At 46.8% G+C, this 144,179-nt stretch overlaps 1 protein-coding gene across 1 annotated transcript; it reads right to left on the bottom strand.

Annotated features, from left to right (window-relative positions):
* Positions 1-33,658: 33,658 nt before the first annotated feature.
* Positions 33,659-99,274, bottom strand: AQP3 (aquaporin 3 (Gill blood group)). Its single transcript, XM_040336051.1, has 6 exons — positions 99,021-99,274; positions 57,566-57,692; positions 56,539-56,676; positions 47,870-47,988; positions 39,589-39,806; positions 33,659-34,122 (listed from the first exon to the last, which is right to left on the bottom strand). The coding sequence occupies exons 1-6, from the start codon at positions 99,126-99,128 to the stop codon at positions 33,954-33,956; spliced, it is 879 nt and encodes a 292-aa protein (XP_040191985.1). The 5' UTR covers positions 99,129-99,274; the 3' UTR covers positions 33,659-33,953.
* Positions 99,275-144,179: the final 44,905 nt, after the last annotated feature.

Raw genomic sequence — 144,179 nt, 5'->3', positions numbered from 1 at the left:
ACTTACGGGGCTCTTGCTATAGGCTTGCTATAGACTTACGGGGCTCTTGCTATAGACTTGCTGAGCACTTGCTATAGACTTGTGGGGCTCTTGCTGTAGACTTCCAGGACTCATGCTGTAGACTTGCAGGGCTCTTGTTATCGACTTACGGGGCTCTTGCTATAGGCTTGCTATAGACTTACGGGGCTCTTGCTATAGACTTGCTGAGCACTTGCTATAGACTTGTGGGGCTCTTGCTGTAGACTTCCAGGACTCATGCTGTAGACTTGCAGGGCTCTTGCTATAGACTTGCTGAGCTCTTGCTATAGACTTGGGGGCTCATGCTGTAGACTTGCAGAGTTCTTTCTATAGACTCACCACTTCAACTTTGCTCTTGCTAGAGACTTGCCCATTGCAAATTTGCTTCAACTTCAGAGCTGCCATTCCCCTTCTCTGTTACATAAAAGAAGTAGGGAGGTTAGGGGAGAGGAGAGGAGCTGGCTGTAAGGTGCAAGGAGGTAGATGGCTGCGCTAGGGAGCCGTCCCTTCCTGAGGCACGTCGAAAAGGCACATTTCAAGCTAATAAAAAAATACTTATAGGAAGGAAAAATGCAAGAAATAAGAATTTCAATATCTTGATTTTTCTAGTTGGTGACAGGGTCTGTTTAAGCTTGTAGAAGCTGCAATACTGATAAGTGGAAGTCTTTCGGAGGTGGAACACTGTGACTGACGTGCAGGTGGAGGCATAGCACAGTATCCAGTGCAGACACGTCCGATGAGTAAATGATAGTTTGCAGACCGAAAGTAAATTCTGTCATTGGTAATCACTGGAATACATGTGAAGATGAAAGATCTTTGGAGAACCTGAAAATGAAAGGACATTCTTACCGTGCACCTGACTCCCACTCCATACCTGTGTTGGGAAACATCTTGTTGCTCGGGGAAGTTTGTTAACAAAGCTAGCTGTGACTTCTGAAGTTATAAAGTAATTTTTTTTAAACATTCATAAAACATAGGACTAGAATTCTAAATAATTCATAGAATTTGATCATAGTTCCCCATCATGATGCCATAATACAAATCTAGTGGAACCAATTGCCTTCAGAAGTCACCTATTAGTAAAAAGAGTCCACATGTGTGTAATTTAATCTCAGTATAAATACAGCTGTTTTATGAAGTCCTCAGGGGTTTGTTAGAGAACCTTAGTGAACAAAAAGCATCATGAAGGCCAAGGAACACACCAGACAGGTCAGGGATAATGTTGTGGAGAAGTATAATGCAGGGTTAGGTTATAAAAAAATTATCCCAAGCTTTGAAGATCTCACGGAGCTCTGTTCAATCCATCATCCGAAAATGGAAAGAGTATGGCACAACTGCAAACCTACCAAGACATGACCGTTCACCTAAACTGACCGGGCCGGGCAAGGAGAGCATTCATCAGAGGAGCAGCCAAGAGGCCCATGGTAACTCTGGAGGAGCTGCAGAGATCCACAGCTCAGGTGGGAGAATCTGTCCACAGGACAACTATTAGTCGTGCTCTCCACAAATCTGCCCTTTATGGAAGAGTGACAAGAAGAAAGACATTGTTGAAAGAAAGACATAAGAAGTCCTGTTTGCAGTTTGCGAGAAGCCATGTGGGGGACACAGCAAACATGTGGAAGAAGGTGTTCTGGTCAGATGAGACCAAAATTTAACTTTTTGGCCTAAAAGCAAAATGTGGCGGAAAACTAACACTGCACATCACACTGAACACACCATCCCCACTGTGAAACATGGTGGTGGCAGCATCATGTTGTGGGGATGCTTTTCAGGGAAACTGGTCGGAGATGATGGGAAGATGGATGGAGCCAAATACAGGGCAATCTTAGAAGTAAACCTGAAAGCACCGGAAGTGACGAGGGTCCAGATCCTGCATAGGTCCAGACTTTTTTTACAGCACCGGCTTAAAAACCGCCGGGTATCCAGGCGGGAAAAAAGAGAACATGAATTTTTCCTGCCTGGATTTCCGGCAGTTTTCCTGTTGGGAAAACTGTGATAAAGCATACACACACCCAGTATTACCAGCCAAAAGCTGTCATGGCAGTTTTCCCTATGGGAAAACCGGTCGTGTGTACGAGGCATCAGAGTCTGCAAAAGACCTGAGACTGGGGAGGAGGTTCACCTTCCAGCAGGAAAACGACCCTAAACATACAGCCAGAGCTACAATGGAATGGTTTAAATCAAAGCATATTCATGTGTTAGAATGGCCCAGTCAAAGTCCAGACCTAAATCCAACTGAGAATCTGTGGCAAGACTTGAAAATTGCTGATCACAGACGCTCTCCATCCAATCTGACAGAGCCTGAGATATTTTACAAAGAAGAATGGGGAGAAATGTCCCTCTCTAGATGTGCAAAGCTGGTAGAGACATCCCCAAAAAGACTTGCAGCTGTAATTGCAGTGAAAGGCGGTTCTACAAAGTATTGACTCCGGGGGGCGCCATACAAATGCACACCACACTTTTCACATATTTATTTGTAAAAAAAAATCCTTCGACTTCGAAATTATGTGCCACTTTGTCTTGGCCTATCACATAAAATCCCAATAAAATACATTTATGTTTTTGGTTGTAACATGACAAAATGTGGAAAGTTTTAAGGGGTATCGATACTTTTTCAAGGCACTGTAGAGAAAAAGTTTGTCCTCAAGTTCTACTAAATTCAAGTCAGGAATCTCATAATCCCTCACCCCTATTCAAATAGATTTTCCTCAATAAAACAACAAAAACAAGCCTACGGACTGGTTACTGACTGCATTAAAGTTGTAAAATGCGTGTGTGTGTATATATATATATCTCGTGATACGCCGCGTAAGTGTAACTATGCGCCGTCGTATCTGTGCGCCGTGCCCACAATCTGAGATACGTCTAAAAATAGGCTTCCTACGACCGACGTAACTTGCCTACGCCGTCGTATCGTGGGTGCATATTTACGCTGGGCGCATTTGCCGCTCCCATTGATTTTCTATGCACATATGCAAATGAGGGAGATACGCCGATTCACGAACGTACTTGCACCCGGCGCAAAATGTACGCGGTTTGCGTAAGTCGTACGTCTGGCGTAAAGTTATTCCCCATATATGAGGCGCAAGTCATGCAAAGATATGGATCAGGGAACACAGCCGTCGTATTTTACGTAGTTTACGTAGTACGTGAATAGGGCTGAGCGCAGGTTACATTCATGTCGTAGGCAGTGATCCGTCGTATCTTAGGGAGTAGTTCCGACGTGATTCCGAGCATGCGCACAGGGATACGTCGCATGCGCCGTTCGTTATTTGTATCTTTATGGCGCTTGACCCATCATTTGCACGGCTCACGCCCACTTCCACTTACGACGACTTACGCCGAGGGAACCCAGCGCAGTTTGGGAGGCAAGTGCATTGTGAATTCGGTGCTTGTCTCTCTGCACTACGTCGGCGTAGCATATATTAGATACGCTACGCCGGCATAAATATGCGCCGATTTATGTGAATCCGGGCCATTTTTTTTAGCGGATATCCTAGGGAATAAAATGGCGGTCATTGCAATGTTTTAGCTTGCATGGTATTTGCGCAATCATTTTTCAAACACCTTTTTTTTGGAAAAATAAAACAGTTTCATTAATTAAAAAATAACAAAGTAAAGTTAGCCCAATTTTTTTGTATAATGTGAAATATGAAGTTACGTCGAGTAAATAGATACCTAACATGTCACACTTTAAAATTGCGCACACTGATGGAATGGCAAACTTTGATACTAAAAAATCTCCATAGGCAAAGCTTTAATTTTACCAGTTTAGAGTTACAGAGGAGGTCTAGTGCCAGAATTGTTGCTCTCTAACGCACGCAGCGATACCTCACATGTGTGGTTTGACCGGCGTTTACATATGTCGGCGGGACTTACGTGTGTGTTCGCTTCTGAGTACAAGCTAGCGGGGACAGGGGCGTTTTTATTTGATTTTACTTAATTTGTTTTATTTTCACACTTTTAAAAAAAAAAAATGTTCACTTTTATTCCTATTACAAGGAATGTAAACATCCCTTGTAATAGGAATCTATCGTGACAGGTCCTCTTTATGGAGAGATGCGGCGTCAATAAGACCCCACATCTCTCCTCCAGGCTGGAAAGCATGAGATTGAGAAAAAAAACTTCACCGATCTCATGCTTACTAGCCGCGATTGCGGCTTTATTTACATCCGGGACCCGGGCGTGACGTCATATGACGTCACGCCCGGCCTCCGACAGTCATAGAGATGGCTGGACCGGAAATCTCTATGGTCGTCATCCGGCGCTGGCCGATTCTTCCTCCATGTCCCCGATGCCGCGGGAGAGCCCAGAGAAGCACCGGATGGCGGCGGGGGGGGGGGGGGGGACGTCCCCTCCCATTGCCTGTAAGAACGATCAAGCAGCAGAACTGCCACTATGATCGTTCTTGCTGTGCACAGAATCGCCGGGCAGAAAATAATGATATCTGAATGATGCCTGTAGCTGTACCCATCATTCATATATCCCCCCCCCCCTGAAAATCAAGGACGTCACGTGACGTACTGCGGTAAGGAAGTGGTTTTAATGATGTATATTTTTGTATAATACATTTCTATTTTTGTAACCCTACTGTGTAAGTCTATACTGTACCATGAAAGTCCATTTTGCCTCCACAATTTCCAAACTCTCTAAAAACCCGTCCATGTAATTTCCTTGTAAATATCTATAGCACAACACAGTTATAAATAGTGAGAACTTTCCATTCTACAATTCTTTGAAGATGCAGATTCCTGAGCCGTGTTCTGCGGATATCGAAATACATCTTTACATCCAGCAGCCCACCCGTGTCTCAGGCATTCTCAGGCATTCGTTGGGCTGGTAGATATCGGTCACTGGTGACACCTCCCCGGGGTGTTAGGTTCAGGCAGCTGACTCGCTGTTGGAGTAGGGTGCCTTGGAGAGGACAACGTTACATTACACCACAGACCTTAAACATGTCAGGATATCCATCAACACCCCGAAGGAAATGATATGTGGTAAAACAGAACTCCAGAAATAAGTAGCCCTGAGATATTAAAAATAAATAATAAATAAATAAATAAGCATCTTTTGGTGCAATACTCAACTTTAATCCAGTGCTGTCCCCAGCAGGTGATCCTCTTCCCCACCAGATGGCACACCTTATCTCGGTTGAATGACAACCAGTATCAATTAAGCCACTTCCTGTGAGCCCAGGCTGTCATGAACATACCTCCTAGAGGGAGGACACCACACAGCCTAGGATCATAGGGCCAGATTCTGGTACAATTGCGGCGGTACAACATAACCCATTTACGTTACACCGCCGCAAGTTTTCAGTGTAAGTGCCTGATCCACAAAGCACTTACCTGTAAACTTGCGGTGGTGTATCGTAAACACGTCCGGCGCAAGCCCGCCCAATTCAAATGGGGCGTGTACCATTTAAATTAGGAGCGCTCCCGCACCGGACGTTCTGCGCATGCTCCGTTCGCAATTTTCCCGACGTGCTTTGCGCAAAATTACGGCGGCACAACGTGTTTGTGAATCGCGACGTGCGTAACGTACTTACGCCGGAAAAAAAAATCTAAATCGACGCGGGAACGACGGCCATACTTTAACATGGTGGAGTAATTTTACACCATGTTAATAGCACACTTAACTTTGCGACGGGAAAAAAAGACTTGCGCCGACGTAACGAACGCAAAAACCTTCGTGGATCGCCGTAACTGCTAATTTGCATACCCGACGCTGGTTTACGACGAAAACTCCCCCCAGCGGCGGCCTCGGTACTGCATCCTAAGATCCGACAGTGTAAAACAATTACACCTGTCGGATCTTATGGATATCTATGCGTAACTGATTCTATGAATCAGCCGCATAGATAGGACAAGAGATATGACGGAGTATCAGGAGATACGCCGTCGTATCTATTCTGTGAATCTGGCCCATAGTACTGGTGCTCATACGTCATCTAGGGATGAGCTTTGAGTTCGAGTCAAACTCATGTTCGACTCGAACATTGCCTGTTCGCATGTTCGGCGAACAGTGAATAATTTGGGGTGTTCGCAGCAAATTCGAAAAGCCGCAGAACACCCTGTTAAAGTCTATGGGAGAAATCTAAAGTGATAATTTTAAAGGCTAATATGCAAGTTTTTGTCATAAAAAGTGTTTGGGGACCTGGGTCCTGTCCCAGGGGACATGTATCAATGCAAAAAAAGCAGTGAATTTAATAATGCTTAAAGTGAAACAATAAAAGTGAAATATTCCTTTAAATTTCGTACCTAGGGGGTGTCTATAGTATGCCTGTGAAGTAGCGCATGTTACCCGTGCTTAGAACTGTCCCTGCACAAAGTGTCATTTCTGAAGGGAAAAAAGTAATTTAAAAATGACTCGCGGCTATAATGAATTGTTGGCTCCCGGCAATTCAGAGAAAAGTCATTCATAAAGAAAAAAAAAAGCGTGGGGGTCCCCCCAAATTCAATTACCAGGCCCTTCAGGTCTGGTATGGATATTAAGGGGAAGCCCGCCGTCAATTTAAAAAAAAATGATGTGGGGTTCCCCCCAAATATCCATTCCAGACCCTTCAGGTCTGGTGTGGATTTTAAGGGGAACTCCACCCCAAATTAAAAAAAAAAATGGCGTGGAGTTCCCCCAAAAATCCACACCAGGCCCCTTATCCGAGCACGCAACCTGGCCAGCGGCAGGAAAAGAGGGGGGGACGAGAGAGCGCCCCCCTCCTGAACCGTACCAGGCCACATGCCCTTAAAGAGTCACTAAAGGAAAATTTTTTATTGGTTTAAAATATAGTCTTCACACATATGTGAACGAAAAACGTCATAATTATTGTTTAAAATCTTGCTGTACCTGTTTAAAAGGACATTCATTGTATCTTCCGTCCGTCCTGAGTTTTCTTTCTCCTGACATGCTGGTTTTGCGGTGCGCGTTCTTGTTCTAAACATCACCGCCTAATGGGAACTACAGTTCCCATTAGGCTTAGCGGTTCGCGCATGTGCAGAAGCGATTTTTTAGTTTCCAAGTGTGGATGAGAACGAGCAAAGTTCTCATGCACACTTTAGCAGCACTCCGCCCAAACCACCCCCAGTATACACCCCTTCCCGCCCCTCTGCCTATACACATCATGTTCTCCTCTCTCCTCCCACACATATTCCCGCCCCTCTGCCTATACACATTCGATTCTCCTCTCTCCTCCCACACATATTCCCGCCTCCTCCAGCCCACTAACCTTCCTCCAAGTTTACAGAATGGTGTCTGTGTTACATGCAGGTGATCCAGCTCTTTTATGTGCTGCATAACAATACCAGTCTGCCTGTCATTACCCACAAACAATACCAGTCTGCCTGGCTGTCATTACCCACAAACAATACCAGTCTGCCTGGCTGTCATTACCCACAAACAATACCAGTCTGCCTGGCTGTCATTACCCACAAACAATACCAGTCTGCCTGGCTGTCATTACCCACAAACAATACCAGTCTGCCTGGCTGTCATTACCCACAAACAATACCAGTCTGCCTGTCATTACCCACAAACAATACCAGTCTGCCTGGCTGTCACTGCGAACAATACCAATCTGCCTGGCTGTCATTACCAACAATACCAGTCTGCCTGGCTGTCACTGCTAACAATACCAGTCTGCCTGGCTGTCATTACCAACAATACCAGTCTGCCTGGCTGTCACTGCAAACAATACCAATCTGCCTGGCTGTCATTACCAACAATACCAATCTGCCTGGCTGTCACTGCAAACAATACCAATCTGCCTGGCTGTCATTACCAACAATACCAGTCTGCCTGGCTCTCATTACCAAAAATACCAGTCTGCCTGGCTGTCATTACCAAAAATACCAGTCTGCCTGGCTGTCACTACTAACAATACCAATCTGCCTGGCTGTCATTACCAACAATACCAGTCTGCCTGGCTGTCACTACTAACAATACCAGTCTGCCTGGCTGTCATTACCAAAAATACCAGTCTGCCTGGCTGTCACTGCGAACAATACCAATCTGCCTGGCTGTCATTACCAACAATACCAGTCTGCCTGGCTGTCACTGCGAACAATACCAATCTGCCTGGCTGTCATTACCAACAATACCAGTCTGCCTGGCTGTCACTACTAACAATACCAGTCTGCCTGGCTGTCATTACCAAAAATACCAGTCTGCCTGGCTGTCACTGCGAACAATACCAATCTGCCTGGCTGTCATTACCAAAAATACCAGTCTGCCTGGCTGTCACTACGAACAATACCAATCTGCCTGGCTGTCACTGCGAACAATACCAATCTGCCTGGCTGTCATTACCAAAAATACCAGTCTGCCTGGCTGTCACTGCTAACAATACCAGTCTGCCTGGCTGTCATTACCAACAATACCAGTCTGCCTGGCTGTCACTACCAAGTCTGCTGTCCCTGTCCTCCACCTCCTGTACCATGTCTGCTGTCCCTGTCCTCCACCTCCTGTATCATGTCCGCAGTCTCTGTCCTCCACCTCCTGTACCTTGTCCGCAGTCTCTGTCCTCCACCTCCTGTACCTTGTCCGCTGTCTCTGTCCTCCACCTCCTTATCATGTCCGCTGTCTCTGTCCTCCACCTCCTTATCATGTCCGCAGTCTCTGTCCTCCACCTCCTGTACCATGTCCGCTGTCCCTGTCCTCCACCTCCTGTACCATGTCCGCTGTCCCTGTCCTCCACCTCCTGTATCATGTCCGCAGTCTCTGTCCTCCACCTCCTGTACCTTGTCCGCTGTCTCTGTCCTCCACCTCCTTATCATGTCCGCAGTCTCTGTCCTCCACCTCCTGTACCATGTCCGCTGTCCCTGTCCTCCACCTCCTGTACCATGTCCGCTGTCCCTGTCCTCCACCTCCTGTATCATGTCCGCAGTCTCTGTCCTCCACCTCCTGTACCTTGTCCGCTGTCTCTGTCCTCCACCTCCTTATCATGTCCGCTGTCTCTGTCCTCCACCTCCAGTACCATGTCCGCAGTCTCTGTCCTCCACCTCCTGTACCTTGTCCGCTGTCTCTGTCCTCCACCTCCTTATCATGTCCGCAGTCTCTGTCCTCCACCTCCTGTACCTTGTCCGCTGTCTCTGTCCTCCACCTCCTTATCATGTCCGCTGTCCCTGTCCTCCACCTCCTGTACCATGTCCGCAGTCTCTGTCCTCCACCTCCTGTACCTTGTCCGCAGTCTCTGTCCTCCACCTCCTGTACCTTGTCCGCTGTCTCTGTCCTCCACCTCCTTATCATGTCCGCTGTCTCTGTCCTCCACCTCCTTATCATGTCCGCAGTCTCTGTCCTCCACCTCCTGTACCATGTCCGCTGTCCCTGTCCTCCACCTCCTGTACCATGTCCGCAGTCTCTGTCCTCCACCTCCAGTACCATGTCCGCTGTCTCTGTCCTCCACCTCCTGTACCTTGTCCGCAGTCTCTGTCCTCCACCTCCTGTACCTTGTCCGCTGTCTCTGTCCTCCACCTCCTTATCATGTCCGCAGTCTCTGTCCTCCACCTCCTGTACCATGTCCGCTGTCCCTGTCCTCCACCTCCTGTACCATGTCCGCAGTCTCTGTCCTCCACCTCCTGTACCTTGTCCGCAGTCTCTGTCCTCCACCTCCTGTACCTTGTCCGCTGTCTCTGTCCTCCACCTCCTTATCATGTCCGCTGTCTCTGTCCTCCACCTTCAGTACCATGTCCGCTGTCTCTGTCCTCCACCTCCTGTATCATGTCCGCTGCCCCTGTCCTCCACCTCCTGTACCATGTCCGCAGTCCCTGTCCTCCACCTCCTGTACCTTGTCCGCTGTCCCTGTCCTCCACCTCCTGTACCTTGTCCGCTGTCTCTGTCCTCCACCTCCTTATCATGTCCGCTGTCTCTGTCCTCCACCTCCAGTACCATGTCCGCTGTCCCTGTCCTCCACCTCCTGTACCTTGTCCGCTGTCTCTGTCCTCCCCCTCCTTATCATGTCCGCTGTCTCTGTCCTCCACCTTCAGTACCATGTCCGCTGTCTCTGTCCTCCACCTCCTGTATCATGTCCGCTGCCCCTGTCCTCCACCTCCTGTACCATGTCCGCAGTCCCTGTCCTCCACCTCCTGTACCATGTCCGCTGTCCCTGTCCTCCACCTCCTGTACCTTGTCCGCTGTCCCTGTCCTCCACCTCCTGTACCTTGTCCGCTGTCTCTGTCCTCCACCTCCTTATCATGTCCGCTGTCTCTGTCCTCCCCCTCCTTATCATGTCTGCTGTCCCTGTCCTCCACCTCCTGTACCATGTCCGCAGTCTCTGTCCTCCACCTCCTGTACCTTGTCCGCTGTCTCTGGATGTAGGTCAGACTGATAAGAGCGAAAGGGATTTGATGGATGGATGTATATAGGACAGTCTGATCCGTTCATCAAATCCCTTTCACACGTATTAAACTGTCCTCTATTTATTTATCCATCCATTCATCAAATCCCTTTTGCTCTTATTAGTCTGAACTACATCCATCCATTCATCAAATCCCTTTCGTACGTATCAGTCTCCTCTATCCATCCATCCATTCATCAAATTCCTCTCACAGCTCAGTCTGACCTACATCCACACGTGCGATAGAGATTTGATGAACGGATGGATGGACGTAGGTCAGACTGAATTGAGAGAGTGATTTGATGAATGGATAGATGTAGGTCAGACTGATAAAAGCGAAAGGGATTTGATGAATGGATGGATATAGGACAGTCTTATGCGTGCGAAAGAGATTTGATGAATGGATGGATGGATATAGGACAGTTTATTACATGTGAAAGGGATTTGATGAATGGATGGATGAATGTAGAACAAACTCATAACAGCCAAAGTTATTTGATGAATGGATGGATAAATAGAGGAGAGTTTAATACGCGCTAAAGGGATTTGATGAATGGATGGATGTAGGTCAGAATGATTAGAGCTAAAGGGATTTGATGAATGGATGGATGGAGAGGACAGTCTGATACGTGCAAAAGTGATTTGATGCACGGATCAGACTGTCCTATATCCATCCATCCATTCATCAAATCACTTTCGCACATGTGGATGTAGGTCATATTGAGGTGAGAGAGGGATGGGATGAACGGATGGATGGATGGATGTAGGTCTTATTGAGGTGAGAGAGGGATGGGATGAACGGATGGATGGATGGAGGTCATATTGAGGTGAGAGAGGGATGGGATGAATGGATGGATGGATGGATGTCATATTGAGGTGAGAGAGGGATGGGATGAACGGATGGATGGATGGATCTAGGTCATATTGAGGTGAGAGAGGGATGGGATGAACGGATGGATGGATGGAGGTCATATTGAGGTGAGAGAGGGATGGGATGAACGGATGGATGGATGTAGGTCATATTGAGGTGAGAGAGGGATGGGATGAACGGATGGATGGATGGAGGTCATATTGAGGTGAGAGAGGGATGGGATGAACGGATGGATGGATGGAGGTCATATTGAGGTGAGAGAGGGATGGGATGAACGGATGGATGGATGGAGGTCATATTGAGGTGAGAGAGGGATGGGATGAACGGACGGATGGATGGATGTCATATTGAGGTGAGAGAGGGATGGGATGAACGGATGGATGGATCTAGGTCATATTGAGGTGAGAGAGGGATGGGATGAACGGATGGATGGATGGATGTAGGTCATATTGAGGTGAGAGAGGGATGGGATGAACGGACGGATGGATGGATCTAGGTCATATTGAGGTGAGAGATGGATGGGATGAACGGATGGATGGATGGAGGTCATATTGAGGTGAGAGAGGGATGGGATGAACGGACGGATGGATGGATCTAGGTCATATTGAGGTGAGAGATGGATGGGATGAACGGATGGATGGATGGAGGTCATATTGAGGTGAGAGAGGGATGGGATGGGATTAGGAGGCACATGCATTATTGCATAGGGAGAAAAACCAGCAACATAAATTTGATAATAAGTTTTATATTGCAATGATATTGTATCTGATGATGAAACAGAGTGAAAGATTTCCCATTTTTTTTTGGGCTTTTCTGCAACGTTTGTCCTCCCTTATCAGCTGCTTGGAAAGTCAGTGTCTTTAGTGAAGTTTTCCTCTTAGCAAAGGGGGCGGGATCCAGGCAGGGCAGAGCCTGAAACGAATCTTTCAGATAGAGAGGAGGTGCTGGAGTGTTAGACACACCCACGATATCACAGCTCCTTCTAGTCTACACAGACGTGCACAACGTTCTCACGCAGACCTGTAGTCTAAGCAGAGGGAACGAGCACGTTACTGACCACACTGAGAACTCCTCGCTCAGTGATCATTTTCTTATCTACACAACCAGGAAGTGGAGAGAAATGACAAGACAGAACTCAGAATTCAGAGGAAAAACGAACAAGCAGGAAATGAAAACTGCACTGCAATGAGGTAAAGGAAGCTATATAGCTGATAAAAATTTTTCCTTTAGTGACCCTTTAACATTGGGAGGATGCTTTGGGGGTCTGTGACCCCTCAAAGCACCAAGTCCCCATGTTGATGGGGACAAGGGCCCCATCCCCACAACCCTTTGCCCGGTGGTTGTGGGGGTCTGTGGGCAGGGGGGTTATCGGAATCTGGAAGACCCCTTTAACAAAGGGGAACCCCAGATCCTGCCCCCCCATGTGAATTGGTAATGGGGTACATTGTACCTCTACCATTTCACTAAGAACGTGTAAAGAATTGTAAAAATAAAACACACACATCGTGGAAAAATGTATTTAAAAAAAAAATCCAGCAGTGGTAATCCACTTTCGGTCCCCGCTCCAACTTTGTCGGTATCCAGCGACGGGTGATCTCCTCTCCGCCATGGTCCAGCGATGAGAAGATCTCTTCATCCAGGTCCAGGATCCAGAGCGCACGCATCGCCGGCCGCCTGTCTCCACCGGAGACAGCCCGGCGAATGACGCGACTTGAGCCAGTGACAGCTCTTATATAGGTGAGGAGGGCCACCCGTCACGTGACCCTGTCCTCTTCTGACGCACACTCCATCACTGGGGAAGCCCAGGCTCTCCCCTGCGTCAGAGGGGGGTGGGGTCCAGTGTCCGGAGACAGCCCGGCGAATGACCCAGCTTGAGCCAGTGACAGCTCTTATATAGGTGAGGCGGGGCCACCATGTGACGGGTGGCCCCGCCTCACCTATATAAGAGCTGTCACTGGCTCAAGCTGGGTCATTCGCCGCGCTGTCTCCGGACACTGGACCCCGGCGGAGAGGAGATCACCCGTTGCAGGATTCTGACAACGTGGGAGCAGGGACCGAGAGTGGATTACCACCGCTGGATTATTATTTTTTTAATAAAGGACTTTTTCCACGGTGTGTGTGTTTTATTTTTACAATTCTTTACACTTCCTTAGTGAAATGGTAGAGGTACAATGTACCCCATTACCGATTCACATAGGGGGGGGCCGGGATCTGGGGGTCCCCCTTTGTTAAAGGGGTCTTCCAGATTCCGATAAGTCCCCCGTCCGCAGACCCCCACAACCACCGGGTAAGGGTTGTGGGGCTGAGGCCCTTGTCTCCATTAACATGGGGACATGGTGCTTTAAAGGGTCACAGACCCCCAAAGCATCCTCCCAATGTTGAGGGCATGTGGCATGGTACGGTTCAGGAGGGGGGGAGCTCTCTCGTCCCCCCCTCTTTATCTGCGGCCGGCCAGGTTGCGTGCTCGGAAAAAAGATGCATTAATATGTAAATAGCCTCAGACCAGCGGCGTTGATATGTAAATAGAGGCGGCATTCGTATGTATATCATTCCCCCCTGAGGTTATATCCACCATCGCTTCTGCTACATGCAGAGTGTAATTTCAGACCTCCGACCCTTTTTTTCTGACAGCTCAGACAAGCATAACAAATTCTGGACTTTGAATGGATGTAGAGAAGAGAAGACTGTAGATAAACAGGTACAACTTACTGTATGTAGGAGGAGTTGTTTCATCTTTGTGTATCACCCTAGGTCAGTCACTTCACTGGGTATATGTAAGGGTTTACAACCACTTGAAAAGAAAGCCTCTCCTGAGAGACACATGGAGGATTTAGTTGCTGACCTCTCATTTTACAAACGCCCATCTGTCAGGGTAATCCTCTGGCTACAACAGTATGAAATGCTAGCCATGGCCAAGACCCCAACTGGTGGCCTACAGTGAAAACCATGTGTAGCGCCTGGTTACTTCAAAGTACCTGTGCTATTTAAATTTAGAGGGAGATCAGAGTGTTAATTGAACTCTGATCCAGTTAATGGCCCAGATTCACATACATTGGCGCATATTTATGCCGGCGTAGCGTATCTTTTTTACGCTACGCCGAACCAGCGCAGAGAGGCAAGCACAGTATTCACAAAGCACTCGCTCCCAAATCTACGCTGGGTTCCCTCTGCGTAAGCTGGCGTAGGTGGAAGTGGGTGCGAGCCATGCTAATGAGGCGTGACCCCATGCTAATGATGGGCCGAGTGACAGACAAGTACTTAAAATGAACGGCGCATGCGCCGTCCCGTGGACGCAACCCAGTGCGCATGCTCAGAATCACGTCGAAACTACTCCCTAAGATACGTTGAATCACTACCTACGACGTGAACGTTATCTACCCACAGCCCTATTCACGTACTACTACGTAAACAACGTAAAATACGACGGCTGTTCCCTGGTCCATACCTTTGCATGAGTTGCGCCTCATAGATGGGGAATAACTATATGCCGGACGTAAGCCTTACGCAGACCACGTATATTATGCGCCGGGCGCAACCACGTTCGTGAATCGACGTATCTCCCTCATTTGCATATTTGCAATGAGGCGGCCAGCGTAAATATGCGCCCACGATACGCCGGCGTAGGAAAGTTACGTCGGTCGGATGAAGCCTATTTTCAGGCGTATCTAGTTCTGTGGGCACGGCGCACAGATACAACGGCGCATAGTTACACTTACGCGGCGTATATCGAGATACGTCGGCGTAAGTGCTTTGTGAATCCGGGCCTATGTGTTTAAACTTGGGTCTCTGTCTCAGCTTGGCTGTGCTGTGGGCTCATTCTGTTGTTGCTGGGGTGCTCTTCCCACCCCAGGACAGTAGGTGGCAGCAGTGGAGTCAAGATTTGGGTGCTTTTCCCCAGCAGCCAAGCAGGAGGGTTGGGCCTCGCTGTGCATGCTGGGGAAGGGTATTTATGGGGCAGACGCCATTGGTTCTGGGTCTTCTTCTTCGAGTGCGGCACCCACCTTTAGGGTGACTGCACTCACCTTTAGGGGGACGGGCGTGCCACGCGGTGTTCCTGGTTCTGGGACCATGCTGGTCCGGAACATTTGAGCTGTGGCAGGGAGCCCAGTGGTCGACTGGGTTCATAATTCTGAAGATCCCAAGCGGTATAGCTGTTCGGTGGGGAGTCCATCTGAGGAGACCCAATGAGAGGCTGGCGATCCAATAGGGTCTCGACAAACCACCGGGGATCCAGGTATCCGGACACTGAGAGGCTGGTCATCTGTCAGTCGGTACCTGAAAGCAACTTGAAGGAGATCCCGTCCACGTCATTGGGTAACCACCGGCTTTCAAAGCTCTTATGCGTCATGGGGGTTTCGTTCCTCGCTGGAGAGGAGTGGAGACTGCAGCGTCGCTGGAGAATGGATCATCGTTGGACATGGAGAGACGGGATTACATTGCTGGAATTAATTTTTTATTTTTTTATTTTTAATAAAGGACTTGTCCCAAGCTGTGTCTGTGTGTTTTTTTTTTAATTTTTACCCTTTCTTTGTGAAATAGTAGAGGTACAATGTACCCCGTTACCAATTCACATAGGGGGGCCGGGATCTGGAGGTCCCCTTTGTTCCAGATTCCGATAAGCCCCCCGCTCCACAGGCCCCCACAACCACTGAGCAAGGGTTGTGGGGATGAGGCCCTTGTCCCCATCAACATGGGGGAAAAAAGAGCGATATTATTGGTAAGGGGGCACCGGATGACCAGTGGAGGTCCAGTTGACTAATTGGAAGGAATCCTGAAGGGCAAGGAATAAAGTATTTGTTGTATTACCCTGTTTCCCCGAAAATAAGACAGTGGCCAGATTCTCGTAGTTTTCCCGCGGCCGTAGCGTAAGCCATTTACACTGCGCGGCCGCAACTTACTGGAGCAAGTGCCATATTCCTCAAGCACTTGCTCTGTAGTTTGCGGCGGCGTAGTGTAAAAGGCCCGGCGTATCCCCGCGTAATTCAAAGGGGGCGGCTTATATTTAAATTAAGTTAAGTATGGACGTCGGAACCGCGTCGAATTTAAAAAAATGTACGTTGTTTGCGTAAGTCGTCCGTGAATGGGGCTGGGCGTAATTTACGCTCACGTCGAAACCAGTAAGTCTTTGCGGCGTAATTTGGAGCATGCGCACTGGGATATGTCAACGGACGGCGCATGCGCCGTTCCTTAAAAACGTCAATCACGTCGGGTCAAGATTCATTAGCATAAAACACACCCACCTTTTCACAATTTGAATTAGGCGCGCTTAGGCCGCCACATTTACGCTACGCTGCCGTAACTTAGGACGCAAGTGCTTTGTGAATACAGCACTTGCCTCTCTAACTTACGGCGGCGTAGCGTATATGAGATACGCTATGCCTGCCTAACGTTAGGCACCTCTACGTGAATCCAGCTAAATGTGCCCAACTCCTGCTCCGCGCTACTAACTGTCTAATTGTGAGTCGGCCAGACTCCGTCAGGGCAGAGCGAGCAGCAGGCGGCAGCTTGTCCTGGCAGCGGCGCCGGGCTCTCTGATGAAAAGAGACCATGCACTTCCTGTCTGCTACGTCTGCGCTGCGGCCAATAGTGAGCTGCGCAGCGGCACCCACCGCTACGATCCAGGGTACAGAGTTACGGTAGCTTCAGGGGGCCTTATTATCGGGATGCCTTATGTTCGGGGGAGGCCCTATTATCGGGGAGGTCTTATTTTCGGGGGGGGGGGGGCCTTATATTTCAGCGAGAGGCAAAACTGTAAGTAAGTCTCATTTTCGGGGAATGTCTTACTTTCGGGGAAACATGTACCCGGTATTGAACGAGCATTAGACCCTTAGGCTCCATGCACACTGAAGCTGATAAACTGCAGTTTATTGACGTTTTGGGCTTCTTCTTTTTTAAAGCCCATAAACTGAACTCTATGTTAGCCTATGTGCCCATGCACACATGGGCGTTTTTTAGTGTTAATGAGCTTTTGGAGTTTATTGGCTTTTTCTGAACGCCCGAAATTTGCGTTCAAAGTGCTGTTTTTCGGCAGAAAAAAACGCCAAAAAACGCAAAACGCTCAAAAACGCCAGCACCAGCGTTTTTTATAAAACGTTTTTTTTAAAGACTTTGAATGGCTCTCTGAAAAGCTACTGGCGTTTTTTTATAGCTTTTTTTTTAGCTTCTGTGTGCATGGAGCCTTATTATAGAGAAATTGTAGACCGTGTGAAAATGTTACGTCGCTGACTGTAGTGTTGATCCTCAGCCTTCCAATTTTTCTAAAGTCAATTATAACATTCATGTTACTTTACTTGTTTACCCGTTTCAAATTAAACATTTTTTTTTTTACTCCCAACAATAAATTTGAGCGACATTCTTTCATTTTCGCAATAATTATCTGACCTCATGCAAACCCATTAGTGACTCACGATGTATTGACGTTAGCACATAAATTTAGGCTGGGCTCTAATTACATATGATAAACTAGCAGATACTCCAGCCGTGCAGTTACACATTTACTAGTGAAGTTTCTCTCAGGAATTACTAAACATAATATTGGGAATAAATCATATAAAAAGGTGTAGCTTTATGAAATTACATTATGACAAACCCAACTGAGACAGAAGCTTTTGGAGGGTACTAGAGGATAGCCTTCTACCCACTGATTATGGCCCATAGAGGAGACTAGTAGACATGTGCACTGCCGAAAATTTGGTTCATTTTCGTTTTATTCGTTTTTTAGCTTTTTTTGGAAATTTGAAATTCGGAATTTCGAGAATTCAGCAATTCGAACATTCGAGAATTCAGCAATTCAGAAATTCCAAAATCTGGAATTCGGAAATTCTAAATTTCTGAAATTCTAAATTTTGAAAATCTGAAAATTCGGAAATGAAAAAATTTGGAAATTTGGACATTTCGGAATAAACGAATTTGTCAAAATTTGTTAAAAAGCTAATTCGGAACTAAACGAATTGCACATGTCTAAAAACTAGGGATTTTGTCTTCTTCTCCCGGTCAGAGCATAGAAAAGAGCGCAGTCCAGCCTCTGATCCCCTGGAGAGAGCAGATCATTCTCTAATGATGGACAACAATGTGATGAATGCTGAGAGTAATGCCGCCTACACACGGTCGTTTTTCGGCATGAAAAAAAAACGTCATTTTTCAGCATGTCCAAAAAACGACGTTTTTCCAACTTCATCATTAAAAACGATGTTGCCCACACACCATCGTTTTTAAAAAAATGATGAACAAAGCACGGTGACGTACAACACGTACGACGGCACTCTGAAGGGGAAGTTCTATTCGCCTTTGGGCTGCTTTTAGCTGATTCCGTGTTAGTAAAAGACGATTCACGCTTTTTTGTCTGTTACAGCGTGATGAATGTGCTGACTCCATTATGAATGGTAGTTTTACCTGAACGAGCGCTCCCGTCTCATATTCTAGTGAACATAAAAATCATATAATGTATCTCTACTAAATTGTGTACAATAATTGATCATACAAAAACTATAATAAATGCAACAAAAACAAATATCTGATAAAGGTACGACCAGTGAAAGTGCAAATAACACACTAGGCAAATAACTCTCATAACTCGCTTCTGGGCATGTGCGGGTTTAAAACATCGTTTTAGCCCACACACGATCATTTTTTACAACCCGAAAAACGTAATTTTAAAAAACGAACATTAAAAAATGCAGCATGTTCGAATTTTTTTTTTGTCGTTTTTCAGAAGCCGATGATTTTAAATGACGTTTTTAAAAACGTCGTTTTTTTTCATGCCGAAAAACGACCGTGTGTACGCGGCATTAGGCCTCGTACACACAACCGTTTTCACACGACCCCAAAATCCATCAAGAAAAATGCTGGCAGAGCATTTTTGCAGAGAAAAACTGTTGTGTGTATGTTTTTCGTCGAGAAAACTGTCGTGGATCTCGACGAGAAAAAAAGAGAACATGCTCTCTTTTTTCTCGTCGGGAGTCTCAATTTCCTCGTCGTGTTTCTCGTCGGGCTGGTTTACGATGAGAAACACGTTTGTGTGTATGCTAAGAAACCCGCGCATGCTGAGAATAAATTATGAGACGGGAGCGCACCTTCGGTAAAAGTAGCGTTTGTAATGGAGATAGCACATTCGTCACGCTATAACAGACTGAAAAGCGCGAATCGTCTATCACCAAACTTTTACTAACACGCGGTAACATGAGATTAGCAAAAGCATCCCCAAGGGTGGCGCCAGTGGAATCGAAACTTCCCCTTTATAGTGCCGTCATACGTGTTGTACGTCACCGCGTTTGAGAACGACGAGATTTTGTCTTGACAGTGTGTACGCAAAGAAAGCTTGACAAGAACCTCGTTGAGGAAAACAACGTTTCTTTTACAACGAGATTCTCAGTCGTGTGTACGAGGCCTGAGGCTTGGATTACTTCTCTGGATAAGAACAATAAAGCTTCCCTTCTGGGGAATATTAATCTTGTACAGGGTTTTGGTCAGAGGAAATATGGTGGCCTTTCTCCAGATGGGTTGGAGATGCCCCTCCACTTACGGCAAAATATATTTATCAACAATATCCCTCAAGAAATCTATGAAGATAAATTAATTCCACTTTTTCAGACTGCTAGAACATTGTATGAGCTTTGTCTCATAGACTGTTGTAGGCTGGTGCCGTGGGATCCCTGATTATTTAAAGCATTGTCTAGGTGACTAGTTGTTAATTAGATCACTGTTAACTGTTGGCTGTTCCTTAGATGTGCTAATGAGACTACTGTCTACACAGTTTACATTGTTTAGGACCTTACCTGATCTTGTGTGCCCTATATTCTGTGTGAGTTTTTCCAATAAAGAGAGTTCCAGTTTGCTCCTAAGCTAGTGTCGTCTAGTTCCTGGTTCCAGACTGGAGAGAAAGCTGTATCTTGACGGAGGCACCCAAGCTGGGTGCTGGATGGTCCATCACAAACACAAACAGTGGGGCACTATTCCTCCCTCTGACACCAACAATGGGTCCCCATTCCTCCCACTGACACCCATGACGGGGTATTATTGCTCACACTGATACCAACGGTGGGGCACTATTCCTCCCACTGACACCAGCAGTGGGGCACTAAACCTTCCACCAACACCATTGATGGGACACTATTCCTCCCACTGACACCCATGACGGGGTATTATTGATCACACTGATACCAACGGTGGGGCACTATTCCTCCCACTGACACCAGCAGTGGGGCACTAAACCTTCCACCAACACCATTGATGGGACACTATTTCTTCCACTGACACCAACAATGTGGCACTATTTCTATAGCGTTTTCTACTCCCACTGGTCAGTCTGGCCCCTCTGAAGTCTAAAGACCAGCAAACTGGCCCTTTGTTTAGAAAGTTTGGAGACCCCTTGAATCCGGGGTCTCCAAACTGCGGCCCGGGGGCCAGATGCAGCCCTCTGTTTTCTTTTATCTGCCCCTTGGGGTACTATTTCATTTACTGACACCAATGATGGAGCACACTTCCTCACAATGACATCAAAGATGGGGCACAATTCCTCCCATTGACACCAACAATGGGGCACAATTGCTCTCAATGACACCAATGATAGGGCCCAATGACATAAACAGTGGGGCACTAACCTCCTAATCTAATCTGGGATGCATGCCTCATATAAAGTCCATTTTTGTCCATTTCCAACATTTGCTGTTTCAATATATTTAGGACGTGGCACTGCACTATCGCAGACACCCACAGTCCATCCTGTGCGTGGTGTGCTTCTTTTTATCAATTTAAAAATGCCTCATATAAAGTCCCACCCTTTTGCTTTCTATTTAAATATCGGGGATGGAGGTGCCTGGCTCTACATGCAGAAGCGTATCTAGTAAAAATATCACCTAGGGCAAGCACTGAAACTGCGCCCCTGTCGAAACATTTGAAACCCATCTTTCAGATAACCTTAACAAAAAAACAGCTAACAAAATTAGTGATATTTATCATCCCTTGTGATACCTTGGGTAGTGACATATCCTTCTTTATGGAGAAATTTGGGGTTTATTAGACCCCTGATGCCTCCGCTGCCCTCCAAGGCTATGTAAATGCAGAACCAATACTGGAAGTGATAAAATCTTCATCATTTAAGGCCTCAGTTTTCACAGAGGAGAGGGAGAAACTGATGTTCCTCCTTCTTCTTTGTGCGCTGCCAATCCGACCAGATGGAATGGGAGAGCCTGGGAGAACAGGGGAGGGCTGGCGCTGCCATTGTCCATCAGCAAAGGTGCTGAAAGGAGATCCTGCCTATGCTCGGGAGGAAGGAAGAAGAGACCCTCAGACCCCGGTAAGTGCCTTGCTGCCCAGCCACTCAACAGCGCCCCCTTCATATGGCGCCCATGGCACTTGCCATGGCTGCCATACCCTAGATACGCCACTGTCTACATGCCTTATGCCTCATATAAAGTCCCAACCGTTTGGTTTCATTCAATGGGGCACTAACGTTGGGGCACAATTCCTCCCAATGACACCAAGAATGGGTCACAATTCCTCCCAATGACACTAACAATGGGGCGCCATTCCTACCAATGACACCAACTAGGGGGCCCAATGACACCAATGATGGGACACAATTACTTCCAATAGCAACATTGGGCCAGATTCAAGAAGCAATTGCGCCCGTGTAACCTATGGCGCAATTGCTTACTTGCTCCGGCGTAGCGAATGCTCCTGATTCAGGAACATCGCTACGCCGACTGCAGCCTAAAATCTGCGCGGCATAAGGCTCTTATGCCACGCAGATTTTAGGCTGCATTCTAGCGAAAACCGCTAGGGGGCGAATTGCAAATTGCATACTAACACCGATTCACAAACTTGCGCTGGCCCTGCGTACGCAAATTACGTAATTTGCGTACGTCGGGTTTCGCGCAACGTTACACATCCTAATAGCAGGCGCAGCCAATGCTATAGGATGGCCACGTTCCCGCGTTGCGATGTTCAAATTTTACGTCGTTTGCGTAAGTGGATCGTGAATGGCGCTGGACGCCATTCACGTTCACTTTGAAGCAAATGACGTCCTTGCGATGTCATTTGCCGCAATGCACGTCGGGAAAGTTTCCCGACGGAGCATGCGCTCTACGCTCGGCGCGGGAGCGTGCCTAATTTAAATGATTCCCGCCCCCGGCGGGATCATTTACATTAGGCGCCCGTACGCCGGGCAAGTTAACACAGCGCCCCCGCAATTTACGGAGCTTCTGCTCCGTGAATCGCGGGCAGCGCAGAAAATTTGTGCGGGCGCAGGGCAAAAACGCTGCACTGTGTCTGCGTAAGAAAGGCACAGATCCTTACTGAATCTGGGCCATTGTTGGCATTGTTTACTCCAACTGATGCTGAGACATTTTCTACTCGTGATTTTCACAATCCCAGTCCAGCTCCATAAACTGGTCCTTTATTTAGAAAGTTTGGGTACCCTTATCTAGATCACAAGAATCTTCTTTATTTTTGCACACATCCCTGAATGAAACCAGACATATCCTGTACTGTCCCTTAATGAGACAGTGGTGAATGGACAAGGCGATGTCATGTTTCTAGAAACATCTAATAACTTTACTGAATGTGTTTACAGAGATAGGCGATGGCTGGATAGGGAGTTGCGATGACATATAATTGGTCCCCAGTAAATGTATTGAGCGGTATCTTCTGTAGTACATAATTACTCTATCACCTCCTCCACCTTTCTGGTCTGTCACCACTAAGTCCCATACTTGTCTTTCATGTTTCTATGAGGACATTTCTTGTAAAGTAAATATAACATCTATTCAAAAGGAGATTAAAAAGACAATTATAGTGGCGGAGCTGCTTTTTTATTCTCAGGGATGTGACATCATAGGATGCAAAGAAATGTTCCTGGAACTTTTTCACACCTAGAAGTGTCCCTGCTTTTCAGAACTGCACAGCCAGGGCTGGACTGGGACAAAAATTTGGCCCTGGACTTCATGCAGACTGGCCCACTTTGACAGGTCTCTCCCATGGCGGCCGGACAACTCCCACACCCCCCCCCCCTCGCCAACCACCCAAGCCCCCTCTCCCCCTTCACTAGCCACTAGCCCTTCTACTTTATTAGAGTAGAACGGCTGGTACTGGTACTCTTATAGGCAGTACCAGTGGGGAAGCTAGATCTTATTTCACCCGGGGCAAAGAATCAGTTTGGTGCCCCCCCTTTTAGGACAAGATTAGGCAGAAGTGAGAAACTCCTAGGCCATAGCTGTTGAGTCAGCTGTCTGTCCCCTCCCCCCATGCTCCTCTGTCATCCCCCCTGCTCCTCTGGTCCTCCCCCTGCTTCTTTGTTCCCCCCAGGTAAGTGCTGCGGGGAGGGAGAGGAGGTGAGGGCTGCGGGAAGGGAGAGACAGAGGAGCGGAGGGGGGCGGCGGTCCACTGTCACTGAAGCTGGCCCACTGAGCCATCGGCCCACCGGGAAACTCCCTGTAGTTCCAATGGCCAGTCCATCCCTGTGCACAGCTGTACTATAAAGATTGCAAGTTAACCGGTTGCCGACCGCCGCATGTACATATACGTCCACAGAATGGCACGTACAGGCATATGGGCGTACATGTACGTCCCCGCCTTTTCGTTTCTAGCCGCCCCCTCGCGATCGCTCTCCGGAGCTGAAGAACGGGGAGAGCCGTATGTAAACACGGCTTCCCCGTGCTTCACTGTGGCGGCTGCATCGATCGAGTCATCCCTTTTGTAGGGAGACTCGATCGATGATGTCAGACCTACAGCCACACCCCTCTACAGTTGTAAACACACACTAGGTGAAGCCTCAGGCTCCATTCACACCTAGGCAGACAAATTTGCGGCGTTTTGTCGCCGCAAATCGCGGTACAAATAGCGGCGTTTTGTACCGCGATTTGCGGCGACAAAACACCGGTATTGTCCGCCTAGATGTGCCCCAGATTGACCCCCTCTATGGAGATGCTTCCCATCTCCTAGCCGAACGCCGAAAGCCGCCTGAAAAAAAGGTCCGGAACCTTTTTTCAGGCGGCAGGCGTCAGGCGTCCGGCGTTCGGCGTGGAGATGGGAACCATCTCCATAGAGGGACATGTGTTCTCATCTCTCTGGTGGCAGCGGCGTAGCACTACAGGCGTTAAAACGCCTAGATGTGATAGGGGGCTAACTCCTACAGCGCCCCCTGTGGTTAACTCCCAAACTGCAACTGTCATTTCCACAATAAAGAATGCAATTTAAATGCATTTTTTGCTGTGAAAATTACAATGGTCCCAAAAATGTGTCAAAATTGTCCGAAGTGTCAGCCATAATGTCGCAGTCACGAAAAAAATCGCTGATCGCCGCCATTAGTAGTAAAACATTTTTTTTTATAAAAATGCAATAAAAATATCCCCTATTTTGTAAACGCTATAAATTTTGCGCAAACCAATCGATAAACGCTTATTGCGTTTTTTTTTACCAAAAATAGGTAGAAGAATACGTATCGGCCTAAACTGAGGAAAAAAAATGTTTATATATGTTTTTGGGGGATATTTATTACAGAAAAAAGTAAAAAATATTGCATTTTTTTCAAAATTGTCGCTCTATTTTTGTTTATAGCGCAAAAAATAAAAACTGCAGAGGTGATCAAATACCACCAAAAGAAAGCTCTATTTGTGGGGAAAAAAGGACGCCAATTTTGTTTGGGAGCCACGTCGCACGACCGCGCAATTGTCTGTTAAAGCGACGCAGTGCCGAATTGTAAAAACCCCTTGGGTCATTTAGCAGCATATTGGTCCGGTCCTTAAGTGGTTAAAGGAAACAGGGGAGGTAGGTATGATATCCGGGTTGGGTTATTTTGACAGGTTGTTATCCTCCATGAAATTAGGAGTAATTAAGAACTCATCTCTGCTGATCTGACTCCAGCATCCTTGTCTTTTTTTTTTCCTTATCTGTCTTCCCATATCCATTCAATTATTGTTGGGGTTTATGTCTTCTTCCATCTACGGGTTATTAGTGTTCTGGCCGCTGTTATCATGTGGTGAAAGGTGTCTGATTTTATACAATGATGGTATAGTTTTGAGCCTTTTTTTAATATTTAAATGCTAGTAAACCGCTAATTTCGAGTTGAGATCACCCGTTTTACATTGCCCACATTAGTTGTCTTTGTTGATGCACCTTTTCTATTGTATATGTCTTTTCTTCTATTTCGAAAATGTCTGTTGGACTACTTTTCAGTGTGTTATGAATACAAAGGCCCGGATTCACAGACAGCGGTGCACATTTATGCCGCCGTAGCGTATCTCTTGTACGCTACGCTGACGCAGCGCAGAGAGGCAAGCATTGAATTCACAAAGCCAGTGCTCCCACAACGGCGCTGGGTTTCCTAGGCGTAAGCCGGCGTAGGTGGAAGTGGGCGTGAGCCATGCAAATGAGGCGTGACCCCATGCAAATGATGGGCCGAGCACCAGACAGATACGTATAACGAACGGCGCATGCGCCGTCCCGTGGACGCATCCCAGTGCGCATGCTCAGAATCACGTCGGAACTACTGCCTAAGATACGTCGGATCACTGCCTACGGCGTGAACGTAACCTACGCCCAGCCCTATTCACGTCCAACGTAAACTACGTAAAATACGTATACCTTGGTGCAGCCCTTTACACGTCTGTTGCTGAGTTACACCTCCTTTATGGGGCTTAACTTTACGCCGGACGTACAACTTACGTGCACCACTCGTAGCCTGAGTCGGCCGCACGTACGTTCGTGAATCGGCGTATCTCCCTCATTTGCATATTTGAATAGAAAATCAATGGGAGCGCCACATGCGTCCAGCGTAAATATGCGCCCACTCTACGCCGGCGTAGGCAAGTTACGTCGGTGGAATGAAGCCTGTTTTTAGGCGTATCTTAGTTTGTGGGTACGGCGCACAGATACGACGGCGCATATTTGCACTTACGCGGCAATCTGGAGATTCGTCTGTGCAAGTGCTTTGTGAATCCGGTCCGTAATGTCTGCTATGTGCACAGTGCATGCATCTTTCTACTTTTCTAAAAAAAATATATATATTTTATAAGAAGCTCTTCAAATAGACCTGAAGCAAAACTAGGACATATGCCAAGAGCAAACGATCATATTGACCAATTCATTTTTCCGGTGCAGTTTTTCTACTGATTGCAACACTCTACCTTTGCTGTTGCTTCTTTGCTCTGCTTTTTATAACTCATGCATGTTTTGAGTAAAACTTATGTACATTTAGATATTGGATATGAAAAAAACGATCAAATGGACAAATGAGTAACGAGACGTTGAGTTTCATATTCACCAAACAACTTCTCCTACTTTTACCATACAGAGTCCTCAGGGCCATCTTTATGCAAGGGCACTGCCCAGGGGCCCCAGGTACATGGGGGGGCCCACAATAATCATGCATTACATCATACTTGCCAATTGTCGCGGATTTGCTGGGACAGTCATGTTTTTTTACTAAAACTGTTCCAATATGGTTGTGTCCCGGAAAGCGTCCCAGAACCTATACTGTGCCCTCCTGATCCTAGTGTTGTGCACTCCTGACTCCCCCTGTACTGTGCCCTTCTGCATTTCCTCCAGTACTGTGCCCTTCTGCATTTCCCCCAGTACTGTGCCCTTCTGCATTTTCCCCTGTACTGTGCCCTTCTGCATTTCTCCCTGTACGGTGCCCTTCTGCATTTCCCCCAGTACTGTGCCCTTTATTTCCCCCTGTACTGTGCCCTTCTGCATTTCCCCCAGTACTGTGCCCTTTATTTCCCCCTGTTCTGTGCCCTTCTGCATTTCCCCCAGTACTGTGCCCTTCTGCATTTCCCCCTGTTCTGTGCCCTTCTGCATTTCCCCCTGTACTGTGCCCTTCTGCATTTCCCCCAGTACTGTGCCCTTCTGCATTTCCCCCTGTTCTGTGCCCTTCTGCATTTCCCCCTGTACTGTGCCCTTCTGCATTTCCCCCCTGTACTGTGCCCTTCTGCATTTCCCCCAGTACTGTGCCCTTCTGCATTTCCCCCCAGTACTGTGCCCTTCTGCATTTCCCCCTGTTCTGTGCCCTTCTGCATTTCCCCCAGTACTGTGCCCTTCTGCATTTCCCCCATGTACTGTGCCCTTCTGCATTTCCCCCCTGTACTATGCCCTTCTGCATTTCCCCCTGTTCTGTGCCCTTCTGCATTCCCCCCTGTACTGTGCCCTTCTGCATTTTCCCCTGTTCTGTGCCCTTCTGCATTTTCCCCTGTTCTGTGCCCTTCTGCATTTCCCCCAGTACTGTGCCCTTCTGCATTTCCCCCAGTACTGTGCCTTTCTGCATTTCCCCCAATACTGTGCCCTTCTGCATTTCTCCCAGTACTGTGCCCTTCTGCATTTCCCCCAGTACTGCGCCCCTCTGTATTTCCCCCTGTTCTGTGCCCTTCTGTATTTCCCCCAGTACTGTGCCCTTCTGTATTTCCCCCAGTACTGTGCCCTTCTGCATTTCCCCCTGTACTGCGCCCTTCTGCATTTCCCCCTGTACTGCGCCCTTCTGCATTTCCCCCAGTACTGTGCCATTCTGCATTTCCCCCTGTTCTGTGCCCTTCTGCATTTCCCCCAGTACTGTGCCCTTCTGCATTTCTACCTGTACTGTGCCCTTCTGCATTTCCCCCAGTACTGTGCCCTTCTGCATTTCCCCCAGTACTGTGCCCTTCTGCATTTCCCCCAGTACTGTGCCCTTCTGCATTTCCCCCAGTGCTGTGCCCTTCTGCATTTCCTCCTGTGCTGTGCCCTTCTGTATTTCCCCCTGTGCTGTGCCCTTCTGCATTTCCCCCTGTGCTGTGCCCTTCTGCATTTCCCCCTGTACTGTGCCCTTCTGCATTCCCCCCTGTACTGTGCCCTTCTGCATTTCCCCCCCACAGTACTGTGCCCTTCTGCATTTCCCCTGTACTGTGCCCTTCTGCATTTCCCCCGTACTGTGCCCTTCTGCATTTCCCCCTGTACTGTGCCCTTCTGCATTTCCCCCCCCAGTACTGTGCCCTTCTGCATTTCCCCCTGTTCTGTGCCTTTCTGCATTTCCCCCTGTACTGTGCCCTTCTGCATTTCCCCCAGTACTGTGCCCTTTTGCATTTCCCCCAGTACTGTGCCCTTCTGCATTTCCCCCTGTTCTGTGCCCTTCTGCATTTCCCCCTGTACTGTGCCCTTCTGCATTTCCCCCTGTTCTGTGCCCTTCTGCATTTCCCCCTGTACTGTGCCCTTCTGCATTTCCCCCAGTGCTGTGCCCTTCTGCATTTCCCCCTGTGATGTGCCCTTCTGCATTTCCCCCTGTACTGTGCCCTTCTGCATGTCCCCCTGTACTGTGCCCTTCTGCATTTCCCCCTGTACTGTGCCCTTCTGCATTTCCCCCAGTACTGTGCCCTTTGTGTTGACTAGTCTTTGATTTATGGAATGTTTTCCTTTTGTAAAATCGATTTTATTGAAAGTACTAATGAATATATGTTTAAAGGGGTTGTAAAGGAAACATTTTTCCCCCCTAAATAGCTTCCTTTACCTTAGTGCAGTCCTCCTTCACTTACCTCATCCTTTCCATTTTGCTTTCAAATGTCCTTATTTCTTCTGAGAAATCCTCACTTCCTGTTCTTCTGTCTGTAACTCCACGCCGTAATGCAAGGCTTTCTACCTGGTGTGGAGAAAGCCTCTTGAGGGGGCAAGCAGGAGTGTCAGGACGCCCACTAACACACAGCTCCTTTCTCTATCTGCAAAGTAGAGAGCATCCTGACTCTCCTGCTCGCCCCCTGGAGAGGCTTTCTCCACACCAGGGAGAAAGCCTCGCATTACGGTGTGGAGTTACAGACAGAAGAACAGGAAGTGAGGATTTCTCAGAAGAAATAAGGACATTTGAAAGCAAAATGAAAGGATGAGGTAAGTGAAGGAGGACTGCACTAAGGTAAAGGAAGCTATTTGGGGGGAAAAAAAATTCCTTTACAACCCCTTTAATTCTATAAACTATTTATACTTTATTTCTTGAAAGTAGGTGTGTAAATCGGGGCAAGCTGGTGGGGCCCCAGTGCATTACTTTGCCCAGGGGCCCATGATGCTATTAAGACGGCCCTGGGAGTCCTGCTATAAGGCTTTATTTACATTACATGACGTAAAAATTTACCATATGGGTATTTGGGTTGTACTAACAGAACAAAATACACTTCTTTTTTTTTTAATAACAAATTTGTATTTAATGGCACATAAAATACATCCAAGGCAGATGCAATCAAGAATATATACAAAATGTGTGACCTTTGTGTGGAAAACAGAACGGCAGGTGGCATATCCATATAGAAAAAGAATCCCCTATATAACCTCCCACCCCAACCCCCCCCCTGGGATTAGTGTTAGGATAATTCATCCAAATATTTTTTTTTAGCAATTTTTAGGAGGTGTGAAATAATTGTAAGCAATGAAAATGCCCTTGAAGTGGTTGGTGTCTGCCAGTAATATTTCAGTCCGTATCCATTGTGGAGGACCATTACCCAGTGGCGTAGCGTGGGTTGTCAGCGCCTGGGGGCGAGGCAAGTAATTTGTGCCCCCCTGACCCATGGACTTACCTATTTTCAGCTATCTCTAGTCTGGTCACATGATCCACTATGTGAGACAGCGGTGGCTGTAGGGAAGAGGAGAGCGTGCTTGATAATGACTGGTAAAGCCTGGAGTGGTGACATCATGCATATGTTCCTATGTCCCATCTGCTGTTGCCGCTCCCTCCTCTTCACACTCGTGGCAGCGCCCCTCTAAATTTTGCGCTCGGGGCGGTGGCCCCCCCTCGCACCCCCCACGCTACGCCACTGCCATTACCATCCACGTAAAATCCTCTTCACCACCACATCATTCTCCCAAGGCTTTATAAACATAAAAAGAGATACAAAATAATTACCCTTGAGAGATGCAGAACACATGGGAGTCAGTCAAACAGCAGCCGGACTATGACCTGTAGAGACCACATGACCCTTGCCTTGGTAATGACAATTGGGTAGATTCACGTACCCAGGCCTAAAATTAGGACGGCCTAGCCTAGTCTTTTTAGGCTACACCGCCGTAAATTATTTAGGCTATGAGTGATTCTAAAACCACTTACCTGTTAATTTTCGGTGGCGTAGCCTAAAACGAGCGGGCGTAAGCGCGCCTAATTAAAATGACTAGGAGGGGGGCGTGTTGTATGGAAATGAGGCTTGAGCTCGCGTTTTTTGACGTTTTTGTGTACTGCGCATGCGCCGGGCGACTACATTTCCCAGTGCGCATTGCGGCTAAGTACGCCGTACGGGCCTATTGATTTCGACGCGGACGTAAACGACGTAAATCCCGATTCGCGGACGACTTACGCAAACGACGCAAAAAATTCGAAACCTCGCGGCGGGAACGGCGGCCATACTTAACATTGTTATTCCACCTCATAGGTGGAATAACTTTAGGCGGCGTAACCCTTATGGAAACGACGTAACTCGACAGTGTAGGCCCGGCGTACGCTCGTAAATCGTCGGAAATCGGCGTATCCCCTCATTTACATAATCTACGCCGGCCGCAATGGACGCGCCATCTAGCGGCCATCAGGAACATTGCAAGCTAAGATAGAACGGCGCAAGCCGGCCTATCTTAGCTTTGTTTAAGCGTATCTCTGTTTGAGCATACGCTTAAACAAACGCCGGCGTAGATTCAGAGTTAGGCCGGCTTATCTGCAGATAAGCCGGCCTTACTCTTTGTTAATCTACCTACATGTGTCCTACAGCTGTAAGAGATAAATTGTCGGATTCAAGGGTAACGGTTTTTGAGGTCTCTGTTGACTATTCTATACAATGTTTTACCCAATGACATCAGCAAGCTAATAATTCATTCACTTGTCTCTCATCTCAACTATTGCAACGCCCTGCTCATTGGTCTACCACCACTGCCAGACCAGTGTTGCCAGCGGTCAGTATTTTTACTGGCAGCCAGTAAAAAATAGGCGCTTTTCTCCTGCCGGTAAATGCCAGTAAGAGGAAAAAGTTGCCAGTAATAAATATGGCTGTGGCGCTCGGCTCGGAACTGCTCATGTGCAGCTCGGGCCCGGAGTCGGTCGAGACCATCCTAGTGCCTGCTACAGTGTGTTCCGGCATTGCCGGCAGGGGGGGCGGGTCTGGTGGGGGGCGGTGTCTGAGCTTGTCGTGTGAAGTCATGGTGCAATGGAGCAGAGTGGCCGGAGCCGAGTGTGGGTCTGCAGGGCAGGATTTAGCCAAGCCAGGAGATGTGCGTATTGCTCTATCCCTGAGCGATTTACTTACTATATCGAAAATAAAATAAGATATATGATTTTTACCTTAATACAGTACCTATCTTAAATCACATTGCTAAGTGCATATTGTACTTATCTTTTAGCTTAAATACTGGAATTTACACTTAAAACTGGAATTTTGGAACTGCCTGTAAAATTAGGTAAGCATTTTTCTTCTAGTCTTTTATTTTATTTAACTAGGGGTTTGTGGGACTTTTGAGGCGCAAGGAAAACAACAATGTAGAAAAATATAAATTTAATGAATTTAAATTTATATAGAATGAATACACAGAATAGACATTCCAAAATAAATCACTGGTATACAGATATAAGTGCAAGGCTGATTGGTCTCTACATGTTTCGCCATATATATGGCTTCCTCAGGAGAACTTTGATATCAGGCACTATGCATAGTGCCTGATATCAAAGTTCTCCTGAGGAAGCCGGCGAAACATGTAGAGACCAATCAGCCTTGCACTTATATCTGTATACCAGTGATTTATTTTAGAATGTCTATTCTGTGTATTCATTCTATATCAAATTTTAATTCATTAAATGTATATTTTTTCTACATTGTTGTTTTACATTGTTGTGCCTCAAAAGTCCCACAAACCCCTTCTTCTCCTGTTTATTCTAAAAGGGATGTGGCGCTATTAATTGTTTCAGTAGTCCAGCCAAAGATAAACTTCCCTCCTTTGTTATTTTATTTTACTACTTTACTACTTTTACTGAGTGTTGTATTTTTGGAGGTGGCGGGACCTCGCATTTTTATGCAATAGTCCTCTTTAATTAGTTTAGTTTAAGCATCCTGAGACGGATACAATGAATGCATGGACTTGAAGCGTTACTGCTGCATTATATATATGTACATTATAGACAACCCAACTTAAACTTCTTGTAATATCTTCACAGACCTTTGAAAAGTCAAAAAAGATTGTAAAAAGCCCAGGACAATACTGACTTATGTAATAATAATTACTCTTCTTAAAGCGGAGTTCCACCCTAAAAATTAACTTTTTATTAACAGCTTTCCTTTAATGTAAAAAAAATATATATATAGAGTTTTTTTTTTACTCACATCTATCTGGCTGTTACTAGGCAGATTTCGTAATCTGCCTACCGTGTTTCCCCCGAAAATAAGACCTACCCCGAAAATAAGACCTACCCCAATTTTCAGGAAGGGCTGCAATATAAGCCCTACCCTGAAAATAAGCCCTAGTTTGAAGTGATTGTGGACTGCTGGAATCCTCTGTATTGTAGTGTTTTGTGTGGAGGGTGTGTTTCTGTGGTATAGTTAAGTGAGATGCCTTCTTAGAACGCCGCTCAGCTGACCTCCCGCAGCTCGCCTCTTCTCCCAGCTGTCAGCGGGGGAATTCGGCCCCCCCTCTGCAAGGCTTGGAGCAGGTAAGAGATTTAATGCGGGCCATCGGAAAGCGCCGAGCCACGCTGAGCTGATCCCCACAGCTCTTCTCTTCTGCCAACTGTCAGCGGGGGATCCCTCTGTACAGCTTGGAGTGGGTAAGAGAGCACAGAAGGACCATCGGAAAGCGCATAGCCGCGCTCATTTGATCCTCACAGCTCTCCTCTTCTCAGCGGGGATCTTGGCCCCCTACCTCTGCAATGCTTGTGCCAGGGAAGACGATCAGGGGGGGGTCACGGAAGCTCCGAACTGCACTATAGGAAGGTACGTGGCACAGCACAGATTGCAGACACACAGACTTTTACATTACATTGTACTGTGGTGGTGAGGATTCTAGCAATATGTAAGCATTTTTACTCTGTTCACACTGAGGATTAAATGGCAAGCCCTACCCTGAAAATAAGCCCTAGTGTGTTTTTGGGTGCCAAAATTAATATAAGACCCAGGCTTATTTTTGGGGGAAACACTGTAGTTCCTGGTCTTAGGTGTTTCAACTTCCTGTCCTAAGACCCCATTGCCTCCTGGGAAATGATGGCACTAATTTCCCAGGAGTCTCTGGGCATTACTGTGCCTAAAAATCGCCCAGCATGCACCTCTCCCTGAAAACCAGGAAGAAAAAGGAACTGGGCCTCACATGCCCACAACATATGATGGATACGGCCACAACATGAGCTGGAGGATATAAGGCAAGTGTTTGCAGTGATTTCCGGAACGATTGGGGAGCTATTAATATGTTTTAGGGACTATTTAATGTGATTGATTTTAGCTTGCAAAAAAAAAAAAAAAGGATGCCAAGAACCCCGCTTTAAAGCCTAATACCTGAACTGGATTTTTTAATAAAAATGGAACAGATTAAAAAAAAAAAGGAAAAACTGAACTGGAATTGGAAATACGGATCAATACGAAGGTTGACTGGTCTGCTATTTACATGGAAGAAAGGGGGGGGGGGGGGACAATTCTACACATCCAACAAGCAACTACGATTACACAACACATTTTTTAAGGTCTAGAACACGTGAGAATCATGATCCTCCATCTTGGTCTCGGTCGGTTACAGCCCAAGTGAATATTTTTTTAGTCCCATGCTGGCTGCGCTTATTTAGATTCTCTCTTTCTGTTTAACGTTGGCCAACTTGACGTTTTCTTGTTCGGTGGACACGGGCGTGGGTTCGAGGTGACAACCAATCATCAGCTGATAGACCAAGACTCCGGCAAAGGCTCCCAGTAAAGGTGACACAATGGGGACCCACCACCACTGATCGCCGGCCCTGGAAAAAAAAGAGGTACGTTTTGAGGTACGATCTTTGGAGGAAATGTGACAAAACCTGACAAGAAGCAACATGGACTTCATGTAGACCTTGTATTCTGACCACATGAACTCCAGGCAAACAGTTCAAATATTTATGTGTCCGTTTTTCTACCAGTCAAGAATTTAGTGACTGTGACATCACCAGAGGGTCACACATTACTCAGCGAACGTGATTTTTTAAGCAGTTATAGACGCTATACTAGTCATGGCAGTGATCAGCGACTTATAGCGTGGTTGTGATAGTGTGGTGGGCAATCTGATGCTAACTGACACTGGCTGGGAGGTATACTAACTGACTAAGGGCTCTTTCACACGGAGCGGACCGTTTCTGGGTCCGCTCCGTGTGTCCGCCAAAGCTCAGCGGGAATCCCCGCTGAGCTGTCAGCGGATAGGGCGGTCCCCGCACACAGTGCAGGGACCGCCCTGTCTCTGCTCCGCTCTCCCCTATGGGGGACCGGATGCAGACGGTCCGTCTGTCCGTCTGCATCCGGTCCGTTCCGCCGAACGGAAGAAAAATAGGGTTTCTTCCGTTCGGAAAAGCGGATCCCGACTGACGCGGACGCTAGCGGATGCTCCATCCGCTAACGGACGCGTTCCCGTTAACGGACTTGTAATGAACGGACGGACAGAGCGGACATGTGAAAGGGGCCTAACTATAACAGATATCGCTGGTGCCAACACAGTATTGGTGCAACGGATCGTCACCGATCCGTGATCCGAACGGGTCACCCCGTTCGGGTCGGCACACCACGCGCTCCGCGGAGCGCTCCGTAGCCTCGGCCAGAGGAAAGTCCCAGGCTTCGGCCTAGCTCCGGAACGGCGGCCATCTTGGTACACCTGTCGGCGACTGTCTCGTCAGGAAGTGACGTTTCGTCGCTGCCATCTTTTTCCACCCCAGTGGAGACAGTGTGCTTGCCAGAGCCAGACACTCCTCACCGCCTCAGCTCGCTGACTACAGACCGGGACCACCAACCACAGACATGTCATAATTGCCAACATTTGAAAAAAAATTCCAGGGACACTTTGCAGCACAGCTATTAATTACCACACTCACTTCCCCGAAGCTCCACCCACTCCGCATAATCTTCGCCTACTTATCAGATTATAGGGTCTACTCAATAAAGAGAGAATTACAGGAAATTGAAACGGGAATGGGTGTTAGGAAGGTGACAGGGAGGATGGAGATGACAGGGGTGGGTGTTAGGAAGGTGACAGGGAGGATGGAGATGACAGGGGTGGGTGTTAGGAAGGTGACAGGGAGGATGGAGATGACAGGGGTGGGTGGCAGGGAGGTGACAGGGAGGATGGAGATGACAGGGGTGGGTGGTAGGAAGGTGACAGGGAGGATGGAGATGACAGGGGTGGGTGGCAGGGAGGTGACAGGGAGGATGGAGATGACAGGGGTGGGTGGCAGGGAGGTGACAGGGAGGATGGAGATGACAGGGGTGGGTGGCAGGGAGGTGACAGGGAGGATGGAGATGACAGGGGTGGGTGGCAGGGAGGTGACAGGGAGGATGGAGATGACAGGGGTGGGTGGCAGGGAGGTGACAGGGAGGATGGAGATGACAGGGGTGGGTGGTAGGGAGGAAACAAGGAGGATGGAGATGACAGGGGTGGGTGGTAGGAAGGTGACAGGGAGGATGGAGATGACAGGGGTGGGTGGTAGGGAGGTGACGGGGAGGATGGAGATGACAGGGGTGGGTGGTAGGAAGGTGACAGGGAGGATGGAGATGACAGGGGAGGGTGGTAGGGAGGAGACAAGGAGGATGGAGATGACAGGGGTGGGTGGTAGGAAGGTGACAGGGAGGATGGAGATGACAGGGGTGGGTGGTAGGGAGGTGACGGGGAGGATGGAGATGACAGGGGTGGGTGGTAGGAAGGTGACGGGGAGGATGGAGATGACAGGGGTGGGTGGTAGGGAGGTGACGGGGAGGATGGAGATGACAGGGGTGGGTGGTAGGGAGGTGACGGGGAGGATGGAGATGACAGGGGTGGGTGGTAGGGAGGTGACGGGGAGGATGGAGATGACAGGGGTGGGTGGTAGGGAGGTGACGGGGAGGATGGAGATGACAGGGGTGGGTGGTAGGGAGGTGACGGGGAGGATGGAGATGACAGGGGTGGGTGGCAGGGAGGTGACAGGGAGGATGGAGATGACAGGGGTGGGTGGAAGGGAGGTGACAGGGAGGATGGAGATGACAGGGGTGGGTGGCAGGGAGGAGACAGGGAGGATGGAGATGATAGGGGTGGGTGGCAGGGAGGTGACAGAGAGGATGGAGATGACAGGGGTGGGTGGCAGGGAGGTGACAGGGAGGATGGAGATGACAGGGGTGGGTGGCAGGGAGGTGACAGGGAGGATGGAGATGACAGGGGTGGGTGGCAGGGAGGTGACAGGGAGGATGGAGATGACAGGGGTGGGTGGCAGGGAGGTGACAGGGAGGATGGAGATGACAGGGGTGGGTGGAAGGGAGGTGACAGGGAGGATGGATATGACAGGGGTGGGTGGCAGGGAGGAGACAGGGAGGATGGAGATGATAGGGGTGGGTGGCAGGGAGGTGACAGAGAGGATGGAGATGACAGGGGTGGGTGGCAGGGAGGTGACAGGGAGGATGAAGATGACAGCGGTGGGTGGCAGGGAGGTGACAGGGAGGATGGAGATGACAGGGGTGGGTGGAAGGGAGGTGACAGGGAGGATGGAGATGACAGGGGTGGGTGGCAGGGAGGAGACAGGGAGGATGGAGATGATAGGGGTGGGTGGCAGGGAGGTGACAGAGAGGATGGAGATGACAGGGGTGGGTGGCAGGGAGGTGACAGGGAGGATGGAGATGACAGGGGTGGGTGGCAGGGAGGTGACAGGGAGGATGGAGATGACAGGGGTGGGTGGCAGGGAGGTGACAGGGAGGATGGAGATGACAGGGGTGGGTGGCAGGGAGGTGACAGGGAGGATGGAGATGACAGGGGTGGGTGGCAGGGAGGTGACAGGGAGGATGGAGATGACAGGGGTGGGTGGTAGGGAGGAAACAAGGAGGATGGAGATGACAGGGGTGGGTGGTAGGAAGGTGACAGGGAGGATGGAGATGACAGGGGAGGGTAGTAGGGAGGAAACAAGGAGGATGGAGATGACAGGGGTGGGTGGTAGGAAGGTGACAGGGAGGATGGAGATGACAGGGGTGGGTGGTAGGGAGGTGACGGGGAGGATGGAGATGACAGGGGTGGGTGGTAGGAAGGTGACAGGGAGGATGGAGATGACAGGGGAGGGTGGTAGGGAGGAGACAAGGAGGATGGAGATGACAGGGGTGGGTGGTAGGAAGGTGACAGGGAGGATGGAGATGACAGGGGTGGGTGGTAGGGAGGTGACGGGGAGGATGGAGATGACAGGGGTGGGTGGTAGGAAGGTGACAGGGAGGATGGAGATGACAGGGGTGGGTGGTAGGGAGGTGACGGGGAGGATGGAGATGACAGGGGTGGGTGGTAGGGAGGTGACGGGGAGGATGGAGATGACAGGGGTGGGTGGTAGGGAGGTGACGGGGAGGATGGAGATGACAGGGGTGGGTGGTAGGGAGGTGACGGGGAGGATGGAGATGACAGGGGTGGGTGGTAGGGAGGTGACAGGGAGGATGGAGATGACAGGGGTGGGTGGCAGGGAGGTGACAGGAAGGATGGAGATGACAGGGGTGGGTGGTAGGAGGGTGACAGGAAGGATGGAGATGACAGGGAGGTGACAGGAAGGATGGAGATGATAGGAAGGATGGAGATGACAGGGGTGGGCGGTAGGAAGTTACAGGAAGGTGATAAAATGTATGACAGGCCTTGGAGGTGGGATGGTGGAATGCCAGGAACAGGGGGATGACGAGGAGCATGATGATGACAGGAGTGTGGTGTGAGGTCAGCAGGGATGTTCAGGGCACCCTCGATCAGGCAGTGACGTCACAGGATGTCGGGCAGCGCCGCGGACTGTCATCACAGTGAGTACCTCTCTGATGATCGATGTTCTGGCAGGTGACAGGTCTGTGACGGCAGTCCGGTCCATCCAGGAGGAGAGAAGGTCAAGGAGCTGCTCAGCGGCGGCAGTCATCCACGCTCTGCACAGCACATGGTAGGAGATCCGCAGAGCTGGAGAAGGGGAGCCTGGGAGGAGCCGGGGGAGGGGGAGCACATGGATCCACCCACTGACTGGATGCTCGAGGTTGTGACAAGCTCACAGCGCCTCCTCTCCGTCCACAGGACTGTGCAGCGGTAACGACTACCGCACCTGCCTTCCCCACTAGCCGGGACAAGTCCCGGCGGGCTAAATTAGCCGGGACTAGGTCCCAAATAACGGGACTGTCCCGTTAAAAACGGGACAGTTGGCAAGTATGACATGTGGAGACAGTGTATCTGTGAGATCTGCACCTGCCGGTAGGAGAGACACCATCACCCGGGGAGCATGGCTGCCTGTACTGAGCGGAGGAGGGGGGCACCTGTGACACCAGAGAGGAGTGGGACACCTGTGACACCAGAGAGGAGGGGGACACCTGTTACACCAGAGAGGAGTGGGACACCGGCCAGGTTTGTGGGGAAGAGGCTCTTGTCCTTGAATTATTTTTCCCATCATGGGTGTGAGTGGGGCTCCATGTCAAGTTTTGCCTAAGGCCTCACAAAGCCTAGAGCCACCTCTGACTGCCTGATCTGATACAGTAAACTGATTTTGAGTCTAGATGCCAACAGGGATGGACTGGCCATTGGGACTACAGGGAGTTTCCCGGTGGGCCGATGGCTCAGTGGGCCGGCTTCAGTGACAGCGGACTGCCCTCTGCTCCTCTGTCTCTCCCTTCCCACAGCGCTCACCTGGGGGGAACAGAGAAGCAGGGGGAGGACCAGAGGGGACGACAGAGGAGCATGGGGGGGGGGGACAGACAGCTGACTCAACAGCTATGGCCTGGGACTTTCTCACTTCTGCCTAATCTTGTCCCATAAGGGGGGGCACAGAACTGATTCTTTGCCCCGGGTTTAATAATGTCTAGCTTCCCCACTGGTACTGCCTATAAGAGGACCAGTACCAGACGTTCTACTCTAATAAAAGTAGAACAGCTAGTAGCTAGTGAAGGGGGAGAGGGGGCTTGGGTGGGGTGCGGGAGTTGCCCGGCTGCCATGGGAGAGACCTGTCAAAGTGGGCCAGTCTGGATGAAGTCCAGGGCCAAATTTCTGTCCCAGTCCAGCCCTGGATGCTAATTATTGTATGTCTCAGAGCAGGTGGAGAGCAAAATTTGGGGTGCCCCAAGAAATGTTTTGCCCAGGGCCCAATCAATATTATAGACAGCCCTGTTTATTTACGTACTGGCAAAAATCACATGTTTCTCAGCCATTACACCATGTTAGCTTACACAAGATACATTTTATGCCACAACCCAGTAAGGGCTTCTTAGCACAGAAAGTACTATAGACTTACCAGAAGACTTCTGATCCCCATCCAGCTATAGCTGTAAACAGACGTGGTCCGAAGTCCCTGGCAGGGTTGACAGCATATCCAGAGTTGAAGCCCATGGACAATCCAATGACGAGGACAACAAAGCCAACAGTGAAGGCCTCCAAGCCACGGGGGATGGGGTTATTGTAAGGGTCAACGATGGCCAAGACACAGACCACCAAAGCAGCTGTACCAATAAACTGAAAAATAAATAATAATAATAATAATAAATAAAAAAGATAATTTTCAGTGGTCATTGTAAACAAAGGTTAGAACTGAAATTAAAAGTTCAACATGATGAACCTAACATCTCTCTAAAGGCCCATACACACGATCAGATTTTTTGACAACAACGGTCCGACGGACGTGTTTTAGTGGACAATCCGACCGTCTGTATGCTCTATCGGACAATTGTTTTCGGTTTTTGCCGTGAATGCTCTCAAACTTTCCGACAAAGTTCAAACGAGCATGCTCAGAACCAACATCAGACAACAATAGCAGAAGTAGCCCAAAGGGTGGTGGTAAAGAGCTGAAAAACCATGGGCCAGATCCACAAACGAGATACGACGGCGTATCTACTGATACACCGTCGTATCTCTGTTTCTAACTATGCGACTGATTCATAGAACCAGTTACGCATAGCTAGCCCTAAGATCCGACAGGTGTAATTGAATTACACTGTCGGATCTTAAGGATGCAATTCTAGGCCGGCCGCTAGGTGGCGAGGCCATTGCGGCCGGCGTACAATATGCAAATGAAGACTTACGGCGATCCCCGAACATCCCGAACGGCCCGTCGATATAAATCTACGTAGTTTCCGTCGGGTTACGCCGCGTAAAACTAGGGCTGAGCCCTAGTTCTCTTAAGCCATGTTAAGTATGGCCGTCGTTCCCGCGTCGAAATTTAAACATCAACGTCGTTTGCGTAAGACGTCCGTGAATGGCGCTGGACACCATTTACGTTAACGTCTAAGCAAATGACGTCGGTGCGACGTCAGTTAGCGCAATGCACGTCAGATAATTTACCCGACGGGCATGCGCAGTACGTCCGGCGCGGGAGCGCGCCTAATTTAAATGGGACTCGCCCCATTCGATTGGGCCCGCCTTGCGCCGGACGGATTTAAGTTACACCGCTGCAAATTTCCAGGTAAGTGCTTTGTGGATCGGGCACTAACTTGGAAAAATTGCGGCGGTGTAACTTAAATCCGGAAAGTTAAGTTGCGCCCGGGCTACGTGGATCTGGCCCCATGTGATTTGGTGAATGTTGGATGAAAAAGTTCTACCGTGTGTATGCAGAACAAGTTCATGGCCAACGCCCCCTTCGCACAAAAATCCACGGAAAAGTCAGATGGAAGTCCGATCGTATGTATAAGGCTTTAAAAAAAATTCCGTCTGAGGCCCCGTACATACGACCGGTTTTGTCGGCAGAATCCATCAAGAAACTCGATGGGAGACGTATTCTGCCGAAGAAAACCGGTCGTGTGTACACTTTTCGCCGAGAAACCCGTCGGGAAACTCGTCGAGCCAAATAGAGAGCATGTTCTCTATTTCCTCGTTGGGCAACGGGGAAATTTGGCTCGACGAGTTTTTTGACAGCCGAACGAGAAACTCAACGAGAAAAACGATGTGTCGAGTTTCTCGGACGTGTGTACGGGGCCTGAGACTTTTTTCATCGGAAATTCCGACCGTGTGTAGGGGGCATTAGCAATCACTGGAAAAACCCTAGTGGAACCCTGATTGAAAAAGGCCGATCTTAATGATCGCCAAGTGGTCTTCTCCTTGAAACGTTGTGACCTGTTGAGTCTTATGAGTTACTCATGACATAGATAGAGTTCGACATGCTTTCCCCACAATAGCACCATTGGGTTACTAGGGACTGGAGAATTTATTGGAAGTTTGTTCTCATGAACAAAGAACGTATTGAAGAGGGAAAAGGAAGAGGAGCATCTGGTCTGGCTCCAAGGCCAGCTATTCAAGACATGTGAGGGTGGATATTAAGTAGCAGAGACATGCGTCAAGGTCAATGAAGGCCATTCCGATAACGTAGTAAAGGATGACAGCGGCTTACTGACGACACCTCACACCGGTTAATGGAACGTCCTGTCAGCCAAGAAGACTTTGTATTTAGAATGAAAGAACTAGGTTAAAATTCCTAATTATATCCTAACATTATGCACATTTTATTTTTCCTTAGGAGCTCCTGAATACTTCCGCGTACACGCGATCGGAAATTCCGACAGAAAAAGTCAGATGCGGACTACACACGGTCGGAATTTCCGACCAAAAGCTCACATCGGAACTTTTCTTGTCGGAATTTCTGACAAGAACTTTTCCCGTCGGAAAAATTGAGAGCCAGCTCTCAAATTTTTGCTGTCAGGAAATTTCCGACAGAAAAAGTCAGATGGAGCCTAGACACGGTCGGAATTTCCAATCGTGTGTATGTGGCATTAGCTTGTTGCCGACCAGCCGCCGTAAAACGTTTTACGGCGGCAGGTCGGCTGCCCTGCGCGAGAGCACGTAATATAACGTTGGCTCTCGCGCAGGCCACTAGGGGCGCATGCCCCCCCCCGCTCGCCCCCGACTCCCGTGCGCGTGCCCGGCGGGCGCGATCGTCACCGGGCACACTCGATCGTTCGTTACAGAGTGAGGACCGGGAGCTGTGTGTGTAAACACACGGCTCCCGGTCCTGTCAGGGGAGAAATGCCTGATCTTCTGTTCATACAATGTATGAACAGAAGATCAATCATTTCCCCTAGTGAGGCCACCCCCCCTATAGTTAGAACACACCCACAACATACTTAACCCCTTCCCCGCCCCCTAGTGTTAACCCCTTCCCTGCCAGTGGCATTTTTATAGTAATCCAATGCATTTTTATAGCACTGATCGCTATAAAAATGCCAATGGTCCCAAAAATGTGTCAAAAGTGTCCAAAGTGTCTGCCATAATGTCGCATGACCGAAAAAAAATCGCTGATCGCCGCCATTACTAGTAAAAAAAAAAATATTTTAAAAAATGCCATAAAATTACCCCTTATTTTGTAAACGCTATAACTTTTGCGCAAACCAATCAATAAACGTTTATTGCATTTTTTTTTAACGAAAAATATGTAGAAGAATACGTATCGGCCTAAACTGAGGAAAAAAAATGTTTTTTTTATATATTTTTAGGGGATATTTATTATAGCAAAAAGTAAAAAATATAATTTTTTTTTCAAAACTGTCGCTCTATTTTTGTTTATAGCGCAAAAACTAAAAACCGCAGAGGTGATCAAATACCACCAAAATAAAGCTCTATTTGTGGGAAAAAAAAGGACGCCAATTTTGTTTGGGAGCCACGTCGCAGGACCGCGCAATTGTCAGTTAAAGCGACGCAGTGCCGAATGGCAAAAAGTGCTCTGGTCTTTGACCAGCAATATGGTCCGGGGGTTAAGTGGTTAAAAAAAAAAATGTCCTTTTGTATGTATTTTTCCATATCCTCATTGATTACTGTGCCAATAAAGTTCGACCTGGGGCTACCCCTAGGGTTTCCCCCTCTTTTTGTATTTCCATTATCTACGGATGTGAGTGCTGTCTCTTCATAATTTCTTAATGAAGGACTTTGCTGGGATTAACTTAAATGTGACCTCCAGTTGTATGCAGACTTCTTGAAGAAGTAAAGAGCCAGTTACAGGAGCAGGGGGATAATGATTTAGGAAAATCCAATTTATAGATTGCATAAGGTTGCCAAGGTTGCAAGGAAGAGGATTCATAGCAAATCTGCACCAAAAAAGAAAAAAGAAGGCTGCCCCTGCTGGCTTCCCTCTGAAATTGCTATTAGCATGGTTATCTTTTGCTCCAGTACTGTTTGAGCTTGAACAAGCATGTGGTTCATAAATTCAATTTAAAGGCTAAGTTCACCTTTTTTTTTGTACCAGTATAGCATTAATGTCCCCTTTTCGCAAAAATATCGACACTTTCCAATAAATCTACAGCAGGCATGTCCAAAGTTCGGCCCGTGGGCCACGATTGGTTCTGGTTTCAAATGGCCCACCTGGTAATTTGGACATTTGTGGCCCCCAACTAATCCCCAGGCACCGGGAGCCACAAAAGATACACATGCTGGCTGCCTGGGAGGGAGCGGGACGAGTGCATACAGGAGAATTTCCTGTTTGCACGGCAGCCTCTGTAATAGGAAGTCCCATCTCCTGCGCTGCCATTGGACAACTGTTCTGTCTATCATAGGAGGCAGGACTTTGTATTAAAGAGGCCACCAAGAAAACAGATTCTCATGTATGTAATCTGTCGGCGCTCATCCCGCCCCCTCCCTGTCCCATCCTAAGACTGCAGAAGGGCCTGGATCAGGCTGCACTGATGGCAATGGTAAGGCTGCATTCCTGGCAATGTGGGTACTGCATTCATGGCAATGGTAAGGCATGGCAATGATAAGGCATGGCAATGGTAAGCAGGGGTAGGCTAGGCCAGGGGGCAGGGTGGCAATTGCCCCCCAGGCCGCACTGACTATTGTTCAAAATGGCCGGCAGCCGCTGCCCGCTACCATTTTATTTTATTCTGGTCTAGGAAGTAGGGCCGGGGCCATGGCCACAGCGGCCGACCGCTTGCTGTTGCATTCCGGGAGTTGTAGTCCACGCTCAAGCTCCCGGTGGGTGGAAAACAGAGTAGCGCAGAGGAAACTACAACTCCCCGAGACCGGATTTTTGGAAGCAGGCAGAGGCAGGGTGTCCCAGGGAGTTGGGACGCAGGGCTGGGTGCTGGCTGCAACTTGGCCCCCCAGGGCCAGGAGCATTACCCTCCCAGGAGGCTGTGGCATGCAAGGACCTGCTTAGATCACTGAGGTGAGACCCTGAAACCCATAGCTGACCCCCCATCCCCCCCCATACACCCCATGTAACCTGCCCCAGTGATCAGGCTGCATTGATAGGAACTGGAGTTGGCTGCACTGGTGAGGCTGCATTGAAAAACCAGATGGGCCATAGATGGTGAGCTGATTTGGCGGTTCAATGGCCACTTGACTGAACTTGCCCCCCAGGCCTAAGGCTGACAGCCCTCTCTTGATGGTAAGGCTACGTTTATTGCAATGGTGGGACTGAATTCATGGGAACGATGGGTCTGCATTTGTGGCACAAGTGGGACTGCATTCATGGCAATGGTGGAGCTGCAGATGGGCACTGATCAGGCTGCATTGATGGGCACTAACCCTTATTTTACTTCACAGTTCTTTAACTAAAATTTTAATTTTTTCCTGAAACTTCCCTCTTAAACTGAAGGTGCATGTTATACACCGATAAATACGGTATAGCCAAATCACACGCCCAAGCTCATCTCTTCACCACACACAGTCACAAAGGCAAGGGAATTCTTGTTGGGCGGTGTATTAGTGCTCGGGCAAACACACCGAATTTTAATGGTTCAAAGATTGTCAGGCAAAATGGTCGGCCCTCACACACGTTTACTTCATAAAATCTGTCCCTCTTTCAAAAAAGTTTAGACACCCCTGATCTACAGTCACTTACTTGACTTGTCCTCATCCATGTTTCCAAATGTATCCATTGCTTCTGCCTTACTTCCTGGTCAGGCTTTAGGTCATGACACAGGAAGGAGTTGACCAGCTGACCTCATTAGCACACACCCTGCATCATCCACCCTCCCATTCCCAGGTGCACGTTTTGTAAATGAAATGCAATCAATCTGTTATCACCCTTCTCACTAAATACACAATCAGAGTGTACACCTAAAATTACTAGTTGCGATTTCCGAGTATGGTGACCACGTTTCCCAGATTGCCCGGGACAGTCCCGCAATTTGCAGGTCTGTCCCGGGTCTCGGGCACCTTTATTCCAGGACAATACAGTTTCCCGGAATGAAACTGACACGGCCCCCCCCCCCCCCCCGGACGATCTGATGCCCCACCCCAAAGAAGGCTGCCACATTATCGCTTTACTCACTGACAGTACTTGTCCTGGCTGGGAATGTCTGCAGTCACATTTTGGGCGGCATGATCAGTGCTTCTGTGTAGAGCATGCACCCGCTACCCCGGGTGTGTTGTGATTCATTACAGCACACACTGATTTTTGGGAAGGGGGGGGGTGTCCCTGAATGGCAGTTTGGAAATGTGGTCACCCTATTTCCGAGTGATTCCGAGTATTTCCGAATGGTTTCAAACTGTTCCAAACCGTTCCGAGTGTCACCGGCGCCTCCGCACCTCTGGCCAAATGCGGTACTGCACACTCCATTAGTTTGAATTCTGCTCATATTGCGAGACAACACTCGCAAAATGAGTCCGAATTTTCAAAAAAAAGTTCCTCGTCTTTCAAAATGCTCATTAACCGCGTTACTCGTAAACCGAGGTTCCACTGTATTGTGTATTTAGTGAGAAGGGTGATCTCTGATTGGTTGCATTTCATTTAAAAAATGTGCAGCTGGGAATGGGTGGGTAGGAAGGAGGGTGGATGATGCAGGGTGTGTGCTAATGAGGGCAGCTGTTTAACTCCTTCCTGTGTCATGACCTAAAGCCTGACCAGGAAGTAAGGCAGAAGCAATGGATATGTTTGGAAACATGGATAAGGACAAGTAAAGTGTCTGTAGATTTAATGGAAAACTTTGATATTTTTGCAAAAAAAAGTACATTAATGCTATATTGGTTCATAGGGGAGGTGGAATTTAGAAAAAGAAAAAAAAAAAGGTGAACAAAAGTGAACCTCTCCATTAAAGCGGGGGTTCACCCTTAGAGGGCACTTTTCCCCCTTAGCTTCCTGCTCGTTTTTACTAGGGGAATCGGCTGTTTATTTTAAAATATGAGCAGTACTTACCCGTTTACGAGATGCATCCTCTCCGTCGCTTCCGGGTATGGGCTTCGGGAATGGGCGTTCCTTCTTGATTGACAGTCTTCCGAGAGGCTTCCGACGGTCGCATCCATCGCGTCACGATTTTCCGAAAGAAGCCGAACGTCGGTGCGCAGGCGCAGTATAGAGCCGCACCGACGTTCGGCTTCTTTCGGCTACGAGTGACGCGATGGATGCGACCGTCGGAAGCCTTTCGGAAGACTGTCAATCAAGAAGGAACGCCGGCTCCCGAAGACCCATACCCGGAAGCGACGGAAGAAGATGCAGCTCGAAAACGGGTAAGTACAGCTCATATTTTAATACAAATAGCCGATTCCCCTAGACCGAACGAGCAGGAAGCTAAGGGGAGATTTTTTTTTTTTTTACAAATGGGTGAACTCCCGCTTTAAGTCAAAACACATCCTCTGCAAGGTTCAGTAATAAGAGCCACCATATTTCCCTCAGAACAGCCATTTAATAGAAATACAGGGCCAGATCCACATACATGTAGAACGGCGCAGCGTATCAGAGATACACTACGCCGCCGTACCTTACCTGGCGCATTTTCGAATCCTCAGCGAGTTTGCGCCGTAAGTTACGGCGGCGTAGTGTATTTCTGTCGGCGGATTTGAAATTGGGCGGGTTGGGGGCGGGTTTCATTTAAATGAAGCGCGTCCCCGCGCCGAATGAAATGCGCATGCGTCGTTCCTAAATTTCCCGCCGTGCATTGCGCTAAATGATGTCGCAACGACGTCATTTTTTAAACTTAGACGTGACTTACGTCCATCCCTATTCACGGACGACTTACGCAAAAAAAAAAAAATTCAAATTTCGACGCGGGAACGACGGCCATACTTTAACATGGCAAGTCTATCTATACGCCGCAAAATAGCAGCTTTAACTATACGCCAGAAAAAGCCGACTAGAGACGACGTAATAGAATGCGACGGCCGCGCGTACGTTCGTGGATCGTCGGAAAAAGCTCATTTGCATACCCGACACGGAAAACGACGCAAACTCCACCCAGCGGACGCCAAAGTATTGCATCTGCGATCCGAAGGCGTACGAAGACGTACGCCTGTCGGATCGAACCCAGATGCCGTTGTATCTTGGTTTGAGAAATTTGAAAGTACGCCGGCGTATCAGTAGATACGCCGGCGTACTTGCTCTGTGGATCTGCCCCATACATTTTAGAAAAGTTACCATTTCTTTTTTTTAAATAAAAATTGTATTACATCTTTAACAGGGCAGAGACCCCCCCATACGCGCTCTGCCATGGACCGCTGCCCTCACTTAAAACCCTGCTGCTTCTTACTAATGGTCATAAAGCTTTCCTGCAGCTGTGTAGATTTGGATATAGCAGTGTGTAGGAGCGATATAAACAGCCAGCAATGCCCCATAGAGTTCCAAGCTTTCTGTTTTATCACAGAAGTGCAGATTCACTCACCTGATCAAAGAACCCATTCATGAGGGTCAGATGCTCTGTTGGGAAGGTGGCGAAAATTCCAGCAGTGCCGTTAGGTCCCATTACGTAGAGTTGGTCATTGGCGAAAAACCAGATGGCATCTGAAATCGCATTTAGAAAGATGATGGTTACTTAATTCCTGATAAAACTGTTAATCTGATGTTGACGTCAAGGACTGATTTATAAATTTGCGCATAAAATGAAGAGCCGGCCGGCTACAAACAAACTCCCGTCCTCCTAGTGAGACGCGTTTCGTCATACGTGACGTTGTCAACATCACGTATGACGAAGCGCGTCTAGAGGAGGGTACACGCTGACGTCACCACGCTGTCTCACTAGGAGAAAGGGAGTTTGTTTGTAGCTGGCGGGCTCTTAATTTTATACGTGAATTTTAATCCTTAAATGTAAGTGCAATATATTTTTTTACTTAAATAAACTATCAGCTAGACAATATTACACTATGGTCAGTTTCTCTTTTTGGGTCCATTGCTGAATGTTACGATTACGGATTCTATGGTGGTATCGGTGTGAGAATCAGTGCAACCATCTACCCAGGGTTTTCCTTACGATCGTCCGTACAAGCAAAGGCCTTGGCATCTGGACTAATTTAGCGCAGCTTCTCCTATCTATCTATGTAATAAGCAGACCTTGCTTTTTCTTCACAAGGTTCCCCTGGTACGTAGGTAGACCAGGATCAGAATGTCAGGCTTCAAAATGTTGTCAGCAAAGGCCTGTCCCAACTAATAAAAAAATAAACACTGGGGTAGATTCAGAGAGCAATTACGCCGGCGTATCCATAGATACGCCGCGTAATTGCTAAGTAGCGCCGGCGTATCTACTTTCTGTATTCAGAAAGCTAGATACGCCGACTTTAGCCTAAGATACGACTGGCATAAGTCTCTTACGCCGTCGTATCTTAGGGTGAATTCTGACGCTGGCCGCTAGGTGGCGCTCCCATAGATGTCAGCGTAGAGTATGCAAATGACATACTTACGCCGATTCATGAACGTACGTGCGCCCGGCGGTAGTTTTTTACGTCGTTTGCGTACGTCGTTTTCGTCGTAAGGCTGCTCCTGCTATTAGGAGGCACAGCCAATGTTAAGTATGGACGTCGTTCCCGCATCGCGATTTGAAAATTTTACGTCGTTTGCGTAAGTCGTCCGTGAATGGCGCTGGACGCCATTTACGTTCACGTCGATACCAATGACGTCCTTGCGACGTCAATTACCGCAATGCACGTCGGGAAATTTTAGGGACGGCACATGCGCAGTACGTTCAGCGCGGGAATGCGCCTAATTTAAATGATCCACGCCCCCTACGGGATCATTTGAATTCTGCGCGCTTACGCCGGCACCTTTTACGCTACGCCGCCGCAACTTTATAGGCAAGTGCTTTGTGAATCAAGCATTTGCCCATAAAACTTGCGGCAGCGTAACGTAAATGTCATACGTTACGCCGCCGCAGTTTTGCGTGCCCCTACCTGAATCTACCCCACTGTCAATACATAAAAAATGTACTATACACTTATAATACTATTAGCCCTCCAATCCTTGCATCCAATCCTTGCATCCAATCTTTGCTTTCTTGCAGTGCTAGGGGAGCCAATAGAATTCTTAGCATCCAACACTTCCGGGGGTGTCAGATGCCTATATATCCCCGCTCCTCACTTTGGCTCCCCACCTCCTTCTCCAGCCAGTACATCACTCTTGTGTCCCTACAGCTCTGAAGTGACTATTTATGTGGAGGCAAGGGGGCACCCCAGTGAGGTGGGTGAGGGTGTGTAGGCATCCACCATACCTGGAAATGTCAGATTCCAAAAGTTCCTTCAGAATCTGTTGAACCTCAGAGCATAGATTGGACCCAACCAGTGGCGGTGCGTATATATTGGGCGCAGGAGCGCCGCCCCCTCTCTCCTGCACCCGTCAATCTCCAATAGATAGATTCATGCATTACATGAATCTATCTATTGTCACCGCTGCCGCCCCTATTCAGGTGTCCGGCCCCCTTGTTGAGCGCCGGCCTTCTGAATTACAGCGGTGGGGGTGTTTTGGAAGTGCCTGTTAGAGCCGTGGTCCCTAATAGGCGTCCTGATTAGAGCCGTGGGCTCTAATAGGCTTCCAAATTGTTAAACAGAGGGCGCACTGTTGTGCATTCCCTGTTTAAACAGTGCTGTGTTAAGGAAATCGCTTCCCTAACACTGACCTGCCTCTCAGCCAATCAGGTGCACCAGGTCTGGTTACCTGTCACCTGATTGGCTGAAGCGACAGGTCCTAGGCGTCCAATCATAGCATCTCTGACATGAAGAGGACGGGAGAAGGCATCAAGGACTCGGAGGGAGCGTGGAGGACGGTGCTGACCCGAGAAAGGTAAGTGCCGGGCAGGGGGGCAAACTGGCTGCATTTGATGGGGCAAACTAGCATCATTTGATGGGGCAAACTGGCGGCATTTGATTGGGCAAACTGGCGGCATTTGATGGGGCAAACTGGCGGAATTTGATGGGGCAAACTGGCGGCATTTGATGGGGCAAACTGGCGGAATTTGATGGGGCAAACTGGCGGAATTTGATGGGGCAAACTGGCGGCATTTGATGGGGCAAACTGGGATCAGTTGATGGGGCAAACTGGGATCAGTTGATGGGGAAAACTGGGATCAGTTGATGGGGCAAACTGGATCATTTGATGGGGCAAACTGGTGGCATTTGATGGGGCAAACTGGTGGCATTTGATGGGGCAAACTGACATCATTTGATGGGGCAAACTGGCGGCATTTGATGGGCAAACTGGTGGCATTTGATGGGGCAAACTGACATCATTTGATGGGGCAAACTGGCGGCATTTGATGGGCAAACTGGTGGTATTTGATGGGGCAAACTGGTGGCATTTGATGGGACAAACTGGATTCATTTGATGGGGCAAACTGGCGGCAACTGATGGGACATACTGGTGGCAATTGAGGGGTGCAGTGGCTGCGTTTGATGGCACAGTGGCAGCAATTGGTGGGCACAGTGGCTTGCGCTTGATGGCACAGTGGCTGCGTTTGACAGGCACAGTGGCTGCAATTGATGTTTTTTTTTTTTTTTCAGTTTGTTTGCGCCCCCCCAAAAATTTTGAGCACTAGTCGCCACTGGACCCAACAGAGGTGCTAATATTGGTTATTAGGTTGTATACATTTATATTCCAATTCTGTATTTTATTAAAATGTTTTACGGTAAAATGTCTCTTTAAGTCTTGCCACAGTATAAAAGTTGGCAGTTTGTTCTCTTTAACTGAAAGTCGAAACAGACGGATTTCTTCCCTTTTAGTTTCCTGTGTGGGATCAGCGCTGATCTCTTTAGTAAAGATGTTTGTTAATGAAGTGTGAATTTCCTGTTCCTGACAAACACAAAATTCTGAACTGTGCATTAGGCAGAACGGGACGTCAATTTTGTTTGGGTGCCACGTCGCACGACCGCGCAATTGTCAGTTAAAGCGAAGCAGTGCCGAATCGCAAAAAGTGTTCTGGTCAGGAAGGGGGTAAATTCTTCCGGGGGTGAAGTGGTTAAAGAGCGCCAAGCCATTTAATAAAAATATAGACAGCCGCAATTACCGGCTAATCTGGGATTGTTCGAGGGCCTAAATAATGGAACTGTAGTGTCAGATAATAGAAGGAATTATGGATACAAATCAGTGGCGGTGCGTCCATAGTGGGCACAGGAGCGCCGCCCCCTCTCTCCTGCCGCGTCACTCAACAATACATAGATTCATGCATTGCACGAATCTATGTATTTTCAACGCTGCCGCCCACTATTCAGGTGGCCAACCCCTGTTGAGCGCCGACCATCTGAATAACAGCGGTGGGTGTGTTTTGGAAGTGTCTTATCAGAGCCAGCCTGTTGGCTCTAATCGGCTTCCAAATGGTTAACCAGAGGGGGCACAGGGTGTGCGTTCCCTGGTTAACACTGACACGTGTCTCTGCAAATCAGGTTCACCGAGGGCGGGAGAAGACATCGAAAGGGTCGTGGAGGAGGATGGCTGACCTGAGAAAGGTAAGTGCCGGGCGGGGGGGGAGGCGGCAATCTGGCAGTATTTTGGGGCAATCTGGCGGGATTTTAAGGGGCAATCTGGCGGCATTTTATGGAGCAAACTGGCGGCATTTTACGGGGAAATCTGGCGGCAATTGATGGGCACAGTGACGACAATTTATGGGCACAGTGGCGACAATTGATGGGCACAGTGGCGACAATTGAAGGCACAGTGGCGACAATTGATGGGCACAGTGGCGACAATTGATGGCACAGTGGCTGCGTTTGATGGCACAGCTGCGACAATTAATGGCACAGTGGCAACAATTAATGGCACAGTGGTTGCGTTTCATAGCACAGTGGCGACAATTGATAGCACAGTAGCGACAATTGATGGCACAGTGGCTGCGTTTGATGCCACAGTGGCTGCGTTTGATGGCACAGTGGCGACAATTGATGGCACAGTGGCTGCTTTTGATGGCACAGTGGCTGCGTTTGATGGCACAGTGGCGACAATTGATGGCACATTGGCTGCGTTTGATGGCACAGTGGCTGCGTTTGATGGCACAGTGGCTGCTTTTGATGGCACAGTGGCTGCGTTTGATAGCACAGTGGCGACAATTGATGGCACAGTGGCGACAATTGATGGCACAGTGGCTGCGTTTGATGGCACAGTGGTGACAATTAGTGGCTGCGTTTGATAGCACAGTGGCGACAATTGATAGCACAGTGGCTGTGTTTGATGGACAGTGGCTGCTTTTGATGGCACAGTGGCAGTGTTTGATGGCACAGTGGCTGCGTTTGATGGCACAGTGGCTGCGTTTGATGGCACAGTGGCTGCATTTGATGGCACAGTGGCAACAATTAATGGGCATTAATTGCGCCCCCCCCCCCAAAAAAAAATTTGAGCACCAGCCGCCACTGATACAAATATTTTTGTTGTCTTCCAGACAGTGTGGAGTTAATACTAATTTATAGGACATGAAACAATGCTACAATAATTTTTATCGTTCTTCTGCTGTTTGTACTTTATGTCTATTACATCCTGTTAGAGCCTTGGTTGGCTTCCAAGCAATGAAGGGACTGAAGTGAGTCTATTTGTTGGAAGTTTTGGCTTAAACCTGTTTTACAGGATTGACATCCAATTGGGACCCGTGACAAAAAAACAAGAGGCTTTCGAAATGCCATCAGAAAGTTATTGTCATACCTTCCTGTTATGTTCCATGTAATATTTCATTCAGCGGTTCCCCACCTTTTTGGGTGGAATCCTCTCCACTTGGCAACCCAAATTACAGGTTTAAATCTCAGTAAGCTTCTTATTAGTCTTCTGCACTTATGTACTTGTTGGGGAGTTTGTAAAATCGTCCTCCTGGATTTTCCATGATGGGAAAATTGCTCATAAAAGCCGCCCCTCCTGACATATTACACATTCAGAAAAGTTGTTGTGAAAAAATATAAAAGTATTCCAGAGTTAGAGGAAGTCATCCGTCTAGCTTTAAATCCCCTATAAAATGTTACAAAGCCAACTGAGATCGACACGTAGCAAGTTTAGAACAGCAAACATAATTTGTCACTTCAACTTTGTAACATTTATTGGTCAATAAATGTTATAAGACGTAATCAGAAGTGTGGTTGGTCCTCATACTGAACAAATGCAAAGTAGCTACAGTGGAACCTCGGATTACGAACATAGGGGCAGATCCACACAGAAATACGCTACGCCGCTGTAACTTACTTTTGGCCGGTTCGAATCCTGGAAGAATTTGCGCCGTAAGTTACGGCAGCGTAGTGTATCTCTGGCGGCGGAATTCAAATCGGCGATTAGGGGGCGTGTTTCATTTAAATGAAGCGCGTCCCCGCGCCGAATGAACTGCGCATGCTCCGTTTCTAAATTTCCCGCCGTGCATTGCGCTAAATGACGTAATTTTTTTTAACTTAGACGTGAATTACGTCCATCCCGAATCACGGACGACTTGCGCAAAAAAAAAAAATTCAAATTTCGACGCGGGAACGACGGCCATACTTAACATGGCAAGTCTAACTATACGCCGCAAAACAGCAGCTTTAACTATACGCCGGAAAAAGCCGACTAGAGACGACGTAAGAGAATGCGACGGCCGTCGGAAATAGCTATCGTCGGAAATAGCTAATTTGCATACCCGACGCGGAAAACGACGTGAACGCCACCCAGCGGATGCCGAAGTATTGCATTTTTAGATCCGAAGGCGTACGAGGACGTACACCTGTCGGATCTAACCCAGATGCCATCGTATCTTGGTTTGAGGATTCAAACCAAAGATACGACGCTGGGTAATTTGAAAGTACGCCAGCATATGAGTAGATACGCCGGCGTACTCTGTCTGTGGATCTGCCCCATAATCCGTTCCAGGAGAATGCTCGTAATCCAAAGTACTCGCATATCAAAGTGACTTTCCCTATTAAAGTCAATGGAAACTAAAATAATATGTTCTGCATTGACTTCTATGGCATGCAATACCGCGTGCAGCCAGAGTTGGGGGGGGCGCCAGAGAGCCCTGAAAACAGCCGGAAAGGCCAGAGGACAGCTCGGCTGACCTTGGCAAACCTCAGAAAGGCTTGGTAACATATTATTTCCAAGTCTTACCGAGCATTTCCGAACGGCGCTGATCAACTATGATCGGCGCCGTTTGGCTCTGGTGCCCCCGCACCTCAGGCCAAACTCGGTACTGCACACCGCTTTGGCCATAATCCCGCTCGTTTTGCGAGACAACACTGGCAAACAGAGTTAGGATTTTTCAAAATACAGTGCCCGTATTGCGAAACGCTTGTTAACCTCATTATTTAAAATCCGAGGTTCCACTGTATAAGCAATCTTACAGTGAGCTTGAACTGAGGAACTTGTGCCCAAAAAGTCATTAAAGGGCTCTTCACCAGTATTTCAAGTGGTTTAACAGCTGCTGATGTTGTCCCCATTACTGACATACTGTGCCGTGTTCTGCTTTATGTCTCTGTGTGGAGGTGGACATGTTGGCAGAGGCACAAAGCTTTGCTTACTCTTTTTATAGCTGCCCCCCCCCCCGATGACTGCTGGGGTAATTATCAAGAGGCAACAGGGGAAGTAAAGGATGGATGAAGCAGAAGCAGGGAGATCCTTGCACTGCAGGTCTCAGGTGTGGCTTCCTCTCCAGCAAGGAGAACAGCAGGCAACGCTGTAATGGCATTACCAATCCCACTGCAAAATTGATTGGGCTAGCACCCAGAAGCAGCAGTACCTTGGATCAGTGGTCACCAACCAGTGGTGTGTGGACCACTGATGGTCCACGAGAAAATTTTGGTGGTCCCCAAATCAATATTGTGGCAAGTGTATACCACCCAATGTTGTCCCCATTACTGACATAGTGTGCCATGTTCTGCTTTATGTCTCTGTGTGGAGGTGGACATGTTGGCAGAGGCACAAAGCTTTGCTTACTCATTTTATAGCTGCCCCCCCTGATGACTGCTGGGGTAATTATCAAGAGGCAACAGGGGAAGTGATGGATGGATGAAGCAGAAGCAGGGAGATCCTTGCACTGCAGGTCTCAGGTGTGGCTTTCTATCCAGCAGGGAGAACAGCAGGCAACACTGTAATGGCATTACCAATCCCACTCCAAATTTGATTGGACTAGCACCCAGAAGCAGCAGTACCTTGGATCAGTGGTCACCAACCAGTGGTGTGTGGACCACTGATGGTCCACGGGAAAATGTTGGTGGTCCCCAAATCAATATTGTGGCAAGTGTATACCACCCAATGTTGTCCCCATTACTGTGCCATATTCTGCTTTATGTCTCTGTGTGGAGGTGGACATGTTGGCAGAGGCACAAAGCTTTGCTTACTCATTTTAGAGCTCCCCCCTGATGACTGCTGGGGTAATTATCAAGAGGCAACAGGGGAAGTGATGGATGGATGAAGCAGAAGCAGGGAGATCCTTGCACTGCAGATCTCAGGTGTGGCTTCCTCTCCAGCAAGGAGAACAGCAGGCAACACTGTAATGGCATTACCAATCCCACTCCAAATTTGATTGGGCTAGCACCCAGAAGCAGCAGTACCTTGGATCAGTGGTCACCAACCAGTGGTCTGTGGACCACGAGAAAATTTTGGTGGTCCCCATGGGTTCTGCTCCAAATCAATATTGTTACAGATGTATACAACCCAATGTTCTTTCTAGTGTTGTTCTCAATGTGTGCTGACAGTCAATACTGTCAGCGCACATTGATACCCGATGCCTCCTCTGTAGTTCCGATGTACTGTCAAGAAATGCCCCATAACGAATAATGCCCGTATGGTACTGCGCATCGCTTGCGCAGTACGGAGCCGCCAAAAGTCGCCGAACATTGTAATTTACGCCTGCACACAGAGCTCGAGCACATGGTCCGTGGGATTCAAATTTGTGAGTCCTTGAGGTCTAAAGGTTGGTGACCACTGACCACTGCCTTAGATGATCTCTCCTGCAGATATACAGCCATGAGGCTAAAGCACAGGACTGCCTAGGTCACTGTCCTATTATATATGAAGATACTTTCTGAAGATCAATGATGATTAAATTCAAAAGAAACAGTCCCATACGGCGCTTCAGTCAAAAAGTACAATCTTTTAGTAAAAAAAAAAAAAAAAACATGCTTAAAAGGTACCTACCATAATACAAGCCATAAACGATGCCTGCCCCAAGGAAGGCACCTAGGGTTTGTGCCAAGGTGTATACCGGAAACTTTATCCATGGTTCCCGTGCCATGATACACAGGGCAAAGGTCACAGCTGGGTTCAAATGTCCACCTATAAATTAAAAGTGACATAAAAAAACATTTAATTATTAATATTGATTTTAAATGTAGCATGTTTTTTGTTTACAGTATATTCATGCTAAGTTCATTTGGTTTTATTGGAAATGTTTTATGGCACTGTAACGGAATGACCCGTGACACCCAGAGACTTTTGAAGGATGGGGGGTACTCCTGTGCCAGCGTCACTAATGACTCTTGGGTCTAGGGTCACCATGTGCCCCCTTTTGGGCATAGGGTGACTGATAAATGATAATTCATGTTTTGCAGGAGATATTGCAAGTGGTTATTCTGACCCCACCAGGTCAGTGGAGTGTTTTCATTCAATGTGAGGACACATGCTTTTGAGATGTTAAATGGGGTTGCTCCTAGACATTCCATTGTGAGATGCTAACTAAGTTGAAAAGGTCAGATGTCTCCTTTCAGGGGTAGGGAATTAGCATGTCAATTATGTTTAGTAAAGGAATGTGTTTTGTGTAACAGGTGAGGGGAACTTGTCAAGCTGTAGTAATTAACCCCTCTAATGCGGAGACGGGACGTCTGGGGGATGATTAGTAATTAGCCCATCTGAATGTGTACTGAAGCCCCATTGTGTGATATTGGGGGTGGAGAGTTTCTTTGTCCCTGTGATTAACTTTAACATGCTTTTACTGTATATAAGAAAGCTAAGATACCATTAAAAGTGTTCATACATTTTGAAACCAGAGAACAGAGCTGTGCGTGTCTCGTTCATTCTGGGAAATGTGATGGATCGTGTCTGCTGGATTGTGGAGTGTCAGAGAAGCTGTCGTGGTTGATGGAATGGGAATATCGTAAACGGTGGTGACCGTTACAGGCACGTACTCTGTTCTTGCCTATCACATTTTAAAAGGGTTCAACCTCACCTGAAATTTGTCCACAAATCAGAATACCCAGCATGACAGCGAATCCAAAAGCCAGATTAACAGTCAAGAATTGGCCATGGGAGCCTTTACTAAGGACCACCTGAGCCACAGAGCCACAGCCAAACATCTGCAGAAGAAGAAGAAGAAGAGGAGGAGTTGTTATTAGAGATGTTCAAGAAGAGACACGACCTGCATGCAAATCCATATGCACATAATTATTATACACAAGAAATTATCTCAAGAGAACATAAGGACAAAAAGTCATTAAAAAACTAAAAAAAAATTCATTACAAAAGGATTTTTTCTGGCAAAGTTTATTTTTAGAGGAAAGATCACTCAAATGAAAGTCGTTCAATCCTTCATAATGTTATTTTATATCTAAAAAAACAACATATATTTAATTTTATTTACATTTTTTTTTATATTGTTGACCATTGCTGGTATGTGATGTGATGACCAATGTAAGGAACATTCTTCTCACTGATCACCAATGTAAGGAACATTCTTCTCACTGATCACCAATGTAAGGAACATTCTTCCCACTGATCACCAATGTAAGGAACATTCTTCCCACTGATCACCAATGTAAGGGAAATTCTTCCCACTGATCACCAATGTAAGGAACATTCTTCTCACTGATCACCAATGTAAGGGACATTCTTCCCACTGATCACCAATGTAAGGGACATTCTTCTCACTGATCACCAATGTAAGGGACATTCTTCCCACTGATCACCAATGTAAGGGACATTCTTCCCACTGATCACCAATGTAAGGAACATTCTTCTCACTGATCACCAATGTAAGGAGCATTCTTCTCACTGATCACTAATGTAAGGGACATTCTTCTCACTGATCACCAATGTAAGGAATATTCTTCTCACTGATCACCAATGTAAGGCACATTCTTCCCACTGATCACCAATGTAAGGAGCATTCTTCTCACTGATCACCAATGTAAGGAACATTCTTCCCACTGATCACCAATGTAAGGAACATTCTTCCCACTGATCACCAATGTAAGGAACATTCTTCCCACCGATCACCAATGTAAGGCACATTCTTCCCACTGATCACCAATGTAAGGAGCATTCTTCTCACTGATCACCAATGTAAGGAACATTCTTCCCACTGATCACCAATGTAAGGAACATTCTTCCCACTGATCACCAATGTAAGGAACATTCTTCTCACTGATCACCAATGTAAGGAACATTCTTCCCACTGATCACCAATGTAAGGGACATTCTTCCCACTGATCACCAATGTAAGGGACATTCTTCCCACTGATCACCAATGTAAGGGACATTCTTCTCACTGATCACCAATGTAAGGATCATTCTTCCCACTGATCACCAATGTAAGGGACATTCTTCCCACTGATCACCAATGTAAGGAACATTCTTCTCACTGATCACCAATGTAAGGGACATTCTTCTCACTGATCACCAATGTAAGGAACATTCTTCTCACTGATCACCAATGTAAGGAACATTCTTCCCACTGATCACCAATGTAAGGGACATTCTTCCCACTGATCACCAATGTAAGGAGCATTCTTCTCACTGATCACCAATGTAAGGAACATTCTTCTCACCGATCACCAATGTAAGGAACATTCTTCCCACTGATCACCAATGTAAGGAACATTCTTCTCACTGATCACCAATGTAAGGAACATTCTTCTCACTGATCACCAATGTAAGGAACATTCTTCCCACTGATCACCAATGTAATGGGGGGCATTCTCCTACTAATCAATGATTTATTGGGGGCCTTTTCCAACTTACCAACAATGAAAAGGAGTATTTCTCTGATCACCAATATACAGGGGACTCTTCCCGACCACCAGTGTAGGAGGGGAATTTCCCACTGAGCATCAATGTAAGCAAGCACTCGAAACACTTAAAAGTAAGGTCATTTTTGTGAATTTATTATTATTATTATTTTTTAGCACAGTTACCTTATTTTACCTCGTAAGTTTGATTAGCAGACAGCGGCCAGCCCTGTATACACAGAGGATCTGGGTGCTTCTGATATTAGGTGAACCTTTATCTGCTGCGAACATCCGTCATATTTAATAGCTCACAGCTGAACAGTTTTGGCTCACTTGTTTGTTGTTTTGTTTGCTCACGAATAAAAATGAAAAAAAAAATTCTGGTTTTAACATGGCCTTTTTTTAAAGTATGTAGTGAGTGTAAGCTCTGTGACCCAGATTCCCAAGGTTCTATCTAGAAACACGGGTCTCTATTGATATTGGAGGGGAAATGTGTTTTATGAAGTGTGGAGCCGCTTCCCTGAGCAGATCGTATTTACTCACGGCGCGCTAATTGTCGCACACTCACGGCGGTCTGTACACTTGTATAAAACGACATGCAATGGGGCTCATAAAATATATCGAGCATTGAAAATCTTTATTACACTTTCCCAGCTGCCTTTTATTTAATGACATCAATTGCTGACGTCCAAGGAGCAGCATCTTGCGGAAGTCAAAAGTTTAACCACTTTAGATCTCAAGCTTGTACACCCGTACTGACCCACAACATTTTTTTCTTTACATTTTTACTATGAGCCTCCAGTCCATTCAGAATTTTCCTCACTTAATAATCAATTTTATTTTATTTTTATTATTTTTTGGGGGGGAGGGGGGTCTTGCAAAAATTATTTTATTTTCTATGAAATCTATAGACCAAACACATTACATAGATGTGTCTTTTTTTCTATTTTTCAAAAATTAGCAACATTTTTTTTATTTTCTATAAAATCTATAAACCAAAATACATTATATAGATGTGTCTTTTTTTCTATTTTGCAAAAATTTTTGTCAAAAATTATTTTATTTTCTATGAAATCTATAGACAAAAACAAATTACATAGATGTGTCTTTTTTTTCTATTTTGCAAAAATTTTCAAAAAATCTTTTTATTTTCTATAAAATCTATGGGACAGATTCACGTAGAATTGCGGCGGCGTAACGTATCGTAGATACGTTACACCGCCGCAAGTTTTCATCGCAAGTGCCTGATTCACCAAGCACTTGCGTGAAAACGTACGCTGGCAGCCTCCGGCGTAAGCCCGCGTAATTCAAAGGTTTAAATTAGGCGCACTCCCGCGCTGGACCTACTGCACATGCTCCGTTTTGAAATTCCCGCCGTGCTTTGCGCGAAGTGACGTCATTTTTTCAAACAGCGACGACTTGCGACGTGCGTAGCGTACTTTCGTATTCCCGGACGTTTTACGCAAGACAATTTTTTTTTTACATTTCGACGCGGGAACGACAGCCATACTTTAAACAGCACATACGTGTGCTGTCTAAAATTAGGGCAGGTCAAACGACGCCTAAAATTGCGACGGGAAACTATACTAGCGACGACGTACCGAACGCGAAAATCCGTCGTGGATCGCCGTAACTGCTAATTTGCATACCCGACGCTGGAATACGACGCAAACTCCACCCAGCGGCGGCCGCGGTATTGCATCCTAAGATCCGACAGTGTAAAACATTTACACCTGTCGGATCTTAGGGATATCTATGCGTAACTGATTCTATGAATCTGTCGCATAGATACTCTGAGAGATACTCCGTCATATCTCCGCTGTGAATCTGGCCCTATAGACCCAAACACATTACATAGATGTGCCTTTTTTCTATTTTGCTAATTTTTTGGACAAAAATAATTTTATTTTCTATGAAATCTATAGACCAAAACACATAGGCCCGGATTCACAAAGCACTTACGCCGACGTATCTCGAGAAACGCAGCGTAAGTGTAAATACGCGCCGTTGTATCTATGACGCCGGACTCTGAAACCAAGATACGCCTGAAAATAGGCTTCATCCGACCAACGTAACTTTCCTACGCCGGCGTATCTTGGGCGCATATTTACGCTGGGCGTAGGTTACGTTCACGTCATAGGCAGTGATCCGTCGTATCTTAGGGAGTCGTTTCAACGTGATTCTGAGTATGCGCACTGGGATACGTCCACGGGATGGCGCTGTTCGTTTTAAGTACTTGGCCCATCATTTGCATGGGGTCACGCCTCATTAGCATGGCTCACGCCCACTTCCACTTACGACGGCTTACGCCGAGGGAACCCAGCGCAGATTTGGCAGCACTGGCTTTGTGAATCCAGTGCTTTGCCTCTCTGCGCTATGTTGGCGTAGCGTATATTCTATACGCTACGCCGGCATAAATATGCACCGATGTATGTGAATCTGGGCCATTATATAGATGTGTCTTTTTTTCTATTTTGCAAAAAAAAAAAATATATATTTTCTATAAAATCTATAGACCAAAACACATTACATGGATGTGTGTTTTTTCTATTTTGCTAATTTTTTGTCAAAAATTATTTTATTTTCTATAAAATCTATAGACCAAAACACATTACACAGATGTGTCCTTTTTCTATTTTGCAAAAATTAGCAAAAAATTGTTTTATTTTCTATAAAATCTATAGACCAAAACTCATTACATAGATATGTCTTTTTTTTCTATTTTGCAAAAATTACCAAAAAATATTTTATTTTCTATAAAATCTATAGATCAAAACACATTACATAGATGTGTCTTCTTCTATTTTGCAAAAAAAAATAAAAAAATATTAAATTTTCTATGAAATCTATAGACCAAAACACATTACATAGATGTGTCCTTTTTCTATTTTTCAAAAATTTGCAAAAATTATTTTATTTTCTATGAAATCTATAGACCAAAACACATTACATAGATGTGTCTTTTTTATTTATTTTGCAAAAATTTGCAATTTTTATTTTTATTTTCTATGAAATATATAGATCAAAACACATTACATAGATGTGTCTTTTTTCTATTTTGCATGATATTGCCATTCAAGTCAATGCGGAACAAATTATTTTCGTTTCCATTGACTTCAATGGGCAAACTCGCTTTGATATGCGAATGCTTTGGATTCCGAGGTTCCACTGTATAGTGAATCTATCTATCTCATTTTTATAATATATGTTTTTGTTAAAAAAATATTTAACTAATTTATTTAATAATTTAATACATTTAGGCCCAGATTCACAAAGCACTTACGCCGACGTATGTCGAGATACGCCGCATAAGTGTAAATATGTGCCGTCGTATCTGTGCGCCGTGCCCACAAAACTAGATACGCCTGAAAATAGGCTTCCTACGACCGATGTAACTTGCCTACGCCGGCGTAGAGTGGGCGCATATTTACGCTGGGCGCATTTGCCGCTCCTATTGATTTTCTATGCACATATGCAAATGAGGGAGATACGCCGATTCACGAACGTACGTCCGTCCGACGCAGTGCGCGTAAAGTCATACGTCTGGCGCAAAGTTATGCCCCATAAAGGAGGTGAAACTCAGCAGCATCAATGCAAAGGGAACACAAGCCAACGTATTTTACGTAGTTTACGTAGTACGTGAATAGGGCTGGGCGTAGGTTACGTTCACGTCGTAGGCAGTGATCCGTCGAATCTTAGGAAGTTGTTCCGACGTGATTCTGAGCATGCGCACTGGGATGCGTCCACGGGACGGCACATGCGCCATTCGTTATTCGTATCTTTATGGTGCTTGGGCCATCATTTGCATGGGGTCACGCCTCATTAGCATGGATCACGCCCACTTCCACCTACGGCGGCTTACGCCGAGGGAACCCAGCGCAGTTTGGGAGGCAAGTGCTTTGTGAATTCGGTGCTTGCCTCTCTGCGCTACGTCGGCGTAGCGTATATTGGATACGCTACAGCGGCATAAATATGCGCCAATGTATGTGAATCCGGGCCTTAATGTTTGATTAAAAAATAAAATAAAAATGTTTATAATATTATTATTTTTTCACTTTAACTGATGTCAAATGCAGGTCTAAGGTCACACCTACATATGAAAGAAATAGAAAATACAATAAAACACCATATTGATACTTTGTATTTACTGAAGAACACTTGGAGCTGTGTGTGTCAGACGATTGTGAACACGCTCTGACATCTCAGTCCATGCATGCATAAAATAGAAACAAAATATTGGGATTCCCACCAGTGGGAGGGGATCACATGTGGACCGGTGTCCACTTTCTGGCTGAAGATTGAATTGTTATGGAGGCAATGTTTGCACAAACCGGGTGAGAAGTGCAGGAGTTTAAGTTGGTAAATACAGTCGGAGAATGGAAAGTGGAAAATTCCGTAGGTAGCAGGAGAGTGCAAACATGAGAAGATGTGTGAGGTCCTGTTCCTGGAGCAATATACAACACAGGAGTATGACCGGTACCTATACTACCATGGCTAGAGAGTTCTGTGAACAACACTGATTCTACTGCACACTGTGAGCTTCTTACAATGTGCATTACAAGTTGCAGCAACGGGTTGCATAAACCTCTGACAGCGCCAGGCCACCTGGTCCTCCTCCAAAACCAAGGCCTGCATCTCTGCCCACTGCAGCCGAGAGGATGCTGAGGCCAATCTGCCCGCTGCCCACCTGGTCCTCCAAAACCAAGGCCACCATCTCCGCCCACTGCAACCAAGAGAATTATGAGGCCAATCTGGCTTCTGCCCACCTGGTCCTCCTCCAAAACCAAGGCCACCATCTCCGCCCACTGCAACCAAGAGAATTATGAGGCCAATCTGGCTTCTGCCCACCTGGTCCTCCTCCTAAACCAAGGCCACCATCTCCACCCACTTCAACTGAGAGAATGCCGAGGCCAGTCTGGCTGCTGCCCACCTGGTCCTCCTCCAAAACCAAGGCCACCATCTCTGCCCACTGTAGCCAAGAGAATCCTGAGGCCAATCTGGCCGCTGCCCACCTGGTCCTCCTCCAAAACCAAGGCCACCAGCTCCGTCCACTGCAGCCGAGAGAATCCTGAGGCCAATCTGTCCACTGGCCACCTGGTCCTTCTCCAAAACCAAGGCCATCATCTCCGCCCACTGCAGCTGAGAGAATCCTGAGGCCAATCTGGCCGCTGCCCACCTGGTCCTCCTCCAAAACCAAGGCCACCATCTTCGCCCACTGCAGCCGAGAGTATCCTAAGGGCCAATCTGGCTGCTGCCCACCTGGTCCTCCTCCAAAACCAAGGCCACCATCTCCGCCCACTGCACCCGAGAGAATGCTGAGGCCAATCTGGCTGCTTCCCACCTGGTCCTCCTCCAAAACCAAGGCCAACATCTCCACCCACTGCAGCCGAGAGAATCCTGAGGCCAATCTGGCCGCTGCCACCACCCACAGCAGGGCCATGGAACCAGCTCTGCCCCAGCATGTGTAGAGGCCAGATACCTATGGGGTAAAGCGGACACCCCTCCACCCTGGAGGTAGATCAACAGTGCCCCAAAGCTCATGGTGTCTTCCAGGCACTTAAAACAGCATAAAAGTATAAGATGAAGACCCTGCAACTCGTCCTCCCGATAAAAGTACTTTACTGATAATGGGTACAGTATTCAAGTTACAGTAGCTTATGCGTTTCTAAAAAAAAATGGCTATGAATAAGGTTTTTAACAAAATGCGTAAGTGTTGTAACTTGAACACTGTGCCCTTTATCAGTAAAGTACTTTTATCGGGAGGACGAGTTGCCGGGTCTTCATCTTATACTCTTATGCTGTGCCTAGAAGAGACCATTAGCTTTGGAGCACCGTTGGTCTACCTCCAGGGTGGAGGGGTGGCCGCTTTACCCCATAGGTATCCGGGCTCTACACACGCCGGCGGTCCACTCCCGGGGGAGAGCTGGCTTTGCGGCCCTGCTGTAGGTGGCGGCAGTAGCCAGATTCGCGGCAGGATTCTCTCGGCACCAACCTCCCTGAACTGTGACTGGCCACGTGGCTAGACACAGGGGGCGGGACCTGTCATAAAACAATGCGCTGCTACTGAGGGTCCAGATCCCCCTTACCTCACTGTCCTCTTTATATCAGGGTCCTCCCTTACATCAGAGTCCCCATCAAAGTTTCCCTTACATCAGGAACCCCATCAGAGCCCCCCTTACATCACGATCCCCATCAGAGTCCCCCCTTACATCAGGGTCCCTATTAGAGTCCCTCCTTGCATCAAGATCCATATAAAAGTTCCTCTTACATCAGAGACCTCATCAGACTCCCCCCTGACATCAGAGTCCCCCCTCACATCAGGGTCCCTATCAGAGTCCCCCCCTACATCAGGGTCCCTATCAGAGTCCCCCCTTACATCAGGGTACCTATCAGAGTCCTCCTTTACATCAGGGTCCCTATCAGAGTCCCCCCTTACATCAGGGTCCTTATCAAAGTCTCCCCTTAAAGCGGGAGTTCACCCATTTGTAAAAAAAAAAAATGTTCTCCCCTTAGCTTCCTGCTCGTTCGGTCTAGGGGAATCGGCTATTTGTATTAAAATATGATCCGTACTTACCCGTTTTCGAGCTGCATCTTCTTCCGTCGCTTCCGGGTATGGGTCTTCGGGAGCGGGCGTTCCTTCTTGATTGACAGCCTTCCGAGAGGCTTCCGACGGTCGCATCCATCGCGTCACTCGTAGCCGAAAGAAGCCGAACGTCGGTGCGGCTCTATACTGCGCCTGCGCACCGACGTTCGGCTTCTTTCGGAAAATCGTGACGTGATGGATGCGACCGTCGGAAGCCTCTCGGAAGCCTGTCAATCAAGAAGGAACGCCCATTCCCGAAGCCCATACCCGGAAGCGACGGAGAGGATGCATCTCGTAAATGGGTAAGTACTGCACATATTTTAAAATAAATAGCCGATTCCCCTAGTAAAAACGAGCAGGAATCTAAGGGGGAAAAGTGCCCTCTAAGGGTGAACCCCCGCTTTAAATCAGGGTCTTCATCAAAGTCCCCCTCTTCAAAGTCCTCTTATATCAGTATTCCCATAAATGTCCCCTTACTTCAAAGTCCCCCCTTAAATCAGAGTCCCCATCAAAGTTCCCCTTACATCAGGGTCCCCTTTAGAGTCCCCCTTATATCATGGTCCCTATCAGAGTCCCTCCTTACATCAAGATCCCTATAAAAGTTCCTCTTACATCAGAGACCTCATCAGACTCCCCCCTAACATCCAAGTCCCCCCTTACATTGGGATCACTATCAGAGTCCCCCCTTACATCAGGGTCCCCACTTACATGAGAACCCCATCAAAGTTCCCCTTACATCAGGATCCTTTTCCCCATGGCCAGTCTGGCCAGGCATGAGCTTGTAAAAAACTTCTGTGTGCAGCGGCTCCCCTCAGCCCTCCCAATACTCACCTGAGCTCCCTCTCAATCCAGCAATGTACATGAGAGCCGAGCTTCTCTTGGGTCTCTCATGCCTCATGGGCTGAGACAGCAGCGGGAGCCATTCAATCACAGCCTTTGAGTCAATGAGGAGAGGGCGGAGGGGGCGGGGTCTGTGTCTTATGGAGGCATAGAGCGGGGCTCGCGAGTGAGCATGCACCAGTGCCTCCAGAGCAAGCGGCTTGCATTTGGGGGCACTGGCTGAAGAGGAGGAGCCAGAAGCGCAGACGGGGGACCCAAAAAGAGGAGGATCGGGGCTGCTCTGAGCAGGTAAGTATGACATGTTGTTTTTTGTTTTTTTTTATGAACCTTTAATGTGTCTTTAAGGTTTTATGGTAGGGATCTACAGAATATGCCGCACTTAATACAAATGCAGGAATGGTCACCCTGATGTACCCTGCACTAGGCATCATGGAGGGTTTCCTGTGTAGAATCGGGCCATCGGTTTATTACGAGAAGGTGTGAACTCTGACCCCGGAGCTCTCCCCTTCCTATACAAGTCTGTAGAGAGGTTTCTTTGTTTGAAGTGAATTTTTACTGGAACATTTCTTGGCTGTCAGGCCAACTGGCAGCGCCAAGCGGAGGATCCGGTCTGGGTGTACCCTGCCAGGTCCTGTTGGGACAGAGTTCACGTGAACGCAGGAGTGTTCACATCTGGCAGACGCCGTACACAGGAACCCTTCAAGGATCTCTACAGTCTTAGTGTAAAAGGGCACAGGAATCACGGGCCAGATTCACAAAAGGGATACGACGGCGTTTCTCCTGATACGCCGTCTTATCTCTGTTTCTATCAATGCGACTGATTCATAGAATCAGTTACGCATAGATATCCAGAAGATCCGACAGGTGTAATTGAATTACACTGTCGGATCTTAGGATGCAGTACCGCGGCCACCGCTGGGGGGAGTTTGCGTCGTAAACCAGCGTCGGGTATGCAAATTCGGAGTTACGGCGGATCCACGACGGATTTTCGCGTTCACTACGTCGCCGCTAGTCTAGTTTCCCGTCGCAAAGTTAGTCGTCGTTTTAGGTGCCCTAACTTTAGTCAGCAAACGTATTGCTGTCTAAAGTATGGCCGTCGTTCCCACGTCGAAATTTAAAAATCAACGTAGTTTGCGTAAGCCGTCCGGGAATACGGAAGTACGCTACGCGCGTCGCCGTTCAAAAAAATGACGTCACGGCGCGCAAAGCATGGCGGGAGTTATGGAAACGGAGCATGCGCAGTAGGTCCGGCGTGGGAGCGCGCCTAATTTAAATGGCACACCGGAGGGCGTAGGTTTTCATCGCAAGTGCTTGGTGAATCAGGCACTTGCGATGAAAAATTGCGGCGGTGTAACTTATCTAGGATAAGTTACGCGGCCGCGATTCTACGTGAATCTGGCCCCACCTTCTTACATTCCCCAAACTTGCTGCAATAAAAACTCCCCAAAAATACGTTTTTTTTACTAGTTTTTAGTAGAAGTCATGTGACCGATATATCCCTTCTTCTTCCCCAAGCCTCTGAGGGGGTCTGAGAGTGATGCCGGGTGTCACTGTCAATCTATGGGTGGGTCAGGAGGCGTGTCTCTCTGTCGCTGACTATAGTGCATCAGTACCGGTCCACCAGACCACCAGGGGTCTCCAAACGTCTCAGCATGAGGGCCACACTGTATATTTTTCAAATGTTCAGGGGATGAAAAAAAATCACATTTATAAATGAATGAGTCCCCCTCTACATCAGGATCCCTATCTGTGTTAGCCTTACTTTAGAGCCTTCTCATAAATCAGAGTCCCCCCTTAAATCAGGGTCCTCATCAAAGTCCCCTTACATCACGATCCCTATCAAAGTCCCCCCTTAAATCAGAGCCCTCATCAAAGCCCCCCCTTAAACCAGGGTCCTCATCAAAGTCCCCCCTTAAACCAGGGTCCTCATCAAAGTCCCCCCTTACATCAGAGGCCTCATCAAAGTCCCCCCTTACATCAGAGGCCTCATCAAAGTCCCCATCACAGTCCCCTTAAATCAGGGCCCTTATCAAAGTCCCCCCTTAAATCAGGGTCTTCATCAAAGTCCTCCCTTAAATCAGAGCCCTCATCAAAGTCCCCCCTTAAATCAGGGTCTTCATCAAAGTCCTCCCTTAAATCAGAGCCCTCATCAAAGTCCCCCCTTAAATCAGGGTCTTCATCAAAGTCCCCCTTTAAATCAAAGTCCTCATCACAGTCCCCTTACATCAAGATCCCTATCAAAGTCCCCCCTTAAATCAGAGCCCTCATCAAAGTCCCCCCTTAAATCAGGGTCTTCATCAAAGTCCCCCTTTAAATCAAAGTCCTCATCACAGTCCCCTTACATCAGGATCCCTATCAAAGTCCCGCCTTAAATCAGGGTCTTCATCAAAGTCCCCCCTTAAATCAGGGTCTTCATCAAAGTCCCCCCTTAAATCCGAGTCCTCATCACAGTCCCCTTACATCAGGATCCCTATCAAAGTCCCGCCTTAAATCAGGGTCTTCATCAAAGTCCCCCCTTAATTTAGAGCCCTCATCAAAGTCCCCCCTTAAATAAGGGTCCTCATCAAAGTCCCCCTTTAAATCAGAGTCCTCATCAAAGTCCCCCCTTACAAAGTCCCCCCTTAAATCAGGGTCCTCATCAAAGTCCCCCTTTAAATCAAAGTCCTCATCACAGTCCACTTACATCAGGATCCCTATCAAAGTCCCCCCTTAAATCAGGGTCTTCATCAAAGTCCCCCCTTAAATCAGAGTCCTCATCAATGTCCCCCCTTAAATCAGAGTCCTTATCACAGTCCCCTTACATCAGGATCCCTATCAAAGTCCCCCCTTAAATCAGAGTCCTCATCAAAGTCCCCCTTAAATCAGAGTCCTCATCAAAGTCCCCCTTAAATCAGGGTCTTCATCAAAGTCCCCCTTAAATCAGAGTCCTCATCAAAGTCCCCCTTAAATCAGGGTCTTCATCAAAGTCCCCCCTTAAATCAGAGTCCTCATCAAAGTCCCCCTTAAATCAAAGTCCTCATCACAGTCCCCTTACATCAGGATCCCCATCAAGTCCCCCTTACTTCAAAGTCCCCCCTTAAATCAGGGTCCCCATCAAAGTCCTCCCTTACATCAGAATCCCTATCCCCCTTACATCGGAGTCCTCATCACAGCCCCCTTTTACATCAGGGTCCCCATCTCAGATCCATGTGATTGGTTCTATGTGCTCAATGCAGTATAAATATGAAATAAAAGAGGATATAAAAAGATATATTTTAGATGTACCATTTACCAGCAGAGCCAACAGGTTGAAATGAGAGTTTTTTCGGAACGCGTTAGTATCCTCTATCAGTTCTGATGGATATTTATGGTTATTCCACCATCGATCAGGGGCCTGTCATCTGCAGCGGGGGGGTGTGACCGCCGTGCCCCCTTCATCCCATGGAAGACAACCTGAGCTCCGTAATGTGACCCTGACATCCCACGTGTGACAGACACAAGGATATATTTACACTCAGGATAAAGGCCAATAATTGCCGAGCCTGGGCGACGGCGGGCCCCGACGTGTACCAGGAAGCCCTGCGGGGTCTTCTAATGTTCTCAGAGACAAACTACATGAAATTAAAAATCCATTCATGGGAAGAAAAATAATAATTATATAGATAATATATCTTTTCCTGTGACAACAATGGAGAAATGACAATGTTGTGTAGTGAGTGTACAGCTTGTATATCAGTGTACATTTTCTGTCCCCTCAAAATAACACAGCCATTAATGTCTAAACCACTGGCAACAAAAGTGAGTACACCCCTAAGTGAAAATGTCCAAATTGGGCCCATTAGCCATTTTCCCTCCCTGGTGTCATGTGACTTGTTAGTGTTACAAAGTCTCAGGTGTGAACAGGGAGCAGGTGTGTTAAATTTGGCGTTATCGCTCTCACTCTCTCATACTGGTCACTGGAAGTTCATCATGGCACCTCATGGCAAAGAACACTCTGAGGATCTGAAAAACAGAATTGTTGCTCTACACAAAGATGGCCGATGCTATTGATGGGGAACCTTGGCACCATAGATGTTTTGGAACTACATTTCCCATGATAGAATTGCCATGTTAAGTATGGACGTTGTTGTGACGTCATTTAGCGCAAAGCACGGCAGGAAATTTAGGAACGACGCATGCGCATTTCATTCGGCGCGGGGACGCGCTTCATTTAAATGAAACCCGCCCCCAACCCACCCAATTTGAAATACACCGCCAGAAATACACTACGCCGCCGTAACTTACGGCGCGAACTCGCTGAGGATTCGAAAATGCGCCAGGTGAGGTACGGCTGCGTAGTGTATCTCTGATACGCTGCGCCAATGTATTTCTTTCTGGATCTGGCCCAAAGTGTCATTTCTTCAGTGTTGTCACATGAAAATATAGAAAAAAATATTTACAAAAAATGGGAGGGGTGTACTCACTTTTGTGAGATACTGTGTATATAATATATATATATATAAAAAAATATATATATATATATATATATATATATATATATATATACTGCATATATGTTTTTTAAATAATATATATATATATATATATATATATATATATATATATATATATATATATATATATATAGAAAGTAAGCCTGAAACAAAATTATAAATATTCATTTCAGGAATAAAAAAATATAATATATATATATAATTGTTTTTATTTAAAAATGATATATCCCGTATATATATATATATATATATATTTTATATATATATATATATATATATATATATATATATATATATATATATATATACTTATTTATTTATTTTTTTATTCCTGAAATTAATATTTATAAAAAAAAAATTCAGGCTTACTTTCTATATATATAAAAAATGATATGCAGTATATATATATATCTATATCTATATATATATCTATATCTATATATATATATATATATATATATATCTATATCTATACATATATATATATATATATATATATATATATATATATATATATATATAAAGTAAGCCTGAAACAAAATTATAAATATTCATTTCAGGAATAAAAAAATATAATAAATATATATATATATATATATATATATATATATATGTATATATAAATAAATACTGCATATCATTTTTTTTTTATATTATATTATATATATAGAAAGTAAGCCTGAATTTTTTTTTTATAAATATTAATTTCAGGAATCAAAAAATAAATAAATAAGTATATATATATATATAATATAATATATATATATATATATATATATATATATATATATATATATATATATATATATATATATATATATATATATACACACATATATACGGGATATATCATTTTTAGATAAAAACAATTATAAATATTAATTTCAGGAATAAAAATAAATAAATAATAATATATATATATATATAAAATATTTGTGCTTATGTAACACCCATGACTGTACTATACTGTTCCTCTCTGTCTTTGCATTTATGAAAGCTGTAGGATGCATTTTTTGCTGAGTCTGAGGCGGGGCGCTGTGATGTTTCCAGAAAGTTATGTACAGCGCCCTGTTGGCTCCTCCCACCAGCCATGATTTACCTGCATTGCGCAGAGAAGAGCAGAGACCCAGTGATTACATATTTGGCGCTAAAATAAGGTATTGTCATGGAAATGGAAATATGTTATTGAAAAAATGTAATTAACACGTGGATGAGGGGCAAAGAAGGTGAAGTATCATCGTTATGCCATCCCTTGCAGTGTTTGGTAGAATGGCGCGCGGCCGCGCCCACGTCTGCTTAGTCATGTGCTGTGCTGAGAATACGAAGAGTTAATTTCTATAATTGTTTTTGCTCTGGGCACAAGGCCATCATTATCTTTTAATCCATTTCCATCTCTGTGCACACAGGATAGACAAATAGTTGGGTGTTCATTACTTACGGTCCATCCAAATCTGGGGGGGAGACCTAAAGGGGAACTCCAGATAAAGGCTGTGCCAGTCTGCGGCATGAACAGCCTTTGCTAGGGCCAAGGACGGTCTGTTTTATTTCATACAGTACTACAAAAGAGATGGTCAGAGACTGCAGACATGAAACAGGAGATGGTCAGAGACTGCAGACATGATACAGGAGATGGTCAGAGACTGCAGACATGATACAGGAGATGGTCAGAGACTGCAGACATGATACAGGAGATGGTCAGAGACTGCAGACATGATACAGGAGATGGTCAGAGACTGCAGACATGATACAGGAGATGGTCAGAGACTGCAGACATGATACAGGAGATGGTCAGAGACTGCAGACATGAAACAGGAGATGGTCAGAGACTGCAGACATGATACAGGAGATGGTCAGAGACTGCAGACATGATACAGGAGATGGTCAGAGACTGCAGACATGAGACAGGGGATGGTCAGGGACTGCAGACATGATACAGGAGATGGTCAGAGACTTCAGACATACTACAGGAGGTGGTCAGAGACTGCAGACATACTACAGGAGACGATCAGAGACAGCAAACATGATACAGGAGATGGTCAGAGACTGCAAACATTATACAGGAGATGGTCAGAGACTGCAGACATGATACAGGAGATATTCAGAGACTGAACAGTTGTTGGTGACTGCGGACATGCTTTAGAAGACAGTCATAGTCTGGAGACACATTACAGGATAGTGAGGATACTGTTAGAGATCACTGTCATTACAAATCAGTGCTGTCTTCTATATACTGGGTAATATTTCAGTGTAACACTAAAGACTCGTACACACAGCAAGAATTTGTGAGAAAAAAAGTCTGACTTTTTTTCTTGGAAAGTCCGGCCGTGAGTAGCCTCCATCGGACTTTTTTTGTCGGACTTCCGACGGACTCGCGGCAGACTTTTGCCCGGTCAAAAGTCAGACCGTGTGTACAAGGTATTACTGATATTCATTTAAATATTAATAGCAGGATTCAGGTAGTGCGGCGTATCTTTGCGCCGGCGTAGCGTATCGCATATACGCTACGCCGCCGTAAGTCAAGAGGCAAGTGCTGTATTCACAAAGCACTTGCCTCCTAAGTTACGGCGGCGTAGCGTCCATGGGCCGGCGTAAGCGCGCCTAATTGAAATGAGGATGAGGGGGGCGTGTTTTATGTAAATTACTCGTGACCCGACGTGATTGCCTTTTTTACGAACGGTGCATGCGCCGTCCGTGGACATATCCCAGTGTGCATTGCTCCAAAGTACGCCGCAAGGACGTATTGGTTTCGACGTGAATGTAAATTACGTCCAGCCCCATTCACGGACGACTTACGCAAACGACGTAAAATTTTCTAATTTTGCCGCGGGAACGACGGCCATACTTAACATTGACTAGGCCAGCTATTTGTTCGACTAACTTTACGCCGGGAATCGCCTTACGTAAACGGCGTATCTTTACTGCGACGGGCAAGCGTACGTTCGTGAATCGGCGTATCTCGCTGATTTATGCATTCTAGGCGTAAATCAGCGTTCACGCCCCTAGCTGCCGGCGTAACTAGACAGCTAAGATACGACGGCGCAGGCCGTCGTATCTTAGCTAGGTTTAAGTGAATCTCAGTTTGAGAATACACTTAAACATACGACGGCTTAGATTCCGAGTTACGACGGCGTATCTACTGATACGCCGGCGTAACTCTTTGTGAATCTAGCTAATAATGCGTTTTCTCATATCATGTGATTCCGTGCAACTCAACAAATCGCAGCTGTGTAAATCAGGCCTTAGACTCAAAGGGCCGGATTCACAAAGAGTTACGCCGGCGTATCAGTAGATACGCCGACGTAACTCGGAATCTAAGCCCGTCCTAAGTTTAAGTGTATGCTCAAACTGAGATACACTTAAACCTACCTAAGATACGATGGCCTGCGCCGTCGTATCTTAGGGTGCGATATTTCCGCTGGCTGCTAGGTGGCGCTTCCATTGAGTTTGGCGTAGAATATGAAAATGAGTAGATACGCCGATTCACGAACATACGCTTGCCCGTCGCAGTAAAGATACGCCGTTTCCGTTAGAGGTATGCCGGCGTAAAGATAAAGCTGCCCCCTAGGTGGCGTAGCCAATGTGACGGCCAAAGTATGGCCGTCGTTCCCGCGTCGAAATTTTACGTTGTTTGCGTAAGTCGTCCGTGAATGGGGCTGGACGTAATTTACGTTCATGTCGAAACCAATATGTCCTTGCGGCGTACTTTGCCGCAATGCACACTGGGATATGTACACAGACGGCGCATGCACCGTTCGTAAAAAACTTCAGTAATGTCAGGTCACCATTCATTTAAATAAAACACGCCCCCCTCATCCTCATTTGAATTACGCGCGCTTACGCCGGCCCCATTTTCGCTACGCCGCCGTAACTTAGGAGGCAAGTGCTTTGAGAATACAGCACTTGCCTCTCTGACTTAAGGCGGCGTAGCGTAAATAGGATACGCTACACTGCCTCAAAGATGCGGCGCCCTACGTGAATCTGGCCCAGCGTGTGTAAAAATCAATTGGCGTTGCTACATTTGGATACAATAATATGATGCAAAAACAGAAGATTAAAATAGATGAGAAACGTCCTGACCCCGCTCATACATACTCCTTCTATTATACGGAGCGGAAAAGGAAGAATTTTATCTATTAGTCCGTCTATTGTTGTATAAATCCCCCTTTTCATAGTGCAGAGTCTTTGCATTGCAGATGTGGTTGGCCCGTGGCCCCCGGGGGCCCCCCGCGGGTCTGGCACGCTCTGCCTGCTGCAGGAAGGATCATTTCCTCCGCAGTGTAAACAGAAACTTCCTGGGCACCCCGCCGTCACCGCCCCACACACAGCGCCTTGGCAGGAGAGGGCTCCGATCACACCGGACTCCCCCGTTATCAGCACCCCCCATGTGGAGGAATCCGCCGATTGAATCCGAAACCTTGGGTGACCTTAAAGGGCAAACAACTAAATACATACAGGCGAGCCGTGTCTCCTGCCCAAAGGATTTGGATTTCGCCTTTTACACAGCAATGGCAGAGATCCCAACTGTCCCTGATTTCAAGGGACTGTCCCCAATTTCAAGGGACTGTCCCCAATTTCAAGGGACTGTCCCTGATTTCAAGGGACTGTCCCTGATTTGGAGCAATGTCCCTCTGTCCCTCTTTCCTCCTCATTTTGGTCTGATCTATAGAGATGTATATAAAATGCACTTTTTATCTAACAAAAAGTGTTTCCCAGCGCTAAACCTTTCATCTGATTTCTAAATTTGCTACATTTGTAAACTCCAAGAGCCAATATAAAGGAATAGTAGTGGTAAAAAATAAAATAAAAAAAAATCTTGTTTTTTTTTAACAATTCTCCTTTAACCACTTAAGCACCGCCTCCTGCACATATACGTCGTCAGAATGGCACGGCTGGGCACAGGCACGTACAGGTACGTCCTCTTTAAGTGTCCAGCCGTGGGTCGCGGGCGCGCGCCGCCGTGACCCGGTCCGAAGCTCCGTGACAGCGGCCGCGGGACCCGATCGCCGCTGGAGTCCCGCGATCGCTCCCCGGAGCTGAAGAACGGGGAGAGCTGTGTGTAAACATACCTTCCCTGTTCTTCACTGTGGCGCCGTCATCGATCGTGTGTTCCCTAATATAGGGAACCACAATCAATGATGTCACACCTACAGCCACCCCCCCCTACCGTTAGAAACACAGATAAGGTCACACTTAACCCCTTCAGCGCCCTATTGTGGTTAACTCCCAAACTGCAATTGTCATTTTCACAGTAAACAATGCATTTTTAATGCATTTTTTGCTGTGAAAATGACAATGTTCCCAAAATTGTCCGAAGTGTCCGCCATAATGTCGCAGTCACGAAAAAAATCGCTGATCACCGCCATTAGTAGTAAAAAAAATATATATATATATAAAAATGTAATAAAACTTTCCCCTATTTTGTAAACGCTATAAATTTTGCGCAAACCAATCAATAAACGCTTATTGCAATTTTTTTTACCAAAAATAGGAAGAAGAATACGTATCGACCTAAACTGAGGAAAAAAATGTGTTTATATGTTTTTGGGGGATATTTATTATAGCAAAAAGTAAAAAATATAGATTTTTTTTCAAAATTGTCGCTCTATTTTTGTTTATAGCGCAAAAAATAAAAACCGCAGAGGTGATCAAATACCACCAAAAGAAAGCTCTATTTGTGGGGAAAAAAGGACGCCAATTTTGTTTGGGAGCCACGTCGCACGACCGCGCAATTGGGCCCCTTACAGGTGTAATGCAAAAATAAAAATGGGAGGGGGGCAAGCCAGGCCTGTAAGGGGCCCTGAGGACCAATGGGCCCCTTACAGGTGTAATGCAAAAAAAAATGGGAGGGGGGCCAGCTGGGCCTGTAAGGGGCCCTGGGGATCATCAGGCCCCTTACAGGTGTAATGCAAAAAAAAAAGAATAACAAAAATGGGAGGGGGCCAGCCGGTCCCCTTACAGGTGTAATGCCTGTACCCCCCTGATGGCGGCCCTGCCTGCAGGCAGTGGAGCTGGAGATACTCCTGTATGCAGTTTGCAAGGAGATCGGGGAGGGGAAAGCTGGAGCGACATGAGTCATAAACGGCAATGTGAAGGGTTCCATTGCTGGCAATGGGGTTTTGCGACTTGCAACTGTCAAACCCGCATGACAAATCGCACCGGTGCAAACCAGGGCTTAAAGGGGTTGTAAACCTTTGGTGTTTTTTCTCCTTAATGCATCCTATACATTAAAGCGGGAGTTCACCCATGTATTAAATTTTTTTTTTTCTCCCCTTAGATTCCTGCTCGTTCGGTCTAGGGGAATCGGCTATTTGTAGTAAAATATGATCCGTACTTACCCGTTTTCGAGATGCATCTTCTTCCGTCGCTTCCGGCTATGGGTCTTCGGGAGCGGGCGTTCCTTCTTGATTGACAGTCTTCCGAGAGGCTTCCGACGGTCGCATCCATCGCGTCACTCGTAGCCGAAAGAAGCCGAACGTCGGTGCGGCTCTATACTGCGCCTGCGCACCGACGTTCGGCTTCTTTCGGAAAATCGTGACGCGATGGATGCGACCGTCGGAAGCCTCTCGGAAGACTGTCAATCAAGAAGGAACGCCCAGTCCTGCAGCCCATACCCGGAAGCGACGGAGAGGATGCATCTCGTAAACGGGTAAGTACTGCACATATTTTAAAACAAATAGCCGATTCCCCTAGTAAAAACGAGCATCCATCTAGGGGGGGAAAAGTGCCCTCTAAGGGTGAACCCCCGCTTTAAGGTGAAAAAACACCTTGCTGTGTCCGGCCCCCCGACCCCCTTTTTACTTACCTGAGCCCCGAATTTCCATGGGCGTGATCCCACGTCGCTCCCTCTCAGGTCTTCTCGGCTCTTCATTGGATAGAATGATAGCAGCGCAGCCATTGGCTCCCACTGCTGTCAATCAAATCCAATGACGCGGATGCCGAGTCATACACTCTGCGTCTATGGACGCCGAGTGTATGACACCAGAAGGCGCCCGCAAGGTAACCCCCTCGGGTGTGTGATATAAAGGCTGTGGTCGTCGCAACTCCCGAGAAGAGGATTGTGGGTAATTCCCGGCGTGGAGATAATTCATCATTTAATTTCTCTCTACTTGACAATAAATTGCTCCATAAATAGGAACTCCCTGTATACACAACATTGTCTCGCTTGTGCGTCCTGCTTATATATTCCATCACTTCCAGCAATGGATTTTCACGCAGGAGGATTACATGAAAATAAAGCAGCAAAGGGGTTGATTTACTAAAGGCAAATAGACCGTGCAAGTTGCTCCAGAGCTTAGTAAATGAGGGAGAACCAGGGCTGCTGGACTGGGACTAAAATGTGGCCCTGGACTTCATCCAAACCAGCCCAGGGCACAACACATCAGGGTACAGGGCACATCAGGGCACAACACGTACAGGGCACAGCACATCAGTGCACACCACATTGAGGCACAGCACATGGGGGCACACCACATCGGTCCTGTCAGGGGAGAAATGCCTGACCGTCCATTCATACAATGTATGAACAGAAGATCAGTAATTTCCCCTAGCGAGTCCCACCACCCCCCCTACAGTTAGAACACAGCCAGGGAACATACTTAACCCCTTCCCCGCCCCCTAGTGTTAACCCCTTCCCTGCCAGTGGCATTTTTATAGTAATCCAATGCATTTTTATAGCACTGATCGCTATAAAAATGCCAATGGTCCCAAAAATGTGTCAAATGTGTCCAAAGTGTCCGCCATAATGTCGCAGTACCGAAAAAAAATCGCCGATCGCCGCCATTACTAGTAAAAAAAAAATATTAATAAAAATGCCATAAAACTACCCCCTATTTTGTAAACGCTATAACTTTTGCGAAAACCAATCAATAAACGCTTATTGCGATTTTTTTTTTACGAAAAATATGTTGAAGAATACGTATCGGCCTAAACTGAGGAAAAATTATTATTTTTTATATATTTTTGGGGGATATTTATTATAGCAAAAAGTAAAAAATATAAAAAAAATTCTAAATTGTCGCTCTATTTTTGTTTATAGCGCAAAAACTAAAAACCGCAGAGGTGATCAAATACCACCAAAAGAAAGCTCTATTTGTGGGAAAAAAAGGACGCCAATTTTGTTTGGGAGCCACGTCGCACGACCGCGCAATTGTCTGTTAAAGCGACGCAGTGCCGAATCACAAAAAGTGCTCTGGTCTTTGACCAGCAATATGGTCCGGGGGTTAAGTGGTTAATGGAATAAAAATGTTGTTACTGTACTGTAAGCCTATCAAACATTTCCAAACTGACCTAAAAGATTTCATAAACAGACAAAAAAACTTGAAAAAATCTCAGTTTCAACAATTTACAAATGATCACCCGTCCTACCCCCCGCCCTCCCTCCACCCCTTCCACCAATTGCGCAATCTACTCTGTGCGGTTGTATCGTCAAACAATTATATACAGAAACTTAAACTGAGTGACCAAACTCATCACCACCAATCAGAAACAGAGCTGAGTGACGCACCCAACCCCTGCGCAGTGTGAGCCGCTCACAGCTTCCGAGGAAATCTGTCTTTTCCCATTCCTTTGTATACAAAGGACGGGGGGGGGGGGGGGGGAATATTTCCAGGTGCTGGTTTATTATACTATTAATGATAGCGCAAATTGCAGAATCATTATTATTATTATTATTATTATTAATTTAATGCGCCAACAATTACGCAGTGCGTTCTATATGGTACATTCACATCAGTCCCTACATTCAAGGATCTTACCATCTAAAGTCTCTATCTCATATACATCGATTCACATAATAGATTCATTTAATTTAGCATGTTTTTGGAGTGTGGGAGGAAACCAGAGTACCCCGAAGAAACCCACACACATGCACAGGCAGAACATGCAAACTCCATGCAGATAATGTTGCGACTGGGACTGTAAAATAAACCCTTGAACCACTTCTTGTGTTCTGTTATAGTGAGGGCTCCTTCTAGGGGTTATATTGATTTTTAGAGTGGTGGAGACAGTGAAGTGTTAATAGACAGATAAAATGTTAACTATAAGGGTTGAGATAGAGCGGTCAAGAGGGCACAGTATTAGCAGGGGGGGGGGAGCAGGAGGACACAGTATGGGGGTAGGAGGACACAGTATGGGGGTAGGAGGACACATTACGAGGGTAGGAGGACATAGTACGAGGGTAGGACACAGTACGAGGGTAGGAGGACACAGTACGAGGGTAGGAGGACACAGTATGGGGGTAGGAGGACATAGTACGAGGGTAGGAGGACACAGTATGGGGGTAGGGGGACACAGTACGAGGGTAGGAGGACACAGTATGGGGGTAGGAGGACATAGTACGAGGGTAGGAGGACACAGTATGGGGGTAGGAGGACACAGTACGAGGGTAGGAGGACACAGTACGAGGGTAGGAGGACACAGTATGGGGGTAGGAGGACACAGTACGAGGGTAGGAGGACACAGTATGGTGGTAGGAGGACACATTACGAGGGTAGGAGGACATAGTACGAGGGTAGGACACAGTACGAGGGTAGGAGGACACAGTACGGGGGGGGAGCAGGAGGACACAGTATGGGGGTAGGAGGACACAGTACGAGGGTAGGAGGACAAAGTACGAGGAGGACACAGTACGAGGGTAGGAGGACACAGTACGAGGGTAGGAGGACAAAGTACGAGGGTAGGAGGACACAGTACGAGGGTAGGAGGACACAGTACGAGGGTAGGAGGACACAGTACGAGGGTAGGAGGACACAATACGAGGGTAGGGGGACACAGTACGAGGGTAGGAGGACACAGTATGGGGGTAGGAGGACATAGTACGAGGGTAGGAGGACACAGTATGGGGGTAGGAGGACACAGTACGAGGGTAGGAGGACACAGTACGAGGGTAGGAGGACACAGTATGGGGGTAGGAGGACACAGTACGAGGGTAGGAGGACACAGTACGAGGGTAGGAGGATACAGTAAGAGGGTAGGAGGACACAGTACGAGGGTAGGAGGACACAGTACGGGGGTAGGAGGACACAGTACGGGGGTGGGGAGCAGGAGGACACAGTATGGGGGTAGGAGGACACAGTACGAGGGTAGGAGGACACAGTACGGGGGGGGGGAGCAGGAGGACACAGTATGGGGGTAGGAGGACACAGTACGAGGGTAGGAGGACACAGTATGGGGGTAGGAGGACACAGTACGAGGGTAGGAGGACACAGTACGAGGGTAGGAGGACACAGTATGGGGGTAGGAGGACATAGTACGCGGGTAGGACACAGTACGAGGGTAGGAGGACACAGTACGGGGGGAGCAGGAGGACACAATATGGGGGTAGGAGGACACAGTACGAGGGTAGGAGGACATAGTACGGGGGGGAGCAGGAGGACACAGTATGGGGGTAGGAGGACACAGTACGAGGGTAGGAGGACACAGTACGGGGGGGGAGCAGGAGGACACAGTATGGGGGTAGGAGGACACAGTACGAGGGTAGGAGGACACAGTACGAGGGTAGGAGGACATAGTTCGAGGGTAGGAGGACATAGTACGAGGGTAGGAGGACACAGTATGGGGGTAGGAGGACACAGTATGGGGGTAGGAGGACACAGTATGAGGGTAGGAGGACACAGTACGAGGGTAGGACACAGTACGAGGGTAGGAGGACACAGTACGGGGGGGTGGAGCAGGAGGGCACAGTACGGGAGGGAGGAGGGCAGGGCCGTCTTAATAGCATCATGGGCCCCTGGGCAAAGTAATGCTCTGGGGCCCCTACAATGATGACAGTGCAGGTAAACAGACATCAAGTAGGTAGGAGGCAGACTGCCTCCCCTGTGTATCTATCACTCTCAGTGCCATCATGGGGCCCCCAATTTTGGGGCATCGTGGGCTCAAGGACCAGCTTTCTTTGGGGAAAGTGCAGGGGCCCCCTATGCAACTGGGGCCCCTGGGCAGTGCCCAGGTGTGCCCTCTCATTAAGACAGCCCTAGAGGAGAGCACAGTACAGGAGGTCTGGAGGGTACAGTACAGTGGTCAGAAGGGCACAATACAGGGGGGCAGGAGGACACAGTACAGGGGGTCAGAAGGGTACATTACATCGTTCATTAGGGCACAGTACTGGTGGGGGGGGGAGAAGGAGGACACAGTACAGGGGTAGGAGGACACAGTATGGGGGGTGGAGCAGGAGGGCACAGTAGGGGGGTAGGAGGGTACAGAACAGGAGGTCTGGGGGGGGTACAGCGGTTAGGAGGGCACAATACAGGGGGGGGCAGGAGGGCACAGCAGTCAAGAGGGCACATTATGGTGTGGAATGAGGGTAAAGTATAGGGGATCAGAAGGGCACAGTACAGCGGTCAAGAGGGCACAGTACAGGGGGGTCAGGAGGGTACAGTACAGGGGGATCAGCAGGGTACAGTGCAGTGGTCAGGAAGGCACAGTACAGCGGCCAGGAGGGCACAGTATAGCAGTCAGGAGGGCACATTATGGGGGAGGGGCAGGAGTGTAAAATACAGGGGGGTCAGAAGGGCACAGTACAGTGGTCAAGAGGGCGCAGTACAGGGGGGTCAGAAGGGTATAATACAGGGGGGTCGGGAGGGTACAGAACAGGGGGATTAGCATGGTTCAGTGCAGTGGTCAGGAAGACACAGTACAGCAGTCAGGAGGGCACATTGTGGGGGGGGGGGGGGGCAGGAGTGTAAAGTACAGGGGGGTCAGAAGGGCACAGTACAGTGGTCAAGAGGGCGCAGTACAGGGGGGTCAGAAGGGTATAATACAGGGGGTCAGGAGGGTACAGAACAGGGGGATTAGCATGGTTCAGTGCAGTGGTCAGGAAGACACAGTACAGCAGTCAGGAGGGCACATTGTGGGGGGCAGGAGTGTAATCTACAGGGGGGTCAGAAGGGCACAGTACAGCGGTCAGGAGTGCACAGTAGGAGGGGGTCAGTAGGGTACAGTACAAGGGAGTCAGGAGGACACAGTACATAAGTCAGGAGGGCACAAGGGTGCAGTACAGTATGCGGTGCAGTAATGTATAACACAAAGATGGTCTAATCAAGCAGAGCAGCACAGGGAAGCTGCTTTCATAGATCTTACTTGTTCTACCACTCTGTTACTGTGCTAAATCTGCAATCATAATGACACCTCCCATTCTACCCCCCACCTCTACGGCACTTTGCAGAGGGTCAGGGAGTACCCCCGAGGTGGCGCCCTGTGTGGGGGCAGGAAATGTACTGCTCTGATTATAGCAGCAATCGTTTCTGGAGCCCCCCTTCTGAACACTCTTGTCTTGGATTGGATTCTGTCTATAGAGTCTCCCTTTATAAGGCACGGCGCTGTGCAAACTGTTGGCACTATATGAATTCTGTATTAAATAATAAACACAATTTGTTCACAGCACTGAAATGTATTGTGAAATGTGACCCAGGAGGGCCGTCCCGCCGTTCACGCCATTATCTGTACAATGGGTTCATTGATGCGATCAGAAGCGGTGACTAAAACGCACGCGTTTTGGCAAAGAGAAGTGTACACGCCGTCACAATCATATTTCGATGATTAAATAACTTGAGAAGTGACAGATCTTCTTCATGGTGAATTAAGAAAAGGTTTGGAAAGATTGCACAATTGGTTTCCATGGAACACGGAAAGTCATGGAGAATTGTCATTGCAGTGTGAGGTCACCCAAGGACTCTCTATGGGTGAAAGTTTAGGGACAGCATGACCATGGGTGTCCGCTCCATAGGGCAAGGGGGGGCAATTGACCCCCCCCTGGAAAATCGAGAAGGTGTTGAAGAGTTTTGCGGCTGCGGGCTGTCTGAGCGGTCCCGGGCTGGATGTCACACAGGCACAGCGAGCAGAGTGAAGCCGCCCCCCCCCTCCAGTGTTTATGTGTACTCAGGTTGAGGGAATCTGCTGTGCCTGTGCCGTGGTGATGGCTGATCTGAGGTACTGAATGGGATGGGAGGAGGGGGGGTCCGTCTGTGCCGAAGGGGGGTTTATGCTGAATGGGGGGTCCATCTGTGCTGAAGGGGGGGTCTGTACTGAAGGGGGGGGGTCTGTGCTGAAGGGGAGGTCCATCTGTGCTGAAGGAGGGTCTGTACATTCTCTAGGCTATATTTATATGAGCATGGAGTGAAGATGAATTATCCCAAGAGCTGTTTCAAACTGCCAGCTGGCCGTGTTATCGGTAAAGCGCCGCTAAAAAGTGACGCTTTACCATTGTTTTAGCTGCGCTATTCGCCCCCTAGTGGGGCACATTTAATCCCCGCTAGCGTTTGAAGAAAGGGTTAAATGTGACTGTGTATCGCCGCTGCCAAAGCGCCCCTCCCTGAAAAAAATTCAGTGGACGCCCATGAGCATGACTGTAACCCAGAGCACAATGCCAGCCAGGGCTGGTGCATGTCTTTTTGACACCCCAGGCGAAACCTCATTTGCTGCCCATGGCTTCCTCATTTTGCTCCCCACCCATGGCTCCACCCCTGACTCTACCCCCTTTGCCCTGCCCATGTATACCCCCACCTTTTTAATGAAGCGCCCATTAAATGCAGCCCAACCGTGCCCATCAAATGCAGCCTCACCAGCGCCCATCAATGCAGCCTACCAGCGCCCATCAATGCAGCCTACCAGTGCCCATCAATGCAGCCAACCAGTGCCCATCTGATTGGCTGAAGCGTCACCAAGGCAGGAGAAGACATCGAGGGACGTAGAAGGTGTAAGGTAAGTGCATTTTACAGGGCACAGCGGCGACAATGGGCACAGAGGCGACAAAGGGCACAGTGGCATCAATGGGCACAGTGGCGACAAAGAGGCACAGTGGTGACAAAGGGCACAGTGGTGACAATGGGCACAGTGGTCACAATGGGCACAGTGGCAACAATTAAAGGGCACAGTGACATGCACAGTGGCAACAATGGGCACAGTGGCGACAATTAAAGGGCACAGTGGCGACAATTGGCACAGTGGCGACAATTGAGGGGCACAGTGGCTGCGTTTGATGGCATGGCACAGTGGTGACAATTGATGGCACAATGGCTGTGTTTGATGGCATGGCACAGTGGCTGCGTTTGATGGCATGGCAGAGTGACTGCGTTTGATGGCATGGCACAGTGACTGCGTTTGATGGCATGGCACAGTGACTGCGTTTGATGGCATGTCAAAGTGACTGCGTTTGATGGCACAGTGGCTGCGTTTGATGGCATGGCACAGTGGTGCGAATTGATGGCATAGTGACTGCATTTGATGGCATGGTACAGTGGTGATAATTGATGGCACAGTGGCTGCGTTTGATGGCATGGCACAATGGTGACAATTGATGGCACAGTGGCTGTGTTGCATGGCACAGTGGTGACAATTGATGGCACAGTGGCTGCGTTTGATGGCATGGCACAGTGGTGACAATTGATGGCACAGTGGCTGCGTTTGACGGCATGGCACAGTGGTGACAATTGATGGCACAGTGGCTGCATTTGATGGGCACAGTGAGGCTGCAATATTTTTCTTTTTTTTTTTCGTTTGCGCCCCCCCCAAAAAAATTTGGAGCACCAGCTGCCACTGCATCCGGAAGAAGCATGCAGCCAGTGTTCTCTTACAGTAGCACCATGTGAGAGCGGGATGGAGACGCACACTTCTCCTCACTCTGAATAAGTTAGGAAAGTTTGGAGGGAAGTCTTGTTTACCTTGGCGGTGAGACTTTCACCCGGAGAGCCGCCAAGTCACCTACTCCTTGTGTCCCTAAAGTTGTGAAACCTCCTTAGAACCTGTGTACACAAGTCTTCATTAACCTTAAATTCTTGAGAAACCAATTCAGACTGCATCGTGGTGCCATTCATTTTTGAAAGGTCCCCCCCCCCCCCAGCCTACAAGCACAGTAGTGGGCAACCCGTCCGCACAGGAGCACACCGCAATGTACAAACATGGTGGTGTGCTGCATTAAATAAACAAAGGGGGTCATGGATGAGTCAACGAATGGCCTGCCTCAAACCAATCCACATGAACCCGTGATATGACGCATATTAGTGGTTGTGCATTAATTAGACACGTGCGGTTTGTTTCGCTCTGAATTAAAATTCCGCCGAATTTTCGTTATTCGGAAATACGGATGTATTAGAAATAGAATAGGATTAGAATAGTACCGAATTTAAACGAATCCGAAATAACGAAATTCGAATGCCGACACAATTACAATACTTTTTTAAAAAACTTTTCGAATTCGAATAGTTTTCAAATTCGATTTAGAAAACTTTACAAATAGTTTTCCAATTTCCAAAGGGAATAAAATAGAATAGAAAATAAAGGAATAGGGTAGAAAAATATATATTTTCATTTTTTTCTATTCTATTTCATTCTTTTTGGAAATTCTAAATTATTTCCAGCCCGGCTCTCTGCGTGTGAACGGATCGCGTATTTCCAGCCCCGGCTCTGCCTGTGAATGGATCGCGTGTTTCTAGCCCGGCTTCTCTGCGTGTGAACGGATCGCGTGGTCCAGTCACCACAAATTTTGGGGCCTCTTACACAGCTTTAGGCAAGGCCCCCCTGGAGCAGAGAACCAGGGGGGGGGGGGGGGTGCTGGCGGAAACAAAAAGGCCTGTAAGGGGCCCTGGGGGGACTATCGGGCCCTTTACAGGTGTAATGCAAAAAATAAAAAAAATAAAATTAAAAAAATATTTAAAAAAATATAAATAAAAATTTTTATTTTTTAAAAAAAATAATAATTAAAAATAAACGGGAGGGGGGTCGGCCGGGCCTGTAAGGGGCCCTGGGGACCATCGGGCCCCTTACAGGTGTAATGCAAAAAATAATAATAATAATAATAAAAAAAACGGGATGGGTGCCAGCCAGGCCCCTGGGGACCATTGGGCCCCTTACAGGTGTAATGCCTGTACCCTCTGATGGCGGCCCTGTCTGCGTGTAAACAGATCGCGTGTTTCCAGCCCGGCTCTGCGTGTGAACGGATCGCGTGTTTCCAGCCCCGCTTTGCGTGTGAACGGATCGCGTGTTTCCAGCCCGGCTCTCTGCGTGTGAACGGATCGCGTGTTTCCAGCCCGGCTCTCTGCGTGTGAACGGATCGCGTGTTTCCAGCCCGGCTCTTTGCATGTGTACGGATCGCGTGTTTCCAGCCCGGCTCTCTGCGTGTGAACGGATCGCGTGTTTCCAGCCCGGCTCTCTGCGTGTGAACGGATCGCGTGTTTCCAGCCCGGCTCTCTGCGTGTGAACGGATCGCTTGTTTCCAGCCCGGCTCTTTGCATGTGTACGGATCGCGTGTTTCCAGCCCGGCTCTCTGCGTGTGAACGGATCGCGTGTTTCCAGCCCGGCTCTCTGCGTGTGAACGGATCGCGTGTTTCCAGTCCGGCTCTCTGCGTGTGAACGGATCGCGTGTTTCCAGCCCGGCTCTTTGCATGTGTACGGATCGCGTGTTTCCAGCCCGGCTCTCTGCGTGTGAACGGATTGCGTGTTTCCAGCCCCGCTCTGCGTGTAAACGGATCACGTGTTTCCAGCCCCGCTCTGCGTGTGAACAGATCGCGTGGTTCCAGCCCGACTCTCTGCGTGTGAACGGATCGCGTGTTTCCAGCCCGGCTCTGCGTGTGAACGGATCGCGTGTTTCCAGCCCGGCTCTGCTTATCAGTGTCTTTTATTTCCCCTCCGGGTCGGAGCTGGCGGAGGACGGAGGAGGTGAGACAGGAAACCTTCCATAGAAATGAATGGATATTGTGACGGACGGGGGGAAAGGTTTTTCCAGCTGTTGCGGTTCCCGGGATCTCTCAGCGCTGCCAATGTACACCAAAGCTGGCCTCCAGCCTTCCCTTCATTCTTCCTCTCCTGGCCTGAAATGACTTACTCTGATTTCCCCGCACACTGTGAGCTCCTCACAATGTGCTTTAAAAAACTGCAGCTAGAACCCACTTCATTGTCTGACTGGAGGACGCCCGGCATCATCTAGCCCTTTATTCCAGCCTGAATTTGACTGGCCCCTTTCCATTCATTGGATTTCAGTTCCTCCAAGCATGGACTCTCAGCATCACATGTGGGCGTTACCTATGCATATACAGGCTGCCTAGGAACGCCCACTCCTCCAGACTGACACCCACCCATCGGGGCCTTTAGATATTTGCATAACTCCTCCCAAGAGCCCGCCCACTGCTTGCATCAGGACTGAGGGCTCTACTGAGGCACAGGGGGCTGGGATGTTTTCTGGAAGCTCTCTACGTCATCCTGTTGGCCCCTCCCACCAGCACCTCCCACCAGCCATGAATGGAGAAGCACAGAGGCCCAGTGATGACATCAACGGGTGTAAAATAAAGGGATGTAATGAAAACAGAAAATAATAAAAAAAATAAAAAATTTCCATGTTAATAAAGGGGAAGAGGGAGGAACCAGGGAAGGCAAAATATAAGCAGATTAAACTTCAGCTTTAACCACTTGCCGACCGGCGCACACACATATACGTCGGCGGAATGGCACGGGTAGGCAAATGGGTGTACGGGTACGTCCCATTGAATTTTCCGCCTTGTGGGCACGGGCGCGCCGCCGCCGCATGAGCGTGCACGCAAGTCCCGCAAACTCCATGTTCGCCGGTGTCCCGTGATTGTGTCACGGAGCGCCAGAACGGGGAGATGCCCATGTAAACAAGGCATTCCCCTGTTCTGCCTAGTGATAGGACGCTGACCTACTGCTCCCTGTCATTGGGAGCAGCGATCACTGTCGTGTCACTGGTAGCCCATCCCCCCCACAGTTAGAATCACTCCCTAGGACACACTTAACCCCTTGATCGCCCCCTAGTGTTTAACCCCTTCCCTGACAGTGACATTTACACAGTAATCAGTGCATTTTTATAAATGACAATGGTCCCAAAATAGCGTCAAAAGTGTCCGATGTGTCCGCCATAATGTCGCAGTCATGATAAAAATCGCAGATCGGAAAAAAAGGGGGGAAGGGGGATTGTCAGGAAGTATCACTCTAATATATATATTTGGGTAGAAAGAATAGTAGTATATAACTGTAATATCAGAGATCAATTATTTTACTACCCAAACGAAAAACCATACACCTAGAAATTGTAATAAAGGTGTGTTCCTCTGAATCGGGGAAATGCATATGAAAAATCGCAGATTGCCACCATTACTAATAAAAAATAAATGAAAAGAATGCACCCCTTCCTAGCCCCCTAGTGTTTAACCCCTTCCCTGCCACTGACATTTACACAGTAATCAGTGCATTTTTGTAGCACTGATCGCTGCATAAATGACAATGGTCCCAAAAGTGTCTGATGTTCCCGCCATAATGTCGCAGTCACGATAAAAATCGCAGATCGCCGCCATTACTAATAAAAATGTATTAATTTAAAAAATGCCATAAAACTATCCCCTATTTTGTAGACGCTATAACTTTTGCGCACATCAATCAATAAACGCTTATTGCGATTTTTTTTTTTTTACCAAAAATATGTAGAAGAATACGTATCGGCCTAAACTGAGAAAAAAAAGTTTTTATATATTTTTATTATTATAGCAAAAAGTAAAAAAATAAATAGCTTTTTTTTTTTCAAAATTGTCGCTCTTTTTTGTTTATAGCGCAAAAAAAAAAAACCGCAGAGGTGATCAAATACCACATAAAGAAAACTCTATTTATGGGGGGAATAAAGACGTCAATTTGGTTTGGGTACAATATCGCACGACCGCGCAATTGTCAGTTAAAGCAACGCAGTGCCGAATAGGGAAAAAGTGCTCTGGTCAGGAAGGGGGGTTAATCCTTCCGGGGCTGAAGTGGTTAAGAATACTATAGAAGGCGGTACATATAAAAATATATATAGGCACTCCTTCTCGGGATTATTTTTCATTGAAGAAACAACAGACAGCGGACTGATGACATCATCTCAGACCAGTGGCAGGACAAGGTCATCCAGCATCCAGGGCAAAGATTACAAACTGCGCCCCCCTTTCCTTTAGGGTTAGGGTCAGGGTGCCCCCCCCCCATCCCTGCAATAAACCATTGCGCCAGGGGCAGCCGTCCCTCCTGCCCACCTCAGACCGGCCCTGTCTCAGACTAATGCCGCGTACACGCGATCATTTTTTGGCATGAAAAAAAACGTTGTTTTGAAAAATGTAATTTAAAATGATGGTGTGTGGGTTTCACATCATTTTTCAGGTTCTGAAAAACGACAAAAAAAAAAATTTGAACATGCTGCATTTTTTAAGGTCGTTTTAAACAATGTCGTTTTTCGGGTTGTAAAAAAAGGTCGTGTGGGGGCTAAAACGACGTTTTAAACCCGCGCATGCTCAGAAGCGAGTTATGAGACGGGAGCGCTCGTTCTGGCCCAGATTAGGACTTACGACGGCGCACATGGCGTTGCGCCGTCGTAAGCCCTTTTAGAATCTGGGCCTTCATTTTTTGGACATGTTGAAAAACTACGTTTTTTTTTAGTGCCGAAAAATGATGGCGTGTACGCGGCATGAGTCACTGAAGTGCAGTTCTTGGGTGGGAAATGAATGATAAATGGTGGCGTTTCTCTCACACCCTCCGATCCTGTTGCTGTATTTTGGGATCGGCTGAGTTGCTGAAAGGTCCTCTTTAAATTGTGTAATGTATGTTCGTTTTATGGGTTAAAAAAAGGTTATAGAGAATCTGTATGGTGCCGCCACATGTCACAGGAAAGGGGGGAGGGGGGCAACTTCTCCAATTCAAAATCAACCAGATATATCCTGAACATGGTGCCTAGTTTGGCTGTGTGGCAAATCCTCCTCCTTATCAGTCTGCGGCTGGGCGGGAAAAAAAATGCAGCAACCGACATTTGTGTCCTATCAGTCTCATTTCAGGTCTGTGTAACAGGGCAGTCAGCCAATGGAGGGGGGGGGGGGGTGCAGGTGGGGGTGTTCCTTTAACATGCAGACAAAAAAAAATAGCCGTTAAAAAAAATATATATTAATAAAAAAAAAAAATATATATATATATATATATATATATATATATATATTATTAATATAATTTGTATTTTTTTAATGGTTATTTTTTTTTTTGTCTGCATGTTAAAGGAACACCCCCACCTGCACCCCCTCCCCCCTCCATTGGCTGACTGCCCTGTTACACAGACCTGAAATGAGACTGATAGGACACAAATGTCGGTTGCTGCAATTTATATATATAAAAATATATTTTGTTTATATGTCAGTATAAACAAAATAGTTGAATATTAAAGCGGAGTTCCACCTAAAAATTTAACTTCCGCTTAATCCACTCCTTGCCCCCTTACATGCCACATTTGGCATGTAATTATTTTGGGGGGGAGTGGGGGCTTGAGGGGCTGGTAAGGCGATTAGCTTAATCGCCTTATTGCAGCCCCTCCCTGTAGGTGAGCGCCTGTCCAATCGGATGGCGCCGCGCCACTCGCGCATGCGCAGTGCCGCTCGCGCATGCGCAGTGGGTGCCCAGTCGTGAAGCCGAAAGCTGTCACTGCCGGGTGCCCACACTAGGAATGAAGACGCCGGCCGGTGAGGGGGGGCGAGGAGCGGAGCGTCGCTGGAACGTGGAGCAGGTGAGTGTCTGTTTATTAAAAGCCAGCAGCTACACTTTTTGTAGCTGCTGACTTTTAATAAACTTAAAAAAAGGCTGGAACTCCCCTTTAAGTATTATTAACCACTTGCTGACGGCCGTACGACTTTGTACGGCCACAGCGCGGCTCCCAATCTCTAACAGGCCGTCTTTTTACGGCCGTCCCTTTGCACGTTCCCCGCGCGCGCTCCCGAGCGCGCAGCGGGGAACTGCTGTGCTGGCCGTGTCCCTTGGACACAGCCAATCACAGATCGCCGTGAACGGCCAATCGGAGCGGCCGTTTCCTAGGCGATCTGTGCGGCCAATGAGAGATGATCTCATATGTTTACATATGAGATCATCTCTCATTCCCGGCTCTCGCAGACAGCGGTGCTGTCAGGGGAGAGAGGAGACGGATCTGTGTCTCTTGTACATAGAGACACAGATCGGTCACCCCCCCCAGTCACCCCCCTTCCCCCCACAGTTAGAACACCAATATTAGGGTACACATTTAACCCCTTCCTCACCCCCTAGTGTTAACCCCTTCCCTGCCAGTCACATTTATACAGTAATTAGTGCATATTTATAGCACTGATTGCAGTATAAATGTGAATGGCGCCAAAAATGTGTCAAAAGTGTCCGATGTGTCCGCCATAACGTCGCAGTCCCAATAAAAATCGCAGATCGCCGCCATTTCTAGTAAAAAAATAATAATTCTGTCCCTTATTTTGTAGGCGCTATAACTTTTGCGCAAACCAGTCGCTTATTGCGATTTTTTTTTTTTTTTTTTACTAAAAATATGTAGAATACGTATCGGCCTAGACTGAGGATAAAAAAAAACGTAAAAAAAATTGAGCTATTTATTACAGCAACAAGTAAAAATTTTTTTTTTTTTTTTCAAAATTGTCGCTCTATTTTTGTTTATAGCGCAAAAAATAAAAACCGCAGAGGTGATCAAATACCACCAAAAGAAAGCTCTATTTGTGGGGAAAAAAGGACGTTAATTTTGTTTGGGAGCCACGTCGCACGACCGCGCAATTGTCAGTTAAAGCGACGCAGTGCCGAATCGCAAAAAGTCCTCTGGTCAGGAAGGGGTTTAAGTGCCCAGTAAGGAAGTGGTTAATAGTTAATACAATATTAAACATTATATATATATATATATATATATATATATATATACGCACACACAGTAAATATGTACATTGCATGCAATGTATTTTTTGGTCCATATTAAAAAAAATATATAAAATATAATAATAATATATATATATATATACTGTATATAAAATGCACTTTTTATCTTTCAAAAAGTGTCTCCCAGTGCTCCACCTTTCATCTGATTTCTAAATAGCTGCATGTGTACATGTCAAAACGCAATATAAAGGAATAGTAGTGGTTAATAAAATAAAAATAAAAAACACTTTTGGGTTTAGCTAATTACTTTTTTTTGTATAATTAAGGGGGCGTGGCAGGGGTGTGTGTCCTATACCAACATACTTTTGCTAATAGGTGTCCCTCGTTCCCATCTCAAAAACTTATGGTATGGTATGTATTATACTTATACCCCACTATATACTATACCTAACCCCACTATATACTATACCCAACCCCACTATATACTATACCCAACCCCACTATATACTATACCCAACCCCACTATATACTATACCCAACCCCACTATATACTATACCTAACCCCACTATACCCAACATCACCATATACTATACCCAACCCCACTATATACTATACCCAACCCTACTATATACTATACCCAACCCCACTATATACTATACCCAACCCCACTATATACTATACCCAACCCCACTATATACTATACCCAACCCCACTATATACTATACCCAACCCCACTATATACTATACCTAACCCCACTATACCCAACATCACCATATACTATACCCAACCCCACTATATACTATACCCAACCCTACTATATACTATACCCAACATCACCATATACTATACCTAACCCCACTATATACTATACCTAACCCCACCATATACTATACCCAACATCACCATATACTATACCTAACCCCACTATATACTATACCTAACCCCACCATATACTATACCCAACATCACCATATACTATACCCAACCCTACTATATACTATACCCAACCCCACTATATACTATACCTAACCCCACTATATACTATACCTAACCCCACCATATACTATACCCAACCCCACCATATACTATACCCAACCCCACTATATACTATACCCAACCCCACTATATACTATACCTAACCCTACTATATACTATACCCAACCCCACTATATACTATACCCAACCCTACTATATATTATACCCAACCCCACTATATACTATACCCAACATCACCATATACTATACCCAACCCCACTATATACTATACCCAACCCCACTATATACTATACCCAACCCCACTATATACTATACCCAACCCCACTATATACTATACCCAACCCCACTATATACTATACCCAACCCCACTATATACTATACCCAACCCTACTATATACTATATCCAACCCCACTATATACTATACCCAACCCCACTATATACTATACCCAACCCCACTATATACTATACCCAACCCCACTATATACTATACCCAACCCCACCATATACTATACCCAACCCCACTATATATAATACCTAACACCACTATATACTATACCCAACCCCGCCATATACTATACCCAACCCCACTATATACTATACCTAACACCACCATATACTATACCCAACCCCACTATATACTATACCCAACCCCACTATATACTATACCCAACCCTACTATATACTATATCCAACCCCACTATATACTATACCCAACCCCACTATATACTATACCCAACCCCACTATATACTATACCCAACCCTACTATATATTATACCCAACCCCACTATATACTATACCCAACCCCACCATATACTATACCCAACCCCACTATATATAATACCTAACACCACTATATACTATACCTAACCCCACCATATACTATACCCAACCCCACTATATACTATACCCAACCCCACTATATACTATACCAAACCCCACTATATACTATACCCAACCCCACCATATACTATACCCAACCCCACTATATACAATACCCAACCCCACTATATACTATACCCAACCCCACCATATACTATACCCAACCCCACTATATATAATACCTAACACCACTATATACTATACCCAACCCCCGCCATATACTATACCCAACCCCACTATATACTATACCTAACACCACCATATACTATACCCAACACCACTATATACTATACCCAACCCCACTATATACTATACCCAACCCTACTATATACTATACCCAACCCCACTATATACTATACCCAACATCACCATATACTATACCCAACCCCACTATATACTATACCCAACCCCACTATATACTATACCCAACCCCACCATATACTATACCCAACCCCACTATATATAATACCTAACACCACTATATACTATACCCAACCCCCGCCATATACTATACCCAACCCCACTATATACTATACCTAACACCACCATATACTATACCCAACACCACTATATACTATACCCAACATCACCATATACTATACCCAACCCCACTATATACTATACCTAACCCCACTATATACTATACCTAACCCCACCATATACTATACTTATTTAACCTAAAGCGGTTCTCCACCCTAAAGTGCAGTCGCGCTGATCGGTACCCTCCCCCCCTCCGGTGTCACATTTGACACCTTTCAGGGGGGAGGGGGGTGCAGATACCTGTCTACAGACAGGTATTTGCACCCACTTCCGGCCACACGATACGGGCAAAGGACGGGTTTTTTCCTGGCATCCCGTCCGTCCCCCGTTGTATGCTGGGAACACTCGGCTCCCAGCACACAGCGGGAGCCAATCGGCGGGCGCAGCGCGACTCGCGCATGCGCCGTAGGGAACCGGGCAGTGAAGCCGGAGCGCTTCACTTCCTGGTTCCCTCACCGTGGATGGAGGGGGGAGCAGCAGGGTGACGAGCGATCGCTCGTCCTCTGCTGCGGACGGCGCTGGACTCCAGGACAGGTAAGTGTCCTAATATTAAAAGTCAGCAGCTGCAGTATTTGTAGCTGCTGGCTTTTAATATATTTTTTTAGTGGCACATCCGCTTTAACACTGCTATATACTATGTTTAAATTCACTATATATACTTAACCCTTCTATATACTGCTATATACTATATTTAACCCCACTAAGTATTATGTTTAACCCCACTATATACTATACCCAATAATAAATAATAATAGTAATATAGTAATAATAATAATATAAATGATAATAATAATAAATATAAAAATAATAATAATAAATATTAATAGTAATATAGTAATAATAATAATAATAATAATAATAATAATAATAATAAATATAATATTAATAAATAATAGTAATAATAATTAATAATAATAGTAATAATAATAATATAAATGATAATAATAATAGCTTTCGCAGTCTAGTATGTTTAATTCTTGCTTAGTACATTCAGGTTAATAATACATGGAAGAATTTTTTTAGGGAACTTTTTAGGCGCTCCAGTGATAAACTTTCTGAAAAAGAATACGTTTTATTTGTATTAAAAAACTTTATTAAAAAAAAAAAGGTCAGCCCATCATGACCAATTATCAAATTCAGGGCTATTCTGACCTTTAGCCTTCCAGTTGACTTTTATTTATTTTGCTTATTTACCAATCATACTTCCTCCAAGAATGAACACACCACACGTGCTATTGCACATATCAGGCATGTGCTGTGTGAAAGCATGTACTGCAATGCATTATTAAAACTCAGTGCTTGTTTTTTTTTTGTGTGTGTGTGTGTTTTTTTTTTTTTTTCACTTTGTAAACATCTATGTAAATCTATTAGCTACAGTGCATCACAATATGTTACAGTGCATTGGAGGCGCGCTGTGCAAAAATGTAACACGATCTATTATTCTTTTTATTTTAATTTTTTTTTTTATTCCAGTGCTGGTGTGACATATCGCCTTCTCACCGCCTATCAAACGCCTTCTGTGAATCGCTTTTCAGAGGGGCAGCAGTCATAGCGGGACATGTGAATGAGCCATAAAACCAAAAATATTAATGTAAGAACGCACTACAAACGCATGTAAACATGCACGCGGAACCCCACAACAAGCGCAGTGTAAACAAGACCTTACTGCTGCTTGCAGTGCATTAATAAGTCTTTTTTTTTTAAATAAATAAGTCAATAAAAAAATAGTATTAAGTCAATAAAAAAGTAATAAAATAATAAAAAAAAATAGTATTAAGTCAATAAAAAAGTAATAAAATAATAAAAAAAAATGTTTTTTTATAAGTTAATACAAAAGTATTACAGTAAGTCAATAAGAAAGTAATACAATAATAATAATAAAAATGTTTCAAAGGTCTTTTTTATAAGTTAATACAAAAGTATCAAGTCAATAAAAAAGTATTAAAATAATAATATATGTGTTACAAAAGTATTTTTTATAAGTTAATACAAATGTGTTAAGTCAATGAAAAAAGTATTAACATAATAATAATAATAATAAAAATGTATCAAAAGTATTTTTTTCTAAGTTACTGTAATACAAAAGTATTAAGTCAATAAAAAAGTAATAAAATAATATTAAAAATGCTTCAAAAGTCTTTTTTCTAAGTTAATACTTTTGTATTAAGTCAATAAAAAAAAGTAATAAAATAATAATAAAAATAAAAATGTTTCAAAAGTATTTTTTATAAATGAATACAAAAGTATTAAGTCATTAAGAAAGTAATAAAATAATAATATTAAAAATGTTTCAAAAGTCCCTTTTCAAAATTAATACAAAAGTATTAAGTCAATAGGAAAGTAATACAATAAAAATAATAAAATGGTTCAAAAGTATTTTTTCTACGTTTAATATAAAAGTATTAAGTCAATAAAAAAGTAATAAAATAATAATAATATGTTTCAAAAGTATTTTTTTATAAGTTAATACAAAAGTATTAAGTCAATAAGAAAGTAATAAAATAATAATAATAAAATGTTTCAAAAGTATTTTTTTTATAAATTAATACAAAAATATTAAGTCAATGAAAAAAATATTAATAGAAAAAATACTTTTGAAACATTTTTGTTTTTATTATTAATATTTTATTACTTTCTCATTGACTTAATAGTTTTGTATTAACTTAGAAAAAATACTTTTGAAACATTTTTAATATTATTATTTTGTTACTTTTTTATTGACTTAATACAAAAGTATAAAAAAATACCTTTAAAACATTTTTAATATTAATATTTTCTTATTGACTTTTGTATTAACTTACAAAAAAAAATACTTTTGAAACATCTTTTTATTATTATTATTATTATTATTATTATTATTATATAACTTTTTTTATTGACTTAATACTTTAGTATTAACTTATAAAAAAGACTTTTGAAACATTTTAATTTTTATTATTGTATTACTTTATTATTGACTCAATACTTTTGTATTAACTTAGAAAAAATACTTTTGAAACATTTTTGTTTTTATTAAGTTAATACAAAAGTATTGAGTCAATAATAAAGTAATACAATAATAAAAATTAAAATGTTTCAAAAGTCTTTTTTATAAGTTAATACTAAAGTATTAAGTCAATAAAAAAAGTTATATAATAATAATAATAATAATAATAATAATAAAAAGATGTTTCAAAAGTATTTTTTTTGTAAGTTAATACAAAAGTCAATAAGAAAATAATAATATTAAAAATGTTTCAAAAGTTTTTTTATACTTTTGTATTAAGTCAATAAAAAAGTAATAAAATAATAATATTAAAAAAATTTCAAACGTCTTTTTTCTAAGATAATACAAAACTATTAAGTCAATAAGAAAGTAATAAAATAATAATAATAAAAATAAAAATGTTTCAAAATACTTTTTTTTATAAGTTGATACAAAAATATTAAGTCAATAAAAAAGTAATAAAATAATAAAAAAAAATGTAAATGTCTTTTTTATAAGTTAATACAAAAGTCAAAAAAAATGTAATAAAATAATAAAAATAAAAATGCTTCAAACGTATTTTTTGTAAGTCAATACAAAAGTATTAAGTCAATAAAAACAAAAAATAATAAATCCATTATTTGTTTACCAAATTAAAACAGTATCAATGAATCAATTAAAAAAAATGTTTTTTTTTTTTTTTTACAAATTCATTGTTTTTATTTTTGTTTTTGTAATTTAAAAACCTTTTTTTTTTTTAAGAACTTACCACCAGAATGAGCGTCCCTAGGCACTCGGCGAGGGCTTGCCTCAGCAGTTTGCTCCTGATCCTTAACATAGAATTGACTTTGTTGATAAAATCCTTCTGTCGTCCCATGGTGAGCGCTGTCTGTGTGTCTAGAGAGGAGATGAGATGCTGGAGGGTGAGTGTTCTGGGATCATGTAGTGGAGATGTGTGTGAGGTTTATAAGTTTAGTGTCAGCACCTCCCATAGACTGTACACTGACACTCCTCTCCCATAGACTGTACACTGACACTCCTCTCCCATAGACTGCACAGTGCACACTGACACTCCTCTCCCCACCCAGCTCTCTCTCTCTCTCTCTCTCTCTCTCTCTCTCTCATGGCAAGGGGTGTATTGGAGGGTCTATTGATGCTGGGGGATCTATTGTTTCCTGAGGGGATCTCTTTTTACAGGGGGGGGGGTCTATTGTTACTCGGGGGCTCTTATGCTACTGGGAGACAATCGTTGCTGGGAGACATCAACTGTTGAGGGATGGGGTCTATTGTTGCTAGCTGTTTAGAGTCTATTGCTGCTGGGGGTGCTCCATTGTTGCTGGCTACAGGGGATCTGTTTTACTTCTTATCATTAACAAACTACATACAAATTACTTAGCACCACAAATTGATACTTGGTTCTGTAACCATTGCTGAGAGGTGGGTAGGTAGTGGAACCAAGGAATGGTGCTCAGAGGTGGGTAGGGGGAGGAACCAAGGAATGGTGCTCGGAGGAGGGTAGGGGATGGAACCAAGGAATGGTGCTCGGAACTGGGTAGGTAGTGGAACCAAGGAATGGTGCTCGAATGGTGGGTAGGGGGTGGAACCAAGGAATGGTGCTCGGAGGTGGGTAGGGGGTGGAACCAAGGAATGGTTCTCGGAGGTGGGTAGGGGGTGGAACCAAGGAATGGTGCTCGGAGGTGGGTAGGGGGTGGAACCAAGGAATGGTGCTCGGAGGTGGGTAGGGGGTGGAACCAAGGAATGGTGCTCGGAGGTGGGTAGGGGGTGGAACCAAGGAATGGTTCTCGGAGGTGGGTAGGGGGTGGAACCAAGGAATGGTTCTCGGAGGTGGGTAGGGGGTGGAACCAAGGAATGGTTCTCGGAGGTGGGTAGGGGGTGGAATCAAGGAATGGTTCTCGGAGGTGGGTAGGGGGTGGAACCAAGGAATGGTGCTCGGAGGTGGGTAGGGGGTGGAATCAAGGAATGGTTCTCGGAGGTGGGTAGGAGATGGAACCAAGGAATGGTGCTCGGAGGTGGGTAGGTAGTGGAAGCAAGGAATGGTGCTCGAAAGGTGGGTAGGGGGTGGAACCAAGGAATGGTGCTCAGAGGTGGGTAGGGGGTGGATCCAAGGAATGGTGCTCGGAGGTGGGTAGGGGGTGGAACCAAGGAATGGTTCTAGGAGGTGTGTAGGGGGTGGAACCAAGGAATGGTTCTCGGAGGTGGGTAGGGGGTGGAACCAAGGAATGGTTCTTGGAGGTGGGTAGGGGGTGGAACCAAGGAATGGTGCTCGGAGATGGGTAGGGGGTGGACACAAGAGGTGACTCAGAAGACGGGAGTTCCTGCATCTATTCTCTGAGAAAAAAAGCCCTGCACTTGTTGGGTTCTGGAATCATCGGGATCCCTGAGAATGATGAAATAAATGAGAACTCCGCCTGGGTGACAAATACTGAGCCCTGGGAATTGTATCCATTGTCTGATCTTTTGTTACAATGTATCCAAAGTCAAAAATTTTAATTATTTATTTTCATTTTTGGATAGAGGATTTCCCTTCACTTCCTGTCCTGTAGACACAATATAAAATCTTTAACAGGAGGGACTTGACGTCCAACCGCCGCATATATGCGCCGCCGTATAGTTCTACGGGCGCGTTTCATCAATGCCAGCACATACCAACCATCAGGAATCAGTAGGATAGGCGCCTGCCATGGGTGTCCGCTCCATAGGGCAAGGGCAAGGGGAAAAATCGAGAAGGTGTTGAAGAGTCTCGCGGCCGTGGGCTGTCTAAAGGGGGGTATGCGCTGAAGGGCGAGTCCATCTGTGCTGAAGGGGGGGTCTGTGCTTAAAGGGGGTCCATCTGTGCTGAAGAGGGGGTCTGTGCTGAATGAAGGGGCCTGTGTGGAATGGGGGGGTCTGTGCTGAAGGGGGGGTCCGTCTGTGCTGAATGGAGGGGTCTGTGCAGAATAGGGGGGTCTGTGCTGAAGGGGGGGTCCATTTGTGCTGAATGGAGGGGTCTGTGCAGAATAGGGGGGTCTGTGCTGAATGGGGGGGTCCATCTGTGCTGAATGGAGGGGTCTGTGCTAAAGGCGGGGTCCATCTGTGCTGAGGGGGGGTCTGTACATTCTCTAGGCTATATTTATATGGGCATGGAGTGAAGCTGAATTATCTCAAGAGCTATTTCACACTGCCAGCTGGCCGCGTTAAATGCGACTGTGTATCGCCGATCCCGAAGCGCCCCCCCCTGAAAAAGTTTCAGCGGACGCCCATGGCACCTGCATAGGTGTGCGCACAGGGTGTGCCAGGTGCTTTGCAACTTCCTCCTACTGCCCTGCCCTCCCCCGCTGTACTTCTGGCCCCCCTCCTCTTCTCTCCCACCGGCTGCTGCTGCGGGCACACACGGGGGGCTGTTTTAGGAGCCGGTAATTATGTAATTTAAGTGCCTCATCATCAGTGTCCATCAGTACTGCCTATCAGTGCCCATCAGTACTGCCTATCAGTGCCCATCAGTGCTGCCTATCAGTGCCCATCAGTACTGCCTATCATTGCCTCATCATCAGTGCTGTCTATCAGTGCCCATCAGTACAGCCTATCATTGCCTCATCATCAGTGCTGCCTATCAGTGCCCATCAGTACTGCCTATCATTGCCTCATCATCAGTGCTGCCTATCAGTGCCCATCAGTACTGCCTATCATTGCCTCATCATGAGTGCTGCCGATCAGTGACCATCAGTATTGCCTGTCATTGCCTCATCGTCAGTGCTGCCTATCAGTGCCCATCAGTACTGCCTACGAGTGCCTCCTTATCAGTGTTGCCTATCAGTGCCCATCAGTACTGCCTATCAGTGCCCATCAGTGCTGCCAATCAGTGTCCATGAATGGGTGGGAGAGAAGAGGAGGGAGGCGGCAGCACAGTGGGGGGGGGCAAGGCAGTAGGAGGAATCTGCAATGCACGTGGTGATTAGGGTGTGCCCAGGCACACCTGGCACACTCTGTGCGCACACCTATGCAGGCGCCTATCCTACTGATTCCTTATGGTTGGTATGAGCTGGTGACTGCTGCATAGGCGTGTGCACAGGGTGTGCCAGGTGTGCCTGGGCACACCCTAATCACCACGTGCCTTGCAGATTCCTCCGACTGCCCGGGCAACCCCCCCCCCCCCCCCCCCCGGCTGTGCTGCCGCCTCCCTCCTCTTCTCTCCCACCAGCTGCTGCTGTGGGCACAATAGTTTTCGAATTCAAATAGTTTTCCAATTACAAAGAGAATAAAAATAGAATAGAAAGTAAAAGGAATAGAATTATTTTTTCTATTGTATTTCATTCTTATTGGAAAACTATTTGAATTTGAAAGCGTTTCAAATTTGAAAAATTATTTGAAATTGACTCGAAAACTTTTCGAATCGATTAGAAAACTAAACAAATCCCAAAAACGAAATAAATGAATGAAACAAATTTAACTAAACGAATTTATGTAAATAACGAATCGAAAAAAAAAAAAAATTTTGTTCGTTCTGCACATATCTACTAGTCTCAGTCCCCGATTGGTCCCTGAACTTACCCCATCTAGATCCTCCAGTCCTCCTGGCGCCGGGTGGCATCTTCACAACGGCATGGCTTCCCCTGCCTCTCCTCCTCCCTCTTTCTCGCCAGCCAATACAATTGCCTTTCCTTTCGGCCACTCGGAAAAGGGGTCTTACGACCCACTTCCTGATTGGCCAGGAGGAGAAGCAGTGTGACAATAACGAATGTCATTCGCTATTGTCACACAACTGGGGGAGCCCACTTTTTTTTTTTAAGCCTATTAGAGCCTCTCTGGCTCTGATCACATGCTTTAAAAAAAAAAACTTCCATTGGAATCCATACGTCCGGCAGCCCCCATGTAGATTAGGGAGCCAGACGCATTGATTAGGGGGGGGGCGACGCCCCTGTGTGAAAACAGTGAATTCAGCGCCAAAAAATATAAATAAAAAATAACGAAATAATATAAGCTGCACCTCCTAGACAATACTGATTGTAATAAGTGATATGGAAAATAGAGGGCACTAATGGACAGGCCACCACTGGGGTGGAGCCTGTTGGGCCCCTCCCACAGCTCTGCTCTCTGCACAGTCTCTGTACAGCTCAGTGATGATGTCACTGCTACTTTTGCAAGGTAATTTCTGGATTTGCAAAGGCACTTGTTGCTCACAAAGTGGATTTGTATCCTTTCTGGCTATTGATGAATATATTTAAATTAAAGTTTTGTGCTTTTTTGTCTGTCCAGAGTTCAGTTTTAAGAATTTCGGGCAGGGAAATCCTGTTGGAGTTTCTGAAATTAGAAGCCACAGGCTGACTCACTTATACATAAAATAGAATTTTTTAGCCAACTGGCCCTTTAATTTTCCATTTTGGTCGGCGCTGGATTCACCTTTCTACATCTAGGATTGAGACTTCCTTCACACGTGTTGCGTTGCGGAAATGTGCGCAAAGTCACAAGATTTCCTGCAACGCACCAAAATGCACTACGCCCCTTTTACAGACCTGCGAAACTGCCTTTATTCTTGACGGCAACCCTATGCATCTTGCTGATGCGCATGCGCGTGCACATCATGCCAAAGTGCATGAGATCACAGGTTTGTAACAATTTAACCACTTCAGCACCGGAAGAATTTACCCCCTTCCTGACCAGAGCACTTATTGCGATTCTGCGTCGCATTAACTGACAATTGCGCGGTCGTGCGACGTTGCACGCAAACAAAATTGACGTCCTTTTTTCCCCACAAATAGAGATTTATTTTGGTGGTATTTGATCACCTCTACGTTTTTTTTTTTCTGTGCTATAAACAAAAAAATAGCAAAAATGTTGAAAAAAAAAAATACAATGGGCCAGATTCTCAGAAGAGTTACGCCGGTGTATCTACTAATACACCGGCGTAATTCGAATTTCCCGCCGGCGTATCATTGTTTTGTTTTCACAAAACAATGATACGCCGGATTTAGGCTAGGATCCGACTAGTGTAAGACACTTACACCGTCGGATCCTAAATGCAATACAACGCCGACCGCTAGGTGGCGTTTACGTTCAGGTCTCATTTGTTTATGCAAATGAGCCTGATACGCCGTTTCCCGAACGAATTCGCGTCGCGTAGCCGTCGCTTACGTCGTTTGCGTAAGCGTAAGGTTACCCCTGCTATATGAGGGGTAACCTTACGCCAGTCCGCCGTATGCCATGTTAAGTATGGCGTCGGGTCCGCGTCGTCTTTTCCCGTCGGGTACATCGTTTTCCTAAGTCGTTCTTGAATACGACTTTACATCAATGACACACACGTCGGCGTCATTGACGTTTTCCGTCGAGAACTGGAGCATGCGCACTGGGCTATTTTAAGCCCGACGCATGCGCAGTTCGATCGGCACGGGGGCACGCTTAATTTAAATACAAGCCGCCCCCTTTGAATTACGCGGGGATACGCCGGGCCATTTACACCACGCCGCCGCAAATTACGGAGCAAGTGCTTTGCGAATAAGGCACTTGCTCCAGTAAGTTGCGGTGGCGTAGTGTAAATGACTTACACTACGCCGGCGGCGTATCTACGAGAATCTGGCCCAATATTTTTTACTTTTTGCTATAATAAATATCCCCCTTTTTTTTTTTTACAAAAATCTATTTTTTTCCTCAGTTTGGGTCGATACGTATTCTTCTACATATTTTTGGTAATAAAAATCGTGATAAGTGTTTATTGATTGGTTCGCGCAAAAGTTAAGTAGCTAGATTCACATAGAGTTAGGTCGGCGTATCAGTAGATACGCCGACCTAACTCAGAATCTGCGCCGACCTAAGTTTAAGTGTATTCTCAAACAGAGATACACTTAAACCTATCTAAGGCTTGCGTCGTCCTATCTTAGGGTGCAATATTTAGGCTGGCCGCTAGTTGGCGCTTCCATTGCGGTCGGCGTAGAATATGTAAATCACTAGATACACCTATTCATGAATGTACACCCGGCCGAAACAAGTACAGATACGCCGTTTACGTAACGCTTTATCAGGCCTAAAGTTATTCCAACAAATAGTAATGTTAAAGTATGGCCGCCGTTCCCGCTTCGAAATTCGAAAATTTTACGTTGTTTGCGTAAGTCATCCGTGAATAGGGATTTACGTAATTTACGTCCACGTTGAAATCAATAGGCCCGCGCGGCGTACGTTGTCGCAATGCACACTGGGAAATGTAGGCGGACGGCGCATGCGCCGTTCCAAAAAGACGTCAATCACGTCAGGTCAAACAAAATTAACATAAAACACGCCCCCTCAGCCCATTTTGAATTAGGCGCGCTTGCGCCCGCCGCATTTACGCTACGCCACCGTAAGTTAGGAGGCAAGTACTTTGAGAATACAGTACTTGCCTCTCTTACTTAAGGCGGCGTAGCGTAAATACGATACGCTACGCCGCCTTAAAGTTGCGCGGGGCTACGTGAATCTAGCTAATAGCATCTACAAAATAGGGAATATATTTATGCCATGTTTTTTATTAGTAATGGCGGCGATCTGCGATTTTAATCGGGACTGCGACATTATGGCGGACACATTGGACCCTTTTGACACTATTTTGGGACCATTCACATTTATACAGCGATCAGTGCTATAACAATGCACTGATTACTGTGTAAATGACACTGGCAGGGAAGGGGGTTGAACACTAGGGGGCGATCAAGTGGTTAAGTGTGTCCTAGGGAGTGATTCTAACTGTGGGGGCGATGGGCTACCAGTGACATGACAGCGATCACTGCTCATGTGGCTAGGCAGAACAGGGAAAATGCCTTGTTTACATAGGCTTCTCCCCGTTTGGCCTCTCGGTCTCACGCCGGCGAACATCGAGTTTGTGGCATGTGCGCACCTGCGGCGTGCGTGCGCCTGCAAGGCATCAAATTCAAAGGGACGTACCTGTACACCCATTTGCCTGCCTGTGCCATTCTGACGACGTATATGTGTGTGCGCACCGGTCGGCAAGTGGTTAAAAGGGTGCAAGCTCCTTTTTTTTGTGCGTTTCTCACTCACAGGACAAACCATTGAAACTGATGGGCTGTCCTAAACGCGACGTGCAGGAATGCGCAAAAAAAAGCACACTCTGTGCTTGCATCGATCGCACCTTGCTACCGTACCTGTCAGCTGGGAATTCCTTCACTGTCGCTCTATAAAATTCCACGCTTGTCGCAACATGAAGACAATTTCATCCCCTCGGACAGTTTCTGGTGGGGGGGGAGGGGGGCGACTCGCGGCTCGCTTGGCATTCCTTTATGTAGAAATCCTCAAAGTCTGTAGACGACACAGGTAGACGATGGAACAAAAACCCAGTTTGGCTACGTTTAGATGTGCGCCTAAATTGGAACGCTTCTTAGAGGCGCTTGACTGGAGGTCAGGCGGTGATATAATTGCCTTCTTGGGGCCGTTTTTAACCCCACAAATGCCGCGCCAACCTGCTGCAACAACATGCAGGGCACCTGATTGCGTCACAATCTCGCTTGCTTGAATCGGTCGCGTTTGGCAGCGCTATTTTTTTTAGGAGATTATGGGGCCCCCAGGCAATAGATTATGGGGCCACACAGAATACACACACACAGACAGTATACATACACAGTATTCACACACAGAAACACAATATACACACACAGAAAACACACACTGAAAAGGTACCGGAGAGGCGGGGCAGCTATAATCTTGGGATTTTTAGACCAAAAGGATATCGGTAAGGGACACTTCAGGGACAGATGTAAAAAAACACAGATTTTTACATACTGTCCCTGGTTTTACTGTGTCTGGCAACCCTGATGGGGCCTCCTAGGGGCATGGGGCCCGAGAGCCTAAATGGTCAGTCCGCCCCTGGCCCCGGCTTTATGGCCTACCTGGCCGGGGCGTGTGTGCCACACGGTGTTCCTGGTTCCGGGGCCAAGCTGGCCCGGAGAATCTGAACAGCGACGGGGACCCAGTGAGTGACTGGGTTCCCACCATTGCGGATTCCAAGCTGTACTGCTGTTCGGTGGGGATTCAGTCTGAGGAGCGCCATTGAGAGGCTGGCGGTCCAAAAGGGCCTGGACAAACCACCGGGGATCGAGGTAGCCGGACACTGAGGGATTGATCCCCTGTCAGTCGGCATCTGGGCGACAAGTTGAAGGAGATCCAGGCGTAACTCATCTAAGGAGAGATATCTCCAAGAATTCAATACAGAGAGGACCTGTGGCAGAGATATCTTTCTGAGGCTCACCGAGGAGGGTCTGTGGCAGAGGTATCTTTCTGAGGCTCACTGAGGAGGGTCTGTGGCAGAGGTATCTTTCTGAGGCTCACCGAGGAGGGCCTGTGGCAGAGGTATCTTTCTGAGGCTCACTGAGGAGGGCCTGTGGCAGAGGTATCTTTCTGAGGCTCACCGAGGAGGGCCTGTGGCAGAGGTATCTTTCTGAGGCTCACTGAGGAGGGTCTGTGGCAGAGGTATCTTTCTGAGGCTCACTGAGGAGGGCCTGTGGCAGAGGTATCTTTCTGAGGCTCACCAAGGAGGGCCTGTGGCAGAGGTATCTTTCTGAGGCTCACCGAGGAGGGCCTGTGGCAGAGGTATCTTTCTGAGGCTCACCGAGGAGGGTCTGTGGCAGAGGTATCTTTCTGAGGCTCACCGAGGAGGGTCTGTGGCAGAGGTATCTTTCTGAGGCTCACCGAGGAGGGTCTGTGGCAGGGACTTGTTCCTACAATTCAGTGGCGTCTCCAGCTTTCATATTTAGGGGGGGCACATGGGGGGACAAAAGTAGGGGGGCCAACTATAAAATGCAATTATATATATATATATATATATATATAATCTCCTGGGGCCCTTTACTACGATCCCACTATGGGCCCTTTCATATGTTCTGCAGTGAGCTCCCTTCCTACTATACTGGGCCCCCCCAGGGTGGCAGAAAACAAGAGATATATGTCACCAGCACACCAAGAAAATATAAGGGTCCAAAGCAGTGGGAGAACTATCATTGTTGCAAAGGTTGTCTTACCACCGGGCCCTGGGGTTCTGCCACAGTGGGGGATCCCCAGCTGTCCTGTCCCTGCTATTTACAGAGCTGGTCTGGCGTCTGTCTCCTTGGCAGCGGCGGCAGTCTATTAGGACCTAGTGCTGGTGACATTATGGGTGCATGCAGGGGAAGGCTGGCACTATTGGTTATAGAGAGCTGAGCCCCCAGCTGGTCACCTAGCAGCAGTAATGCTGTATAACCTTCTCTGTTGACATGCTGATCGGCATGTGATCCAAGTGATGCTCCCAGTCAGATCTAATAAACACAGTATTTATTAGCATCAAGAGTACAAGCACATAAATATAATCAACCGTATGATCAGCAGCCATGTGGGCTCTATGCCTGTAAAGTGTGGGCTTTGATCAATAAAATCACTGATATTTATGACTAGGATTTGACTAAGAGCATCACCTGGATTGCATCCCGATCAGCATGTCAGAGAAGGGTCCACTGCTGCTAAGCAACCTGCAGGGAGCTCAACTGTCTACAACCAATAGAGATGGGCTCGGGTGTGTTTGAAATCCCACATGCCCGATCCCGCCAGGAAGCCGACACTCCACAGTGCTAATCAATGTATGGGCTGCCTAAGAGCTAAGACCAGCCATAGACAGTTTAAATCTCAGCTGGTTCAGCATAAACTGGCTGAGATTTGAACCATTAATGAGCAGATTCTCTTATAATTATCACTAGTGGTTGCTGTATAGTCACTAGTGATAATCACTGTTTGTCGGGAGAATACAATTGCTGGGCAGGAGGGATATTCCCCTGTCACCACTGTCTGTTGATGGGGGAATCATGCAAGTTTCTTTCCTGCAATCTGTGGATGCAGGAAAGAAATTTGCACCGTATATTATCTGCCTAACTGAAAGTGAAAGTAAATTGTGAATGTTTTGAAAGAACAGGAGAGGGGGAGGGAGACAAATGGGGGGGAGAGAAGGGATGGAGATAATGTAGTTCAGTGATTACAGTGTACTGCAGTCTGCAGTGCACACACTTAAACACGGTCCAGGCTAGAATATCTGGTTGTGTGAGCGCTTGCATTATGCAGTGTCGGCGAGCAGAGGGAGGGGGAGGAATCCCCCGCAGAGCTGACTGGGATCGCTCTCCCTCTCGGGGAGCAAAATACAAAAATTGCAAAAAAAAATCTTTTTGGGGGGGGCACATGGTGGGGCACAGCATGATGTTGGGGGGGTCAGGGCCCCCTCTGGCCCCCCCTAGGGACGCCTCTGCTACAATTGTCCGAGTGATACTCCGGCTGCCAGGTCAGTGAGAGAGGCCTGTCTGGGTACACTAAACCCAATCCGGCAGGAGTGGCGCAGAGAAGTGTTACGCTTGGGAGCAGGACTGTTTCCTTATCTTCACGCCTGAATCTGCTGTTCTACCTTCTTCCTCAACTATACTTTCCTCACCACAAGTTTACTGTTTTTACCCGGCTGGGTAATAAAGAGCACAGCAAAGAGCACCTGTCATGGACATGGGATTATAAGCAGGATGCCTGGACATATCAATAACTTGAGACCACACACTTTAATGTTTAATATCTATTATATATTTATTTATTTATTTGGATAAAATGTGGCCGCGGCATAACCATTGGTTTAATTAAAATAATCATAAAATATTAACATCACATATTCACCTTAAACCAATCAACTGTACCAAATAAAATGACAGCTCAGCCACTAAGACTCAAGCTGCATGAATTCCCTTAAATTATTCCATAAACTATCCCCTTTAACTAACCTGAAAATTTGGACTTACCACATGGCTATAACCACGACAGGGGAAGGGGGGGTGGGGAGATCCGCTGTTGGTTCTCCCCTGGAACGACTGGCCCCGATCCAACGGAACCAGCTCTTTAACCACTTAAGGACCGGACCAATATGCTGCTAAATGACCCAAGGGTTTTTTACAATTCGGCACTGCGTCGCTTTAACAGACAATTGCGCGGTCGTGCGACGTGGCTCCAAAACAAAATTGGCGTCCTTTTTTCCCCACAAATAGAGCTTTCTTTTGGTGGTATTTGATCACCTCTGCGGTTTTTATTTTTTGCGCTATAAACAAAAATAGAGCGACAATTTTGAAAAAAATGCAATATTTTTTACTTTTTGCTATAATAAATATCCCCAAAACATATATAAAAAAAAAATTGTTTCCTCAGTTTAGGCCGATACGTATTCTTCTACCTATTTTTGGTAAAAAAAAACGCAATAAGCATTTATCGATTGGTTTGCGCAAAATTTATAGCGTTTACAAAATAGGGGATAGTTTTATTATTATTATTTTTTTTACTACTAATGGCGGCGATCAGCGATTTTTTCCGTGACTGCGACATTATGGCGGACACTTCGGACAATTTTGACACATTTTTGGGACCATTGTCATTTTCACAGCAAAAAAATGCATTTAAATTGCATTGTTTATTGTGAAAATGACAGTTGCAGTTTGGGAGTTAACCACAGGGGGCGCTGTAGGAGTTATGTTTCACCTAGTGTGTGTTTACAACTGTAGGGGGGTGTGGCTGTAGGACTGACGTCATCGATCGAGTCTCCCTATAAAAGGGATGACACGATCGATGCAGCCGCCACAGTGAAGCACGGGGAAGCCGTGTTTACATACGGCTCTCCCCGTTCTTCAGCTCCGGGGAGCGATCGCGAGGAGGTGGCTAGAAACGAATAGCCGCACCCTCGTCCCGGATCGCTCCTGAAGCCACGGGAACCGCCGCATGTACCGGGGGGGGGTCCTGGTCGGACCCCCGACCCACGTCTAGGCAGGGACGTACAGGTACGCCAATGTGCCTGTCCGTGCCATTCTGCCGACGTATATGTACATGCGGCGGTCCGGAAGTGGTTAAATAGGGATTTTCCCAAAGCTGGAAAGTTCTGGAAGGTTAGATGACCCTAACTGACCTATCCTGAACCCCTAAACTTCACCATTTTCCCCAGTAACTGAAATGTCTTAACCAATCCTAACCTTTCCCGCCTAACCCAAATACTGACCTATCCCAGCCTCCACTCTTACCCCTAGCAACTCACTGGGCTTAACCAATCCAAAGAATTCCCGCCTAAACACCACAGGGAACCCAGAAACTGCCCCCTGCCATGAATCCCATGAGGAAAAGGGGGGCCTGGAAACAGCCTTATCCCCCTTTTCCCCATATTCCTTTATTTCTACTATATGCAATATGCTGCGCATCATCCACCCCTAGGAATTCGGAGGAGCCATGAGGTAATGTGCCGCCCAAAACATCCAGCAACTCCTCCGGGGGTAATGCTACACATATGATATCAAGCATTGTAAGCTTTGCTGTGTGTTGGTTGTATGGTGAAGCCCTTGGGAAGACGTTGAGCAATGCGCTTTTATAAGTTGTTTTGTGCGCTCTCATGTTGGCTCAGCTAGAATGTCAAGCACGGATCATTCATTGCGCAATGTAACAATTCAGAATAATGAATGTAAAGCAACTGTATATGTTTGGGTCAATGCTTCTCAATGACCGTAGCGTGTACTTTATGTGCAGGATGGTCCAGGAGCTTGTATTGTTCTATTATGTATATTTGACATATTTACATATTGGAATGTTTATAGATTAAGACTCCGTTGACACTGCGCATTTTGGAATCGCAGGCAGAATCACTGCGATCTAGGGTGACCACGTGTCCCGGATTGCCCGGGACAGTCCCGCATTTTGCAGGTCTGTCCCGGGCACATTCATTCCAGGACAATACAGTGTCCCGGAATGAAACTGACACAGCCGCCCCCCCGGGCCAATCTGATGCCCCCAAAAAAAGCCGCCACATCACCGCTTTACTCACTGACAGTACTTGTCCTGGCCGGGAATGCCTGGAGGAGCACAATCCCCGCCCCCTGCTTGTAATTGGAGAAATCATGAATCCCGCCTCTTGTGTCCAATCCCTGTGCTGTGATTCGTTACAGCACAAGCTGATTTTTGGGAAGGGAGGGTGTCCCTGAATGGTAGTTTGGAAATGTGGTCACCCTACCGCGATTCTGCCCACGATTCAAAATCACATGGCAATCGCAGCACAACAATCCTTCAATCAAAAGAAGAGGAATCTGCTGCTCCAGGTGTGTGCAATACCTAGATTGGAACCAAGTAGGAGTGCTAGCCCCCCCCGGCCCGCCTCCGTTAAAACTTGAGAAAAAGAAGAAATGGCTGCACATCAAAAGTTTTCAAAAGTGCCATTTATTGCAGACGATCAACATACACCGGGGACACCAGGTGTTAGTCACGTAGACGCGTTTCACACATCTGATCTGTGCTTAATCATGATTAAGCACTAGGGATGAGCTTTGAGTTTGAGTCGAACTCATGTTCGACTCGAACATTGCCTGTTGTGCAAAAGACCGGGCTTTCCCAGTGACGTACGAGGGTGCGTCAGAGGGGGCGGGGTCACGTGACGGGTGGTCGCTTCCCCTATATAAGAAATGTCAAAGCTCCAGCGCGTCATTCCGCTGGGCTGTGTCCAGCGGAGAGTGGAGCACACCTGCTGCGCTCTGGACGGATGGATCTTCTCATCGCTGGACCGGACCGCTGATTACCCGTCGCTGGAGAGATCATATGTCGCTGGATAGAAGACAACGTTGGAGCAGGGAGCCGCATCGAGAGTGGATTACCACCGCTGGATTTTTTATTTTTTTTTATTAATAAAGGAATTTTTTCTACGGTGTGTGTGTGTTTTTTTTTAACTATTTACACTTCCTTCGTGAAATGGTAGAGGTACAGTGTACTCCATTACCAATTCACATAGGGGGGGGCAGGATCTGGTGGTCCCCTTTGTTAAAGGGGTCTTCCAGAATCTGATAAGCCCCCCGCCTGCAGACCCCCACAACCACCGGGCAAGGGTTGTGGGGATGAGACCCTTGTCCCCACCAACATGGCGACATCCTCACCATGTTGAGGGCATGTGGCCTGGTGCGGTTCAGGAGAGGGGGGGGCGCACACTCTCCCCCCCTCTTTTCTGCGGCCGGCCAGGTTAACGTGCTCGGATAAGGGTCTGGTGTGGATTTTTGGGGGAACTCCACGCCATTTTTTTTTAAATTTGGGGTGGAGTTCCCCTTAAAATCCACACCAGACCTGAAGGGTCTGGTATGGATATTTGGGGGGAACCCCACGTCATTTTTTTTTTAAATTGACGGCGGGGTTCCCCTTAATATCCATATCAGACCTGAAGGGCCTGTTAGTGGGATTTGGGGGGACCCCCACGTTTTTTTTTATGAATGAATCATCTCTGAATTGCCAGAGCCGACAATTCATTAGAGCCGCAAAGCCGGTTTTAAATGCCTTTTTTTCTTTCACCACTTTTTACGGAGAGCTCCGCCTTAACGTCGGTTCTGTGTTATGGCCTATCCCTCTGTTGGCCACTTGGGGCATGAGTGCGCACCCTCTTCCCATCCCCACATGGGCATCGCCCACAAATATGTTGACCATCACTGTATTATACCAACCAATCCCAGGAATTGCACTCACACACTACACAAGGTTGATATGAACATATAATTGGCTTCTAGGGGGTGACCGCACTTTGCTAAGTACCATCTGCGGCTGTTTGGATTACGGGGAGCGCACACTCTAACTGCCATTTCCTGAGCTGTTTCTGGTAATTAGTGGCTTATGGTCTTTGGGATAAGCCACATTAACATGAAAAGTGTAATGCAGCACTTGTCCTGGGATATAAAACACGGGAGTGATCTCCCCCCGAGCCCAGGAATTATAGAGGACAAATTACAGAGAGAAAACCGCAGGATGAGGATTCTTCTCCTCGGCAGCCACCCGGGGACCAGAAATATTACGTAACTGGGAATCTAAACCCATCAATCCCTGAGGTATCACCGAGAACAGGGCTTAGAAAAACAAACTAAAAAAAACAAAACAATTGCAGCCTCACTGTGCCCATCAAACGCAGCTACTGTGCCCATCAATTGCCGCCACTGTGCCCATCAATTGTCGCCACTGTGCCATGCCATCAATTGTCGCCACTGTGCCATCAATTGTCGCCACTGTGCCATCAATTGTCGCCACTGTGCCATGCCATCAAATGCAGCCATTGTGCCATGCCATCAAACGCAGCTACTGTGCCATCATTTATGGCCACTGTGCCCATCAATTGTCACCACTGTGCCATGCCATCAAACGCAGCCACTGTGCCTATTAAACGCAGCCACTGTGCCATCAATTGTCGCCACTGTGTCCATCAATTGCCACCACTGTGCCATGCCATCAAACGCAGCCACTGCGCCATCAATTGTCGCCACTGTGCCATCAATTGTCACCACTGTGCCATCAATTGACGCCACTGTGCCATGCCATCAAACGCAGCCACTGTGCCATCAATTGTCGCCGCTGTGCCATGCCATCAAACGCAGCCACTGTGCTATGCCATCAAACGCAGCCACTGTGCCCATTAACTGTCACCACTGTGCCCATCAATTGTCGACACTGTGTCATGCCATCAATTGTCGCCACTGTGCCATCAATTGTTGCCACTGTGCCATGCCATCAAATGCAGCCACTGTGCCATGCCATCAAACGCAGCCACTGTGCCATCATTTATCGCCACTGTGCCCATCAATTGTCACCACTGTGCCATGCCATCAAATGCAGCCACTGTGCCATCAATTGTCACCACTGTGCCCATCAATTGTCACCACTGTGCCATCCCATAAAACGCAAAGGGAATAATTATTTCTTAGACTGTTGTCACCGGAACAAGTGTCCCCATTAGAAGATTTCCCCTCTATTCCTATTCTGGTGACACCTAAAACTTATAATTTTTGCCCCATGTTTAGTCCTGGTGCCAATGGTCACCACGACCCGTTTTGGCACTTCTCTTACTCATTTTGTAAGCCCAGCAATGTTTGCAAACACAGGGCCAGATTCAGATAACCCTGCGTAATGTTGTGCGGGCATAACATATCTCTGATACGTTACGCCGCCGTAAATTAGGGCACAAGTTCCGTATTCAGAAAGAACTTGCGCCCTAAGTTACGGCGGCGTAACGTATGTGGGCCGGCATAAGCCCGCCTAATTCAAATGGGGGTGATGTGGGCGTGTTTTATTTAAATGAATGGTGATCCCGCGTTTTTTACGTTTACGAAATTCCGCCGCAAATCGTCATTGCTTTCGACGTGAACGTAAACGATGTAAAGAAATGCGCCGGGCATACGTACGTTTGGGAATCGGCGTATCTACCTAATTAGCATATTCCTCGCGTAAATCGACGGAAGCGCCACCTAGTGGCCAGCGTAAAATTGCAACTAAGATACAACGGTGTAAGAGACGGTGTAAGAGACTTACGCCGGTCGGATCTTAGACAAATCTATGCGTAATTGATTCGAAGAATCAGGCGCATAGATACGACGCCGCAACTCAGAGATACGACGGCGTATCTGGAGATACGCCGTCGTATCTCGTACCTGAATCTGGCCCAAAGTGTTAAAGCTGAACTCGGGATCAACAAATATTGTCCATATATACAGTGTCTTGAAAAAGTTTTCATACCCCTTGAAATTTTCCAAATTTTCTCATGTTACAACCAAAAACATAAATGTATTTTATTGGGATTTTATGTGATGGACCAACACAAAGTGCCACATAATTGTGAAGTGGAAGGAAAATGATAAATGGTTTTCATTTTCTTTTACAAAAAAATATGTGAAAAGTGTGGCGTGTATTTGTATTCAGCCCCCTTTGCTCTGATACCCCTAACTAAAATCTAGTGGAGCCAGTTGCCTTCAGAAGTCACCTAATTATTAAATAGAGTCCTCCTGTGTGTAATTTAATCTCAGTATAAATACAACTGTTCTGTGAAGCCCTCAGAGGTTTGTTGGAGAACTTTAGTGAACAAACAGCATCATGAAGGCCAAGGAACACACCAGACAGGTCAGGGACAAAGTTGTGGAGAAGTATAAAGCAGGGTTAGGTTATAAAAAAAATATCCCAAGCTTTGAACATCTCACAGAGCTCTGTTCAATCCATCATCCGAAAATGGAAAGAGTATGGCACAACTGCAAACCTACCAAGACATTGCCGTCCACCTAAACTGACCGGCCTGGCAAGGAGAGCATTCATCAGAGAAGCAGCCAAGAGGCCCATGGTAACTCTGGAGGAGCTGCAGAGATCCACAGCTCAGGTGGGAGAATCTGTCCACAGGACAACTATTAGTCGTGCTCTCCACAAATCTGGTCTTTAAAGCGGGGGTTCACCCTTAGAGGGCACTTTTCCCCCTTAGATGGATGCTCGTTATTACTAGGGGAATCGGCTATTTATTTAAAAATAGGTGCAGTACTTACCCGTTTACGAGACGCATCCTCTCCGTCGCTTCCGGGTATGGGCTTCGGGAATGGGCGTTCCTTCTTGATTGACAGGTTTCCGAGAGGCTTCCGACGGTCGCATCCATCGCGTCACGATTTTCCGAAAGAAGCCGAACGTCGGTGCGCAGGCGCAGTATAGAGCCGCACCGACGTTCGGCTTCTTTCGGCTACGAGTGACGCGATGGATGCGACCGTCGGAAGCCTCTCGGAAGACTGTCAATCAAGAAGGAACGCCCGCTCCCGAAGACCATACCCGGAAGCGACGGAAGAAGATGCAGCTCGAAAACGGGTAAGTACTGCACCTATTTTAATACAAATAGCCGATTCCCCTAGACCGAACGAGCAGGAATCTAGGGGAAGAAAAAAAAAATTTTTAGAAATGGGTGAACTCCCGCTTTAAGGAAGAGTGACAAGAAGAAAGACATTGGTGAAAAAAAGACATAAGAAGTCCTGTTTGCAGTTTGTGAGAAGCCATGTGGGGGACACAGCAAACATGTGGAAGAAGGGGCTCTGGTCAGATGAGACCAAAATTGAACATCTTGGCCTAAAAGCAAAACGCTATGTGTGGCGGAAAACTAACACTGCACATCACCCTGAACACACCATGTTCAGCAGGGACAGGGAAGCTGGTCAGAGTTGATGGGAAGATGGATGGAGCCAAATACAGGGCAATCTTAGAAGAAAACCTGTAATGCCGCGTACGAGCGGTCTAGTTAATGTATTCAGTACAACTAGTAATCAGCGTCCTTGATGTCATTGTCTAAAGAAAATGTGTTTTCAGCATCGGCTCCGTCGTGTCTGCCTAATCATCTGTATGGAAGCCCCAGTGTGAGGGGGCGGAGATTTGTCATTGTAACAGTTTTGGAAATGACATATAAGCTGTGTGATATAACATTAAAGTCTGTCTTGTTCTAGCAGTAAGCCTGGACTAATGTGTGGCTTAATGGGCGATCTCAGGAATATTCCTCCTAGTGGAATATTGGGTGATGTTCTTATGGAAGAAGGGAATCTTTGACGGGGATATCATACCGATACCGTCACAATTGGTGGCAGCAGTGGGATTTTCCCTTCTATTCCCCTTCACACCCGGATTCCAAGCAGACACTGGAAGAACTACTGGAAGTTCGTGGAAGGATTGCTAGCAACAAAACCAAGCGGGTCATCATAGCAGAATCAATGGAGATAGACCAGGAGGACGGGATTGCAGCAACGCCAGCAGTACAAGAGATGGAGACACCAGTGATTCAGGAGGAGGAATCGCCAGCCAACAAGATAATGAGAGAGAAGCTAGCGTGGTTCGGCCCGAACCCAACGGCAGATGTGGTGCTGAGAGTGATGGACCTGTTAGCGAAGGAGGCTAAACAAATAAGAGACGCAGAGCTACAGTTAAAACTGGCAGCAGTCCAACAAGCAGCCGCACATCCTCCAAACAGTGAGTACAGCACAGACCCATTCGCCGTCTTCACACTGACTTCTGGTGACTTTGCAGATCGCACAAAGACTTGGGGACTGACCGGCGTGTGATCTGACGACCCGGTGGCATACCTGAGTCTGAAGCAGTTGCCAAGCGAGGTCAGTCACGCCAAACGGAGTTAACCTCGGACTAAAAGCTCTAAACCCGTCAACCCTACTGGACCAGGGAAGGTCCAACCGGGTTTGCTGTAGCAGGGAGAAAAAGGGGGGCCATTGTGATGCATTTGCCTATATGTCTCAGTCTAATTCTCCCTGCTTGCCCTGTGTAATTCTGTCCTCGGCTAACAGGTTATTGACGTGCTAATGTCCCCTCACTATTTCTAAAGGTTAATTGATCTATTGTGTTGTGTGAAGGAGATCTGTGTTTAAGTGGCTTGTGTTAATTATTCTGATTGCTCCAGTGTGGTAATTATCTCTCTATATGCGGGGTCGAGTTGTCTAGTTAATGTATTCAGTACAACTAGTAATCAGCGTCCTTGATGTCATTGTCTAAAGAAAATGTGTTTTCAGCATCGGCTCCGTCGTGTCTGCCTAATCATCTGTATGGAAGCCCCAGTGTGAGGGGGCGGAGATTTGTCATTGTAACAGTTTTGGAAATGACATATAAGCTGTGTGATATAACATTAAAGTCTGTCTTGTTCTAGCAGTAAGCCTGGACTAATGTGTGGCTTAATGGGCGATCTCAGGAATATTCCTCCTAGTGGAATATTGGGTGATGTTCTTATGGAAGAAGGGAATCTTTGACGGGGATATCATACCGATACCGTCACAATTGGTGGCAGCAGTGGGATTTTCCCTTCTATTCCCCTTCACACCCGGATTCCAAGCAGACACTGGAAGAACTACTGGAAGTTCGTGGAAGGATTGCTAGCAACAAAACCAAGCGGGTCATCATAGCAGAATCAATGGAGATAGACCAGGAGGATGGGATTGCAGCAACGCCAGCAGTACAAGAGATGGAGACACCAGTGATTCAGGAGGAGGAATCGCCAGCCAACAAGCTAATGAGAGAGAAGCTAGCGTGGTTCGGCCCGAACCCAACGGCAGATGTGGTGCTGAGAGTGATGGACCTGTTAGCGAAGGAGGCTAAACAAATAAGAGACGCAGAGCTACAGTTAAAACTGGCAGCAGTCCAACAAGCAGCCGCACATCCTCCAAACAGTGAGTACAGCACAGACCCATTCGCCGTCTTCACACTGACTTCTGGTGACTTTGCAGATCGCACAAAGACTTGGGGACTGACCGGCGTGTGATCTGACGACCCGGTGGCATACCTGAGTCTGAAGCAGTTGCCAAGCGAGGTCAGTCACGCCAAACGGAGTTAACCTCGGACTAAAAGCTCTAAACCCGTCAACCCTACTGGACCAGGGAAGGTCCAACCGGGTTTGCCGTAGCAGGGAGAAAAAGGGGGGCCATTGTGATGCATTTGCCTATATGTCTCAGTCTAATTCTCCCTGCTTGCCCTGTGTAATTCTGTCCTCGGCTAACAGGTTATTGACGTGCTAATGTCCCCTCACTATTTCTAAAGGTTAATTGATCTATTGTGTTGTGTGAAGGAGATCTGTGTTTAAGTGGCTTGTGTTAATTATTCTGATTGCTCCAGTGTGGTAATTATCTCTCTATATGCGGGGTCGAGTTGTCTAGTTAATGTATTCAGTACAACTAGTAATCAGCGTCCTTGATGTCATTGTCTAAAGAAAATGTGTTTTCAGCATCGGCTCCGTCGTGTCTGCCTAATCATCTGTATGGAAGCCCCAGTGTGAGGGGGCGGAGATTTGTCATTGTAACAGTTTTGGAAATGACATATAAGCTGTGTGATATAACATTAAAGTCTGTCTTGTTCTAGCAGTAAGCCTGGACTAATGTGTGGCTTAATGGGCGATCTCAGGAATATTCCTCCTAGTGGAATATTGGGTGATGTTCTTATGGAAGAAGGGAATCTTTGACGGGGATATCATACCGATACCGTCACACACACGATCGGATTTTCCGACAGCAAAAGTCCGATGTGAGCTTTTGGTCGGAAATTCCGACCCAGTGTATGCTCCATCGGACTTTTGCTGTTGGAATTTCCACCAGCAAAAGATTGAGAGCAGGGTTCTCAATTTTTTCGACGGGAAAAATTCTGATCGGAAATTCTGATCGTCTGTAGCAATTCCAACGCATGCTCAGAAGAATTTTCTCGGCTCATCGTAGTGTTGTACGTCACCGCGTTCTTGGCGGTCAAAAGTTCAGAGAACTTTTGTGTGACTGTGTGTATGCAAGCCAAGCTTGAGCGGAATTCCGTCGGAAAAGACATCCAAGGTTTTTCCAACGGAAAATCCGGGCGTGTGTACGTGGCATTAGAGTCTGCAAAAGACTTGAGACTGGGGCGGAGGTTCCCCTTCCAGGAGGACAACGACTCTAAACATACAGCCAGAGCTACAATGGAATGGTTTAGATCAGTGGTTCTCAACCTCCTAGTGCCGTGACCCCTTGATAAAATTTCCCAAGTTGTGGGGACCCCTAACAGTAAAATTATTTTCGTAGCGTTGGTTGTCGGCACCCAAGGCAAGACAAGTAATTTGCGCTCCCTGAGTCCCTTAAACTCATACAGTATTGAACCCCCTTATGGTACATTTTAGGATGTACCACTCTCTGTTTGTTCTTCTTTCTTTCCCCTTTATCTCTCTCTATCCTCTTTTTTTCCACCCTCATCCCTCTCTCTTGCCGTCTTTCTTGTTCTTTCTCCCCCTTTTTCTTCTCCCTTCCATGTATTCTCCATTTGTATTCCTTATCTTACTCCTTGGTGGGGGGTGGGGGGGATAGGATGAGTGGCAGTGCTGGCGGGGAGTTGGGATCAGTGGAAATGCTTGGGGGGAGTTCTGATCAGCCAACTTAGGTGCTCTTGATCAAGGTCATCTGCTGATCTGAGAACTGTAGAGGGGCCTTTTAATGGCAACTCTAATCACAGGTAGTGTTACTCACTGTGTCTCCGGCTTCACTGTGTCTCCAACTTGGTGTCTCGCAGCAGTGACACCTATGTGGAAATCAGGAGATAGGGTCTCCTCCAGCCCCTCCCACTTCACATTCCTCACCAGTCAGCTGACCTCTAGTCTCCGCCCTCCAACCAAGCCGTGAACTGAATGGGTGGATGCGAAGAGGCCGAGTGGGCAGCTGCGGGCTCCAGGGACAGCCCTGCTGGGCGGCCGCAAAAATGCTGGGAGAGCCAGGAACAGCCCAGGATTTGGTGACCCCTGTCAAATCATCATTTGACCCCTGAGGGGGTCCCGACCCCCAGGTTGAGAACCACTGGTTTAGATCAAAGCATATTCATGTGTTAGAATGGTCCAGTCACAGTCCAGACCTAAATCCCATTGAGAATCTGTGGCAAGACTTGAAAATTGCTGATCACAGACGCTCTCCATCCAATCTGACAGAACTTGAGATATTTTGCAAAGAAGAATGGGCAGAAATGTCCCTCTCTAGATGTGCAAAGCTGGTAGAGACATCCCCAAAAAGACTTGCAGCTGTAATTGCAGTGGAAGGAGGTTCTACAAAGTATTGACTCAGGGAGTTATCTAACAAACCTCTGAGGCCTTCACAGAACAGCTGTATTTATACTGAGATTAAATTACAGACAAGTGGACTCTATTTATTAATTAGGTGACTTCTGAAGGCAATTGGTTCCACTGGATTTTAGTTGGGGTATCAGAGTAAAGGGGGGCTGAATAGAAATGTACCCCCCACACTTTTCACAGATTTATTTGTAAAAAAATAAAATTGAAAACCATTTATCATTTTCCTTCCACTTCACAATTATGTGCCACTTTGTGTTGGTCCATCACATAAAATCCCAATAAAATGCATTTACGTTATTGGTTGTAACATTAACAAATTTGGAAAAAGTCGAGAGGTGTGAATACTTATTCTTTTCATTTTTTTTTTTTTTTTCAAATTCTTTATTTATACAAAAGGAGGCAGAGAGTACAATGAATACTTTTTTTTTCTTTTTTTTTTATCTTTCTTTTTTTTTTTTCAAATTCTTTATTTATACAAAAGGAGGCATAGAGTACAATGAATACTTTTCCTTTTTTTTTTTCAAATTCTTTATTTATACAAAAGGAGGCAGAGAGTACAATGAATACTTTTTCTTTCTTTTTTTTTTCAAATTCTTTATTTATACAAAAGGAGGCAGAGAGTACAATGAATACTTTTTCTTTCTTTTTTTTTTATCTTTCTTTTTTTTTTTTCAAATTCTTTATTTATACAAAAGGAGGCATAGAGTACAATGAATACTTTTCCTTTTTTTTTTTCAAATTCTTTATTTATACAAAAGGAGGCATAGAGTACAATGAATACTTTTCCTTTTTTTTTTTCAAATTCTTTATTTATACAAAAGGAGGCAGAGAGTACAATGAATACTTTTTCTTTCTTTTTTTTTTATCTTTCTTTTTTTTTTTTCAAATTCTTTATTTATACAAAAGGAGGCAGAGAGTACAATGAATACTTTTTCTTTCTTTTTTTTTTTTTATCTTTCTTTTTTTTTTCAAATTCTTTATTTATACAAAAGGAGGCAGAGAGTACAATGAATACTTTTTCTTTCTTTCTTTTTTTTATCTTTCTTTTTTTTTAAAATTCTTTTTTTATAAAAAAGGTGGCAGAGAGTACAATAAATACTTTTTTCTTTTTTTTTTCTTTTTCAAATTCTTTATTTATACAAAGGGAGACAGGGAGTACAATGAATATTTTTTTTTTTTTTTTTTTTTTATCTTTCTTTTTTTTTCAAATTCTTTATTTATACAAAAGGAGGCAGAGAGTACAATGAATACTTTTCCTTTCTTTTTTTTTTTTCAAATTCTTTATTTATACAAAAAGAGGCAGAGAGTACAATGGATACTTTTCCTTTTTTTTTTTCAAATTCTTTATACAAAAGGAGGCAGAGAGTACAATGAATACTTTTTCTTTCTTTCTTTTTTTTATCTTTCTTTTTTTTTAGATTCTTTATTTATACAAAAGGAGGCAGAGAGTACAATAAATACTTTTTCTTTTTTTTTTTTCTTTTTCAAATTCTTTATTTATACAAAAGGAGGCAGAGAGTACAATGAATACTTTTTCTTTCTTTTTTTTTTCTTTTTCAAATTCTTTATTTATACAAAAGTAGGCAGAGAGTACATTGAATACTTTTTTCAAGGCACTGTATATTGTGTATATATATTTAAAAAAATCGAATTAAAAATAAAAATCATAGTGTCACCATAAGGTAAAAGAGCCATTCATTGTCAATTCGAAATGAAAGTGTCTTTGAGAATAAACATTGCGCTCCTATTATTAGTCGCTCACCTCGCGGTCTGCGTCCTGTTTATACTGAACCAAGGCTCAGGAAGTTATTAGAGGGGAAAACACAGAGCAATAAGCGTCTGAATTTGTATGACGGAGAATGAAGCCAAAGCCATGGGGACTGTATAAAGGTACATTGTAGAAAATGGACCTTGCCTCGAGGTTTATTGTCCTTTATGTCACAGGATTTTCCTGTCTATGGCGATAAGGCGGCAGGAAAGGTCCCTTAGAGAGGAAAAGTCCTTTATTTTGGAAGAGGTTTATGAGAAAGAAGGGAGGGATTGTAGACGCAGAACTCCTCTACTGATGACCTATGAAATGGAGCTGGATATAATGTGACCGGGGGGGGAGGAAGGAAAAGCTCATAATGGTAGGATAAGATCTTACAAGTATCACATCTTGATATTATTGAGGGAGAGAAAGACTTTTGATTTTCCCAGGAATTGTATCTATAGCCCAAACTTTATTTTTTTTTTTGATTTGGATCGACAACAGACATACCTCCCAACTTTTTGCGATGGGAATGAGGGACACCTATCAGCAAAAGTATGCAGCTATAGGACACACCCCTTGCCACGCCCCCTTAACCACTTAAGCCCCGGACCATTATGCAGCTAAAGGACCAGGCCCCTTTTTGCGATTCGGCACTGCGTCGCTTTAACAGACAATTGCGCGGTCGTGCGACGTGGCTCCCAAACAAAATCGACGTCTTTTTTTCCCCACAAATAGAGCTTTCTTTTGGTGGTATTTGATCGCCTCTGCGATTTTTATTTTTTGCGCTATAAACAAAAATAGAGCGACAATTTTGAAAAAAAATGCGATTTTTTTTTTACTTTTTGCTATAATAGATATCCCCCAAAAATATATATAAAAAAACGTTTTTTTTCCTCAGTTTAGGCCGATACGTATTCTTCTACCTATTTTTGGTAAAAAAAATCGCAATAAGCGCTTATTGATTGGTTTGCGCAAAAGTTATAGGCTCAGATTCTCAGTGGACTTACGACGGCGCAGCGCCATGTACGCCGTCGTAAGTCCTAATCTGACCCGTCGTATCTATGCGCCTGATTCTTAGAATCAGTTACGCATAGATATCCAGTAGATCCGACAGGCGTAAGTCTCTTACGCCGTCGGATCTTTACTGCATTTTTTTTTGACCGCTAGATGGCGCTTCCGTCGAATTCCGCGTCGAGTATGCAAATTAGCTAGATACGTGAATTCCCGAACGTAGGCGCGGCCGACGCAGTAAAGTTACAAGGTTTACGTTAGGCTTTTCCCGGTGTAAAGTTGCCCCTGCTATATGAGGCGCAGCCAATGTTAAGTATGGCCGTCGTTCCCGCGTCGAAATTTGAAAAAGTTACGTCGTTTGCGTAAGTCCTCCGTGAATGGGGCTGGACGTCATTTACGTTCACGTCGAAACCAATGACGTCCTTGCGGCGTACTTTGGAGCGATGCACACTGGGAAATTCCACGGACGGCGCATGCGCAGTTCCCGCAAAAACGTCAATCACGTCGGGTCACAGTAGTTTTGCATAAAACACGCCCCCCTGATCCAAATTTGAATTAGGCAGGCTTACGCCGGCCGATTTACGCTACGCCTCCGCAACTTACGGAGCAAGTGCTTTGAGAATACAGCACTTGTCCGTGTAAGTTGCGGAGGCGTAACGTAAATCAGATACGTTACGCCCGCACAATTTTACGCGGCTCTACGTGAATCCGGGCCATAGCGTCTACAAAATAGGGGGTAGCTTTATTGCATTTTTATTAATAATTACTTTTTTACTAGTAATGGCGGCGATCGGTGATTGTTATCGTGACTGCGACATTATGGCGGACACATCGGACACTTTTGACACTATTTTGGGACCATTGTCATTTATACAGCGATCAGTGCTATAAAAATGCACTGATAACTGTGAAAATGACACTGGCAGTAAAGGGGTTAACCGGTAGGGTTTAAGTGTTCCCTAATGTGTGTTTCTTACTGTAGGGGGGGCGTGGCTGGGCGTGTGATGTCACTGATCGTCGTTCCCTATGACAGGGAACAGACGATCAGTGACAGTCTCACTAGGAAGCACGGGGAGAGGTTTGTTTACACTCACCTCTCCCCGTTCTTCAGCTCTGTGACCCGATCGCGAGACATCGGCGGCGATCGGGTCCGCGGGCACGGTCACGGAGCACAGGACTGGGTTGCGAGCGTGCCACCGCCGGCTCGCTCGTGACCCACTGCTGGGCTTCTTAAAGGGGACGTACTGAATTCATATACAGTAAAACCTTGGTGTGATAGTAACTCGGTTTGAGAGCGTTTTGCAAGACAAGCTCATTTTTTTTAATACATTTTGCCTTGATATACAAGCGATGTCTTGATATACAAGTAGCTTCATGTCACAACTGAGTATAAAAGAGAAGAGAGGCGTCTCTAAGTGTAGCAATATGGTTACATTTAATGAAGGTAAAATGGGTCAGTGCCCATCAATGCAGTCTAATCAGTGTCCATCTGCAGCCTCACCATTGCCATAAATGCAGCCTCAAAAGTGCCATGAATGCAGCCTAACCATTGCCATGAATGCAGCCTCACCATTGCTATGAATGCAGCCTCACCATTGACATGAATGCAGCCAAACAAGTGCCATGAATGCAGCCTTACCATTGCCATGAATGCATCCTTACCATTGCCATGAATGCAGCCTTACCATTGCCATGAATGCAGCCTTACCATTGCCATGAATGCAGCCTTACCATTGCATGAATGCAGACTCACCATTGCCATGAATGCAGACTCACTATTGCCATGAATGCAGCCTCACAAGTGCCATGAATGCAGCCTCACCATTGCCATGAATGCAGCCTAACCATTGCCATGAATGAAGCCTCACCATTGCATGAATGCAGTCTCACTATTGCCATGAATGCAGCCTCACAAGTGCCATGAATGCAGCCTCACTATTGCCATGAATGCAGCCTTACCATTGCCATGAATGAAGCCTTACCATTGCCATGAATGAAGCCTCACCATTGCATGAATGCAGTCTCACCATTGCCATGAATGCAGCCTTGCCATTGCCATGAATGCAGCCTTACCATTGCCATGTATGCAGCCTCACTATTGCCATGAATGCCGCCTAACCATTGCCATGAATGCAGCCTCTGAATGCAGCCTCACAATTAAAATGAATGTGGCCTCACCATTGCCATAAATGCAGCCTCACAAGTGCCATGAATGCAGCCTTACCATTGGAACGAATGCAGCCTTACCATTGCCATGAATGCAGCCTCACCATTGCCATGAATGCAGCCTGACACTTGCGTCCCTTCAGTTGGCCATTGACTTGCCTATTTAATAGACCTAATAAGCAGCCTTACAGCCAACTAAAAGAGTGCACACAGCAGACTGACAACACTGCTGCTAATTGCAAATCAGTTGTCAGCCTGCAGCAGGAAGTGCTGTTATTGGCAGGATCTCCAGCAGTGGCGATGTGTCCATAAAGGGCTCACGGGCGTCGCCTCCTCTCTCCTGCCACATGTCTGCATTTCATAAATCTATCTATGGTCGCCGCTGCCACCCCCTATTTAGGTGCCCGACCCCTTTTGGGGCGCCGGGCACATGAATAACAGCAGCGGGATATTTTTTGGAAGCACCTGATCAGAGCCATAGGCTCTAATAGACGCCCAAAAAGGTGTAGAGTGGGCACCATGCTAGGCGCTCGCAGTTCACTCAGCATTGTGTTAGGAAAGCGATTTGCTTTCCTAACACTGAACCACCTCTCAGCCAATCAGGTGCTCGGGTCTGATACCTGTCACCTGATTGGCTGACACGTCAGGTGCTGTGATTGGAAGCCTATCAGGCGTCCAATCATAGCAGAGGACGGGAAGAGTGGACAAGAGAAGACATTGAGGAGCATGGAGGACATCGCCGCCGTGACCCGCTGCCGAGACAGGTAAGTTCCGGGCGGGCGGGGGATGCACACTGGCAGCATTTGATGGGCACAGTACTAGCAATTGATGGGCACACTGGCAGCATTTGATGGGCACAGTAGTGACAATTGATGGGCACAATGGCAGCAATTGATGGGCACACTGGCAGCAATTGATGGGCACAGTAGTGACAATTGATGGGCACACTGTTAGCATTTGATGGGCACAGTAGTGGCAATTGATGGGCACACTGGCAGCATTTGATGGGCCCAGTAGTGACAATTGATGGGCACACTGGCAGCAATTGATGGGCACAGTAGTGACAATTGATGGGCACACTGGCAGCAATTGATGGGCACAATGGCAGAAATTGATGGGCACAATGGCAGCAATTGATGGGCACACTGGCAGCAATTGATGGGCACAGTAGTGGCAATTGATGAGCACACTGGCAGCATTTGATGGGCACAGTAGTGACAATTGATGGGCACACTGGCAGCATTTGATGGGCACAGTAGTGGCAATTGATGGGCACACTGGCAGCATTTGATGGGCCCAGTAGTGACAATTGATGGGCACACTGGCAGCAATTGATGGGCACAGTAGTGACAATTGATGGGCACACTGGCAGCAATTGATGGGCACAATGGCAGCAATTGATGGGCACAATGGCAGCAATTGATGGGCACAGTAGTGGCAATTGATGGGCACAATGGCAGCAATTGATGGGCACACTGGCAGCAATTAATGGGCACAGTAGCGGCAATTGATGGGCACACTGGCAGCAATTGATGGGCACAGTAGTGGCAATTGATGAGCACACTGGCAGCAATTAATGGGCACAGTAGTGGCAATTGATGGGCACACTGGCAGCAATTGATGGGCACAGTAGCGGCAATTGATGGGCACAATGGCAGCAATTGATGGGCACACTGGCAGCAATTGATGGGCACAGTAGCGGCAATTGATGGGCACAGTAGCGGCAATTGATGGGCACACTGGCAACAATTGATGGGCACAGTGTCAGAAATTGATGGGTAGAAATCAAAGGTGTTTAACAGACATTTAATAGGCTCGTGTTTTTTTTAAAGCACCACTTAACATATGTTTACATTGAATGGGCTGCGGGCTCTGTCTGACTTGGTGCAGTTTCTAATGCACATTGTGAGAAGCTCACAGAGTGCAGCGAAATCAGAGAAAGCGATTTCAGTACAGAAAAGAAGCCTGTACATCTGTACAAGACTGAAGAGAAGGCTGGAGATAAATCTCATGTGTGGCATGCCTGGCCCTGCAGTAATTCAATACCGTCACTAGATGGCATCAGTCTTCCAGGTTAAATGTCACCCAATGCCACTCAACCCAGAAGACTGAGGACATACTGTGAGTGCAGGATCAAAGGGTAAAAATATATGTTTCAGGGGGACCCATATATGCCTTTTTTTTTTATTTTGTTCAAACTTTAACATCTGATACTGTAAGTGCAAGCTCCTCCGGGAACAGGGACTGTATAGGCCAGCGCTGTATCAACAGGAAAATGTCTAATTTTCTGGCTCCAGTTTTGTTGGACTTTTGTCTAAGTTGTGTAAACTTTTGGAGAATATTGCCCAAGTCCGTGTCACTGAGCAGACACTGCTTGCGGCTTCTGGTGATAACGCACCAAGGGGTCTCAGTCACCCGAATAATCTCTAAATAAACTTCCCGCTAAAGTTGGTCACGGTGGACACAAGGACGTGAATCACCTCTGCGGCGATATGACTCGCTCCTCTCTCGGGTCCTGTATGAGCGCAGCACACGCCATTCTCCGTCCCCAGAACAATCCGAGGAATGGAGTGAATGTTGTGTAACCGTCGTCATAAGAGGACGCCGCGCTGACGTAACCGGAGAGTGTTGTAATCTTCCATTAAGAATTAATTAGACCGTAAGCTCTTCAGGGCAAGAGTTTATCTTTACATCTGAATGCCTGACCTTGTTTGCTTCTATATCCTACGTTAAAGGGAACCAGTGAGAATTGGGCTTATGCAACCATCTGAATGATTAACCCTGTAAGTACAGTATATGCACTTCAGTTTTGGATAGAGTAGGGAAGGGTTAATACTAGGGTTGTTCCGATACCACTTTTTTAGGACCGAGTACAAGTACCGATACCGAATACCGATACTTTTTTTTTTAAATGTGTCCCCAAATGCAGCCATGTCCCCCCACAGATGCAGCCATGTCCCCCCATATGCAGCCATGTCCCCCCCATATATGCAGCCATGTCCCCCCATATCCAGCCATGTCCCCCCATATGCAGCCATTACCCCCCATATGCAGCCATGTCCCCCACATATGCAGCCATGTCCCCCCATATGCAGCCATGTCCCCCACATATGCAGCCATGTCCCCCCCCATATCCAGCCATGTCCCCCCATATCCAGCCATGTCCCCCCATATGCAGCCATGTCCCCCCATATGCAGCCATGTCCCCCCCATATCCAGCCATGTCCCCCCATATGCAGCCATGTCCCCCCATATGCAGCCATGTCCCCCACATATGCAGCCATGTCCCTCCATATGCAGCCATGTCCCCCCATATGCAGCCATGTCCGCCCACAAATGCAGCCATGTCCCCCCACAGATGCAGCCATGTCCCCCCCATATGCAGCCATGTCCCCCCCCCCATATCCAGCCATGTCCCCCCATATATGCAGCCATGTCCCCCCCATATATGCAGCCATGTCCCCCTTACCTACATGCTGCCGCACCGCCGCTTGGTTAATACGGGCGGGGAACATTACAGCTTTCATTTGAATAGCTGTAGTGTTTCGCGCCGCGCTGCGTATAGACACTCCCCCTTGCTCGGGATTGGACAGTTCACCCGAGCAAGGGGGAGTGTCTATACGCGGCGCGGCGGGAAACACTACAGCTATTCAAATGAAAGCTGTAATGTTCCCCGCCCGTATTAACCAAGCGGCAGCGGGGATGCGGCGTAGCGGCAGCGGGGATGCGGCGTAGCGGCAGCGGGGATGCGGTGTAGCGGCGGCGGGGGGGGGATCGAGTATCGGATGAGGCATCGGGGGCATTTGCGAGAGTACAAGTACTGGTATCGGGACAACCCTAGTTAAAACTACTGACAGACAGTGGCCCAGATTCAAGTAGAATCACGCAATATTTGCGTGGGCAAAGAGCAAATTTTTTTCTCTGCGCCCACGCAAATATTGCGCTTTGCCCGCGATTCACGGAGCAGTTGCTCCGTAAATTGCGCGGGCAATATGCTAAGCAGCCGGGCGCAAGGCTGCCTAATGTAAATGATCCCGCCGGGGGCGGGAATCATTTAAATTAGGCGCGCTCCCGCGCCGAGCGAACAGCGCATGCTCCGTCGGGAAACTTTCCCGACGTGCATTGCGGCAAATGACGTTGCAAGGACGTCATTTGCTTGTAAGTGAACGTGAATGGCGTCCAGCGCCATTCACGGTTCACTTACGTAAACGACGTGAAATTTGAACGTCGCGAGCGGGGGCGCAGCTATACTTTAGCATTGGCTGCGCCTGCTATAGCAGGAGCAGCCTTATGCTAAAGGCGCCGTACGGAAACTCCGTACCTTGCGTGAGAAGGGCCCGCGCAACTTTTGTGAATCGGTGGTAGTATGCAATTTGCATACTATACGCCGATCACAATGGCCGCGCCCCCTAGCGGCCAACGCAAGAATGCAGCCTGGGATGTGAAGGCATAAGGAGGCTTATGTCTGTCACATCCTAGGCTGCAGTCGGTGTAACGAGGTTCCTGAATCAGGATCACTCGTTACACCGGAGCAAGTAAGCCCTTGCGCCGCGCAACCTATGGTTGCGCGGGCGCAAGTGCTTCTTGAATCTGGGCCAGTGTATGTTCTGCTGCCTGTCTACTGTTGGGGAGATTCCCCCCCCCCCTCACTTCCTGTACTGGAGAAGCAACAGGAAGTTAAAGGAAATATATTTTTGATAATGGTTGTCACCTAACCTCAGAAAAAACACAAAACCTCCTGCGCTCTGGTGTTTCGCCAAACCGGGTACAGCAGTGTAGTCTAACGGCAAAATCAGAAGTCTTGCATCACAGACTATCTAGGCTTTGAAGAAGGGGGTACGCCCCAGAAACGCGTCAGCCGTTCCAGATGTCTGAAGTTCCACTGGCAGGTGCCTCGAGGTCCAGTCCAGTTGTCTGAAAAGCGCTTACTTATGACTGTCTTGTGAGTAGGACCATTGCTTTTTATTCTGTTTTTAATAAATTTTAGGTGGTAATGCACAAGGTCGGTGCGCCCTCCTTTCTTTTCTTTTTTCATTGTCACCCAACCACTCCAGGAATCCAGTGTCAGTTCTTCTCTGGAAGTTCACCCGGAGTGCCAGCTAAGGTGACCAATCAGTAGACAGCTCTCCTCCATGACTCTCTCCAGTCTTTAGTTACCCCTGTGCGCTCCTGTGTCTCCATTGACTCCTGTGTCTGCAGTGATCCCTGTGACCGCCCTGCAATTCTGAAACTTCAGTGACCCCTGTGTGTCCAGTATGGGCCATATTCTCAAAGCTATCCGGCGGCGTAACGTATCTCGTTTACGTTACTCCGCCGCAAGTTTAACGGGCAAGTGCCTGATTCCCAAACCACTTACCTGTAAACTTGCGGCGGCGTAGCGTAAAGTCCACCCGCGGAAGCACTCCTAATTCAAATTATCCTGGTAGGGGGCGTAGATCATTTAAATTAGGCACGCTCCCGCGCCGATCGTACTGCGCATGCTCCGACGGGTAAATTACCCGACGTGCATTGCGCTAAATGACGTCGCACGGACGTCATTTGTTTTGACGGTAACGTAAATTGCGTCCAGCGCCATTCACAGATGACTTACGCAAACAACGTTAAATTTTCAAATTGCGACGCGGGAACGACGGTCATACTTAACATTGAGTACGCCACCTAGGGGGCATGTTTATCTTTACGCCGCGTATCGCTTACGGAAACTACGTAAAAACACTACGACGGGCAAGCGTACGTTCGTGAATCGGCGTGACTAGTCATTTGCATATTCTACGCTGACCGCAAAGGAAACGCCACCTAGCGGTCAGCGTAGATATTGCAGCCTAAGATACAACGGCGCAGGCTGTCGTATCTTAGGCATGTTTAAGTGTATCTCAGTTTGAGAATACACTTAAACATAGGACGGCCTTAGAATCGGACTTACGTCGGCGTATCTGCTGATACGCCGGCGTAATTCTTTGAGAATATGGCCCCCGTGTTTATATATGACCCCATTGTCTCCAGTGACTTTCCTGCATTTCTAGTGACCTCTGTGTCTGCAATGACCCTTGTAACCCCTGTGCACTTCTGAGCCTCCAGTGACCCCCATGTCTGCAATGACCCCAGTGACCCCAATGTCTGCAATGACCCTTGAGACCCCTGTGCACTTCTGAGCCTCCAAGGACCCCCGTGTCTGCAATGACCCCAGTGACCCCCCTGTGCACTTCTGAGCCTCCAGTGACCCCCATGTCTGCAATGACCCCAATGTCTGCAATGACCCTTGAGACCCCTGTGCACTTCTGAGCCTCCAGGGACCCCCGTGTCTGCAATGACCCCAGTGACACCCCTGTGCAGTTCTGAGCCTCCAGTGACCCCCATGTCTGCAATGACCCCAGTGACACCCCTGTGCACTTCTGAGCCTACAGTGACCCCCCATGTCTGCAATGACCCCAGTGACACCCCCCTGCACTTCTGAGCTTCCAGTGACCACTGTGTCCCCAGGGACACTTGTGTCTCTAGCGTCGCCTGTGTTTGCATTTACCCTGGTGACCCCTTTGACTCCAGTGTTCCCGTTGACCTCTGTGTCTGTGGTGACCTCTGTGCACTTCTGAGTCTCCAGTGACCCCTGTGTCTCCAGTGTCCCCTTGTATCTCCAGTGCACCCCTGAGCACTCATGTCTCCAGAGTCCACTGACTCCTGTGTTTACAGTGACCCCTGGGACCTCTTTGCCTCCAGTTACTCCTGTGTTTCCTGTGACCTCAGTGTCTGTAATGACCTCAATGACCCCCTGCACTTCTGAGCTTCCAGTGACCACTGTGTCCCCAGGGACACCTGTGTCTCTAGCGTCGCCTGTGTTTGCATTAACCCTGGTGACCCCTTTGACTCCAGTGTTCCCGTTGACCTCTGTGTCTGTTGTGACCTCTGAGCACTTCTGAGTCTCCAGTGAGCCCTGTGTCTCCAGTGACCCCTTGTCTCCAGTGACCCCTGTGTCTCCAGTGTCCCCTTGTATCTCCAGTGCACCCCTGAGCACTTATGTCTCCAGAGTCCACTGACTGTGTTTACAGTGACCCCAGGGACCTCTTTGCCTCCAGTTACTCCTGTGTTTCCAGTGACCTCGGTGTCTGTAATGACCTCAATGACCCCTTTGCATTTCTGAGTCTGCAGTGACCCCTGTGTCCACTTGCATCTCCAGTGTGCCATGAGCACCCTTGTGTCTCCCGTGACTCCTGTGTTTACAATGGGCCCAGTGCCGTATCGCAAAACAATAGCCCGGTCATTGAGCAGCCAATTCTTCCGGGGGTGAAGTGGTTAAAGCCGCTGACAGCACATTTTTTTCAAGGCTCTTTTCCTTCTGTGTACAGACAGCCATACGGAGCCTTTTAACACTTCCCCAGACACGCAGCCCTCTTGGAGCCTCCTACAGTGGTGGAAAGCCAGGGCCTTCCGGTCGCAAGTGCGATCCTGGTAGTTCTGTTGGGCCAACTCAATATTGAACCCTACGGACTAAGACCGAGATGCCATTAAAGTCCATGGCCCAGATTCTCAAAGGGCTTACAACGGCGCAACGCAATGTGCGCCGTCGTAAGTCCTAATCTGGGCCGTCGTATCTATGCGACTGATTCTTAGAATCAGTTACGCATAGATAACCATTAGATCCGACAGGCGTAAGGCTCTTACGCTGTCGGGTTCTTAAATGCAATTTTTTTTCTCGCCGCTAGGTGTCGCCTCCGTCGTTTTCCCCGTCGGGTATGCAAATTAGCAAAATACGCAAATTCCCGAACGTACGCGCGGTCGACGCAGTGAAGTTATGACGTTTACGCTAGATTTGCGACACGTAAATTTGCCCCTGCTATATGAGGGGCAACCGATGTTAAGTATGGCCGTCGTTCCCGCGTCGAAATTTAAAAATGTACGTCGTTTTGCGTAAGTCGTCCGTGAATGGGGCTGGACGTAATTTACGTTCACGTCGAAACCAATACGTCCTTGCGGCGTACTTTGGATCAATGCACACTGGGATATGTACACGGACGGCGCATGCGCTGTTCGTAAAAAACGTCAATCACGTCGGGTCACCAGCCATTTACATAAAACACGCCCCCCTCATCCTCATTTGAATTAGGCGCGCTTACGCCGGCCCCATTTACGCTACGCCGCCGTAACTTAGGAGGCAAGTGCTTTGTTTATACAGCACTTGCCTCTCTGACTTACGGCGGCGTAGCGTAAATACGCTACGCCGCCTGAAAGATGCGGCAATCTACCTGAATCCAGCTATAGAGGACTGGGATGCCATTAAAGTTCATGTGCGTGTGAAGCATGGCGTCCCAATACTTTTGACAATCGTGTATGTAAATGAAAGTTTTTGTGCCCTCGGAGTTCAGCTTTAAAAATAAGGAAAATTACTTTCAAAAACATTATATAAAAAGATTACATGAGATATTAGTGATTTAGATTTTGCAATGAACTATATATTTTTTTTAAATGACTTATATAACCCCCCCCCCCTGCTGTTTAGGCGCACCTCCACCCCAAATCTGGATGGCGATCAGAGGGATTGTGTAAGCGGAGCACTAATAATTATTAATGAGTGCCTGTCTATTGCGCAGCCCCCTCCCATGCGCCCCACCCCGGGGTGCTTTTAGGATTAGTGATCCATTGGCTGTGGCAGACACCGGAGACACCCCAAAGGCATGATAGGCCGTGAGTCAGCTACTCTGCATTAGATAACAAAGGAGCGCCATGCGAACCTTGTCAGGCAGGTGAGATGATGAATGGATATATAATGTCCTCATTTTCCTCCAAGGACCTTCTGAACAGGTTTAAGCGATCCTTCAAAATTAGTATATTGATTTGTCACTTGTCTGTGGGATGGAATGACAGGTGCTCTTCAAAGCTCATGCGCCGATACCCCCAGCATCCCGTTCATCCCTGTGTAAGCTCATGTCAGTCTTGTGTCAGAGCTTACACGGGGGGTTAATAACCTTCTCCCCTCCCCTGTGACAGTGATTTAGACTGGTGATTGGCCGTGTGAGCTGAATCGCACATTCTGGGAGGGAAGGGGGAAGGTCAAATTTGCACCCCCCCCCCCCTAATACCCAGAAGGACCGGGTACTTTCCACAAACGGAGTGGTGGGAAAGTGCAGCGAAAGTTTCAGTGGGTGTGCACAGGGCCGATCCTGGACGGGGCACAGGGTGCACCGCGCCCGGGTGGCAAAGGGGGGGGTGCCAAAGCCAGTGGTGTACTAACTGTGGGCAGGACGCCCCGGGTGCCACACATTGGCGGGGTATCAGGACAGCATCGCTCGTTGTGGCAGCTTTGATTTTTTTCGCCGGGTGCTGTCCATCAAAGTAGGCTCCTTTGATGGACGGCACACTGGTCCCAATGCCGGGACGTGTGACGTCTATCATAGGAGCCGATCAGGGAGGCGGGACTTTGTTTGACTATGAGCGTCGGGAACACCGGGAGATTCAAATCGCAGCTGTTAGAGGGGGTGATCCCTGATGTGTGATGTTCCAGGTGGCTCTCCTCTTCCTCTCCTCTTTCTGGTCCCCTGCACTGGTGAGGCTGCACTGATGGGCACTGGTGAGGCTGCATTGATGGGCACTGGTGAGGCTGCATTATTGGGCACTGGTCAGGTTGCATTGATGGGCACTGGTCAGGCTGCATTGATGGGCACTGGTGAGGCACTATTCCTCTCACTGACACCAACGATGGGGCACTAGTCCTCTCACTGACACTAATGATGGGGTACTATTTCTCCCGTTTACACTAATGATGGGGCACTATTCCTCCCACTGACACCATTGATGGCCCCTCCATTGACACCAGAAAATGGAACACTATTCCTCCCACTGACACCAACAAAGGGGCACTATTCCTCACACTGACACCAACAAAGGGGCACTTTTCCTCTCACTGACACCAACGATGGGGTACTTTTCCTCTCACTGACACCAACGATGGGGTACTTTTCCTCTCACTGACACCAACAATGGAGCACACTTCATCCCACTGTCGCTAATGACAGGGAGCTATTTCTCCCGATTACACCGACAATGGGGCCCCTTTTTCTCTCACTGACACCAATCATGGGGCACTATGCCTCCCATTGATACAAATGATGGGCCATTATTCTTCCTCCCTCATTTTCTACTCTCGCTGGTCACAGTCAGGCCCCCCCCCCTGAGTTTTGAAGGACGGGTAACAGAGGGCGCTGTATTAGTGCGTTGGAATGACATTTAAAATGAACGGCACCACAACGCACAGTGGTATGCAGGGCACTGTACATTGTGGTGAGGAGTGGTAAAGCACGTATACAGTGGGGATCGAAAGTTTGGGCACCCCAGGTAAAAATTTGTATTACTGTGCATAACGAAGCCAAGGAAAGATGGAAAAACCTCCAAAAGGCATCAAATTACAGATTAGACATTCTTATAATATCTCAAAAAAAGTTAGATTTTATTTCCATCATTTACACTTTCAAAATGACAGAAAACAAAAAAATGGCGTCTGCAAAAGTTTGGGCACCCTGCAGAGTTAATATCTTGTACTGCCCCCTTTGGCAAGTATCACAGCCTGTAAATGCTTTTTGTAGCCAGCCAAGAGTCTTTCAATTCTTGTTTGAGGTATCTCTGCCCATTCTTCCTTACAAAAGTCTTCCAGTTCTTTTAGATTTCTGGGCTGTCTGTCACGCACTGCTCTTTTAAGGTTTTTTTTCATAGATTTTCAATTATGTTGAGGTCAGGAGATTGTGAAGGCCATGGCAAAACCTTCAGTTTACGCCTCTTGATGTAATCCCCCGTGGATTTTGAGGTGTGTTTAGGATCATTATCCATTTGTAGAAGCCATCCTCTCTTTAACTTCAGCTTTTTCACAGATGGCATCAAGTTACCATCCAAAATTTGCTGACATTTTATTGAATCCATTTTTCCTTCTACTCGTGAAATGTTCCCTGTGCCACTGGCTGCAATACAACCCCAAAGCATTATTGATCCACCCCCATGCTTCACAGTTGGACAGAGGTTCTTTTCATTAAATTCTGTGCCCTTTCTTCTCCAAACGTACCTTTGCTCATTCCGGCCAAAAAGTTCTATTTTAACCTCATCGGTCCACAGAACTTGTTTCCAAAATGCATCAGGCTTGTCTATATGTTCATTTGCAAAGTTCAAACGCTGATTTTTGTGGTGAGGACGTAGAAGAGGTTTCCTTCTGATGACTCTTCAATGAAGACCATGGGGTAGATTCAGGTACATTTGCACATTTTTTACGGAGGTCGCAGCGCACCGTTTTGCCGCTGCGCCTCCGTAAATTACCTGCGCTACGCTCGATTCACGGAGCAGTAGCTCCGTAAATTGCGTGGGCGCTCCTGAAAAATGCCCGGCATAATCGTGCGTAATTTAAATGATCCCGTAGGGGGCGTGGATCATTTAAATTAGGCGCGTTCCCGCGCCGAGCGTAGTGCGCATGCTCCGTCGGGAAACTTTCCCAACGTGCATTACGGTAAATGACGTCGCAAGGACGTCATTTGCTTTAAAGTGAACGTGAATGGCGTCCAGCGCCATTCACGATTCACTTACGCAAACGACGTAATTTTAAAATTTCGCCACGCGGGAACGACGGGTATACATAGCAGGGGCAGCCTTACGCAAAACCCGACGTACGCAAATGACGTAAACTGCGTACGCAGGGCGCGCGTACGGTTGTGAATCGGCGTTAGTATGCAATTTGCATACTCTACGCTGACCACAACGGGAACGCCACCTAGCGGCCTGCGTAAGAATGCAGCCTAAGATATGACGGCATAAGGAGCCTTATGCCACGCATATCTTAGGCTGCAGTCGGCGTATCGAGGTTCCTGAATCAGGAGCATTCGTTACGCCGGCACAAGTAAGCAATTGCGCTGCGTAACTATGGTTACGCAGACGCAATTGCTTTTTGAATCTACCCCCATATTTGTACAAGTATCTCTTTATAGTGGAATAGTGTACCACAACTCCAGTGTCTGCCAGATCTTTCTGGAGGGATCGTGCAGTCAAACGTGGGTTTTAAATTGCTTTTCTCACAATCCTGCGAGCTGTTCTGTCTGATATTTTTCTTGGTCTTCCAGATCTTGCTTTAACTTCCACTGTTCCTGATGACTGCCATTTCTTAACCACTTCCAGACCTGCGCACGACGATGTACGTCCATTTTTTAAAGATTGATATCTCGGTAACGGCAGCAGCTGCTGCCACAACCGAGGTATCAATCTTTAGTGTGCGCGGTCTGGTAAATGATAACGGCGGTCTCCGCGGCGGATTCGCCGCAAGATCGCCGTTATCGGTGGCGGGAGAGGGCCCCCCCCCTCCCGCCGCTCTCCCGCGCCCTCCGCCGCTTACCGGAGTCGTCGGTAGCGGCGGAGGAGATCGCGACTGTTCGGCAGCTGAGCGGGGACGAGACTGAAGGAAAAATCTCCTTCGCCCGTCCCCATAGCTCTCCTGGGCGGAAGTGACGTCAAAACGTCAGTCCCGCCCAGCCTCTTAAAGAGACAATTTTTTTTTTTGTCATTTGAAAAAATGACATTTCCCAATTTTTTTTTTTTTTTTTGCATTTAAGCCCAAATATGAGATCTGAGGTCTTTTTGACCCCAGATCTCATATTTAAGAGGACCTGTCATGCTTTTTTCTATTACAAGGGATGTTTACATTCCTTGTAATAGGAATAAAAGTGATCAATTTTTTTTTTTTTTCAGTGTAAAAAGTAATAAAATAAATAAAAATTAATAAGAAAACAAAAAAAATTTTTTTTAAAGCGCCCCGTCCCGACGAGCTTGCGCGCAGAAGCGAACGCATATGCGAGTAGCGCCCGCATATGAAAACGGTGTTCAAATCACACAAGTGAGGTATCGCCGCGATCGTTAGAGCGAGAGCAATAATTCTAGCCCTAGAGCTACTCTGTAGCTCAAAAAATGCAATCTCTAGAATTTTTTAAACATCGCCTATCGAGATTTTTAAGGGTAAAAGTTTGACGCCATGCCACGAGCGGGCGCAATTTTTAAGCGTGACATGTTGGGTATCATTTTACTCGGCGTAACATTATCTTTCACAATATATAAAAAAATTGGGCCAAATTTATTGTTGTCTTATTTTTTAATTCAAATAAGTGAATTTTTTCCAAAAAAAGTGCGCTTGTAAGACCGCTGCGCAAATACGGTGTGACAAAAAGTATTGCAATGACCACTATTTTATTCTCTAGGGTGTTAGAAAAAAATATATATAATGTTTGGGGGTTTTAAGTAATTTTCTAGCAGAAAAAAATGTTTTAGTCTTGCAAACACCAAATCTGAAAAACACCTAAGGTCTGGAAGTGGTTAATTACATTCCGAACAGAGGATATTGACATCTGAAAACGCTTTGCTATCTTCTTATAGCTTCTCCAGCTTTGTGAGCGTCAACTATTTTCAGTTTCAGTTTTCTTCTGCTTAGGCTGGGTTCACACTACGGTTTTCCTGTCCGTCAGCCGCATACGATTTCAGTATTGAAAACGTACGGGCCCGGACGGGAAAACGTATAGATAGACAATGCATTGCAAATCGTATGCACTCAGATGCATCCGGGTGCGTACGATTTGCTGGCAAAACGTTTTTTAAACGTCCGCAAAACCGTGTTCAACCACGGTTTTGCGGTCGTTTTTAAAACAGTATGGCAAACGCATACGTTTTCCTTTAACATTAATGTCAATGGAAAACGCACATGTGTGCGGTTCCATACGTTCCCGTCCGTTTAAGCCACATACGGTTTTTCATATAAATCGTATGCGGCTGACGGACGGGAAAACCGTAGTGTGAACCCAGCCTTAGAAGAACCCATGGTGCTGATTGTTGGGGCAAGGTCAGATGAGTCTGGGCATTTAAAACCTTTGAGATTGACATCACCTGGTCTTCCCAGACGATGATTGAGAACAATCCATGACACTGGCAGGTCTCAGCTTTGCAAAGGGGGCAGTGCATGCTATAAATTCTGCAGGGTGCCCAAACTTTTGCAGACGCCATTTTTTTGTTTTCTGTCATTTTGAAAGTGTAAATGATGGAAATAAAATCTAACTTTTTTGACATATTTTAACCACTTCCCGCCCGGCCTATAGCCGATTTACGTCCGGGAAGTGGTTATGAAATCCTGACAGGACGTTCTAGAACGTCCTGCAGGATTTCATGACGCGCGCGCCCGTGGGGGCGCGCATCGCGGCAATCGGTGATGCGGGGTGTCAGTCTGACACCCTGCATCTCCGATCTCGGTAAAGAGCCTCCGGCGGAGACTCTTTACCACGTGATCAGCCGTGTCCAATCACGGCTGATCACGATGTAAACAGGAAGAGCCGTTGATGGCTCTTCCTCACTCGCGTCTGACAGACGCGAGTAGAGGAGAGCCGATCGGCGGCTCTCCTGACAGGGGGGGGTTCGCGCTGATTGTTTATCAGCGCAGCCCCCCCTCGGATCGCCACACTGGACCACCAGGGATGCCCACCCTGGACCACCAGGGTGGGTAAAAAAAAAAAAAAAAAGCCTGCAAAAAAAAAAAAAAAAAGAAGTATAAAAAAAAAAAAAAAGAGCATTAAAAAAAAAGAAAAAATATGCCAATCAGTGCCCACAAATGGGCACTGACTGGCAACCTGGAAAAATCAGTGCTGCCCCACAGTGTTCATCAGTGCCACCCCAGTGTCCATCAGTGCCACCCCACAGTGTCCATCAGTGCCACCCCACAGTGCCCATCCATGCCAGTGCCCACCTATCAGTGCCCATCTGTGCCACCAATAAGTATCCATCAGTGCCACCCATAAGTGCCGCCCATGAGTGCCCATCTTTGCCGCCTATGAGTGCCCAGTGCTGCCCATGAGTGCCCACCAGTGACGCCTATGTGTGCCCATCAGTGCCGCCTATGTGTGCCCATCAGTGCCGCCTATGTGTGCCCATCAGTGCCGCCTATGTGTGCCCATCAGTGCCGCCTATGTGTGCCCATCAGTGCCGCCTATGAGTGCCCATCAGTGTCGCATACCAGCGCCGCCAATCAGTGCCACCTCATCTGTGCCCGTCAGTACTACCTCATCGATGTCCATCAGTGCCATCTCATCGGTGCCCATTAGTGCCGCCATATCAGTGCCCGTAATTGAAAGAGAAAACTTATTTACAAAAAAATTAACAGAAAAAAATAAAAACGTAATTTTTTTTCCAAATTTTCAGCCTTTTTTTAGTTGTTGCGCAAAAAAAAAATCGCAGAGGTGATCAAATACCACCAAAAGAAAGCTCTATTTGTGGGGGAAAAAGGACGCCAATTTTGTTTGGGTACAGTGTAGCATGACCGCGCAATTGACATTCAAAGTGCGACAGTGCTGAAAGCTGAAAATTGGCTTGGGCGGGAAGGTGCGTAAGTGCCCGGTATGGAAGTGGTTAAGAATGTCTAATCTGTAATTTGATGCCTTTTGGAGATTTTTCCATCTTTCCTTGGCTTCGTTATACACATTAATACACATTTTTACCTGGGGTGCCCAAACTTTCGATCCCCACTGTATTACAGGGCATGAATGCAACACAAAAGACTAAACGGGCCCTAAAAAGTGATGTGTGCACCATATGATGACATAACACAGAACCGTCAGAGGATTAGTTCTCAGTCTCCCTGGCTGATGCATTCCCTGCATGTGAACTATAAATCTGCATTGCTGTCACACTTACACTGTAAATCAGTCACTCTGATAAAGTTGAAATAGTAAAGCGTCATGGCTGGTAAAAAGCAGGCGTCTGCTCTTCTTTTTTCTTTTAAAGTCCAATTTTTTTATTACATTTTTTTTAGTTGGATAAGATGAGGAAGGGAGGTTAGAAACTGCGTCAGTCTATACGGCTGCCTGCCTCCCTGTTAAAACAAAGATACAGTGGAACCTTGGATTACGAGAATAATCCGTTCCAGGAGAATGCTTGTAATCCAAAGCACTCGCCTATCAAAGCGAGATTCCCCATTGAAGTCAATGGAAACGAAAATTATTTGTTCCGTATTGAGTTCAATGGCATGCAATACCGGATGCGGCCAGAGGCTGGAGGGCGCCGGAGAGTCCGGATATCCTCGGAAAGGCTCAGGGACAGCTCGGCTGAACTCAGAAAACCTTGGAAAGGCTCGGGAACGGAGTATTTCCAAATTTTTGGGCGTATTTCCAAGTATGTGGTACTGCACACCGCTGTGGCTTGAATCCTGCTCGTTTTACGAGACAACACTCGCAAACCGAGTCAGGATTTTTTTTAAAAATGCTTGTATTATACAGCCCACTTCCTGTTTCCATATACAGCCCACTTCCTGATTCTTGTCTGTTTATTAGCCTCTGCTTATGACTTCATGCACAGCTCTCTCTCACTCTCGCGGTCCCGCAAGCAGCGCTATTGTCCCGCGATTTCTCGGAACCCCCCCCCCCACCCCTGCTGAACAACTTTGATCCGCGCCCACCCTCCCCACCCCGCTCAACAACTTTGATCCGCGGAGAATTTCCCCCCCCCCTCTCAACAACTTTGATCCGCGGAACCCCCCCGCTCAACAACTCTGATCCACGTAATTCCCCCCCCCCCCCGCTCATCAACTTTGATCCGCGGAATACCCCCCCCCCCCACTCAACAACTTCGTTTGGGGGGTATGCTCATTTGTCCCTCATTCTGAAGTTGAAGAGTTGGGAGGTATGCCAATGAGAGCTGCAGAGCTGGAGGGGTGTGTCTGTGAAAATCCAGGAAGTGAACAGGCAGCAGCTTCAGCTGCCCACAGTTAAAATGGCTGCAGCCAGACTCAGTGGAGGGAGATTTCTGCAGCATATTTGGCAAGTACAGAATCACAGTGTATATAAAATATGCAAAGTGGTTGGAGGGAAGCTTCAGAATGGCAAATACGTTTTTTTATTACAGATTATGTAAGCAGACTGCAGTTCCTCTTTAAGAAGGGGAATTGATGATACAAGCTGCAGTCTCATGGTAGATTGGTCTCAGTACTGCAGCAGAATTAAAGGAATTCCCCCCGGCGAGATCCGGAAGACGCTGCTGTGGTAAGTTCACTGCTGTGTGTTAGGTAACTAATGACTTGTGCCGCCCGCCCGCCCGCCCGCCCTTGTGTAAGGTTGTTTGGCAGTTGCACACTTTGAGCAATGAGCAGTTTGGCTCCAGGGACAGTGAAGATACAAGTCCATGGCTCAGAGTCTGTCTGCTGAGAAAAACAAGTATTCATCCCTTTGGGTTCAGAGACACAGGGAGGGACACACCCAGGAGCAGAGGCACACACAAGAACACGGATTGTGCTTCTGAAACCTTTAGAACTATCCGTGTCAGCTATCAGATTTCATTGTTTTTTTTTTTTTCGAAAGGGGGGGGCACCATTTACAATACTGTAATACCCAGGCCTGGACTGGGACAAAAAATAGGCCCGGCATTTTAGACTGAGCAGCCCGGTGGTGGGCGCCGCGGCAGCGCTTTGCGGTGGTGGTTAATGACGGGATGTGGGGTTCCAACACCTTGTACCTCTGGGCCCCTTTACATTACACAGCACCCTGCACCTCTGGGCCCCTTTACATTACACAGCACCCTGCACCTCTGGGCCCCTTTACATTACACAGCACCCTGGATCCCTTTACATTACATAGCACCTTGCACCT

The sequence above is a fragment of the Rana temporaria genome, chromosome 1 (genome assembly GCF_905171775.1).
Source record: "Rana temporaria chromosome 1, aRanTem1.1, whole genome shotgun sequence".
NCBI classification, from domain to species: Eukaryota; Metazoa; Chordata; class Amphibia; order Anura; family Ranidae; genus Rana; species Rana temporaria.
The sequence above is the reverse complement of the archived record's forward strand: the minus strand, read 5'-3'. Positions and strand labels throughout refer to the sequence as shown.

Excerpts from the sequence above, each read along its gene's own strand:
- AQP3 (XM_040336051.1), bottom strand. The coding sequence starts at position 99,128 with ATGGGACGACAGAAGGATTTTATCAACAAAGTCAATTCTATGTTAAGG. Across the intron at positions 56,677-57,565 it reads GATTTGTGGACAAATTTCAG|GTGGACATTTGAACCCAGCT; the intron begins GTGAGGTTGAAC and ends TTTAATTTATAG. Across the intron at positions 39,807-47,869 it reads TGAATGGGTTCTTTGATCAG|TTTATTGGTACAGCTGCTTT; the intron begins GTGAGTGAATCT and ends TTTATTTTTCAG.